General features: G+C 35.4%; 1 protein-coding gene across 1 annotated transcript; it reads right to left on the bottom strand.

Moving 5' to 3' along the window:
• Positions 1 to 50,715: 50,715 nt before the first annotated feature.
• LOC306857387 (transcription elongation regulator 1-like protein) lies at positions 50,716 to 139,018 on the bottom strand. The gene is made up of 14 exons (XM_079397310.1): positions 138,500 to 139,018; positions 137,302 to 137,634; positions 133,973 to 134,119; positions 132,087 to 132,267; positions 105,850 to 106,026; positions 65,969 to 66,094; positions 61,795 to 61,877; positions 60,718 to 60,806; positions 58,513 to 58,664; positions 56,950 to 57,025; positions 55,236 to 55,344; positions 54,933 to 55,022; positions 54,585 to 54,703; positions 50,716 to 52,223 (listed from the first exon to the last, which is right to left on the bottom strand). The coding sequence occupies exons 2-14, from the start codon at positions 137,563 to 137,565 to the stop codon at positions 52,067 to 52,069; spliced, it is 1,770 nt and encodes a 589-aa protein (XP_079253436.1). The 5' UTR covers positions 137,566 to 137,634; positions 138,500 to 139,018; the 3' UTR covers positions 50,716 to 52,066.
• Between the last annotated feature and the right edge of the window lie 5,161 nt (positions 139,019 to 144,179).

Raw genomic sequence — 144,179 nt, 5'->3', positions numbered from 1 at the left:
TTGTAGGTGGCGGAGTGAATAACCGACACTCTCTCCACCCTCAATACCACGACTGAGGTGAGACCCTTGAGCAAGGCACCGAACCCCCAACTGCTCCCCGGGCGCCGCAGCATTGCTCTGGGTGTATGTTCACTACTGTGTGTACACTTGGATGGGTTAAATGCAGAGCACAAATTCCGAGTATGGGTCACCATACTTGGACACCCACTACTTCCCTTCCATTCCCTAAACTATGCAATGTTAATTTTAAATTGCACATTTCAAACTGGATATGGATATTTATACTCTGAACTCTGAAAAAAAGTCAGAATTGTGAGATCTAAACATGCAATCTGACAGAAAGCCAGAATAGTGAGATAAAAAAAGTTATTTTTTATTTTGTGGCGGAGAGAAACAAACTAAGATGAAAACTCAGAATTTAGAGGGAATAATTATTTTTTTATTTTTAGATTTCTGCTTTCATTTGAATTTCAATGTTTTAGTAATTTATTTTTTTGTTGAAATTTTTATTTCAGTTTTAACTTTAAATTTTCATACATGTTAAACTAAATGAAACTGAGAAATAATGTTTCCTTCTGATTAACATTGTGATCAAAGCAGTTAAGATAGTATCGCTCAAAGTTCTAGCATGTCTTATGAATAATGCTGAGATTGTCTAAACGCACCATAAGTGCCAACCCAAATCACACAGAAACCGTGTCAAATTGACATTGTCCTCATTTACACGTCATCAGCTTGGGATAATTACTTTTAATGGCGGTTCCAATTGATGTTTGTCGTTTAAAGTCAGAGAAAACTTGTCAGAGGACAGTTTATCCGCTGGTGTATGAGCTGATGTTGACAACACAATGAGACTTCTTTCGACAGTCAGAATTTGTCATCCAGTTGGCACTGAGAGGTTGCAATAAAGCATGTGTCTCTATAAATATTTCATACTGAAAGGAAAAAAATGCCAAGTATATTGACATATGCATAATGTTCAGTGGTGGAGGTGTATGAGATTAAGAAAGATATAAGGCATGTATTCAATATAAATACAGAACATACTGTATACACTGTGTTCCAGTTGATGACCAATCATAAATTCATTATGCTGAATTACAGCAAATCATATTACATATTGGCTGAAACACATAAATAGATTGTGTATTATTTACACAGTAATTATGCAATATCACACACAATTATGCTGCTATACTGGACAGTAAAATGACTTTGATTTATACAAATTTTAATGTGATATTGCTTGTACAAGAGCTGAGAAAACTGAAGATAATAATATTAGGTCTTGGATTAAATGAAAATAGTAATATTTATATATATATATATATATATATATATATATATATATATATATATATATATATATTGTAACGGGGTGAGGAATCAAAAGGTCTTTTCTAGCATGTATCTAAAGTGCTAGAAAAGAGAGAGTCCATAGTTTCTGGTACATCATCAAGTTTTCTGCGCTGTTGGATATGCTGAGGAATTGAGATAAATCAGGAAGATTTCTTACAAAGCAGTCCTTTGTGGTAGGAGTGATGGTTCTACCATATTTGTAAGAAGGAGTTGGATTTACAGCTTTAGCTATATGGAGTTTACACAAGACTAGATTATCTTATAATTATATATAATATATCATCGCTTTGCTGCAAAATTTCAACTCCATTAACATCAATTCCATGTGACAGTATTAAATCTAGAGTATGATTTCGACAATGAGTAGGTCCTGACACGGGTTGTCTAACCCCGATAGTGTTCAGAATGTCTATGAATGCTGATCCTAATGCATCTTTTTTATTGTCAACGTGGATATTAAAATCACCCACAATTAAGACTTTATCTGCAGCCAGCACTAACTCTGATAGAAAATCACCAAATTCTTTAATAAAGTCTGTATGGTGCCCTGGTGTATACAGTAGCCAGTACAAACATCACGGGGGTTATCATTAATACTTTTTTCTCTAGATAATGTTATATGAAGTACCATTACTTCAAAGGAGTTATCCTTAAAGCCTGTCTTTTATGAAATACTGAAAATATTGCTATAAATTGTAGCAAGACCTCCCCCTTTGCCTTTTGGATGCGGCTCATTTTTAAAACAGTAATCTTGGGGGGTAGACTCCTTTAAAATAATGTATTCATCTGTTTTTTGTCAGGTTTTTGTCAAACAGAGCACATCTAGTTTATGATCAGTGATCATATCATTTACTAAAAGCGCTTTAGTAGAAAGGGACCTGATATTCAATAAGCCAAGCTTTATCATTTGTTTCTCTGTGTTATATACATTTTTCATTTGTTGAACATCAATTAAGTTGTTACTCAGAAATTGGTTTGGAATTTTTTTTGTATTTTCTAGTTCGGGGAAGAGCCAAAGCCTCTAAAGTGTGATATCTAGTTGAAAGAGTCTCTATGTGCCGAGAATTAACTGACTTCTGTGACGTGAGGCATCTAGCAGTCGGTTTAGCCAGTCTGTCTGTTTCCTGACCTGGGCCCCAGATAGTCAAGTACGTACTCTAAGACTATGTGCCATATTTCTAGAGAGAAGAGCGGCACCACCCCAGGAGGGATGAAGACCATATCTTTGCAACAGGTCATGTCTGCCCCAAAAACTCGTCCAATTGTCTATAAAACCTATTCTGCGGGCACCACTTAGATATCCAGCCATTGAGTGACGACAGTCTGCTATAAATCTCATCGCCACTGTAAGGAGGGAGTGGACCAGAGAATATTACAGTGTCTGACATCGTACTTGCAACTTCACACACCTCTTTAACATTATATTTAGTGATCTCCGACTGGCGAAGTCGAACATCATTAGTGGCGACGTGAATAACAATCTTACTGAATTTACGTTAGCCAGCACTTTTCAATTTGCCAAGATGTCAGGCACTATATATATATATATATATATATATATATATATATATATATATATATATATATAAGCTTTAAATATGATTTTTATCCCATATGTGATGGGGGGCCCTGCAGTAAGTCATAGCCCCGGGGCAAAGTGCAATCTTAATGCGGCCCTGGGGATGGGATGGTGGTTTTACAGAAGGGATGCTTTTTGTCACTTTTTTTTCACCAGGGGGATGCTATCCCCCCTCAATTCGAGCCCTGAATATACCTGTGCTACTTAAGACTGGTTTTGTGGTCCAGGGTCATATTGTCTACCTGGCCTCATGGCATTTACGTACCTGGGTGCACTTTTTAGCGAGACCCGAAATACATACCAATAACTACATATTACTGCAGTTTCCAAAAGAAACAAACACTAGAGGCAGTAAAACTCTGACACCTTTTACTCCTTTTCACACAAATTTACAGAGGTTTGATTAATAAAGCATAATTTTCGCACAATTACTTTAAGAATATCCTGTTACGGCTTCAAAACAATATTAATATGCTGGGACAGTTGAAAACTGATGCTTTTGAACGTTAGCATCCCACATATCAAGCCTCGTATCTATGGGTTTTCATAGATGGTAAGTTTGTTCGGTAGCTTACGGAGTACATAGACGTACGTGAGAGGCGAGGAGCGGTTCAACAAAGCAGTTCAAATCTGCATATAAGGAAGTTGAAATGGCACGGTTGCATCAACAAATACGTTGTTATATCAGTTTTGCATTTGTTAACACTCTCGGGTAGGTTTAGGGTTGGGTTGGGTTTGGTGTAGGACACCAACACGATAGAGCATTAACTTTTAGGGACAGACCCCGGATATTTGAATTCTGAACCACCACAATACGTACCTGTAATAAAAACACAGCAATATGTACCTATAGCTACGTAATAAAAACGTGCCTGGGTTCACATATTTAACCTGTTTTAGCACCACTCAGTGGACATTTCTCTTTGAAACTGCAGCGAAACGTGCAGTAAGGTACGTAAAATGGTGTCGCACAGAAAGTGCACAGAGGTACATATTTTTATGAGACCAGGTTGCATATTTTACAAAAGTTACTAGTTCTGAAATGGGCCATTTTAATCAGCCTTGATTGAATGGATTTATATATATTTTAAACAACCAAGCGAATTAGCTAGGTGCAAGTGTCAAAGCAGTTACATTTTTGGCTTTCATGCGAAGTTGCTGGAAATAATTGTAGGTTTTTCCATTTTAATTTTTTTCAAATCTGGTTGTAGTGCAGGGACTGTTATGCACTTGGTGTGTATGTGCAATAAGCGATTTACTAGATGAACATATCATTTTGGCACAGCGTGGAAAACAATACTAGTTTGCTCTGGATAAAGTTAGAAGCAGGTAAAATGTGAGCTTTTCTTGGAAAGATGACCATCTACAGCTTTCGACCTGTTGTTGTGCATATGTTTGTACACATGGGATATTTCCTCCTCGAATGAAATCCCCTCGAGCTTCTCTGGAGCGGCAGATGGAGACTGTAGGTATTCTGACATCTCAATGTGAAATGAGTCAATAGGAAGAGGAAGTCCCTGTACTGGCAGGAGAGCTTAATGCTGTGTGTGTGAGAGGTGTCGACATGCTTGATGATAATCACATGGTCATTGACTCGAGCTGGCTGTGGGATCAATAGAGCTGACACATGGCTGCCTCCAGGCCTGATCATAATCCTTCATGTGTCACTCACTTCTTCATACCTCGGCGTGGAAGTGGTGCAGAAAGAGCGGCCAGAATCGAGCTGCTCCATCCTCCTGCCGTGACGCACGTTCAGCCTCTGAATTCATCGCTGCTATATTGGCATCTAACGGAGGAGGATGAGGGATTAGATCAAATTTAATTACTTTCTCCCACAAAGCCCCATATGTTGATGCCTTTCAAAACACACCATCACACATGGGCACTACTCGGCAGTCATCACATTTACAATTTTAAATTTGAGTCTTTCAGAAATAACCAAAGTCTGTAATAATTAGTCGAATAGTATTGCTTGTGTTCAGGTAAGTGATGCTGGGATTTGTTTGTTCAGAGCTATTAACAAACACTTGCAATTCATACGAAAAATTACCTCTTTTTTGAACGTATTCAATTTCTATATTATTAAAAATTAATTATAAAGTGAGAAATGTATATGTGGACATTTCTCTCTCTTTCTATCTATCTAGCTGTGATCCTGGACCACGAAACCAGTCATAAGGGTCAGTTTTGTGAAATTGAGATGTATACATCATCTGAAAGCTGAATAAGCTTTCCATTGATGTATATAGTTTGTTAGGATAGGACAATATTTGTCCGAGATGCAACTATTTGAAAATCTGGAATCTGAGGGTGCAAAAAAAAATTAAAAATCTAAATACTGAGAAAATCACTTTTAAAGTTGTCCAAAAGAAGTCCTTAGCAATGCATATTACTAACCAAAAAATTAGGTTTTGATATATTTACGGTAATAAATTTACAAAATATCTTCCTGCAACATGGCTTTTACTTAAAATCCGAATGATTTTTGGCATAAAATCTGCAGTTGTGGAGCACAAAACTCTCTGTGGTTGAGAATGTCTTGAGGGTTTTTGAAACAGCACAGTCTTGAGCACAGAGAAAAACACTATTCACCTCTTAACGTTGAGCTATTGTCACATCAAAATCAAGAGCAAGCCATCATAAACCTGCATTAACCCACACATCTCACACCTCCACTCCCAAGAAGGCAGAAATGGAGAAATATGATGAGATGTGAGAGGAGAGAAAAGAAGAACAACAAAAAGCACAGCTACTGTGTGACTGATGCTCAAAACAACACATTTCATGCCGAAATCGAGCCTGTTCCTATGTTTGTCTTTTCCATCATTCAGCTCAGATAAAGCGCGGTGTGTCCTGCAGTGCTATAGACATAAGCAGTACGTGGGACATGACGACACATTTGCGGATTGCTTTTGATTAAACTAATCTCGCCTGAAGCTGTGTTTGTGTTCTCACTGTCAGGCAATGGAACATTTTGCTCAGTACACCAAAACACACTGAACACAAACACTTGTTGTCATTTTACAACTGATAAGCAAGCTTTCCAGAGATTGGCTTCCATATTTATGCAGGAGCTCAGAAGGGAACGTCAGTCAGGCAAGATTTATGTCCTCTATGTTGGGCCGAGATTGTCACACACTGATGTATGTGAGATTAAATGAGTGCATCCAGTTTTACATTACAGAACATGCTTGGTCCAGTGATTCTTACGCCGATGTTATACCAGATCATTGAGAAAAATTAATATGATTTTATAATATTTATGCAAATTATTATGCAAGCAATGTTTGCATCCATAAAAAGCCAGTAAATTAATAGTTATTGGCAATTAAAACGAGCAGTTGCTTTGACACGATGAGCAGTGACACCCGGGCAATTGAGTTTGAATCTGGCTTGCAACATTTTCTGATTATGATGATTGTATATTTGGGATTCCATGAATAATGGGATTCTCAGAATAAGCTGTAGTTTTCTCATGCTTTCCATGAGATTGGAGAGTAGGCTGGATGTTTATTTATTTATTGAGAAAGAAGAGAAAATTGATATTTTAAAGATATTTTAGTATTTGATATTGAATTTGGGGATTCAGAAGAGTTTTTTTTTTTTTTTTTTTTTTTTTTTTTTTTTACTGTATTCAGTTACTCAGTTCAGATTAGTCAATAGGATATTCAGAGTTTTAAAATGATTTTTAATAAGATTGATCAAATGTGACAGTAATAACTTTTACATTGTTGCAGCAAATATATATTTCAAACCAATGCTGTTCTTTTGCACTTTCTAGTCATCAAAGAATCCTGAAAACACGTTTTCCACAAAAATACCTTTTTTGTTTTGTTTAACTGTTTTCAACACTAGTAAGACATATTTCTTCCAAATCAGCATCTTAGAATGATTTCTGAAAGATCATGTGGCACTGAAGTAGTAATGATTAATGATGCCGAAAATTCAGCATTGTATCACATCATTTTTTTCTTATAGATAAATAGATATGCAGATTTGAAGATTACAGAGGACAGTTCGGTCTGCTGAAAGGATTTATTGGTGCTCCCCTGCCCACCCTCCAAGAACTTTATACATCCAGAGTGAGAAAAAGGGCTCAGAAAATTACTCTGGATCCCCCACTTCCATGCCATCTCCTTTTTGAAGTTTTGCCATCGGGTTGGCGCTACAGCACACCGAATACCAGGACAGTCAGGCAAAAGAACAGTTTCTTTCCCCAGGCAATCTATCTCATGAACAGTTAAATGTTGTTCCACTGTGCAATAAAAATGTGCATTATTCATCACCCTACATCCTAGTACATCCCTAAATCTTATTTGTTATTCTATTTCTATTCTATTTAGTCTATAGCACACCTGTACATGCAACTTATTATTATTATTACTTTATATTTTAATTGTATTGTGGTTTCCTTGTATGTGCAAACATACTTGGCAATGAAGCTCTTTCTGATTTTGATTTGAATGATTTAAAAAAAAAAATTCACTCCATAATCTCAATTAGGATTTACAGGCAGTAAAATACATAAACTCCGTGAGCCTGCCATCAACCAACAGTTTATGGCATGTGTCACCATTTGAGTGTCTGTAAATGTCTTTACAAGCATATTCACTCTTATTGGCCCCTAGAGCAGGGTCTGACATCTATAGCTATTCAGACGAGGGTCTGGATCAATGCAGGAACGCCATGTTCCGAGGGAAACAAAATCAGCTTCTGGAAAGAGGCTTTTAGAGAGCTGTGGAAGGGCAGCTGGGCTTCCTGCCAGTGCAGTCCGCCTTTGTGACCTCCATCTTAAACAGCCGTAGCTTGATGCTAATCCCGCGGGTGGCATGTGTTCTGACTGGAGGAAACCGACAGGTGGATGAGCTCTGGTCAGTGATGTGTGTAATATACAGCCTGTTAACCGAGCGCAGGTGGAGAGAGCGTGCGGTGAGGTGAGCACACACTCCAATGACTGGCACTGTTTGCTTCTTCCTTAAATTTAAGAAAAGCAAATATGAAAAAGTGGTTATTTTATGTAGAAAAATGGAAGGGTTGTCAATCAATTGAATTTTAAGCAGATGAATTACTTGATATAATAATAATTACTCAAATCAATCTCATATATGCATGCACTATATGTATGTATATATATATGAATGAATGAATGAATGAATGATGCATTTTATATAGCGCTTTTATTGTGTATTGCTGTACACCCAAAGCGCTTTACAATCATGTGGGGGGGTCTCTCCTCAACCACCACCAGTGTGCAGCATCCACTTGGATGATGCGACGGCAGCCACAGCACAACGGCACCAGTGCGCTCACCACACACCAGCTACAGGTGGAGAGGAGAGAGAGATAGAGCCAATCAGGTGTATAGGGATTATTAGGAGGCCATGATAGAGGCCAGTAGAGGGAATTTGGCCAGGACACCAATATATATATATATATATATATATATATATTGCACATATTTTTTTTAACACATTTAATAAATTTTTATTTTCTAAATACTTTTAATATTATAATGCTATAATATATATATATATATATATATATATATATATATATATTATTGAATAATATAATCATTTGAATAATAATAATATATTAGGTTTAATGAAAACTAAAACCACAACCATTTTTACTGAAATTAAATAAATTAATAATAATAATTTATTAAATTACTAAAACAAAAATGACTAAAAACTAAAACTGAAATATCACTGAATAATAACTATATATCTAAAATAGAAAAAAGAAGAAAAAAGACTAATACTTTAACTGAAATTTAAATGAAACAATATTAATATAATAATAAAAACTATAATATCTCAATAATTCTAAAAGACTGAGTAATATATACAAACACACACACACACACACACACACACACACACACACACACATATATATATATATATATATATATATATATATATATATATATATATATATATATATAAAATACACACACAGTTTGTTTGTTTTATTCTCCCAAGTGGATATAATTTATTATTGTTTATACAGAATTATCTTATGGGATGTTCTGTGAAACTTGTCAAGGCTCTAATACTCTACACGATGTAACAGCTGCTTGATGTGGAATTTTTTTTAATTAGAATCCAAATTTATAATGCATCCATCAGACGTGTACTATCCATTAGACATGACTCGAGTTTTACCCTACTCTCCATTTCTGTCCTACTTCAGGAGTACATTATGTCAATGCAGCCCTTCAGACAAATCACTAAATTTAATATTAATAGTTCAGACGTTAAAAAATTGAGCATAAGAAGACCTATAATCTGCCCCATATTTCATACGGCTGTCTACAGAACACCATTTCAGTCAAGGACATTGAGCCGCTGTGACCATGTGGCCGTGTTGTAAATGTAAACTTTGTAGAGTTTCTAATCTAAACCATCGGCCCCATTCACGGTCTGTAATGGCCAGTAATGAGGGTCCATCTGAACTCGTAATGAGGGAAGGGCTTGACAGTCTAATTAGCTAATCATCTTCACACACCAATGCACAAATAAGCCAGCACTGCCTTGCATTCGTTATTTACGGACCCAGACAGAAGCAGTGTAAGGCCAGATCAATCTCTCACCGAGGCCGCTGGGAATAAAACATGAGGTGGGAGCCAAACTGACCTGTTATTTCCTCAGCTGCTCATTTTGAGCAGGAATTAGCTGATGTTCAATCTACACCAGGGGCGCAAACGACTCTGCGACCCACATTATTAAAAAGACATGCATATGATTGGCTTAATTGCAGAAAAATTTGGTCTCGCGGGGTGAGCCTTAGCATGGTGTAACCTGTGGTGTCACATGGTTAATGGATGCAATAATTAAATGAATGTGATGGATGGAGAGAAACACCCCAGGAAGGGCTGCGGATATCCTGCTGAATGCAATCCGTCAGTCAAGGAGGCATGGGAGAATATAAAACGCTGTTTTTCTCGAGCGGATCTTCTTCCTGCTGACTGAATGCTTCTGTTTCAGTATGAGCCGTTTGCTTTGTTTTAAGACTCATTCAAGGTGCAACTCTTTGAGGAATGCAACACCGTATTATTAGCCATTTTAACTTCTAAATGGGAGTGCAATAGTCTTTTTGTTTAAAAGGGGCAAAGAAGAAATTGATTGTAAGTGTGGTGGATTGGAAAAAACTAAAATCGAACGGTTGTAACAATACCTCGTTTACCTTCTCAGTGCTACATAAATACAGTCCACAGTAGATTGGGGTTGCACAGACTAGTTGATTAGTCGAGGCATTGGGTCTGTATTGAATAGTCATAAATCATAATACTTGCATGCTATTTATACTCTTGATCAGTGTTACTGCATGAGGAAAGTGTTACTGTCCACAAACTGCATCTGCATTTAAAGTGTATATATTGAAATAAAATTTAAATATTTTGTAACATTGTAATATGTAATTTACATATTAACATAATATAAATAATTATATTTAAAACTGTATTTTTTCCCATTTAAATGTCACTTAAGTAAAGTGTTGTGAATGTATATCTAGGCCTACAATTGCTTTTTGAACAACAAGAGTCCATATCACAGCACCTTTATAATGTAGAGGAACAATATCGTTGGACTCACTTTCAAAACTTTTTTTTTTTCAGCCAATGAACGATAAAAATATTGACATCCAAACAGAAACCATCCTGCTTTAAAGAGCTCAAGTATTTGATGTGGCAGAGCACAAAACTGCAAGGTGTGTTTATAATAAACAGAACCTAATTTAGTTATCGTTATGTTAACATTTTGGTGTGAATGGGCCTTTAAACTGATAAAATGTCAGCCTAGAAGCCCATAATTAAGTAAGGGTTTCAAGATGCTAGTTTGTCTGCTTGTCTAAATATAATTACTCTTAAAGCTTCCTGCTAGTATGTCTGTGAGCCCTACCTGAGAGGATAAAGTTGCTCTAGAGATGTTTAAGTGATGTCTAGGTGACACAAACAGCATTTTCTCCATCCATCTTTTCATAATAAAAGTGCCGCAGTGCGTTAGTGTTGTCTTCTCGGGTTAGCGCTGCGGGAAACCCCTGAGGAGGCAGCCTGAGGGAGGCCTTGGCAGGACAACACGACTGGAAAAAGTCCATGGCAGAAGCGTTGGTAGGCTGCGCACACAACGCGGCCCTATTGAAACAACAATGACTGATGGGAGAGCCAATGGGATTGTTAATGTGGCATACGAGATTGCTAAGAGGAAGCCGTGGGGAGGTATTACGCAAATCCAACTGTTCTCCAGCCATCTTAGCAAGGCTTCTGAGAGCGCGGGGAGCAGGAGCTCACTTCAGCATGAATACAAATCATCTGCGCAAGGATAGTCAAATGAGCGGGAGATAAAGAGATAGAGGAGAAAAGACAAGAGAGGACATCTGTAAGGGGGTTGGGGACAGAAGAGGAAGGCAGGAATTAGGTGAGTGTTTGTTGAACAGTGTGTAGTTGGGAAGGAACATGTGCTACAGCCGGAGCTCAGCTCCCCTGAAGTGCCATTCAAAACCGGCACGCTGCCCGGAAAATATAGAGAACTGGAGGTTTAGAGACTGAGACACGGAGCACACTGAGTCCCTTTGGTTCGATTACTTTTATAAAACAGAAAGATCAGACTTTGCTGACTGGAGGAGCCACGTCTGCCCACCTGTGAACACACATTATATATTCTTTCTATGTCTCAAATGAATTATGTTACTTGGTGGAAGAATTTGTATTCATTTTTAATAGCTCTTAATATCTTTATGATACTTAATGATACATACACAGTTTTGTTGAAGTTCTAACTGAATCCGATGTCGTTTAAAATTAGTCAGTATGTAATATTATATCATATTCATTCAGTTTAGTCAATTTTACTCCAACTTAACATTTTAGTTGTTGTATTTGTACCAATTTTTATATTTTTATGTATATTTTTAGACAAAATTGTATCTATTCAGTATATATACAGTAGAGGACAAAAGTTTACATCCCCCTTTCAGAATCAGCAAAATGTTATTTTACCAAAATAAGAGGAATCATACAAAATGTATGCTATTGCTTATTTAATACTGACTTGAATAAGATATTTCACATAAAATATGTTTACATATAGTCTACAAGAGAAAATAATAGTTGAATTTATGAAAAAGACCCTGTTCAAAAGTTTACATACACTTGATTCTTAATACTGTGTTGTTACCTGAACGATCCACAGCTATTTTTTGTTTGTTTCTTTGTTTAGTGATAGTTGTTCATGAGTCCCTTGTTTGTCCTGAACAATTAAACTGTCTGCTGTTCTTCAGAAAAATCCTTCAGGTCCCACAAATTCTTTGGTTTTTCAGCATTTTGTGTATTTGAACCCTTTCCAACAATGACCGTATGATTTTGAGATCCATCTTTTCTCACTGAGGACAACTGAGGGACTCATATGCAAATATTATTTTCTCTTGTGGACTATATGTAAACATCTTTTATGTGAAATATCTTATTCAGGTCAGTACTAAATAAACAACAAGCCTTTTGTATGATCCCTCTTATTTTGGTAAAATAATTAACAACATTTGGCAGATCCTGAAGGGGGGATGTAAACCTTTGACCTCAACTCTCTCACTCTCTCTCTCTACTATATGTGTGTGTGTGTGTGTGTGTGTGTGTGTGTGTGTGTGTGCACCTGGTATTCATCACGTCCTGGGGACCAAATGTCCCCACAAGGATAGTAATACCAGTAAATCTTAATCTTGTGGGGACATTTTTTGGTCCCCATGAGGAAACAAGCTTATAAATCATACAGCATAAAGTTTTTTGAAAATCTAAAAATGCAGCATGTTTCCTGTGAGGGCTAAGTTTAGGTGTAGGGTTGGTGTAGGGCAATAGCACATACAGATTGTACAGTATAAAAACCATTACGCCTATGGGATGTCCCCATAAAACATGGAAACCCAACATGTGTGTGTGTGTGTGTGTGTGTGTGTGTGTTTAAACATATCAATCCATATTAATCCATATAATTAATCCATAATTTATCAATTTTCATTGGTATTGTATTGGAAATACTAGACTTGACCGTCTTTACATTTTTTTGTTTTTTTTTGTGTATGTTTAAATATTTATATCAAAGCCATGCAAATATATAAATAGTTACTGGTTTCATTTTTTGTTGCCATGCTGTCTGAAGCTGATTTTTTTTTTTTTTTTTTTGCAACCAGGATTTATTTTTTTGTGTAAGACGTTTTGCTGCTTATATGGACAAATTGCCTTGATGGTGGGTTTAGCTGGCATCTAAATCTTTTCACACGTCACTACACACAACCAAGATGAAACTGTCAGACGAAAGATGTTAGAACTGTGTTAAACGCTGCTGACAAAGTGTGTTGTCTGTGTCAGATGATGCGCATTGATCTGAAACTCTAATTTCATCTCAATGGCAAAGCAAGAGTTTTTTAAGCCATGTATAGCATCCATTCTACAGTTTAAACTGCTATAGGTTTTTATTGTAAAGAATAGTATGCAGTATATACTATGTAGATGCAGGATGAGATGCATTAAGAGTCACTATTTTTACATAGTTTCTCCCTATTTTGTTCAGTAATGGATCCCATAAATCATTGGATGTTTGATATGTGTTTTTCAGATCCACAATGGATTTAAAACTGAATAGAGTATTAATGCAGAGTCGGTGAATCTGCTTAAAACTGTTGCTAAAAGAACAGTTTTGCCAAAAATCTAAATTTACTCACCCTTTTGTTCCACTGACAAAAATAGCAGCATATAGGTTTTGAATGACTCAAAAGTGAGTAAATAATGTCAGTTTATTCATGTAATAGTTTTCAGGAGATTCTCTTAGCATGCATCTGTTGGGATTCAACCACTTAATATGCAAACTCACAAACATGCTCATAAACACACTCTAGAAAAGAACACTTCTGAAAACCAGTTTCCAATTAATTGGAAAGGCAAACACCTTCCCAAACTGTTGCATTATGGGAAGGGCATTAAGAGCTCCACAGAGGAAGCAGTGGCAGCAGTCCACCTGTTGTAATTGCCATGACATGTATCAACTATAATGATTTCAGCAGGATTTAATTTCCTTCTCCAAAGAATGTTACATTACATTCAATGAGCTAGATTATTGAGCCAGTTTAGTCGTTTTATTTTTGTTCTGTGAAAACGAATATGCTGCAAAACCTCAGCATGGGAGACATTACGTCTGGAAGCAATATTTGGCATGTTCTCTGATGATGTATGTGCATAATATAGGATAATACAAACCACAAATCTAAAATTATTTTTGTTAAATCCATAATGAAAGGACAAGAGATAATCCAATTTTTACAGGATTTTTAACGATTGGGTTTTTGGAAAACTTCCATTTAAGAACTTTAGAATGGAAATTACATTGACAGCACCATTGTCGACATTTGTTATGGGCAGCTTTGTGTTTTTGGGTCATTTTAAAATGACTTGTTTAAATGCTTGGTTACGTAGGAGTATACAAAAATACCCTGTAGAAAAAAAACAAAATAACTCCTGCTCAGGACCAACTAAGCACCAACTCAAACCAGCTACCATGCTTCAAAACATACCTAACCAGCATATGCAGTTTTTTTCAACAGTGTATAAACCAGCCAGATTAATATAGACAGCACGTAAGATTGTGTGCTTTTAAAAGTGTACTTATCGACTTCTATGCTGTGCAATATTCCCATGTGATGCTTTAATGGATAATGGTGTAAAATGTTTTTGAATCAAAGCATCTTGATGAGACCTCTATACCCCTCTGAGTTCATGAATAATTCAGTTTACAACCTTGAATGCAAATGAAGGTGAATGATACCAAGAGTTTCCATTTCATTTAATGTTCCATCTGGATGGGTTTTTGTTATATTGCAGCTTTTACATGTCATTACCAATAACCTTCTGTGCTGTTATTGAAAATGTAATATGCATGAATTCCCTGCAAAATATTTGTCTAATTTTATCTGTTGATATTGTGATTCTTTGAGAGCATGCAGACCATCAGACACAATTCTTGGTCTCCTATTGATCTAATGGTCAATTACTGAGTCAGAATCTCCTCTTGGACTGTTTAAACTCATCAAACTGAAGTCCAATTATTCTGTCCGTCAGAAAACCGCTGTGAGGGGGGCCTATATCATTTAGAGCAGCTTTGAAGATTATTTTGATTATCCCATCATATTTTGGCAGAGATTAAAATCATTCAGCCAGAATTCAGTTCCTCTTTCTTCTTTCTTCATGTGTCGACCAAAAAAAACTATTTTTTAGTCTTTTACTCAAAATTTAGACTCAAAGCCTAGTTCCTAAAAGCATCATGAACAACTTTTCCAGTTTCTGCCACAACTCTAACCTTAACTTCTATTGTGTGACACATTGTGAAACTCACTGCAAGTAAACATTACAATCTGTTCAAAATAAGAAATAAAACGGGACCTTGGGAAAACCTTTGTTGTATAACCGACTGCAAAAACATTCATTCATGTCATATCAGTGTTCTCATAAGTGACTTATACACGACGAGTATTGACAGAGAGGAAATATAATATTCACAATAAAGTGGAGTAGTAATGAAACAATATAACTCATAATTATACGACAACTTGGCATATTCAATGGGGAATCCATTAGGAGTACAGTTACATATGACTGGGTAATTATTTCTAGTTAAGCCAATATTCAGCTGTCTAAATCATTTGCCTTTTCATTGAGTTTTTATTGTCTTTAACAGAAAGCCATTTGTCAGTCTTGAGCTGGAATACTCTGATTTATTCAAATATTCTGACTTTTAATCAGCACAAAACGACTAATATGTATTGGACTTTTATATTTATATTTATTAAAGATATTGTTTATATATTTTACTTGATTTTTATCAATTTCCTCATTTTCGCTAATGGTCAGCATTTGTGATTTTTCTGTTGTGCCCTATTGTTTAGTTTCCTGAATAAATCATTTGAGTGAACGATTCAATAATGTTTGGACATATCATTTCAAATGCTTTGATTAAACACTTGTTCCAGTCTTTGGGTTTTGTTGGTGAACCAGATTAAAAATACATTATATTAGATGTCTATCTGGTATCTGCAGGGGCCTGACATACCCCCTGATCTTTTGTCCCTTACTGACCAAACTCCCAGTTTGTGACATAACACACTATAGCTGGAGAGTGTGCGCAGAATATTAATCAAAACACTCAAACTAGCAGCCCATCCATCACAGCATGACAAATAACAGAGGAGGGAGACCACACAGGATCACAGTGAGACATGATCAGATGTTCAGCGGTGCATTTCTCTATAGACAGATTTCCATTTTTCTTAAGAATTTTTTTACTAACAATAAGCTAAAATAAAATGGACATATTGCTTGGTGGTTGGCCCAATTCAAAATAATTATAGTATTTAATGACAGCTATTCATAAACAAATTATTACATTTTAAAATATACTTTTTAAGGACTTAAAGCTTATTAACACAGTTGGGATTTTAGAGACACATTCAAATCTACTTGTTTCTTCTAAATGGCCTGTAAATAATGTTTAATGTATTCCAAAATCACTTACATGCAGCAGGCATTTGTTTCATATTTGTAACAGAAAGACATAGTTATGGTCCAAAACAATGAATAATTTAAGTCAAGCGCAGCTGGTGAAGATAAAACCACCAACTAGCTGGATTTATGTCAGATTTACTGGAGAAAGCAGAAAGACATGTGACATGTTAATGCAGATGAAAGGTGCTGAAGAGATGAAAATAATTTCTAGAAGAAAGGATTAGTAATGTGGAAGTGATACCATGGTTTTAGAGAGCCAGTGTGATGGAACAAGGTCCAGCAAATTGTAATGCTGTTGATACCCAACAAACACAGCTGGGATGTGCAGTTAAAGCTTTGCAGGTGTGATATTTCTCCCAGACATAGACTTTTTAAAAGCAAGCAAATAAAGTTTGGTAACTATGAACGTTTGGTATCTCTGAAAAACTGCATATGTCCTCTATAAGATCCGGGACTGTGGCATATGGCAGAGAATCTCCTTAAAAATAAAGGTCCTCTACAGTAGACAAAAATGAATTGCTGTTCCCAAGAGAATCAACACTTTCAACACAAGTTGAGTCAAGATTGAATTTATATATATGTATTATATTAATATCAGGAGCTTCAGTGTAAATCAGGGGGTCAGACTGTTTACCAACAGCTCATAAACAGTCTATTTTTCTCCACCTCAGAGAGATCTGACTGAGGATGGTCGGAATAAACAGTACCAGGCACTGTTTTGGCTGCTTGTGCGGTATAAATTCATATGGATTGCTGCTGCTCTGTCAGATATATGAAGAAGCGTGAGACGGTTTTCGACTAACCAGTCCACTGGTATTATGAACCTCATTACACAATGCTGTTTAGGTCCCATTGAATAGAAATATCGTCAATGTGAAAACGAGCACATCTGTGCCAGTGTAAATGCTTTCAATGGGATTTTCTCCTGAGAGTGGCTGCTATCAGTTTTATCTTCTATAAGAATACACTCGGAGCTAATAATAGCGTCTTCACTCAAAGGTAATAATAGTGTTTTTCGAGGTGCTGCCCATGGATTTATTGACAAAGGGACACGAGCTGGTTCAATATGCTTGCTCTTGTGTGCTGAGCATCATGGGAAATAAACTGCACAAACAAATGACTTCAACACTGCAGATCTTCTTCTGTGGAGCGCATTTTGAGCATTAGCACTGCCCTTTATTTAGCACGTAAGATTATTTGTGAACAATAATGTGGGTTTATACAATAAATCATATAATCACCTTTATCATAAAACTCCTTATTAATCATTATCCACTATAACTGCTCAGGGATAGAGCTAAAAGTAATTAGTAATCTAAACCAGTTTGCTTCTAGTTTTTAAAAACCTGAAGTCCTCTTGTTAACCGCACGGGAAGAGAGCAACAGCTGGGCTGAGACGAGAGCTGAAAAAACCTTCAAGGCCAAACAGATTGCCCGCAGATCAATAATTACATCTTGTACAAACAATGAGCCTAGTAATCTGAGAAGCCGAGCCGCATCAATGACAAAAAGGAGAAATTGAATAGTGGAGAACTGTTGGGTCGCTGCCTCCCCGGTAGACACAGAACCTTCAGAAACAGTAAGCAAAACACACTATATTTCAGAAAATTGCATGTAAACAGTTTATAAAGTGCACCAACAAAGTGCTGCAAAATACCACTGAGTAAAAACGTGTAACAGTTGGATGACCATTCAACCCGTTGGATGTCGGTAGATCAAATACGAGTAATGTCCCTTTGCTTTGTGAAGATAGACATCATGTTGTAGCTCTAGAAGCAACCACAATAACAACATTCACATTAAAGTAAATACTTAATATTCTTTGAACTGAAAGAATCAATGTCAGTGTAGCTTTGCTGTTAGTGATATGTGTTATGAGTGAAAATAATTTTAACTCAAGCCATAGTTTATCAAATAAATAAATAAAATGCACACTTTTTTTAAATATAGCCAGACTCAGCAAAATAATGAATTGTTTGAACAAATGACTGAATGACTCAATACTTGTTTTGGTCCTGTATGAATCACTAAAAGAATCAGAAGAATAAATGATTCAGTGAGTCACTCATAAATCGCGTATCGACACCTACTGGTGTAACTATGTAACTTGCAGAAAGAGTCAGAAAAAAAGAAAGAAAATCTCATTCTCCACGTATCTGTAAGATAAAACGAGGAATGTGAGGCTTCCGGTGTCATTCGCTTAGTAATTTGTAGCTGTACAAAATGGCTTGTATGCTGGTTGATATCGAAACTAGATTTCCTATTATATTATTTTAATGTAGCCTATTGTCATTATTATTAACATAGGCCTACTGGTTTGTAGCGCATATAGTTAGTTAGTTTATAGCTTTTACAGTTTACTGCACATTGTTATTTTAGTCTCGCACATTCACAGAAAATTGCTTACTTCTGCATTAGGCATCAAAATGTTGCAGATGAATAAAAACGTAGATTGGTCTAATTTGATAATTAAAAGTAAGATGACTATCTTTTGGCTAACTGCTCTTTGGTCAGACAAGTTCTTAAGACACAGTCTTAACATAATGGCTATGTTTATGTAGCTGGCCCCAGGAACACTATTTTATGCAGTAATTCAAATGATATCAGTAGAGCTTAACTTCAACTGAATCTGGAACATTTCTATAAGATTATGTTTTTTAATTGAACTTTTAGTGGTACTTTAAATAAGCATGGTCAGCTGAAGAATTCCATTCTATAAATACTTATTCACTGTGTTGCAATAAACATTATCGTGTTTTTGCAGAGTAACAACTAGCCTACCTCGCCGCCTGATGTTCTCCGTATATTATGATCCCAGTTTGTCTTGTAGCCAATGTCACCACAACAACCTGAGCAACGGTAAGATCTATTACCGAGGTTTATTACAACCTGAATGGAGAAATTTAGCTGGAGGGTTTGTGTCTTTTGGCTTATTTATCTCGGTATCTGCATAAATCAGATTAGTTTAAATAACATTTGCCGCAGGCGGTGTGAGAGTGCAAATATGCTAATGCACTAGCATGAGCAAATTGTCCTTCTAAGGCAGAGATGGAATTACAATTCGAATTGACAGATTGGATTGGAGGACCATATCATGCGCTATGGTTTCATCGGTTATTCAACCTTTAGCGATGAGACGTAATCCAAACTGATATTTCAATTAAATATTTCATTCAGACCAATTGTCTATAGCATGACTGCCACACAGAAAACATAAACTGTTAATAACATTTTCAAAGACATGCAAGTAAACAGAGCATTTCCTAACAAGACGAAAATATACCATGTGGGCTTCATCGTCTCCTAAAGAGAATGGAATTTATATATAAATAAATGATTATATACCATGTGTTTTCTTGAGTCCTTGTCGGTCAAACAGCATGCATAAATATCTATATATTATATTATAGATACACTATATTGCCAAAAGTATTGGGTCACCTCCTTCAGGTTTGAACAGGTTTGACTACTTTGACAGCAAAGATGGAAGCATAATTCACGCATTTAAAAACTGTATTTCCATCTCTGTTGCAACAGTTTTGAAAGTGTCTAAAATGACTGTACCCATATACAAATCATTGGTGTTTGGTGATGAGTTTTTGGCTCAAGGTCTGCATTTAAAGTCACACCAGAGGCGTTCAGCTGAGATTAGGACTTTGCTTTCTGCAGACCAGTCAAGTTCTTCCACACTGACTGAATCAATCATTTATTTTTGAACCGTGTCTTATACACAGAGACACTGTCATGATAGAATAGAAAAGGGTCCTGTCCAAACTGTTGCTATAAAATTAGAAGCACACAATTCCCTATAATATAATTATATGCTTAAACATTAAGATTTGTACTCATGGAAATTACTAAAATAGTCAAACCTGTTCATTAGAAGGGGGTGACCCAATACTTCTGGCAATATAGTGTATATTATATATCTTTCTACATACATATATTTAATTTAATATTATGCATATTCTGGAGCATTCTTGTAGCCCAAACACAAGAACTTCTATAATGTCTGATTTATTTTATTTATAACGTTATTTTTATTTATTATTAAATTATATTTTCATTTCATTATTATGTATAGTGTATTATAAATAGTGTAGGAGTAATGCAATCTACAGTGACCAAAAACATCTGCCTTTGCTCAAGGACAATGAAAGACATTTCCATTATATTCGAGGAAAGGGTCAATACGCAGATGGCTAAGAGCTCTAATAGAGATTCCCAGCTGGATGCATGTTCAAATTTCCCTCTTATCTAGAAAAACAAAGCTAAAATACAATGTTTTGAAACCCTCAGTTCAGAGGTAATACATATATATCCATATTGCATAGATTGATATAACAAAGGTTATTGTTCTCATGTAATTTGACAATGACAAAATGAAAGTGAGGACATATAATTTCTGCCATGACACTAAACTCCGTGTTAGACACAAAGATGGATCGTACTGTTATCTTGCATGCTTTCTGAAATCCCCAGAAAGGTTACTGTAAGGTTGCTTTTATTAAAAACCTGCTTCTTTTATTAAATAGTGCTTTTATGGAACAAACAACTGCTGTGTACTGCACAGTTTAGCTGAGTTGACCTTTTAAAAAAAAGGTGTACCTGAGGCTGTTGGATGGTGTTTAGATGTAAGAGGTTTACATGCTCTTTTTTTTTTTTTTTGCTCCCTACCAGCATTTTTACCACACATTTCTACATGCAAACACTTCTAAACTGTGTGTGTGTGTTTGTGTGTGTGTGTGTGTGTGTGTGCGTGTGTGTGTTTTACACCAAGGACATAATGTATATGCATCCATATCTTTTCATCACACAAATCTTTTATGATTTGTGAAGAATATAGTGCACAAGTAGACTATGCTTTTGATATTTTTTGGAGCTTTTGGAGCTCGATGCCAAGGATCCCATTTCAGATTCATTATATTGACTTTCCTTTTATGTTCTGCAGAAGAAAGCATGTTGTGCACAAGTTTGGAACATCATGATAGTGAGTAAATGATGCCAATTTGTCTGTGAACTTTCTTTAAGAAGCAAAGATGGTATTTTAGAGCCCTTGGGACCTACTTGCCAAAGCAGTGCAAGCACACTGTGAGTGTTTATCCAAGACACCCATCCAACTGGGTTTATAGTAGTAAAGTAAACACCATGAAAACATACAATGTTTGTTCAAATGTAATGATGTGGCTGAGAAACGTATATTTTCTTTACTGTCCCCAAAGCAAGTCAGCATTCTTTCTCTCTATTCATCCCTCTTACTTTGGCTGAAGGTCATCTTGCAATGCACCTGGAAGACTGTGCTTGTTTAGTTTTTTACTGTGACAGGCAACATCTGTGAGGCTCAGACTATCCCTGCAGAGGCATGTGGGCTGTCTTAGCTAACTACATGCCTGTGGCAATCAAGTAGTAAATAGTTAATTTAGTTGGTAGTGAAGGTTTATGCTGCAGGCGATATGTAATTAAATTGAAGTGCTCAGAATGAATCATCCCGATCTGAAGCTGAGATTGATACCAAGCAGGAAAACATACCACGTCTTTGCCAAACATCTTATCGGCACACTCCGTCTCTCTGTTCACACACTGAAAGCATCAAAGAGAACGTTTGTATTATCATATTGGCTTGTGTGGGTGAGAGTAATTATGTTCTACTGGACAGAATGCGGCTTTGTACATGAGATCTGGCAGCTGTGGTCTTTCAAAACCTGATTTGAAAAATGCCCGTGTTATTTGTTCTCTGTATCTGGAGTCAGAAATGTTTGCATCCCAGAGTTGCTTAAAGCTGAAGTGTGTAATTTCTGCACCACTAGCAAGATAATTATGAGTGCTTTCACTCATAATGAAGTTTTCCCCAACTCTCTGCCTTTGTTTAGCCAAACACGATTGTCCCACCACAATGCCAGTGTTGTTGTGATGTTCTGGTTGTGATGCTCAACTAATAGCTTCTTTATAAGTTAATTTTGCTAGAATAAAAGAACATTTTAACATCCAAAAATCTGCTTTTAAAAATGCAGGACGAAACCACTTGAAGGTTCAAATATTAAAGTGCTAATGAACATGAGTATAAGGCTAACAGCTGGACAAATAAACTTCACAGAATATTGTGAGAAGGAAGCTAATTGCTTCATCTCTGATTAGATTTATTTCTAATTGTTCCGAATTGTATTATTAGATGGCAGTCTCCTCACAAACAAGCTGTCTGCACTACAAACGAACACACTTTACAAGTGTTCTTATTTTTGATCCTCTCAGTTTAAAAATGAGTGCCAAATTAAAGCTCCTTTGTCCCGAACACTACAGTAAACATCGCCACCCATGCAGGGAACTAAAGATAGTGTGGTGGGCAATTTTCACTTTAATTTTGATGTTAAGATGGAGAATAGCCCCTTAATTTACATAAATCCATTAGTGAATTGGGTGCGAAATAAAATGGGCACAATTCAATCAAACAGGATTTCAACATCAGTAACCCCAGGAAATATCATTCAGTGAGTCAAACCATTTCTGTTATCTGTCATGCCGTCCTGAAAAGAGCAATCTGGACATGCCAGTGTAACAGCGGTGCCAACAATCTGCCTTTTCTTGAGCAGGTAATTAGGAATTACTATTTAGTTATTTTCTCCTAGTGATAAGTCTGCCTGGGCTGACTGCCATTAGTCCAAACCTGGTCTTGCTTTAAAGTTAAAGATGGGAGAACAGCAACATTAATCATCTAGACTGAAGCATCATGCATCGTCCAGGGGACATCCCCACAGACTGAGGAGAAAAATGGTGCTTGTTTTGGAGTTTCACACTTAAGACTTTGCACTGTGAACTTCACAAAACAGCATTAATTTAGTGTTCGGGATTTTTCTGATTGTATATTTAATGTTGCTTTTCTAATGTAAACAACTCCAGATCAGGATTGTGCAAATTTGGAATTTAAGAATTGGGTTGATTTCAATGCATGAGTACGACTTTGAACTGAATTGGCCACACCTATATGATGTTAAAATGAATTGTGGGAACATAAATGTTCTGAGTTGCTAAGAAATTTATTGCAGTAATACAACAGGAACTTCTTTAGTTTGACACAAACTTGGCAACTAACCCCAAATAATTACATTCAATAATTCCATTAATTTCAATGCAGTATATATACATTATCATTTAAACATAAATTATGCTTTTATTCAGCTAGGCATGGATTAGAAATTTACATGTATAATGTTACAACAAGAAATAAATAGTTTCAGTTTTAATCATGGATAATAATAGGAAATGTTTCTTGAGCAGCAATCAGCATATTAGAATGATTTCTGAAGGATTATGTGACTCTGATGATGGAAAAACAATTAAAGTTTGCCATCACAGGATTAAATTAAATTAAATTTTATTTTTTAAATTTAGAAAACAATTATTTTAAAATATAATATTTCACATTATTATTCATATTATTGTATATTTTCTACTTTATTTTTATTTTCCCCCTTTTATTTTAGAAGCACACTTAAAAGTCCTTCAAACTTTACAGCCTTGTCATAATAACTTCCTGTCCCCAAAGTGCCAACTCTGTTCTTGCGAGTGACCTTTTGCTCTCAGACACAGAGCAAGTGATGGAACATTTCCCACAATGCCCCCACAGCTGCCGGACTAGACTTGGCAAGATCTGTTACAAATGAAAGTGGCCAGTGAACCCAAGAGCACAGAGCTGAGCAAGGTCATGACGCTGAGGAGACTGGGAGGACAAACAGAGTTTATTGTCTTTTCTCAACCTCAAAGGTGTTGTTTAAGCAATATCACAGGAGTTTGTTTACCGAATGTCACCAATGGCAGCAGTTCAGCCATTGGAACAAGGTCGCAGTTCAATAAAGAATCGACTAACTTACGTTTCAGACAAAATTTAAGGCTAGTTCGCATATTTTATTTCACTAAACTATATATTTCCAAAGAAGACAAAGCCCATCGCCTTGTGTGTCGATAAACAGCGCATCGCTGATGAAACAACACAAATTTCTCCTCCCTACTTAAAGTGCCCTCATTATGGGCAATGAAAGGTTCATATCTTGGTTTGGGAGTTCCACAACAGGTTGACATACATGCAAGGTAAAAAAAAATCACTTTCATTTTCTTATAATATGCATTTATGTTTACCTTATTTGCTTAACGAATCCCAAACAATTCGCTCAACGATTCATTTTTCCAAACCCCTCCTTTGCGTGACGCTAATCTGTGGTTGGTCGATTTCATTTTCATGAAAGCAGCGTTTTATAATGACTGGACACTCATCTATGACACTTTTATTCACCGGGAAGAACAGCTTGTTCCGTGCGTCATACGTCATTATGCTATTGCAAATGCGCAGTACTTTCCAGTTTCGGTTTTCAATACGATCAAGTGTTTACATGTCCTCTCGTTCAGATTACAAAAGGAATAAACCACTCCTTACAATCCGATCGAAATTTTAATCAGATCTGACCAATTCAATCCGACTGATGTGTTTACATGTGACTTTTTTATTCCGATTGTGCTTCTAGTCCTACGATCGGATTATTAGGGTCCATGTAAACGCAGCTACTGATTCAAAGTCGATTCTTTCTTTTGAGAGACAATAACGTTATACACGGTGCACTTTAAGATTTAAAACTTTGCAGGATATTTTCATTCACTTATAGCTGTGTTACACACTGCATGAAAGGTCATTTTCAAAACTACATATTAGGGGCACTTTAAAACGGTCCTGTATGAATCATTGTGTTTGAATGAATCGAATGGGTGACTGAATGATTCGATGACTCACTCACATAGACAGTCATTTGAATAATTCCTAAACGAATCAGAGTGTTTGAACGAATGGGTTGAATTCACTCATAAAGTGAGTCACTCATAAAAACAATAACGTTTCACCACCTACTGGTGTAAATATGTAATTTGCAGACAGAGTCGATGAAAAACAATCCTTTCTGCTAATGAAGAGGTGATGGTCTGTCTAAAAACATGCAGAAGGATTCATGTGCGGTTGAACTGTATTAAGACTCTTGAAAGTCAATCAAATTATAGGAGCATAACTAAATTGTTTTTGTCTGTAATACCGACCGAAACCTGACGAGCCATCCTAGCATAATCAAGACCTCAAAGGCATTACGTTAAAACGATTACATTAAAAGCATAGGCCTACTGTATAGTATTGTAAAGATCGATTGATTGACTTTTACATATATAGCCTAGTTATCCTTATGGGATCATTGTAATTGTAAATATCATTTTGCATGTAATAGTTTGACACTATTTTGAAGACTATGTCTCATGCTACTGTTGTGTTGATGAAAAATGAAGTGGCTAAAAACATGAGCTTAAAATGTTTCTCAGAATCCATGTGGACCACATTTTCAAGGAAGTCTGGAAAATAACCATGTTTTACTGCAAAAAAAAAAAAAATTAATAATAATAATAACCACGGTAACCACAAATTAACCATGGTTTTGCTTGACTAACCATAGTTTAACCATGGTATTTGCAGTAAAACTGTGGTTATACAAATGGTAATCAATACGCCAAAAAACATGGTTGCTACACTTTGACTACAATACAACCATAGTTTGTTTGTTTTTTTTGTAAGGGAATTGTGCATTGTATTCCAAGTCGTCTGATGTCATATGATATTTTTGTGTGAGGAACAGACCATTCCGTCTTTATTCACTGAAAACCATCCCCTCTGTTGGTGTTTTAGCAGTGCATGGGTTTGGACCATTATGAGGGTGAATTAATAATGACAGAATTTAAATTTCTAGTTAAAATATAAACACAGTCACACCGAGTTTCATGATCTAGTAGATAAGAATATAAGATATTTTTTTCCTGCCATTTTTGAAATAACACGAGATAAAGTGGAACGGATAGAAAGCCCTAGAGGCATCAGGTTGATATCTCAATCTACTCTGAATGTACTAAGTGTTTCTGTCGTAAATTCTGATTTAATGCTATGGCTACTTTAATGCTAGTAAAATACCACCACAGCACATTGTGTACTGAGGTATTTCTGACAAAATAATAGAAAAATAGTTCACTGTACAGGAATGTAATGCATTTCTAGTTACCATACACTACCCTGCAATCAACATCATATATTTAAAAATGAAGCTCTGATGAGGATTGTTTTCTAATTTTGCCCCTGAGCACATTCGTGCCTAATGGTTAGCGTGTCGGACTCGTAATCCAAAGGTTGCAGGTTCGAGTCTCGGGCCGGCAGGGATTGTAGGTGGGGGGAGTGAATGTCCAGCGCTCTCTCCACCCTCAATACCACGACTGAGGTGCCCTTGAGCAAGGCACCGAACCCCCAACTGCTCCCCGGGCGCTGCAGCATAAATGGCTGCACTGCTCCGGGTGTGTGTTCACGGTGTGTGTGTGTTCACTGCTGTGTGTGTGCACGTTGGATGGGTTAAATGCAGAGCACGAATTCCGAGTATGGGTCACCATACTTTGCAGTATGTCACTTCACTAAATTCAGCTATAGTTTTTCTATGAGTGCATGACCTTCTGTTGCCTTATATAGTTGAACAAATGAACATTTTATAGGCTGTCTAGATGTAGATTTGAATGAATCAATACTAATGGTGAAATCCCTTGGTGGTGCCAATATTTCTTCTGCAATTGTGAAAAATTATTTGTCATAGTAGGTGATTTGAAAGATATGTGAACATAATGACACAGGGCATAAGCGGTTATAAGGTTATTTTTCTTTCATGCATGTAAATCAAGTAGACCGCGCTGGATGTTAGACATTGATTCGGCCATTAGTAAATTCAAAACATCAATTTGCCCTGATAGAACATTCTGCAGTGCAAGAAAACAAGGTAAGAGAGCAATAAGGAGGCATTGCATATGCAGAATGTGGGGAAATTTTATTCACTTTGAACAGGGCTGGTCATAAATATGGGATTGAAGGACTGTTCTGTTACTGTGAATGTAAACATGCTCTCTTATATTATGGAAAACATATTTTTTCTTGCTATTTTAAAGGAGTAGTTCACCAAAAAATTTAAATATGCTGAACATTTTGTCACTCTCAAGCCATCCAAGATGTAGATGAGCTTGTTTTTCATAGGAACAGATTTGGAGAAACATAGCATGACATCACTTGCTCACTAATGGATCATCTGCAGTGAATGGGTGCCGTCACAATGAGAGTCCAAATAGCTGATAAAAACATCACAATAATTCACATGTAATCCACACGACTCCAGTCCATCAATTATCATCTTGTGAAGTGAAAAGCTGTGTGTTTATAAGAAACAAATTAAGTAGTTTTTAACTTTAAACAGTCACTTCTGGCCAAAGCACAAGTCTATTACACTTTTAAAAATAAAGGTGCTTAAAAGATTCTTCACAGCGATGCCATAGAAGAACCATTTTTGGTTCTACAATGAACCATTCAGTGAAAGGTTCTTTAAAGAACCATCTCTTTCTTACCTATTTATAATCTGAAGAACCTTTGTGAAGCAAAAAGGTTCTTCAGATGTTAAAGGTTCTTTATGGAACCATTTAGACAAAAAGGTTCTTCTATGACATCGTGAAGCACATTTATTTTTAAGAGTGTATTCATAATAACTCTTCCTCCAGTAAACAAACAAACTTGTCTACATCTTGGATGGCCTGAGGGTGAAAAAAAATCTTTAGCAAATGTTCATTTTTGGGTAAACTTTTCCTTTAAATGTGCTTTATAGACAAAAATGTTGGGCTGTCAGCTGAACAGATTTTTAATCAAATTTACTACATTAAATTGGCCCACCATGACATAGGTCATTTAAATATCTGTTTCCTACCTTGACTATTACTAAATGTGAACTTCAGGGAAGAAAATACAAAAATGCAGGAACTTTACAAAGTGATAATTGCATATGAAAGTGACTAAATTTATGGACTGCATCAATTGCACATCTTATTTAATATATATCCAGTGTTGTGTCTAAATATGTAACAATCCCAGGATTCTCTTCAGGGAATCATGATCAGCTAATTTATTTAGTGTGTATTTGTCACAGCCTTTTAGTAATTAGTAATGCCCCCTTATAGACGAATCCTCTCTGCTCGAGGCTGAGATGTTGGCGCTGTGAGTTTGATGCCAGAAGTCTGTCAGAAGTGCCTCAGCATGGAGAAATGACACAAACTTATTGAAGATTGAAATGAGGCGATCTGTCAAGTGTCAAACCTTTTTGATGTTGTACATTTCCCTTCCAGAGTTGGAGAATCACAACATGCGGTGCAAGAAACATCAAGGGCGAAAAAAGGAGAAACATGGAGAAGACGTGAGGACCATGGAGGTCAGATTTCATCAAAGCATTAAAGAAATATTTCAATCAAGAATGAACATTTCGACATCACCCTAATGTCAATCCAAACCTGCATGGCTTTCTTCTTTTTTTTCTCAGTTGAAAAACAAAAATTATTATTATTACTGTTATTATATGAATGTACTGTTGTTATTTTTTCACATGCAATTACAGTTAATGGTGACTAGGGCTTTTAAACTTCAAAAAGGTCACATAAGCATCATAAAACTATTGTGAAAGTGCTCTATACAAGTCATTTGATAGCTTTGTATGAGGAGAAAATCCATAATTGAATTCATTATTGACCAAAAATGTTGACATCCACAATAGCTTAATATCAGCCTTAGTTGAGTCGGTTCTTTTAAATTAACAAATTGATTCATTTCACAAAACGTATAAACGATTCATTCACAAAAATGGACAAAATATTTCACTGGAAGAGAAGACTTCGATTTCAGTTTGTTCTTCATATAAATCTATCGTATGGCTTGAGAAGAATTGAAATAGTGCACGTCTTGTGGATGACCTTTTTTTTAATGGTGCTTTTATATCCTTTCTGCAGCTTGAAAGCTTTATTCATTGTAATTGCATAGACAAAAAACCCTGTACATTTTTCAAATTCTGATTTTCTTTGTTCGGAATGACATGTAGGTGAGTGAACATGTGACAGTATTTGAGAGCTATTCCTTTAATGTTGTACATTGTCATCTAAAGAAAAAGTATAGATTTCACAAAAAGTGCTGTGAATAATTACCATCTTACTGAGGTTTGACAGTCTGGGTTACGTGACAAAAAAAGCTCTTGGCATGTATTGTGTGAGACATCATTTATTGGTCGTAGCGTGTTTTCTTCCCTCAATGATGTATGTATCCTAGATCATTGCAGGCTGATTTAAATTCCCAGCTTCCTCCAACACGGTTCCTCTTTGGATTCATTTCCATATTTCTCCTGCAGGGGCCCATATTGAAATCTGCCAAGCATTCTCTGAAGCAGTCTAGCTGAAAAAGGCTTAATTATTTTCTGCACCATTCTGTCCAGAACCTTGCAGCCTGCATCCAGCAGTCATATTTTCATCCATCTCCAAGCTTGTTCATCTGTGTTCAAAAACAGCCTCGTACAAATTTGTACCTGATTAGAAATGTATAAAGATCCTCAGATTCACGGTATGAAAACTCATTTTTAATAGCAGAATTTGCTTTAGAAGCTTGTGAAATCAAAGAGAGAACAGTAAATGGAAGTTGTTTTATGTTCTGCTACATTCACAGTTTTTGGTAAAAATCTTTCTTGTGTTGTTATCAGTCGTGAGTAATTTCTCACTTAGTTACTCATTTTGGCCTTAGTCAAGCTTTAGAAATTATTTAAAAAACACTTATAGATGTCTCAATCATTTCTAGCAGTATTGAATGGCTTTCATTCTTTACACTGCTTTTATGAAAAGCTGTTTATTATGTCCTTTGTGTGAATATATCTGTTGGCATTTGGCGGTGAGCTTCCAAAAGCTCTACAATAAATGTAACTGCATTGTTTCTCTTTTGACTGACCACGCTTTCCTTCATGTCAAACAATATGCAACGCATTTTTACCCCCTTGTTTTTGCACTGATAATTATTATTGAATCTCTCTGCCACAAAGGAAATGCATTTTGCTTTATGCCTCTGACATGAATTGCTACAACGTGGCAATTTTGCTGAGATGAAAAACATTGCATTATCAATCTTGGGATGTCAAATCTATAACCAAAACTAATGTAGCTCTGTTTAGTTGTAAAGTTTAGTCATCTAAAGTTTAGTCATCTAAAGTTGGTCAGTGAGGTGAATGAAGTCAGAATGATTACTTGCCGATGAGACGTGTGAACCACTTCACCCAAAAATACGATTTTTCTTTGTATGGAAAAGAGCTCCATTAAGATCCACAAAAACAATGATAGGAACTTTCGGATGAACGACTTTTTAAATGCTGAGTTAGTAAGTTCAGAAATATACAGTGTTAAACACTCTCTGCTGCAGTGTCAGTCATTTAGTCAGCAGCGGGCAAAATGTGCAGCATATACATGGCGTACTAGTGCTCATTATGCACTTAATTGACAATTTTTCTAATGCTTTTTCTCAGCAATAAATCTGACTCACTGCTTTTGTTAATGTGGAATTGAAAGGAAAGAGGTGCAGACACATGGCTAAAAATAAACTGAGTTATACAATGATAAAATAGTTGTTTTACATATTAAATGAGCAGTCAATAGTCTCATGGGACTGCATTATCTGTTTATTTTACTGATTGTTGTATTGTAGCCCATTTAAATTCCTACAGTTGTAAATAAACCTTGCATTTTAACATTCAAAAAATCTAATCTTTATCACATCTGCTTTTAAAGATGAAGGACTTCAGGTGTCATGTTGCTTTAGAAGAGCGATCGCTTACAAGTAGCTGTATATGTTCAAGGGCCTGAATTTAGATGCAATAATTATGTGATAGCTGATTGAGTCCCATGGTGCCTCATTCAATATTCACAATCCCAGCACCTTGCCATGATCAAAGAGCTCTAAATAAAACCTGTTGCAATCAGATATTTGCTTTTCCAATTTGCTCAGTTTATCTTCTAGGTGGAACTCACACAAGTCAATGTAGGACATGTCATGGTTGAAGTGAATATTTGATAGAGCTTCACAGAGCGAACTTCCATGCAAATCCATTATGTGTGTGAAGTCTGAACTGAACCTGTTTGCATAAGGAAATACGTCTGCAAGCGCTGTAAAAATTAGCTTGACTTACCAGTATTACAGTATAACTGTGTGTTTGGGGGTCAGAAAGTTTGGAGTTTTTAAATAAATTAGTACTTTTATTTGGCAAGTATGCATTCAATTTATCAAAAGTGTAGTAAAAACATTTATAATGCTGCAAAAGTACGGAAGTTCTAAGCGGCCATGCATTATTATAATTTTTCTGTCTTGTTTTCTCGTGATCACGACTTAATTTTCTCGTGATCTCGACATAACGAAAGTTGCTTTCTCATTATCACGACTTAATTTTCTCGTGATCTCGACATAACGAAAGTTGTTTTGTCGTTATCACGACTTAATTTTCTCGTGATCTCGACATAACGAAAGTTGTTTTGTCGTTATCACGACTTAATTTTCTCTGTGTATTCGGCATGAGAAAATGCTATAGAAGCAGCATCATCGCAGCATCATGGATGATCGTATTCGCTTTTACTTTGATCAGGGACTTACTCAAACTGAAATAATAAAAATATGTAACATCCCAAATATTGAAGGTGTTGTGTGTGTGACCGACTACATTGATCCATGATAGAATACTTTTCATGCATATTCATACTCGGCCATTTTAGCTCTGTGTCTGTCACTGATTGACGACTTACACATAAGTGTTCGACACTTGAGAAGGAGGCTGTCAGGTCTGCAACTTTATCGTCGAAGACAATATAGCGACCCTGATTTTCTCACGATAGCTACAATTACGTCGTGAGAAAACGGTTTTTAGGTTGAGATCAACAACTTTCGTTATGTCCAGATAACGACAAAACAAATTTCGTTATGTCGAGATCACGAGAAAATTAAGTCGTGATAACGACAAAACAACTTTCGTTATGTCGAGATCACAAGAAAATTAAGTCGTGATAACGACAAAACAACTTTCGTTATGTCGAGATCACAAGAAAATTAAGTCGTGATAACGACAAAACAACTCGTTATGTCGTGATCACGAGAAAACAAGACTTATAAAAATTATAATAATGCATGGCCGCTTAGAACTTCCGTACAAAAGAGTTATATTTCAAACAAAATGTTATTTTGAAATTACTACTAAACAAAAATCAACAAAAATGTATCACAGTTTCCAAAAATGTTGTTTTAAATTGGTACAACATTATACAATTTTACTATTTTTACTGTATTTTAAATAAAATAAATGCTAAGCATATGGTGAGCATTAGAAACTTCTTTCAAAAACATAAAAAGAATGTACAGAGCCAATACAGTATATTCTTTCTACTCATATTGTTAAGCTGACGATATAATTTGCAATGAAAATTTGTATTTAAAAATAAAGAATAATAAAAAAAGTATGTGTGCTAAAAAAAAAAAAGTTTGTTTTTTTAAACATATATACAGTATGTTGCATTTTCTAGTAAATATTGCTGATAAATATTTAAATAAATAAATGTATGAAGCAAGCTCTTTGTTTTAGATCTTAATGAGCCCCTTGAGAAAGCAGCGTATGGTCAGCCTCGTCCTTGTGCGAATCACCTGTAAATGATAGATTAAAGTAGCGTATGGAATAAACATTTCACACGCATTCCCTATAGAAAGAAGATTACTTTTCCTCTCCGCCTGAAAAAGTGCCAAGATTTTATTAATTAGTCATCGAAAGTGGCACATCTTCTGCTAGAGAGAGCAAAACCCCAGCCAAATGAGGCACTGACAAATGGGAGAGGTGACACGAAGCTCTAATTGGGGATTTGGTGAATATTTCAAGAGTCAGGGAGCCATTTGCCACCCTGCCAGATTAGCCATTACAGACCACAGCTAAGATATTCAGAGAAGCCAGAGACCTTTTTACCTCACACAGACATGCAGAAGGGAAGAGTGAAAGATTGCATGTTTAAAAGCAACAACGAGGTTTTGTTTCTAAATCAAAACTCTTGTTCTTCTCTTAGATTACCAGACAACATGCAATCGGGCGGCTTATGTGAGTGCAACCTTTGTTTAACCCCACTCATTTCTCAAAACTCAGTATGTGATTTGCTGATGTATCAACACAAATTGCTGCAGACAAATATTTTAGTGCTCGCGGGGAAATAACAGCACAATTTTCTCAACAGAAAGCACATGTGGAATTTCAGATGAGAAATGAGTTTAGTCATATGAATCATAAACCGCACACAAAACAATTTGTCAAAAGAGCTACTGTCTGATATAAGTGTAGGTCTGAAATGCTTAGAATTTCTCTAGTATTTCCTTGAGGCATTTAAAATGTGCATTAGATTAAGAAACGAACAGTTCTGGCATGGAATTCCTTCCACTCGAATCAGATTGATTTTACTTATGATAACTCATAGACTCAAGTGGCCTGTTGCTTTATTAATAGATGAGTATGTATAGTTCTGACTCTGAATTCTGAATGGTTGAGCCACATTTACAAGTTATTGTGAAATGCTGATTATGTGGCCCTGCATAATATTTGCTGAATGAAATCCAATACTTGCTTACTCATTTTGAATAGCATAAAGCCCAGATCGGTGGAGTGTTTCAGTGATGTTTGTCCTTCTGTAGATTTCTCCTATCGCCACATATGATCATGGAGATCAACTAGAGTGACCATCAGGTTCTTCGTCACCACTCTAACCAAAGCCCTTCTCCATCAGTTGCTCAGTTTGGCCGGGAGGCCAGCTCTAAGAAGAATCCTGGTTGTTTCAAACTTCTTCCATTAAGGGTAACAGAGACTACATGCTTCTGTGACCCTTCAAAGAAGCAGATTTTTTTTCTGAACTCTTCCCCAGATGTGTGGCTTGACACAAACCTGTTTCTGAGCTCTACAAACAGTTCTTTTGACCCCTGGGCTTGGTTTTTGCTCTGATATTCATTATCAGCTGTTGGACGTTTTATTAAGTGTGTGCCTTTCCAAATCATACCCATTAAATTGAATTTGCCACAGCTTACCTTCACTCAAAGTCTAGTAACACCTACAAGCAATATGAATGCTCCTGAGCTAAATTCAAACTGTCGCAGATAAGGGTATGAGTACTTATGCAATGGAATCATTTAAGTTTTTTATTTTTAATAAATTTGCAAAGATGTTAAAAACCTTTATTATTATTATTATTTTTTTAGCTTTACCATTATATTGTATGGAGTGTAGATTGCTGTGGAAAAAAGTAATGTAAAGCAGTTTAACATGAAGGGGCAGTCATGGCCTAATGGTTAGAGAGTCGGACTCGTAACACAAAGGTCGCGGGTTCGATTCTCAGGTCTGGCAGGAATTGTAGGTGGGGGGAGTCAATGTACAGCGCTCTCTTCCACCTTCAATACCACGACTGAGGTGCCCTTGAGCAAGGCACCGAACCCCCGACTGCTCCCCGGGCACCGCAGCATTGGCTGCCCACTACTCCGTGTGTGTGTTCACTGCTGTGTGTGTGCACTTTGGATGGGATAAATGCAGAGCACAAATTCTGAGGATGGGAATGCTTGCCCACATGTCATGTCACTATTAAAATGTGGAATACTTTCGCAAGGCACTGTACCGTACATTATTGTTGCTCCTTTCTGCCCCGCCTTTCTGAAAAGCATCGATTTTTACAAAGCTCATTGTTCTGAAAGGCGAGGTGTGCTCTGATTGGCCAGCTATCCAGTGCGTTGTGACCGAAATGTTATGCCTCTTACCATATAAGGAAACACACAGCACCTCCATGACATGGCAGCAGGGGCAACAATACTACAGAGAGAATAAAAGTTGCACCTTCTTTCTTTGCATAAACCTTTGTGCTGTGTTATGCAAATTACAACTTAATCAATAAAAACTTGCCATCAGTTAAGACTAACTTAAGTTTTATTTTTACTCAGCATCATCAAATTAAGTATTATTAGGCTTTTTTTTCAAGATGCAGGCTGTGTAATATTATATTAATGTGTAAAAAGCACACTGTGTTATTTTATATGAATGTGTATAATTATTGTAATACTAACATTTCACCCCATATTTTTGTTACCACAATTTTATTAAGGTAATAAGTAATAAGCCACTTGAAGAACAACACAGAACAATTATGCATGGTAAAACCACGGTGAAAGAAAAAAAAAAATATTTTTTTATATTTTAAAAGTTATATATTTGCAGCCTAAATTAATTTCAAATTCATGAAACTTTTTTTTTTTTTTTTCCAGAATGTGGTCTAAGATCTTTGGATCCCACTACATATAGGTATATATATATATATATATATATATATATATATATATGTATACACTCACTGACCACTTTATTAGGTACACCTGTTAATCCCGTGGCAGAAACAGAGAAACAAATAGAGACATAATTTGCGTAGCTGCTGTTCCATCTAAGCAAAAATTATTTGTTCAACCCAAGCTAAAGAATAATAATAATGTACATTTGATCAGATATAACTGCAGTACAAGATTATAATATGCATTATGTGAATGCTTGGCTAAAGAGATGTGTCTTTAATCTAGAGTTAAACAGAGAGAGTGTGTCTGAACCCCGAACGTTATCAGGAAGGCTATTCCAGAGTTTGGGAGCCAAATGTGAAAAAGCTCTACCTCCTTTAGTGGACTTTGTTATCCTAGGTACTACCAAAAGTCCAGAGTTTTGCGACCTTAGGGAGCGGGTTGGATTGTAGCGTGGTAGAAGACAAGTTAGGTACGCAGGAGCTAAACCATTTAGGGCCTTATAGGCAAGTAATAATATTTTGTAAATGATACGGAACTTAATAGGTAGCCAGTGCAGAGACTGTAAAATTGGGGTAATATGATCATATTTTCTTGACCTGGTAAGAACTCTAGCCGCTGCATTTTGGACTATCTGTAGCTTGTTTATTGAAGATGCAGGACAACCAGCTAGCAGGCATTACAATAGTCCAGTCTAGAGGTCATGAATGCATGAACTAGCTTTTCTGCATCAGAAACAGGTAGCATGTTTCGAAGCTTGGCAATGTTTCTAAGATGGAAGAATGCTGTTTTTGTAACATGGGAAATATGATTTTCAAAGGACAAGTTGCTGTCTAATATAACACCCAGATTTTTTACTTTAGAAGATGTAACAGTACATCCGTCTAGTTGTAAATTGTAATCCAAGAGATTCTGTGTACTGTTTTTGGTCCAATAAGTAATATCTCTGTCTTATCTGAATTTAATAGGAGGAAATCATTGGTCATCCAATCTTTTACATTTTTTACACAATCTATTAGCTTAGATAGTTTAGAAGTTTCATCTGGTCTTGTTGAGATATATAGTTGAGTATCATTAGCATAACAATGAAAACTAATCCCGTATTTTCTAATAATATTACCAAGAGGCAACATGTATATTGAAAATAGCAGAGGACCTAGGACAGATCCTTGTGGTACTCCATACTTTACTGGTGATAGTTGAGATGACTCCCCATTTAAATGAACAAAGTGGTAGCGATCGGACAGGTAGGATCTAAACCATCTTAAAGCCTGCCCTTAAATACCAGTATAGTTTTGTAATCGATCTATGAGTGTGTCATGGTCTATAGTGTCGAATGCAGCACTAAGATCAAGTAATACTAGCAATGAGATGCAGCCTTGGTCTGAAGCAAGAAGCAAGTCATTTGTAATTTTAACAAGTGCAGTTTCAGTACTATGGTGAGGCCTGAAACCTGACTGAAATTCTTCATAGAGATATTTTTTTGCAAGAAGGAGCACAATTGAGCAGACACAACATAAACGGAACATTTGAAATGGGTCTGTAATTTGCCAGTTCATTAGAATCTAGTTGTGGTTTCTTAATATGAGGCTTAATAACCGCCAGCTTGAATGGTTTTTGGACGTGACCTAAAGATAATGGCTAATAATATTGAGAAGCGGTTCTCCTGCTACAGGTAACAACTCTTTCAGTAGTTTAGTGGGTACAGGATCTAATAAACATGTTGTTGGTTTAGATGCACTGATACGTTTATTTAGCTCTTCCTGTCCTATAGTTGTAAAGCACTGCAGTTTTTCTTTGGGTGCAATGAATGAAGCTGAAATACTAGACGCAGTAGAATCTACATTTGATATTGTATTTGTGATGTTATCTATTTTATCAGTAAAGAAATTCATAAAGTCATTACTATTGTTACGTCCAAGGACATATTTTGTTTTGTTTTGTTTTGTTTTTGTTTTTGTTTTTCTTTCTCTCTCTCTCTCTCTCTCTCTCTCTCTCTCTCTCTCTCTCTCTCTCTCTCCCCCTCCCTTCCTATAAGCAGGAGGTAATGCCTGCCACCTGATTCCAATGATTGGTGATCTGATGTGATTGCAGGAGGGGGGGAAACTGTGAGGATTTAAGCTGCACCATTGCACTGCACAGGGTGTGTATGTGTGTGTGTGGAGGCTGCGTTGTGAGGCTTCTATTCTCAACCCAGCAAGCTTGATTAGTTGTTTTGTTTAATATTTTGTTGATTGATTTCTTTGTAGTATTATTTTGTTAACACTCTTGTGGTACCTGAGGCCTATGACAAGAAGTTTGATTTGGAAGTTATTATCTGTTCGTATTTTATTTTGTTATTGTTTGTTATTTATGAAGTTTGTTAATTTATGGGGAATATGTTAGTAGAGAGGAGGGTGCCATTTTCTTTGTATCTTGACTTTCTCCTGTTTATGCTAGTTAGGGAGTTAGTGTATTGTTATTGTATTTTTGTTTCCTTTTCTTTGTTAGTTTCTCCTTAATAGTTAGGTTTTATGTTTGTTATTTTGGCCTTGTCCCCTCTTGAAGCTTCAACATCCTCCCATAACTTTTAAAATAAAAACTTGTTTCTTGATATTGAGTTGATTGTTTGCACTTGTTAAAGCACTGGGGTTGGGAATTGAACCTTGCTGCCTCCACAAATCACCTTTTTATTCTGTTATTTATTCCCCTAATCCTAGACTACCTGGGAGCATAACACTATTAAACTGTGAGGGAATATTTAGATCGGGTGGTGTCTGTTTATTTGTTAGTCTAGCCACTGTGCCAAATAAGAACCTTGGATTGTTTTGGTTATTATCTATGATTTTGCGGATATGCTCTGTCTGGGCAACTTTTAGAGCCTGTCTATAGCTGGACATACTGTTTTTCCACGCTATTCTAAAAACTTCCAAGTTAGTTTTTCTCCATTTGCGCTCAAGATTAAGAGTTTCCTTCTTGAGAGAATGCGTATAACTGTTGTACCATGGCGCAGTACGTTTTTCTCTAACCTTTTTCAATTTGAGGGGGACAACAGCTTCTAGTGTATTAGAGAAGATAGTACCCATGTTGCTAGTCATTTCGTCTAGTTCATGTGTATTTATGCGTACACAGAACAGTTGAGATAAATCAGGCAGGTTATTTGTGAATCTGTCTTTGGTGGCTGGAACAATAGTTTTGCCCAGATGGTAACGCGGAGCCATATAATTAATATCAGTAATACGCAGCATGCACGATACAAGAAAATGATCAGTAACATCATCACTTTGAGGTAAGATATCTATATCGGTAAGATCAAGTCCATGCGATATAATTAAATCTAGCGTATGATTAAAACGATGAGTGGGCCCGGTGACGTTTTGCTTGATTCCAAAACAGTTTATTAGGTCAGTAAACGCAAGTCCTAATGCATCATTTGTATTATCAATGTGAATGTTAAAATCTCCGACAATGAGCACTTTATCAACATTAACTAATAGATCTGAGAGGAAATCTGCAAATTCTTTTAGGAAATCTGTATATGGCCCTGGCGGTCTATACACAGTAGCCAGAGCAAGAGATAGGAGAGATTTATTTTGCATATCTAACAGTGTGACATTAAGCAGAAGTATTTCGAATGAGTTAAACCTCCTGTATCCTGTTTTCTGAGTAACATTGAGAATATCACTATATATTGTTGCAACGCCGCCACTACGACCAGTCTGACGGGGCTCATGTTTATAACAGTAGCGCGGTGGAGTAGACTCATTTGGACCAAAATATTCATTTGGTTTAAGCCAGGTTTCAGTCAGGCAGAGTACATCAAAATTATTATCTGTGATAATTTCATTTACAATAACTGCTTTGGGTGCGAGTGATCTAATATTTGGTTTAATCACAATCAGATTTGTTCTAGATCCTGCATTAAATTTATATTTTGACCTCGCTATTCGGGGAACAGACACAGTCTGTATAGATTGGACAACGCAAGTACTTCTATCTTCTATCTAAGTGGGTAGAACAAAAGTCATCATAGCATATTTGAGAATTGGCTTACTCTCAGCATTATCCTGCTGGAAGTAGCCATCAGAAGTCATAAAGAGATGGACATGGTCAGCAACAATACTCAGGTAGGCTGTGGTACTGTGGTAGTGCTCAATTGGTACTAAGGTGCCCAAAGTGTGCCAATAAAATATCCCCCACGGCACCCGGTGTGGTCTTCTGCTGCTGTAGTCCATCTGCTTCAGGGTTCGACGTGTTGTGCGTTCAGAGATGGTTTTCTGCATACCTTGGTTGTAACGAGTGGTTAGTTGACTTACTGTTGCCTTTATATCATCTCTAACCAGTCTGCCCATTCTCTTCTGACCTCTGACATCAACAAGGCATTTTTGTCTACACAACTGCCGCTCACTGGATATTCTCTTTTTCTGAATATTGTTTCTAGCTGTCTAACAGCTTCCCGACTGTCCATTTTTCTGAAAAGAGGGGCTGCTGTCCATTGATCCATCGTGTATCTCTTTGTCCATGGTGTATCATTTATGTATCCTGGGCGATTGCTGCTTGGAAATGTTCTTTGGTGAATTAGGATGTTTCATGGACCATTACAGACTGTAGATAGACGTCACAGACAGTAGACAGCAAATATAGTGGTTGATTCGCCCATGGAATGCAGGTCCATTATGGTGAGCAGCAATAGAAAAGCAAATGGTTATATGAATGTATTTGTCAGCCTATATACAATGGGTGCTTTACTGAGAGAATGACACAGTGCATTCACTTGAGCATCAAACAGTAACACACACACTGGGCCAGTACATAAATGATTATATAAGTGCAGAACTCTGCATAAAGAACAATGCTTCTAGACTGAAGGGTTCAATCAATGTGCCAAACAAAATGGTCTACCATAGACTCCCACTGGGTCTCCAAGGCAGAAGAAAGTTATAAATCGTTCGGAACTGGGGGCGTGCAACTTCAGTGTTTAGCCTCAAATGACAGAAATGTATTAAACAGGAGAGGGTATTGTATCAGGAGCACATGTGCTGACTGCTGCCCCATGACTCTACAAAGTGCACTATTGTTTCATTTGGACTTCTTTCTTGAACTATTAAAATTAGATTGAACAGTGTTTCATTAGCTGCTGCGTTTCGCCATTAACGTTACAACTATAAAATGGTCTGGGACAGATTGTCTTGCTTGCTCTGCATATGCAAATAGTCGACTGATGAATTGGCAACTGGCAAGAGCTGCACACAGACGCGAAGCAGCAAAAGCGCAGTCTGCTAAATGACCAATGCACTGTCAGCTAGAATAATACCAGCAGTCAGCTCCACAAAGCGTCTTCATTTTAAGGGACATTAAGTTGCAGGTCTTTAATTTGTCACTGTATAACGAGACTCATGAAGGATATGGGGGTTTGGCTTATTTACAACAGTCTAAAGATTCAGATATGAATGCAACAAAATAATCATTGATGAAAATGATTCACATTCTAAATGGTCACTGAATTAGAAAGGTTAGATACTGTCTAGTTAAACCCGCCGGCTAAACTGAGTGAAATACATTTAGTAATGCACAGCATGAATGTATATGAACATCATTAATGAGTGCGGTATGAGCTGCTTCTTTCCATGCCAGTTATATATTTGTGGCATCCTAAAACCGCAGTAAAAACTGTTAGTTTCCTAAATGTTCTAGGGAGGTTGTTACGGGATTTAGTGGTTGCAGTAAAAAGAAACAAAGGATCACAAGAACGAAGTAGCATTAACACACTCTTTCCTTTAATGAACGTAAAATAACATTAAACTCAGGCCAAGACAAAGGGAGAACTGAGGACTTATAAAGGAACAAGAACAAGAGAGCAAACAAGATGATTAATACAAAACAGGTGAATGGAATAAACAATGATTAACTAAACTAGGACAGGAAAAAACAAATAAGGGCAAACAGGAACTAAACGGAAACCAACACATGACAGAGGTTAGTTTATGGTTATAAAAACAGAACCTAAATATAAACATTAGAGAAAATTCTGTATACAATATTTTTTGGTTATTACAAAAACCTCCATGCAACACTGCAGAAATGATATTGTATGGTCAAAATGCATAAATAAAATAAATAAATAAATGTATAATAATAATTGTACAATAATTGTAGGTTCTCTTTAGGTTATTACAAAAAAAGCTTTTGGCATTCAGGAACGTTTACCGTTTTTGGTTTAGTTGCAAAAAAAAGGGTTAAAATCATTAAAATAAAATGTTTTATATATATATATATATATACTGTATATATATATATATATATATATATATATTTATTTTTGTCTGTTTGGATCTTTGCAGTATGTATCACCATTCACTTACCCTGGATAACAGCATCTTTGACATTCTGCAGATAGCATTGGGTTTTGTGTTTCATGGAAGAGACAAAATTAGGGTTGGAAAGATTTGGGAGTAAATTATGACAAATTCCTTATACTGGTGATGTCAGCCACTGCAAAACCATGATTATCTGTTAAAACTGGGTCATTTTTTTCACTGTTATCATTAAATATAAGTCATGTATAGTGCATCATGCTGTGCACCCTGCCTATTTTTAAGATATGATTATAAGGCTATAATCAGAATTATTGCACAGGATGTGTCATCTTATCGCAGTGCTTGCTGTTCATTCAATACCATCTGTATTCTCTCTGATATTGATTAAAGTACTGAATGTCCACTAATTAGCATTGAGCAAACTGAAATTAGCCCTAACAGAGTCTGCTCTATCAAACAGCTGCTTGCTAAAGATTTATCAGAATTTGGAAACACAGAACAAGCAGTTTAGATTGTTTGATGCGATGCTGAAATATTTAGAGTGCATGATGAAGGAGCATAATAGACATCTTTAGTATCCAGTTTACACACAAATCTGATTTGATTTCAAGATCTGAGCTGTAAGACTGCCTGCATGATATATATATATACATACACAAAGCCTTTAGCATCAGGACAGAGCAGAGCTGTATTTGCACGTTATAATTCATGGATTCAAGGAGCTACAGGGCTAAACCGGAGCTTTTTGGGACAGGGATCGGTATAGATATATCAGACATCAGATGCTTCATAAAAAATGCCACAGGTGCAGATGCATTTGCTCACAATCAATCGGACATTTCTAGAAACAAATGTTCGACCTGGGAGGAATGAAACTAGGAATGAAACATTGAAATCCACAGTTTTTACCCAGCAGCTTTGCATATATCACTTCATGTAGTAGTTTTTATGTCTTTTTTCAATGTCTTTTACTTTATGTATAATGTATTTGTTACTTAGTTTATCTACAAGGTTTTTTGAGTACAATCTTGAGAATTTGTCAGTGTTAAGTACTGCATACATTTTGATAATATTATGTTAAACTGATAAAAGTATATCTCCCAAAATGCACTGCAGCTTGAATGGATAATTAGAAATTGTGCTTTATTTTTTATGGTTTTATTATTGTTTTATTATGGTTTTATTAAGTACACCAACACAGGACAGTATTATTTAGTGAACATATTTGAAAAGAGTTAAAATTTTGTTTGGCTAATTATAACTTACAGTCATGGACAGAAATATCGGCACCCTTGGTAAATATGATCAAAGAAGGCTGTGAAAATTAAACTGCATTGTTAATCCTTATTTTAAAAATTCACAAAAAGCTAACCTTTCATTGGATAATAAGAATTTAAAATGGGGGGAAATAGCATTTTGAAACCTCCATTTGCCAGTTTAACAGCTCTAAATTTTCTCCTATAATGCCTGATGAGGTTAGAGAACACCTGACAAGAGATCAGAGACCATTCCTTCATCCAGAATCACTCCAGACCCTTTAGATTCACAGCTCCATGTTGGTGCTTCTTCTCTTCAGTTCACCACACTCATTTTCTACAGGGTTCAGGTCAGAGGACTGGAATGGACATAGCAGAAGCTTGGTTTTGTTCTTTTTGTGTTGTTTTTGAGGTTTGTATTTGGATTATTGTATGATTGGAAGATCCAAACATGGCTCATTATAAGATTTCTAACAGAGTCAGTCACTGGTTAATTTTTTATCTGATAATATTTGATAGAATCAGTGAAGTCATGCGTCTAAACAAGATGTCCAGGACCGTCAGCAGAAATATAGGCCCACAACATCAAAAATACAGCAGTATATTTCATTGTACACATGGGGTACTTTTTATCCCTGTGTTCACCAAACCCATCTTGAGTGTTTGCTGCTAAAAAGCTATTTTTTTTAGTTTCATCTGACCATAGAAGCCAGTCCCATTTGAAGTTCCAGTCATGTCTAATAACTGGATGTGATAGGAAAATGTTTCTTGAAACCCTCCCAGACAACATGTGGTGATGTAGGTGTTGTTCTATTTTTTAAGGTTTTCTGACCCCGAGACTCAACTATTTTCTGCAATTCTCCAACTGTGGTCCTTGGAGAGTCTTTAGCCACTCAAACTCTCCTTCTCACTGTGCATTAGGACAATATAGACACACATCCTCTTCCAGGAAATTAATTATTGCCCTGATGGTGGAAATGGGAATTTTCACTGCTCTAGCTCTTTTCTTAAAGCCACTTCACTAATTTGTGAGGCTCAATTATCTTTTGCTGCACATCAGAAAATATATTCTCTGGTTTTTCTCATTAAGGGAATTTGGGCTTTGTTTTCCCACCTATATATATTTCTGTGAAACAGGAAGCCATAGCTGGATAATTCCATGTTCATAATCACCCTGGAGTGCTAAAAAAAAAATGTGAATATGAATGGGAATATATTTCAGAGATATTTTACTTATAAGAATTTCTAGGAGTGCCAATAATTGTGTCCAACGTGTATTTAAGAAAAAAAAAACATGTATTTCATAATTATGAAATTTTAAATTCTTATTATCCAATGAAAGGTTAGATTTTTGTGATTTAAAAAAATAAAAGATCAAAAGGATTAACAATGCAAATTAATTTTCACAGCCTTCTTTGTTCATATTTACCAAGGGTGCCGATATTTTTGGCCATGACTGTATACTATATACAGATAATGATGGCTGATGTGGTTCAGAGTTGAAAACCATGAATTATTAAACAAACAAAAAAATGCCAGAAATGCTATGCTGGTGCGGATGACTTCAGTTTTCCATATGAAATACAAGATGCATGAAAAAATGTTGGGTAATATAATGCAATAGCACACAATATGTTGAAATACAAACCCCCTTGGCAGAAAGAGCTCATCAGATAGCACTGAGGGACACATGTTGTCTTCATTCTCTTTAAGTTGTGTGGAGTTTTATAACAAACAAGAAATTGCACACCAAAACTGCTGGAACAAAATGTGCTGTCAGAAACCAGAGCAAAGAGTTTGTTTAGTGGATGGCGCGGCACCAGTGGTCCACAGTCTAAACACGCCTGCTGGCCAAAGCAGGATGATTCTCCCGCAGTCACTAACAAGCAAGTGATACTGCACTCTTATGAATATTACATGGGTCATAGTTTTGGGATCACCACATGTATACAGTACCAACTTGGTTACATTTTTCTGAAAGTGTGAATTTATCACTAATGAATGCATTCATATTCAAGTTAAAATTGTGGGTCTGAGTTTCAGACTTTTAGTTTAGTTGTTGTTCTTTTTTTTAAAATCTCATTATTTTATTCATAATTTCATAATCTTATGATTCAAAGATGTTTATTTTTAGTGGTCTTTGTAGAAAGCATCATTATTGCTCTAAAATATTGCATCCCCACTCTTTTCATTATTGCTAGTGCTTACTAATGAACAAAGGTGAATAATACATCACAGTATACAATGGACATTAAAGGAATAATTCACACAAAAATTTTAATTTGACTCACCCTCTGGCCTTCCAAGTTGTAGATGAGTTTGTTCAGCATGGGTGCTGTCAGAATGAAACAAAATCCATCGACATATTTGTTTAGAACTTTTTTGGACTGTTTTCACTTGTAAACTCGGATGATTCAGACGAGACAATATTTTGACTTGAGAATACAATATAATGGATAGAGGACTTGTTTGAAGTTAAAAATGTCCACATGATGGGTTTGTTTATTATAAACATGCAACTTTTCACTTCATAAGACGTTAATTGATGGACTGGAGTCATGTGGATTAGTTGTAGATTAATGTGATGTTTTTATCAGCTGTTTGGACTCTTATTCTGAGGGCACCCATTCACTGCAAAGCATCAAAAGGTGAGCAAGTGATAATGCTAAATTACTCAAAATCTGAGGGTGAATACAGTACATTATCAGTAAATTATCTTTTTGGTTGACCTATTCCTTCCATGATATCTCAAATCTGTTTGTTGAAGAGGTAGTGTGTTATTGTGTTTCTAAGCAGATGTTTCCATCAATGGCGTTTTAAATGCTAGCATCATCTATAGTAAATAAAACACTTTTAATTCAAGAGCAAGGGAAATTATGTTTTGCATGATGTCCTCATTAGAATTAGTTAATAAATTTGTTACTGGATATTAAGTCTAAATAAAATTGTATGCTAAATAAAGTGGCAGAATCAGTTTCCATTTATAAATTCTCTCTAGCAAAGACTTCCAAATTAATGGTAATTGTCATTTTTCTTCACACTCATATCATTTCTAAGGAAGCCTGTTTCTTTTGAATTGAACCATTTGTTACGGTTCTAAGGTTCTCAAATCACAGATACTTTAACGGCTCACTGAAAGTGAAGTGAAGTGACATACTGCCAGGTATGGTCACCCATACTCGGAATTCGTGCTCTGCACGTCCAACGTGCACACACACAGCAGTGAACACACACACACACCGTGAACACACACACGGAGCAGTGGGCAGCTATTTATGCTGCGGTGCCCAGGGTGCCGCAGCTTGCTCAAGGGCACCTCAGTCGTGGTATTGAGGGTGGAGAGAGCGCTGGACATTCACTCCCCCCACCTACAATCCCTGCCGGCCCGAGACCCGAACCCACAACCTTTGGATTATGAGTCCGACTCTTTAACCATTAGGCCACGACTTCCCACAACACGAGTGAACAATGATTTAAAGGAACACTCCACTTTTTTTTTTTGAAAATAGGCTCATTTTCCAACTCCCCAAGACTTACACATTTGAGTTTTACCGTTTTCGGATTTCAAAGCCAATCTCCGGGTCTGGCGGTAACACTTTTAGCATAGCTTAGCATAGATAATTGAATCTGATTAGACCGTTAGCATCTCGTTAGCTTTGCGCAGCAATGGTGCGGCAGCAAAGTTCCTTGATTATTACGCCGGAATGAGAGAACAGTTCCTAGCCATATCGATGTAGAAAATCGCAACTTTTCATTTTCTGTCAGTCTTAGTACACGATGTAACTACAGAAGGGTCACGTTTTAAATAGGAAAAATATCAAAACTCTTTGGTAATTTTTGAGCGAGATGCTAACTAAGTGTTCTTTTAAAATTCAGTCTTTTCTTGGGACACACGTTCATATGGTAAACTTCTACAGCAATGCCCTACCAGTCTTGTCGGGTACTGTATAGTGGTCTTTCACCCTAAGCTTTCCCTCCCTGATCCTGCACTCCAGTCATCTGCAGTTTCATTAATGGATAGGAGTAGATGCTTGCTTGGAATGAAGCCAGAGAGTATGGACGTCCCGTGAAGCCATAATGGAGTTTACTCCCCCATAAAACAGTTGGCCAGCACACTGTCTGCTGTCCCTGTGCTTATTTATAGCTGTGTTTCATTGAGGTGACACTGATGGAGAAGGGCTGTTGACTTTTCCTCACCAGTGAGTCGGTTCAATCAGCCTGTGTGAGGCGCAGAGGGAATGTGGCAGTACTGACGGCGTGAACACACTCCGGCTCCGTCACCCTGTAAACGAGCACTGGACCTCAATGCCAGTAGCCAAATTCTCCATCATTCCCCATGTCTGCAAGAGAGATAAGTCAGAGAGAAATACTTGGTGGAAGTTTATACAAGAGCGATTTTCTCATGAGGTCGACACTTTTTGATTTGGCACGATTTGCGAGGAAATCATTTTCTGATTCACTGTGAATGCGTATGGTTGATAATATTTTAATGGCAATAACAATTTCTTAGGGACATTTTTGACAGCCTGTGTAAGATTGACCCAATTGTACTTGTTGTATTTAAAAATATTTAGCATAAATAAAACAAAGCCTACATTAAAGGCCATTTTGGCCTTGTGACATTTTCAAGAAAAAAGAAAAAGAAAAGAAGCGAAGTATTCTCGTATGCTTACTTAGTTTGCATTTATTTTATCAAAATATAGTAAAAACAGTAATATTGTTAAATAATATAACAATGTAAAAAATGTCTATTTAAATATATTTTAAATTGTAATTTATTCCTGTGATGAAAAGCTGAATTTTCAGCATCATTACTCCAGTCTTCGTCACATGATTTTTCAGAAATCATTCTAGTATACTGATTTGCTGCTCAAGAAATATTTCTTCTTCATATTATTATTATTATTATTATTATTATTATTAAAACAGTTGTGCTTAATATTTTTGTGGAAACCCTGATACATTTTCGTCAGGATTCTTTTATGAAAAGAAATTTGATTTGAACTTTGTAACAATAAAAACAACAAAAATACTGTTGTGTTTGATCATTTTAATGCATCCTTGCTGAAAAGTATTAATTATATTTTATTGAACCCTGTAAATAATAAAAAAGTACTAAATTGAGTCTAATTAATAGAGACATTGGTAGTTGACTAACAATGTATTAATTTTTTTCTGCATAACATTTTTGTGGAAACTGATACATTTTCAGGAAAAAAAGTATAGATGCTTCATTCATCTGTGTGTGTGTTTTTGCGTATAAATATTCTTATGTGTGTGTGTGTGCTTACAGATGATATTAATAACTAGTGCTAATTAGACTAAAATAAGAGAGACTTTTAAGGGTTTAGAGGTGTTAAAATGCTGTAGTTGTATTGCTATTTCTACAGGAAGTAAAAAAAAAAAAAAAGTGTAATTCTCCTACTCCAGAAGTACTACTCTATATTAAGATGTGTTGTGTATCAGTAGTTGTTGTGGATTTTTTTTAACCACACAGGCTCTAAAAGATTACTAGACAAGATAATTTGATGTGTTTGGTTTATTCTTCACTGTCAGTGTCCTTGAAAATTGAGTTTTGCTTCTTCCTTTAAACTTTGATTAAAGCTGAAACAAAGTCATTGCGGTTTTCTTCCAGGTTATTAATGAGCCTATATTAACAGTTGACCCCAAAATTTAATTACCATCATTATTTACTCACCCTCATTTTGTAATATTGTTATTTACTCTGTGGAACACATAAGAAGTGGTTTCTTAAGAATCATCAAAAACTTTTCGTTTTTTTTTTTTTTTTACACTGCCCATGACTGTGACACTCACAAAGTGCACCATAAAAGTAGTCCATAAAAATACAAGTTCATTTAAGTCTTCTGAAGTCATACAGTTTTGAATGAATTTTCATTTCAGGGTAAATATCCCTATAACTGTTTTTCAACATGTACCCACTCTAATTCATTGTTAAATGTCATGACTGGTACCCTGCTGGCTGTTGGTTCCCATTTTTGTGGATCTGGACATCTGCAGACATCATTGGTCTCTTGAGTCCCTTGACCACATTTATCCAAGACAGGCTGAACAATGACTAAATATATGAAGATCTCTCTCTAGCAAATCTAGTGCATGACTGTGAAAAGTTTTTCACAAAATCTTTTGGCTATGGTTAAAAAATGCAAGTTTATTTTCAGTCTTAAGATCATGTTCATTAAATATTCAGCTTTTTTTGTGTTATTATCTCTGGTGTTAAAATAACGAGGGTGCTGCTGATGAAACACAGTCTTTGTTGTTGGTTATTTGAGCTTCGTGTTTGCAAGCAATACAGCTGAAAACAGGCCACAACATTAAACCAATTTAATTCACAGAAGATACCCAATGTCCTTTCCAAAAACAGTATGAAGATGGCAATCCAAACAAGAAATGTCACTCAAAGTGTGTATACAAAACAGTGATCATTTTTTTTAATTTTTTTATTTGATGCCTGAGAAATAGTTTGTTAATGTGACAAACGTGTGCACTGTAACAAATATTTATCATCAACATTTAATTAGTCACATCAAATTCTAATTGTGTCTGAAACATCTAGGAACACAAATGAAATTGAACATTAAGCCTGCATTTCTTCTGGCGTGTCAAAGTTAATGAAGGAACCGTTAATGTTTTCTGTGGCCTGGAAGATTGTGTGCTGGTTTGCTAAAGTCATGTTTATTACATGTATAATCAGAAATGTGTTTATTTGAAAATCACTTTTTATGTACTCTTCCACAATACGACTTTTATATGAATATCAATAAAAATAATTATAAATAAAATATTTGCAGATTGAAAGCTCTTAACTGAGGTATTACAGTAAAAATGACAAAATAATAAAAAAAATAAATAAAAAAATTATGTTACCATATAATACGTACTTATTATATGGTAACAAAAAACAAGGCTCAACAACAAGGATGATGGCCTGGGGTCAGAGTTAGAGAGTTTCATAAAGGTCGCTTTCCTTTTTGGGTCGATGCTCTTCTGTAACCACTTCACATCCAAAAATCATGCTTTCTTACATTTTAAATATCTTGGACGTTTTGAACATTATTGGTCATTCAGTATATCCAGTGCTATTTGCTGCTAAAATATGTGATTTGTTGAAATTGACTTTACTATGTTCTTCGATGCATCTTCTAAATATTGACACTTACGCCATTGTATGCAATGGAACCACATGTCCATCACTGAATAAAATACATACATTAAAAAAATTATAATAATTAATTCCAACTTTTTTATTTTAACTTTTTATCTCCCGATTTGGACTTTATTCAGATATGCAAGCTATAATCTAAGAATTGCGAGATGTAAACTGAGTTATCTGAGTTTACTTTTTTTCTCTTTTTTCTTGCTGGTCCAAGTTTGCATTTTGCAGTTTCTAAGTTTACATCAAATTCAGTTTTTTTTTTTTTTTTTTTTTTACCTCCCACGAAAAAAAATAAAAAATAAAAAATAAAAAAAAAATTCAGTTATGACCTCTTATCTCGCAATTCCTATTTCTTTCTTGCAATTGCAAACATCTTGCAATTCTGCCTTTTTTCTCAAAATTGATCTTGAATTTAGAATTCTGACTTGAATTTAGTATTTAGAAGATAAGACGTAATAGATAAAAAAGTCACATCTTATTTTGCAAGTAAAATAATTTTTAATGGTTTTATATTTAAGATCAATGCAGTGAAATAACTGAAACATTTTGGGGAAAACTCTGTATTGTTGAGCCCTGTATATAGTTTTTGGTGTGTATAAAAGCTGACAGAAAAATGTAAAACTGCATTTCAACCATAATAAATTAAATTAAATAATTTATTTATTCATACTTACAAATAGCGTCATGAATTGAATGCAGCCAAACACATCTATACAATCTTTGCAATTAAATTTCTCAGTTACTGTAAACAGAATCCACTTACTCTGATTTAAAGAAATAGTTCACCCCAAACAATTATTCACCCTCAGGCCATCCAACATGTAGATGAGTTTCATCAAAACAGATTTGGAGAAATTGAGCATTATTGGTGTATTATTGTAATGTTTTTTTATCAGCTGTTTGAACTCTCATTTTGACGGCACCCATTCACTACAGAGGACCCATAGTTTGGATGTTTGGATGAAGAAACTATACTACAGTACATGTAAGATGGCCTGAGGGTTGGTAAATTTTTTAGCAAATGTTCATTTTGGGTGAAGTATTACAACACCTCACAGAACTGTACATGAATTTTCAGTAGAAAGTATCACTTGAATTTTTACGATATAATGACAAATGTAATTACAATAAACCATTAGACAGCATTTGAAAAGATCTATCGATACACACCACCACTTATCGATTCTCACAGATGCTGTGGAGAATGTGTCACACCCTGACAATGGTTTCACTTCTACGGTCACTTTTAGCACAGCGCCAGGCAAGTAAACACTTATGTACAATAAATATAAAAATCATTTTCCGCCTGTGTGCACAGGTCAATGGCTTTAGATACTTCCAGATTACGTTGCGATTTAGGAGCCTCGTAATACTCAAACCAGAGTTTAAGAGCTTCAATATGAAACAGATTCAGATATGCAGAGTTAATTCCCAAACTGCTGCTTAGACTCTGCTGGTTCTGCCTTTGTTCGGTTTGTTTCTAAGTCAAGGCATTGAAAAGCAAACTGCCCTTGTGGTTTGGTCAGACATTTGGACAGTTGGTATCACGGTATACACTGTGATAAACAGTCACAGGAAATCAGTTCACAGTACTGTGAAGAGTTCGCAGCCCTGTCTGTAAACACTCATCTTATCTTCCTCAGACGAATTCTGTTCTCCTTGTCCCGCTTCTTTAACGCGCTGATGAACTGGGTGAAAAACAGCTCCTGGTCTTTCCTCTTCAGAACCTGTTTGAATCGCAGATCTTTTCCGTACTTTTCTGAAAATTCTTTGAATGTCGACCTATGAAAAAGAGAACATCAAAATGAGATCCTTGACAGTCATCAGTGTGATGGTCCACTATTGTTCAGCTGTAAGAGGTCTGATTGCGGTTGTTTTCATGGCTAGACTTTGAAAGCCTTCTCTATAGAGGAGATCCTGCAGGTCTTCAGTCTGAAGTACAGGTGAAAACATGTGAACCTGCCCAGAGCAATAAAGCAGCAAAGCACAATATCACAAAGAATCATCCCTCATTTTGATACATTTGTTATCTCCTGAAGTCTTAACTAACTGCAAACTGGCAGCTAGAATGTTGCTATGATTTTCTAGCGTGTTCTAAGCACATAGCTATAGTGTTCTGGCTGGTTGTCAGGGATTTGCAAGAGTGTTCTGAGAGGTTTTTACTGGGGCAAGTCGAGTTGCTAGCGTTAGGAGTTAAGGGTAATTCAAGTTTAATATTAGCGTTAGGGTGTTTTCAAAAACCTGACTAGAAAGATATCACTCAAGTTTTGTTTCCTTGTGAGAACTTGCAATAAGAGTGTGCTAATGCAATGGAAGCCAGTTAGTAAGAGCTATGCAGGTGAAACTTATTCCCCTGATCTCAAGGGGTACACAATTGACTGAGGTTAGAGGCTTTAGTGTTCTTGTAAGTGTTGCCGCCTCATATGCTGGAAACTCCAGTTCGAGTTCTGCTCAGGGGTGCGTTTCCCAAAAGCAACTATGGTCGCAAGTTCCATCGTTACCCATAGAGTTCAATGGACCTTGCAATCATAGTTTGGAAAACACACCCCAGAGCGAGCGGGTGGATTACATTGGTGCCGTGACCCGGGTATACAGGGGGGTAAGTATAACCTGTGCAGCTGTGCAGGTAAACCTCACTCCCCTGATCTCACAAGGTGCACTAGCAGCCCCTGTTCGCTAGAAGATTCAGTCGTTAGCATCCTTGTTAGCGTGCCCACCTCCATTGCCGGAATCCCACTCGGAGAGAGCAGGCGAGTTACATTGGTGCCGTGACCCAGATGGGAGTGAGCTTTAGGGGATTGTGGCAGAGATCAGCTACTAAGAGCTGTGAAGGAGAACCTCACACCCCTGATCTCAAGAGGCACACTAGCAACTGATGCTGGAGGATGCAGTCTTTAGTTTTTGTTAGTGTGCCCACCTCACATGCCGGAAACGCCAGTTCAAGTCCCACTCTGAGCTGAGCAAGCGGTTGAGTTACATTGGTGCTGTGATCCGATATAAGTGGGTGAGTATAACGAAGGCCAGCTAGTAAGAGCTGTGCAGTTAAACTTCACCTCCTGATCTCAAGAGGTGCACTAGCAACTGACACTATAGGCTGTGATCTTTAGCTTCCTTTGTTCTTCCCACCTCACATACCAAAAAAGCCAATTAATGTCCCGCTTGGAGTGAGCTTGGCAAGTAGAACTGGAGAAAAATAAACATTAAAAAAATTTAAATAAAATAATCATAATTTTGTGAAAGACTACATCCGGATCAGATTCAGAATAATGATCAAAACATAGATGGAGTAGATTGTTTCCAGGTTGCACAGTCCTAGACCACTTCCTGAGTCACCATTTTATTCTGTAATGTTAGGCATTTTTGATGCTGTTTAATGTTTGATGATCGCGTTATTTTACACATGTATCTGCTTACATACGCAATCGCTTGTTTCTGCTGCTTCTTCACTGTTTTGATCCAGATATTCAGTAGACCAGCTGGTCTTATTCTTAGTGTTTCATTGTATTTTGTAGTTTGCCTTGTTTGCTGTTGTTACATTGATGTTTTAGGGAGATTTGTAAGAAGACATTGAGTGTCATGAAAGACGCCTTTAAATAAAATTGAATAAAAAAAAAAAAAGATGTGTAATAGTGCCTCCTGCCGTATAAAAGTGAAAACATTGACAGACAGAAAATTCCATCAGTGGTGGGGAAAGAGTTAATGCAAACATATACATCTGTATCATATTTCCATCTACACAGTACTCAGTTATGATAATACCTTCTTAAAAATATGTTGTTTTGCTTCAAGGACAGGAGCTGTGAATGTATTAATAATAGTGCACCGATTCACGTCTCTTCAGCTCCTTTCACTATAAATGAATCAGGTAAAGAACAGAGTAAAAATGAAAGAAGTTCTCTGTTCAACCTGCAAAGAGGAAACTTCAAGCTGAGTATTAATCCCTGTGGTGTGTTTGAATTTACTTCTGTGTGAGACCTTTAACAAGAAACAAGGTTATCATCAAATACACAAACCCAAAGAAACGAGGACCCAAACTGCAAAGACCATCAGTTATTTACACCTTTGCTGAATAAATAATCCTCTCTATAGGCGGATTTTATTAATGCATCAGCAAAAGCAGTCACACTTATTTCATAAACTCACCTGGATGTGATTTTTGATTCATCTAGCAGTTTTCTGTACTCTTCTTTCGCTTGCTGGAGTTTGCACTTTTTCTCTTTGTGCTCCTCTTTCATTCTTGCTTTGACAAACTGATCATAAATCTGAGGGCAAATAAATAAATTAAAATACTATAAATGTAAATTATTCGATAACATATGTATGAATCCTCAATGATGTGATATACAGTATACGGTTACCATGATGAAAGACATTTGGTCTTACCAAATTTCAAAACCACAGTAGGTCTGTGGAAATGTAGAGTTTATGAAGTTTGAAGTTTTAGTAATATTTGAGGTTGATTGAGGCTGATGTGAAAGTTTTGTGTCGTACCTGCTTTCGTTCCTCTGGACTTAGAAGCAGGTACCGTGGATCAAATACAATTTTGTGCAGTTCTTTCTCCCAGGTGGAGAATGCGGACACCTGCTCAAAACACACAGGGTAAATGATGCTCATCCAGAATAAACGAATGTCATTTACACTACTTCATTTTTAAGATTCACAGTGTGTGCAAATATACAAAGTCTGTAGGATTTTTGGGGGTAAAATAATGGCAGAATTGGAACTTTTGGGTGAATAACTTCATTACCTTTTTATTTAAGGCCGAAGTTTCATTATGATCACTGGATTTCTTACCCCTCTTTCGAGAAGCATGTCTCTGAAGTGGCCGATCCGGAGCTCCAGCGGTAAAACCATCCGAAGAGATGATCCATTTTTTCCCTCACACTCAACAGGATGGTCCAGTCTTCAAAGGAATGGAAATACAACAGCTTTGACAGTGTACAGTGTAATTCTGTTAATATTTTCTCCAATACAATGTAAAAATTTGGTGTAGAAACAATTTTCACTCAGATAAAAACGACAGAGTTAAAGGTAGAGTTAAAGGCATGGTAAGTGATTTCTGAGACACTGTTGATATTTGAAATCACCAAAAAACAAATGCACCCCTACACAAAAGGATAGGATAGATAGCTCCGCCCCCAAACTCATGAGCATGGTATGCAACGCATGTAATTCCACCATTATAAGTGGACACGCCCCTTACAGCTGATTGGCTACAAGTGTGGTTTGGTGCTCGGTCCGATCCACTTTCAACAGCATTTCTCAGAAATTGCTTTTACTGCACCTTTAATTTCACAAACAAAAAAATGGCAAGTAGCAAGTATTTTCTTGTAAAACGTACTCCAATAATATTTGTTTCAACTTTAAAACATCATTTTTACAGTGCATGTATTCTGCCCAAACTATCACGATATGCACACTTATCCGATTAACAGCAGTGTTTACCAAAGTCTTGTAAATGGATAACTCACACAAATATCTTCAAATATTTTGTAGTAAATATTGTGTAAATTAACTATTCATGTTATTTCAGCAATTCTGACATTGCCTCTTTTGCTATCATTAATTTTTATCACACACTGCAAAGTTTGGACACACTTTGTTTCTCTTGATCTTCAAAACTTTTTGATCTAAAGGCTTATGATTAAATGCTTGAAGTTTTGAAGACAAACTGAAACCGTGACTATGTATGATTTTTTTCTTATTTTTAAAACTAAATTTTTAATTATGTTTTTCATTGAGTATTAAAAAAAAACATATCAGCCAATCAGTATTAGCTTCAAGGAAAAAAAGCCCAAAACAAATCCAAACTGTTGGACAAAAAAATTAAATAAAATATATATATATATATATATATATATATATATATATGTATGTATGTATGTATGTATGTATGTATGTATGTATGTATATATATATATATGTATGTATATATATATATATGTATATATATATATATATATATATATATGTATATATATATGTATATGTGTGTGTGTGTGTGTGTGTGTGTATAAATAATATACAAATATATTAAAAAAGAATTTTATAAGAATTAGTGAAAAAATATGTTATTTTTTTTTAAATGTATAAAAGCAGAAAATAAATTAAGGGGGAAAAAATTATTTTATTACAAATTAATCATTTATTTTATCAAGTCGTTTATTCATTTATTTATTTTCCTATTACCACATCTATTTATTCATTAATATATTTATTTATTTATTTATTTATTCATTCATTTATTCATATTTAATTTATGCAGGTTTGGTCCTCCATATACTTCAAACAACTGACTGTTCAATTTAAATCATCTTCAAGAGAGACAGATTGAGAAATTTACATCAAGCTGTGATTGCAGATGTTGCCCACCAAAAACCGGAGACTTCCTGTTGAGCTGCGATTATTAAGGTGAGTGACATACAACACATCTGATACAAGATCCTCCTCATCAATTAAAACAGACTCAGATCTGCTGTCATATTTTATATGGCTCGACCCTGCTTACTTGTAGCGTTTGATCTTTAAACTATGTTCCTCTTCATCGTCATCGTCATCATCAGCATCAGCATTTGAGCCATCGTCTGTTGATGGGAAAAAACATGCTGTAGATCAGTATATATCTTGGATTTAACATTGTAAACATTTTCAAAAGAAATGAGTGATAAATTTGTAAAAAATGTGTAAGAAGCTTGTAAAGTTTTATTTGCAGCACACAACTCTGATCTGTATTGATATACCTGGCTCATGCCAGGTTGTTAATCCGAAAAGTACAAGAAGAACAAATTTATTCGAAAGGACGTATTTAAATTATAGACATTGTATAGATTAAGATTATCTCCACGAAACGGCATTAAAACTAAATCAATAAAGATGAAAAGCCTTCTGGGAAATCAAGCCAACCGTATAATAACTTCCAGACAAGATCCAGACTAATTCAATATTTGCAGAGCCGCTTCATTGGATTACTGCTTTTAGTTAATCCACGAGAACACCAGTTCTGCAGTTGGTGGGTGTATTAAAACTTTAGCTTGAGCATCATTACCACACTGTGAGTCAACGTCATCCCTTTATACAGACTCTGCTCCTGTATTTCATATCATAAAGTTGTAAGTTACACTTCATTGATTCAGCAACTTAATCTGAACATAAATGAGTCTTACCTTGAGGCTACAGTATGGCTTGCCAACCTGATCTCATTAGTATTATGCTACTGTTCAAAAGTTTGGGGTCAGTACTTTTTTTCAGCAAGGATGCATAAAATTTATCAAAAGACATATATAATGTTACAAAAGATTTCTATTCACAAAAATGCTGTTCTCTATTCATCAAATAATCCTAAAAATAATTATTTCCACAAAATGTTAAGCAGCACAGCTGTTTTCAACATTACTAATAAATAATAAATGTTTCTTGAGCAGGAAAGCAGCATATTAGAATGATTTCTGAAAGATCAAGATCAAGACTGCTGAAAATTGAGCTTTGCCATCACAGTAATAAATTACACATGTATTCCTGTTTATATTTGCATATCAAATAGAAAGCAGTTATTTGAATTCACGTTATTACAGTTTTTACTCAATTTTCAATCAAACAAATACAGCCTTGGTGAGCATTAGAGACTTCTTTCAATGAATGAATGAATGAATGAACTCTTATCTTATAACAGGTTCATGGAATATGCGATTAAATCACAGTTTGATATGTTTAGATGAGACTGATTTAGAAATTATCTCAAATGTTTAACGGCATCACATTTATTTATTTTTTTTAACAGTTGACACATTTACTGAATCTTCCATAACAGTTTATGTCTGTGTGATTTCTAAGTACGATGATGTTTCAATTATAATTTGCTGAACTTTTGATGTTTTGATGTCACTTTGTGCCATCTGGATTTCATTTATAAATAAATGTGCCATTAAATGTGTCAGAAAACACATTGCCTGCATACCAATTTGTACAGTATTCATCTTAAATGGCATCAAAAATTCTCCCGAATCGTATGGTATGTTTAAAAGTGTGTGTTAAATATGCCCGAATGGTCTGTTTTTTCCAGCCAAAATCTTACCTAAAGAGTCTTTCTTGCGTTTATGTGGCGGGTCCTCGATTATTCGATTGAGGTCTCCACGGTCTTTCAGATCAACTGGTTTCTCCCATACTGACAAATGCATGGTGGGATTGAAGAAAAACACCCTGTCGTCACCTGTCCACACTACACACCTACAGAAGAGAAAGAGAGATGCATTTATACATTCGTATACACACAGAAACACAATCCAACAGGCTGTTTGTGGTATTCTCACTACGTGACTAAGATATTCCGATGACGAAAAACAGTTCCAGCAGCACCAAAGTGACCCAGAGAGAGGATTCTGAGTCACAAACGACAGCTGAGAACGACTAAGACCAGATGGGCTGAATTTGATAGTTTGATTCAGATTCTGATGTATTTTTGTTCAGTTTTTTTTTGTAATCATCCTTCAGGAGTTACACAAGATTTTCAAATGGATAAATCCACAATATGTCCTGCATCAAGTATCTACAAGCCTATTATACATTTAAGTCGTATGTCATAAATCCAATAGCGACCAATTTTTCTGATGTTCCGCACTAGATGTTCTTACCTTACAGTGATAATTCCAGGCTTCATTCAGGGCATGTCGGATAAAGTATTCATGGATTCTGCAGTAGTCTGTGAGGTAATTTGATACAACCTCATGCCAACCATGACAAACCAATCCTGACATTTCATTTTGCAACCCCATCGCATCAGGGAGATCAGCAGTGCCTTCCTGTACCATAAAACTGACCCAATGATATTAAAAAATCTTTGAAACGGAGCCTCCGCTCTGCTCATATGCAGTCATTCATAGTGCAAACATATGGTTAGCACTAGACACATGCTTCATTTGTCTTTCCATTAATTTTGCAGGGATTTAAATCATTTCTATGCAACCTCCATACAAAACAATAACTAAAAAATTTAGTTTTTGAAGCAAAAGCTCCACCCAAAGGACCATTTTATTGCTCAGAGGTTGTTCTTTTATGGCTTAGGAGACACAATTTTTTTAAGGCAAAACAAAACAAAAAAATATATAGTACAACCTGTGCAGAACAGAATAACTCACGATCAATACATGCAGCACCTCCAGTGTAATCCCATTCGTGAGCAAATGACTCTTATGAACCGGCTCCTTAAAGTGAATCAAAAACATACATCACCGCCAGTTTAATATTGTTCACAAACAAATGGCTCTTATTTTATTAGCCTCTTATATTATTGCAAAATAGCAGTTATTTTGTTTTTAAAATCAATATTTCTTGTTATATAGCGAGGTTCCTTGTGCAATTTGCATAATTAGCGAAGTAAAGAAAATGGACATTTATAAATGAACCATGCTCAAATTAATAAAATCAGAAAGTTTCAATCAAATGATCTGTCCTGATATAGTTTTAGACTTTACTGAGGTCTCTTCTTCAACTATAGATAAAATAAATATCTGACAAGTTGAAGATTTAAGCAATAATCTCAGTTTGTCCTCCATTCAATCTTATTTCTGACACAGTTGAGACGCTAAAGAGATCTCATATGAGCTTTCCTTTGGGTTACATTGTACAATGGGTTTTTAACACAGGAATCTAGCCAACATCCATATCTGGATAATCACACAACAGCTCCAGTTCTGGTGTCATCAACCACATGTTAAAAGCATTTAACAGTGAAGCCAGTTTGTGTGAGTCAACAAAAGAGGAACGCAATAAGCCATGACGCCTGCTGGGCTTCAAAAATGTGTGTGTGAGTGTTTGTTTGGAGTGAAGGAAAGCCCACACTGCTTTGGGAGAGAAAAATGGAAGTCTTGCATAACATGTCATCCTAACGCAGGTTTTAGATTGGGCGTCAGTGCATCTGTTTAGCGCTGGAGGTTTGCCATGTGCACTGCAGTATTTTATTCAAGCATGTATTACTGTCATCAAACTGTTATAAAGCGGCATGCATCATTTAAATGGTGCTAAAGCTGCTGACATTTATGACAGAATGATAGGAGATAAAACAAACATCTTTATGTCACTATAGAAGAACAAATTGACTATTAAAGCATCCCAAAACACAGGAGAAAAGAGTGCACTTACAACAGTGGCATTTGAGCAAGTGTAGGTTGACACAGGGAGACAACACGATCGATTGGTCATTATCTTGCATGCAGAGAGTCATTTATTAGCAATAAAGATGCAATCATACAATCATATTTGCGCAGACAAAACAGGTAGTTACCATGGTGATCCAGGTATAGGCGTAGATGCAACTGGCCGTTTGTCTTTGAACGAGCTGTCCTCATCCATATTGACTTTAAAAGGCCCATCCTGCACACAAATACACACACGTACACACACAAAAAAAGGACATATTTAAATATATATGTATATATGTATACACACACACACACACACACACACACATATATACATTTTTAAATTACTAAAACTGAAAAATCTAAAAACAAGCAAAAAAACAAACAAACATTATAAATAATACTGATAATACAACAATTTAATGAAAAAAAAAAAACAGTACATGGGCAATCCCAAAATTTAAGATTCAATAATGATTCAGTATTAATAATAGTACTAAACAGTATTTTAGTCAATAATTATATGATGTATTTTCATACTTATTTGAGAATCATATTTTTATCATAGAAATACTGCATATGCAGATCATTTCAAATCACATCTGAAATCGAATGACTCAGTTTGGTTTGGCAGCCAACAGCAAGGCTTTAAAACAGCGCATATGTTTTTTTTCTACTCTGTAATCATGCAGGCAAAGTGAACCTCAATTATCTCACCCCAAACACAGGTTACAAGGCTAATAATAAAATATAGTGTTGATTATCAACCTGATAAATGATGTAGATGTGTTCAGCCTTGAATACACACTCAGAAAACAACCAATTATCCAGTCCCTGCATGACCGAACGATGCAGATTACTGATTCTCTGCATAAGGTCGGGCAGCAGGCTTGCACACTCTTTACGGTCAAATGAATTACCGTTCTGGGGGAATTTCACTAATTAATCTAGCTGAGAAGATTTTAAAAGCCGTCACCTATGGGGACATTGTGGTGCAGTGCTCTTCAACAAAAGGGAAAAATCTTAATTGGACTCCAGATCTGATTGTGCCCACAGTCTGACCTTTTCCACAAATCAGTTTGATATTCTTTCTGCCTCTTAAGACAATCCAAAACAATTTTCATAAGGACCAAGGTCTGGCAACGAGTGAACAGTATGACAGTGGCAATTATGTCGATGTTGTCTATACAGCTAATGAGAGAATGATAAGGATTACAAACCTCAGCTTTAGCCTCTGGGTTTGGATCACGGCGGAGCACTAAGGCATCTGTGCAGGATGGATTCTTCAATTCTAAAATCTTATCTGAGGACAGAGATAAATGCTCAATACACCCCGATGCCAAAATCCACATTGTTTCTTCCAAAAAACCAACTAATCAAATGGTTGTGGCTTCAAATAAATCAATGAATTCCCATAATGAAAACACTGCAAATCAGTTTATACTGAGAGCTGCTTCATTTTGTCTTCTATTTTAAGCAGAGCAATCATAATGGAAAGAGGAGTGCCTTAATTTGCATAAATTAATATATGTTTTCAATTATAAGTATGCTGATATGTGTAAATGACAGTATTCTTCACTGCTTGACTACTATTTCTCAGCTTTCTGAGACCACAAGTGAAAATGCTTTTGTTTCTATTTTAACATGGTGTGTGTGTGTGTATACGATATATACGTATACATATGTATGTAACTGTGTGTGTGTGTGTGATCCTGAAAATTCCTGAAAAATAAATATAAATATAATGATGCATAAATAAAATTTAGCTTTGAAATCACATGAATAAATTGTATTTTAAAATATAAAGCAGTTATTTGACGTTTAAATAATATTTCAGATCAGACATACTGTAAAAACAGCTTGAATTTATAATTTAAAAATATCAGCATATATTAGAATGATTTCTCAAGACTGGAGTAATGAGGCTGAAAATTCATCTTTGCATCACAGAAATAAATTACTCTTTAAAATATATTAAAATAGAAAGCAGTTATTTTAACATGTAATAACACTTAACGATATTACTGATTTAACTGTATTTTTGAACAAATGAATGCAGCCTTGGTGAGCAGCAGACACTTCTTCCAAAACCCTGAACATCTTACTGACCCTGACTGCAGTTGGAAGTTGGAAACAAAATAGTACATTTTACAAAAAAAATACTATTTCGTTCTTTCTACTTCCAACAGTTTGTGTTTAATTCAGTGTGTTACTTGCCATTGTGATATTTACTAGCAATTTCTGAGTGAAAATAGTTTCTACATCATTTTTTCCCAGATACATAGCGTATTACATTGAGTACAAACAATCAAATGCTATTTGCTCTTTATGAATATTGACAGAACATTCAGAAGATCAATAATGTATTATAAAAAAAATCACATTACAAGCAACATCAAAAAGTTATCAAAAGACATTGCAACACATTCTGAACATGAATTGATAACATTAAAACCTTCTAATAACAACCAGCTAACAGCTGGCAGGCGAATCGATAAGAAAACAACACACTGAGACTGTCAGTATAGCAGAAGCCATTATGCACTACACAGTCAGTCACTTTAAATAGTTTGAACACATTCAAACTCAGTCTAGCCCAAAATAATTTTCACTTTATCTCCATGGAAAGGTATGAAATTAGATGTGGCAAGCATAAGGTGGAGTGGAAATCAAATGCGCTGCTTGATCTTTTGTCCTGCATGAAATTAAACTCAAACAGGCTGCATACTGAATTCAGCAGCTCTGGATAAAACAACAAAGAAACGTCAGGGAGAAAAGCTCTTGCTCAGAGGTGTGAATGAGGTTTGCTAAATCTTGCCTTGATTCTACATATACTGCAAAGTTAAACATAAGGCTTGCAAACAGTTCATTCTGACAGGAAATACGAGTGGTTAACTTCAGTCTTTTCCTCACACAAAATAGCCAAATGACTTCAGAGGACTTCAATATAGTGCACCAGTCATATAGGCTTGCTTCTTAGCACTGTAAACTACCATCTACATTCATTGTATGTTAAAACATGCTAGCAAGAACTAAAACCAACTTGTTAAAACGTGATAGCAGCTTGCTACAACAGGTTAAAGTGTTAGATCGTGCTGGAAACAAGCTAACAATTGTGTTAGAACATGTTCAAAAATGTGTACAATTTGCTAAAACATGCACACAATGTGTTACAAAATGCTAGTAACTTGTTAAAATATGCTACAATCATGCTAAAATATGCTAACAAGATTATAAAACGTGCTGTCAACTTGCTAAAACATGCTAGCAACATGTTAACTCATGCTGGAAACATGCTAGCAATGTGTTAGAACGTGTTAAAAACGTGAACAATTTGCTAAAACATGCTAACAACTTGATAAAATATGCTACAAACATGCTAAAATATGTTAAGAACATGACAAAACATGCTATGCTAGCAACTTTGCTAAAATATCAACCAACATGTTGAATCATGCTAAAACAAACTTAAGAAACTCCTAGCAGCTAGGTCTTTTAAAGGACTAGCGGTTTTGTTTTTGTGGTTTAGTGGTCTGGTGAGGTCTAATAGGGTCTGAAGTAAGGCAAGGCAAGGCAAGTTTATTTATATAGCACATTTCATACACAGTGGTAATTCAAAGTGCTTTACATAAAAGAAAGTGAAATAGACATTAAAATCAATAAAAACATGGAAATAAGAATAATAAAAACAAGGAATTTTAAAATGATATAGAAAATGATTTAAAATAAATTTAAAGAAAATGATTATACATAAAATGTATTGCAGTCAGTTCGGACATATAGCACAGTGCTCATTCAAATGCACAGTTAAACAGATGAGTTTTGAGTCTTGATTTAAATGTAGCTAATGTTTTAGCACATCTGATCTCTTCTGGAAGCTGGTTCCAGCTGCGGGCCGCATAATAGCTAAAAGCAGACTCCCCTTGTTTTGTGTGAACCCTTGGTATTTCTAACTGACTCGATCCTAATGATCTGAGTGGTCTGTTTAAGTAGTCTAATAAGATCTGAGTTTTTATTGGCCTGTCTGGCATTTTCAAACTAATATTTTCAAACTTGATCCAGGTTCTTCTTTTTCTTAATCTTCTTCAAAAAAGCTCCAACTTTTGAACGGGAAATTAAACTGTTCTAGCCCCGTAGCAACTCTTTGTATTACAACAAGCAACTGCTTTGCAATAAAGGCTGAATGAAGATTCTGTTTGATTTATATCAGTCATCATCACAGAGCTGGAAGCATTGATGGGAAACCTCTCATCCACGCCTACACAAAACATTCATCCGTTTCTGTCAGAGACACTTCCATGGCATGCTTCCACTCTGAGGTCTTACGTATATGGAAGACAATGGAGAAGAATATTTGTGTGGCCACTAGTTGAATCACAAGCTGTTTATGCTGTGATAAACACAAGGCTGCTGTCCAAAATATGTGTCACACAGGGAATGTAGAACTACAACATGATGTAGAAGGAAGGAATATGATGGTTGAACATTGCTGGATAAGTTAAATCTGTTTAGTGAGAGAATGCAGACTCAGATCTATCTTGTATGAAATGCAATGATTTTCACGATGACTGGAAAAGCAAGTGAAGAATATTTTTCATCCTTTTCCCTATGACCTCTTTCTGTCTTATCAGTAATAAATGTCAAAGGCTATATAGCAGATGTCCTTTAATTAAAGCCTCCTTTTGAAAGGGCGTGCAGGGTTGGTTTTTTGGCAATAAACTTGTCAAATAAATCACAAAAATGTATGCAATTTTGAAAACAATTCCTCACTTCAGAGATGGCACAATAATCTCTATCAAATAAAAATGGTCTGGGCTGGAATAAAATTATGCTTTCAAGAAAAAATAAATCAAAGAAGTTCATCTTTATTCTAAACAAAGATAACTTGATGATGGCTCTGTCCATTAATAATGAACAGGAAGAATAATGTTTAAAACTTGCTTCTCAACCAGATGATATAATTTCTTTGCATAGGTACTTCTAAATTAAATATACACATACACCAAGGCTGCATTTGTTTGATCAAAAATGCACTAAAAACAGTAATATGATGAAATATTATTACAGTATAATTTAAAATATTACATAAAGGAAATTTATTCCTGTGATGCTCCAGAAATTTACTCCAGTCTTCAGTGTCACATGATCCTTTGGAAATCATTCTGTGATCTGACAATTTTTTTTATATCATTAATGTTTAACATGGTTTTGTTGTTTAATATTTTTGTGGAAACCATGTTTTGTTTTGTTTTTTTTCCCCAGGATTCTTTGACCCTAAACCTTGAGCAGTAGTGTACAAATACCTATGAATGAAATAACACTGGCATACACTGCAAAAGCCAATTTTTTTGAGATTGGTACTTAAGATTGTATTTGTCATGTGTGTTATCTCACTTGTTGCTCTTTGCTTCTTCCAGTTTCCAGTAAGTAGGGTCACTCCAGGAGAAGTGAGTGATGTTACTGCAGTGATCTGAGAGGGCAGGACGGGTCCCAGCAAGCCTTCCCAGTTGCTCCGTGTTCCTGTATGCCACAAAGAGAACATGGAAGAACATTTTACTATGTGTGAAGCACTGAGACCTACTGAGAGAGAAAGATTAAACAGACTGGTAAGCCCTAACTCGTTTGCCTAGCCCTAAACATAAAAAAAATACATATATATATAAAATATATATAAAAAACATACAAAAACTGGTCCAGCTTATGCTCAAATAAGCTTTTTATTTATTTATTTTTTACACCAGGGATTGCATTAAACCATGTTCCTTCTTATTAACTGTGACAAACTGTGAAAAGTAATGCTATTAGAGATGATGCCTAGGACACACTGCAAAATACACAAACATTATGCATTACAAATCAGTCTGGCTATCCATTTTCCACAAGTCAATAAGGCTATGGATTAAATTCCCAAATCTCAAACCTGAATAAACAAACCTACAGGAGGACAATCAGCACAATAATTCCCTAGATCGACATAAATGTTACTTTCATCATTGGGAATCAAAAGAGCATTTCATTTTCTAAACTTATTAAACTGATCAAAGCTTCAATCATAAGTTCGTCTGAATGGTTAAACACTGAAAATGTTGGAAGAGGCTCAAGGCTTTTTCTCATCAACCGGGCCATATTTAACCTTTAATTTTCTAGCGTCTGTCCGAATTCTGCTCAACAGACTCTGCTTGTTCATAAAGGTTAATTACATTTGGCTTCAGCTCTGGGCTGGGCATTGCTGAAATCCAGAGGGGTTGACAGATTGTCAGGTTGAATATGTATGTGCCATTTCCAAGAGTGCAGAAAGCAGATGCATTTTTAAAGCATTTGTGATGTTCTGCTTCACAAAAACGGTTGAAGTTATCAAGCTTTCTGGAATATAAATGACATTGCCCTTTCTCTTTCTGATAAATCATTGCATTTGTTATTATTTCTGACTCTGGAACCTCAGTTCATTATGAAAGAATATCAGTCACTGTTGTGTCCTGTCAGTTACTTTTTTGAAAAGATGTATTGTGCATTATGGGAGTTTAATGAAGAGGGAGATGATGAGATCTTCTCATTAAAACATTTAATGATGCATGAACTCATGATTTGCATCTGTTCTCTGAAACAATACGGCTGTTCTTGCTATTACTTTCAAATCTGGGAGACACACTGACACACACACACACAGAGATGCTAGATTGATAACATTGGGAAGATATAGATCATTACTAAACCTCATGATATCTGGCTTGTCTCTAGGTTACTGGACATTAGTTTTCATTTATTTCACTCAAAGTTTCATATGTTGTGAGGCCTGCACTCTTTGAGGACGTGTCTCACTCATATCTCATCAATCTTGAATTAGCTGCCTATCTTAAGTATAAAAAGATGAGATCTTTTAATGAGAACAGCCACGCGAGCCTCAGTAAAAAGATGTCTTCCAGCTTAGTCATTAAATAATTAAAAGCACATGATCAAAAACCTGAAAACTGATTAAAGCTACCAAAATCAACAACGAGAGCTTTTCGCATGGCTAAATTACCACATGAGCTTGAGCAAACGATCTCAATTTTCATTTTTGGGTGAACCGTCCCTTTAAACATTTATTTTTTCTCGCTTTGAAGATAAAAAAGGATGAATTTGCTCATAAAGGTTTAGAGGTGTCCTGTATAAACCCGTCTTCACCCTGAACCGAGCGAATCAAAACAGGGTCGATCAGTTGATATTACCCCTGGGAAGGTTAAGAGACTTTGATGTGTTTTGATGTCAGGACTGATGGGATAGAGGGTGACGAGGACATTATCTGTAATCTGTTGTTATGAAGGCATCACACAGAGGCAGTGAAAGCTTTGTGGATGACCTGTATGAGACAAATGGTTGCTAGGGGTGAGAGACAGAGGAGACCTTTACAGTCGACATGATGTGTGGTGAATGTCTGAGGTTAAGACACAAGGTCTAAAACTGTGCATTCTGCTGTTCACTGTTCGTTATTTGGTTTGGGGTTTTAGTCTAATGTTTTTGGCTGATCTAAGACAGCCTGCATAGGCAGCATTCAAACAGAAATTAAACCTCATGAATGACCAATTTTGAGTGTTCTGCATAGGCAGCAATTCTGGGACACTCGACTCATAATTGATTCCAAATAGAGTTTGGCATTAGCATGTTGCTAAGCTAATGATGCATAAAAATACACAGCTCGCACAAATAGTGAGCAAAACTGTGTTGAATGACCTTAGATACATTTGTAGACTTGTAAAAAGATATATTTGTGCTGCCAGAATACATCCTGGAACCCGGAAACGAGTTACAGTGGCATTTTTACCATTCCAGTTACATTGTCCCAAAGTTAATGAGGGATTTGAATACGGATTTGGTTAAAAGGCTTGAAATAAGGTCTATGGTTCATGTTTTATTCCAAGATATAAAATGCACCAGTAATGCCTAACGTTTTTAATGTCTTTAAAACGGAATGTTAAGTGGCTGAATGGGACTACAGAGGTTGTCAGAGACATTAAACATCATCTCATTGAACAAGAAAACTCATCCGCTTTATACTTGCACTCTTGCAAACTTTTCTAACTGAAACTTTCCAGCTTGTACATTTTAAAAAGAGCTGAACAGTGGTGATGCTGAAGTCATGTGACCATGGAGGAGTTTGTTTATAGCCGATGTTTCATTTTTTACTTCTGGCGATTGATGTCTGGCTTCAAAATTCAAGTTTTTTGTGAACAAATGATGAACAAAATATACAAGAATCATAACGTTTATTGGACACAGAGCTTCTTTTCTGGAATAATCCGAAAGACAATGCGCAAATCCTGTTGGCTTTTTGTTGAACAAATCAGGGTGAAACTAACTTCTGAGTTTTCCTACAGAAAAAAAAACAAAACATAACCACTGCTTTGCATTATGGGAATGACCTCTCCTCAAAAATACGTACAATTCTATCTTAGTATGTGCTTAAAGAGACATTAAAGGGGTCATATGATGCTATTTTAAAGATCATTATTTTGTGTATTTGGTGTAACAGAATATGTTGACATGCTTTAATAATCTTTGAAATAGTGTACATTATTGTAGTTCCTCTATGTTTTCTACAAAGCCCCTCCTTCCAACAAGTGCAGTCTGCTCTGATTGGCCAACTGACGCAGTGCATTGTGATTGGCCGGACACCACAAGCACGCTTCGGAAATGTAACGTCCCTTACCAAATACTTGAACTAATAACAAAACATACTTACAGTTGCTGATTCAGAAGCGCCAGATTGTCATAGCAAAGTCGGAATTTACCCGTTTTTTTTTTTTTTTTTTTTTTTTAATAGCTTTCGTGCATAGCCAGCCTTGTACTCTCCTAGGTTCACAAAACGGTCGTCCATAAAATGCGCTGCACAAATTCAAACATTTGGGTTGTACTGTTGTGCTGTAAACAAATCTTAACCAATGATTCCTAGTTGCATCTACATTCGGAAGGCCAAATAAAGTGCTTTTGCTTTCGCATATAAACACAGAGTCTCCCTGTCATGGCTGCATCAACACTACTGTGGTTACTTAAACCACACCTTCTTTATTTGCGTGAACATTTGGGCGGCATTACGCTAATCTTTCCACATCGTGACGTAGACATGTGGAGGCGTGTTTGAATAAGCCGTTTTAGGTGTGCGTGGACGAGTCTTAACTTTTATAAAAGAATATCTCTTTGGGTTTTAGACTTTAGTCATTGCAACTTTAGGGATCTCATCTATGCACGAACAGCTTATAACACTCCAAAGAGAAAGGAAAACTTGAAATCGCATCATGTGACCCCTTTAACAATAAAATGCATATGTAGGCAGCTTACTAAGTTCTAAACATTCTAACGTCTAAACATTTCCTCCCTTCATAGATGTAGTGATTAGTCTTTTGTGTAACCACACACACAAAAAATAGCTGATTATTAGAAGTGAATAAATAAACTACCCATAAATTGCACATCTTATAAGAAGAGATCTTAATAATCCATCTTGTGGGATTCTGCGATTCTTTATGCAACTGTCTGAGGTGCTTTCAGAAAGAGGAAAAGTACAGGTAGTCTCATTCATGCTGTGAGTGACTGCCAAAATAACGTGTGAAAAGCATTCAGCATATTGCAGTGAAGATCTGTTACAATGCCGGCTTCCAGACATGCCAGCCTATGAGTTACACACAAGTTTGTGTATACATTTCAAAATATTACCATAGTCTATTTAGGAACTGACCACGTCTTTTATTAAATGCATTTGTCATAAAGAAAGAGGTTAACTGTAATGCACCCATTGTGTATCCCAGTAATTTGTATCAATTTACAATTCCTGTCATGCTCATGCGACCGAGAGAATAATAAATGTTTATTTATTTGGGAAGCAGAGCAGCCTCTTCATTATGAATGAGAATGTATTGCTGCTGCTGACACTGGACCTTGACTGAAGCCCCTTACCTGATCGTATCTGCTCACCGAGACGATTCCCTGGCCTTACCATCAGACACGCTTCTGTAACTTCTGATTATATTCATTCAGAACCGGGTAGCTGGTCAATTTTTATGGACCTTTTATCACATCACCAGCCCTTTTAAACAAGATCATCGCCATGAAGGAGCTAACTAATAATCCTGAAAGTGAATGAACAAATGTGACTCAGAAGTTATAAGGGAAAAACCATGCATTATATTATTACAAGTCAAGGTAAATAATCGTCATGTTATGAAATTTACCGAAAAACAACACATTTGTAGCATTAAATTAGCATTTTATTTACACATTAATCATAGCAATCACTTTCAGATTTCAGGCAGTAATTAAATTTTTTTAAGGCAATATCTGTCTATACTTGCCTACAGAAAAAAAAGTGTACAGACCTGACCTAAAACCACAAGCGTCTTCAAATCAGAGTAAAATCTCTAAAAGTAAAGTTTCATCATACAGGACCCAAAAATCTTGTGTAAACTGCAAAAATCTTGTGTAAACATTTTCTCCCATTCTTTCTTCAGTGTAGTGATAGTAAATGAGCGAACAAGTCAGCAACACATTGAAATATAATAATAAACATGAGCAGAGACAAAATTTCCTATAATGATCTCTCTCAGGAAGAAAAAAACCCCCCAAAAAACACTGAACAGAGCACACAATTTTCCCTATTTTTTACCCTATCCCTAACCCTATATATATTTACAAATAAAAAATAAGTTTATTTTGCTCACCATGGCTGCATTTAAAAATAGAGTATTGTGAAATATCATTTTAAATTTTTTAAAAGATTTTAAAGTTTTAAAGTTAGATATTAAAAGTCAAACAATAAGGAAACATACTGGATGAATCAATGAAAACTATTTTGCATAAACCAATCTCTCAATGGTCCAATTGTTTTACCCAACAGCACGTGAAAAGACATCTCAAGTTACTAGAGTTTAAAGTTTTCTGGACTCAAACCACCTTTTGGGTCATTTAAACTTCCAGCTCTGATATCAGTGGGATTTTAATAAGTATTGATATGCTACACAGCAATAAACCATATAAATCACCTTTCTGCCTCTCGCTTTCTCAAACTCTAGGGAACAATGATGCTGCTTTTATTTACGTATAATGTGTAATAATATTGTATGCTGTGAGACAATTAAACCTACGGCTTCAAAACTCTGTGCTTCATAATCCATTTTATGAGTCATATTATTTACGACAAACTCTGAGTCTCCGAGTGCTGGCTGCCTCTCCCTTCCATTTCAAACCTCGCCCTGCCAAAACATCTCGTATCAAAGAAACAAAGGAATAAAATGTGACCTAGTTGAGTCCCACGGCACATCAAACGCACATCAGAATCAATGAGCGAAGACGTGCGGCGCATCTGCCAAGAATCGCGAGCATTTCAACTCCGGAGACTACTGTTGGCCTTAAGATGCAACCGAACCGAAGGCTTCCTTTGTGGAGGCATCAAGAACTCCCTCTTGTGAGCTAAACGCAGTGGCCCAAGGGCGAGAGTGTTTTGGGAGAGATGAGTTGAATGTTAAAAGCTGTGCTTAAACTCTTCCTTTAATTAATTCTGGGAATAATTATGAAAAGCCCAGTGTGGGTTGGAGTTTAGTGCCTGAGAGATTTAGGTTATCTGGGTGTAAGCCCGCTAAAAACAACATTAACTTTATATTTTACACCATCAGCCTATGATCCTTTGATTGGATAATGGGTTTCACTCTGAAGTATTATTGCATTCATTATTGTTGCCAAAACTAATCCCAGTTATAATATCCATGAAATTGATATACGCTATCAGATACAGCTTCTGAAGGCTTCTAAGATGTGTGCTCTCTGAAGTTGTGGCGATGCAACCTATACTGTCAATCCTGGATCCAAATATCTAGTTTGTCATGGCGGCCAAAAGTGAGGCTCTTACCCCTTTTAGGCTGTCATGTCTCCAAAACTTTGAAGATGAGTTCCTGTTTGTAATATTGCCCTGTCATATAAAAATGACAACACAATTTCACAAGCTCTCGTCATCGCAGCACTCCGGCATGGCCTGTGCTCGATATCTCTCTGTGTAATTTTCCCATCGAGTGGCACTTTAATCAGTCTTATTTCTATATTTGGGAAAACCGATTGAAATACTGTTTTATATAATCAGAAAATTGCACATAATCTCATGGATGCACACGTACACAGACTTGTCGACCTATGCCTTCTGATACTGATCTACCATTCTCTGTTTTTGAAGGATGTCACGCCTCAGCAGTGCATTGTGGGAGGCCAATCAGACCTGTCGTGTCAAGGTTGCCACCCCTGGCCTTGCTAATCTCCCTGAACAGATCCGTCTAAAGATCGGGTAAACAAAAAGCCTCAGATGCGTGACATTTAATTTGGGAATTACACGGATCAGCAGGACTGCACAAACCCACAGAGACAGGAACAGTGCAGAATTAAATTCAGCCAGTATGAATATTGATGTTTGAATTCCACATCAATAAAAGCTCTAATTCAAAATTTCAAAATTCAAAATCAATTGTTCCATTGGCAGGGCCTCCTGCTTTTGGATCGTAAAGGGATAGTTCACCCAAAAATGAAAATTCTGTCACCATTTACTCACCCAAATGCCAATCCAAAACGATTTGACTTACATAATAGACATTAAAAAGGTAATAAAAGTCAGTGATGTCCAGTTGCTTTTTTAGGTGAGTAAATGATTACATAATTTTTATTTTTGGGTGAATTATCCCTTTGGTTATGGGGTCATAGATGTATTGGTTCACATAGATGAATGATACCTTGGTTGAGATCAAGGAGGTCAAAGGAGTACAAACCATCCCAGAACGAATCAACTAAGTGGACAGACACATTAAGTGCATATGGGAGGATGTGCAAGAGACAAATTGGCCATTTTGGACTCCATTTTGGATTTTAAATAAAAGAGGGCAGGATGCTGGACATCAAAGTCTGCAAGAAACACAAATCAATACCTACTGTTTGATTCTAGTAACCCACTAGAACAAAAGTTCAAGTGTCATTAGGACACTTCCCTTCTGGGGTAAACTAGCTCAGACTTTAGAAACAAGGAAGCTCAATTCTTCAAAAGACTATTTAAAAATCAAAACATTGGTTGAAAGAACCAATAGGTCTAGTAAGTGCATCAAAATAAACAGTTAGAGCAGGGGAACAATGCATCGTCTTCTCATTGTTGGTCAAGCACCAGATTTTCAAACTGACCAAATGCTATAATCATATATATGTACATCCACTGGCATATATTTTCAATTTTACTTGATTACTTGATTTATTAAAAAAGAAGAAAAAACATTTATACCAGCATGGGAATTGAACCCAGTCTGCTCTGCATAGAAAGTAGCACTTCCAGCTCTGGCCCAACTACACACTGCATCAATTAAATGGTGCATGATAACGTAAATATTTTTTGGGGGTTATTTTTTTTGCTTGATACACACTTAATGTATTGGATTTTACAGACGTGGACTGCCAATGGCATGAGGTTTTCAGAGAACAGCACTATGTGGTATAAATGAGCAAGAAATTGGCAAAGACTTTCATGTAAGGTCCTTTCTGTGATATGGCTGTTTGATTGCTCTTCGTTATGTGCCCTGTTCTGTTTATCTTACTAATGAATTTGGATTTAATTTGAGATCTAGATAAGAGGACATGGATGTACTCCTGTACCGTGGAAGCGCTGGGTCAATAGAGATTACAAGAGTGAAGTAAGTCAATTATACTAAATGCCAGCCATTTTCCATCCGTGAAGAACATCTCCTGCTTTAAAGGTCACTTAGGATCTTTAGACAGGTGTTCAATCTTGCTCCTAGACATCTACGTTCCTGCAACGTTTATTGGTAATAGAATAACAAGCACACCTAAATGACTGAACAAAAATGTACTTTGCTGTGTACGAAAAAAGTTGCAGTTTACAGAAGTAGGAAGGCGTCAACACTGCAACTTTATTTGTAGTTAACTGTGAAATTTACTAGCAATTTCTGAGTGAGAACTGTTTCTACACCATTTTTTCTTCAGTAAAGTCATGTTTGAATTCAATTTAATGTCTAAAGATCTAAATCAGTTGGTGAAGGAAAAAAAACATCAATCCTGAATACAAATAAATGCAATCAACCATATAATCATACATATAGAGGTTAGGTTTCAAACTTTTAAAAGGAATGAGAAAATGCGTTCCATGTCTTCTGTTCTTGAGTTTTTTAAGATTTGCATTTAACCAAACCAGTATTTCGGTACAAATGCACTTGTTTAAAACAAGACAGATGTCAGACATTAGGTCCACATGCAACAAAGGCAAGCAGATTTTTAGACATTGTTTTAAGGATAAACTCAATTGAGAAGGAATGCTTTCTGAAATCTTTGAAAGCCTGTTTCTGCCAATGAATGGATAAATAACTTTTTATCTCACAATTCTGAGTTTATATCTTTCAATTCTCCACAATAAGTCAATTGCAAAATATAAACTCGCAATTCTGAGAAAAGTCTTTCTTTGAGCTGGCTTTCCTGTAGCTCAAATAGTAGAGCATGGCGCTAGCAACGCCAAGGTTATGGGTTCGATTCCCAGGGAAAGCAAGAGCTGATTAACTGTAACTTGAATTCAATGTAAGTCGCTTTGGATAAAAGCGTCTGCTAAATGCATAAATGTAAATGTAAGTCAGAACTGAGATATTGAGAACAAAAATAGTTATGAGATTAAAATTCTCAATTACGTTTTTATTTTTATTCCGGGTTGGAAACAGAAAATGGAATTGCGAGACTCAGAATTGCAAGATAAACAGTCTGAATTGTGAGATAAATTGCAATTTCATTTTTATTCTGTGGTGAAAAGAGTCTTGCATAGAGATCAGCTTCTTAAAAGGTGTCCAAAAATGTTGCCTTTTAAGTCAGTGAGGCAGCAAAGTTTTTAAGGATCCATCAGCATGACCAACCTTGAACTGCATAGAAGTTTGTGTCGATCTAAACGGGTCTTTTAAGCATGAACTGACACTTGAAACACATTTTACTTTGTTGGGTTTCTAAGCACTCAACTGGATGCTCAAGAATTAACAAGTACTTTGCGGAAAATTTCATAAGTGTTAGTCATTTAGTGACAGACACAGAGGCTAAATTAACACACTACTGAGTTAGTACTGATATTGTTGCCTGCAACGCCAGCCTTGATTCTAAACACATATTCCACTTAAATTAAGTGGGAACAAAGACTGCGCGAGAGAGACATCACGAAGAGCGTCTGAAGTACCGTTCTCAGAGATGACTAGAAAATTAAATCAAAGAGACTGTGATCAGGACACTTTCATGATGTAATACTTTGTAAGGTCGACATGTTGAGAAAACAAACATCCTCCATTTATGTGTACAAGTGTTGTAGTGCCAGCGTGCAAGATACTGGCAATACTGACGTACTCTTTCAGATCATGACAAAGACATGCATACTTCTAACAGAGTGCCAGGTCAGCATCTCAAACTTAAAAACTCCTTGAAATGGTTTGATTGGAACAGTTTTCTTTTTAAAATAGCCAATAGATGTAAGTTTATGTCACAGCTGTGAACTATAATTTGTTACTTGCTCACCCGTGTTTCAATGTATTGGATATGCACTTTAAAAGTGCTTCTAATCTTCTGAAAAACTGTACTTGCAGATAATAAACTACATTCTAATATCAGGCCAATTAAGTATACTTAATCATGTTTCTGGAGTACACCTATAAAGTAATATTGTCAAATTAAAAGTTTTATTTTAAAGTATGTTTTAAATCATTACGTCTACACTATAAATATTATATTTAAATTTAATAAATTGCAAATTTCAATACTAAATACACGTAATTTCAAAAGACGACTATTATTATTATGACTAGTATATACAAAAAGCCATTTTTTACAGCGTTTAACAGTACACTAATGTAAAGACAACCTCAGAGCTAATACACATTGACAAAAATACACATTTTGAATTCATGGGGTCTTTAAGAAATGGTAAGTCTATTATACAAATCACAATATGCTCAAAGTGGCACAATATTCTCTCTGATAAAGCAATATCAATTCTCATTGCAATGCCTTGTCTATGGAGCATGACTTGCATTATTGGTAGGCAGATGCTGTACCTTCCTAATCAATAGTTCTCAGTATCTAGTCCTTGAACACCCTGCACAGCTGAAAGAAACTTTTCAAAAAAGGTTTCTTGAATAGCAACTTTTATTAAGCTCTAGGTGTTTGCTGTATTGAAAGATTCCCAGCGACACATCTTTTCCCAGAGCTCTTGGCTGGGTAATAATGCTCAGTATGTTAGATCTGTCATTTGTATGTGAGAAAGTCATTTGAAATGAAAACTAGAGTGAGAATTCAGAGTGTGAGGGCACCATGTTTCACAGATTTTTCTAATTTCTCCATCCTAAATATTTGCCCATTTCACACCAAACTCGCTGATCTATAATAACAGAACCAGTGCATTTGATCCATCCAGATCCTGTTGTCTTTCTCTGTTTGCATTCAGGATAAGCACAATCCACAGCGCGCTCTCCAGACATCTCCCTTCTCTCCATCTGTCAGGCCTATGAGATCCATAAATACGCCAAAGCTCATTCTGATATGCTCATTAACTTCCTCCTGTAGGCAGCCTGACGGAGGAATGCTGACACGGGTCCTAAAACTTTAAATTTGAAGAAAAACAATGATTTATTTGCTGAACTTTCTGAAATAGAACAGAATTTTAGCAATTAAAAAAAGAAATGAATGACCCCAAGAAATAAACAATAATTATTCAGTTAGGAAGACTGGTGTTGTAGGCTATAATTAAACAACAACAACAACTTATTTTTAAATGAGTCACTTTACATAATGCCACTAATACGTTAAAATATTATAATATTATACTACTTATATTTATGCATTAAGCAGACTGTTTAATCCAAAGCAGCTTACAAATAAGGAACAAAATAATAAATAAAATATTCTAATTGAATATTTCAACAAAACTTAAATAAATAATCATATTATTTCTACACTATTTACTACTACTATTTAATATGAAAGCTTGTTTAAAAAAATAATACTACTACTAATAAAGGTAACTGTGAGTTATCTCACTCAATTTTTATTTTTTTGTTGTTTTTTTGTTTCTGCCATGGAATAAAAAATAAAAAGGTACTTTTTTTTTTTCTTCTCAGAATTGTGTTTATATCACACAGTTGTGTATCTCTGTATATTTTCATCTCAAGATTATTTATAAAAAACTTTTTAACATTATCTTAATTTACACTGATTTTCTCACAATTCCAAATTTATATCCTGCCAATTTTCTTTGAATTGCAAGAAAAAATTGAATTGTGAGATAAAAAAGTCGTTAAAAATTAAGTAAAAAAAGTTTCTTTCTTTCTTTCTTTCTTTCTTTCTTTCTTTCTTTCTTTCTTTCTTGGTGAAAACAGGCTATCATATATATAACTCCAAAAATTCCAGGAGAAACTTCATAGAGCTTTATTCCACATGCCAGTTTGTAATGACCAAAAACAGCCAGAAGACACTATAAAAGCAGCATAAAAGCAGTTTATATGATGCATGCACTATAGTCCAAGACTTATGAAATCATATAATAGATTTGTGTGAGGAAAATGCTAAAATTATATGTGGGTTATTCACTGAAAATCTTCCCACTGCAGCTCTCAGTTCTCATTCCATACATGCATGTCACATTTGGTTATGAGGTAAAGCCTTTGTGATTTATACGACCATCCCAGTGACCATTAGCAAATATATTTATCTTGACACATTAATGCCTCTTTGAGTCTACCTGACACACATGCTGAAAAAGATTTCTTGAGCTTATTTACACCCAGCCTCTTTCAAACAGTGACCAGGTGAAGCCTCAGACTGAAGCCTTGATTTCTCTAAAGGCCTAATTGACATCTCTGAAGGCCTAATTACTTTGCATCAGCCTCACCGTTCAACCTGCCTTGAGCCTTACATTAACATGCTTGACACAAACTCATGAACTCACACAGACACATCAAGAAAGAACAGACAGAAAAACACTTTATCCGTATGCATATATTGTATCCACTTCCAGAACCATTTTTGGTCCCCTAAAGAAGCTTTCAGTGAACAGTTCTTAAAAATGACCATTTTTCTTAGTGTGAAATACATTTAAATAACCTTTTTCCACTATTAAGAACATCTGTGCAATGAAAAGGTTCTATGGATGTTAAAGGTTCTTCATTGAACTGTAGATGGCTAAAGAACCTTTATTTTTAAGTGTACAGCAACTACAACACAGAAAAAATAAGCCAGCCCTAAATAACACATCAGAATGAATAGTGCTTGCTTGGTCACTTTATGTGTCAACAGACGGCTTCTTCTTGTGGGCGTTTCTTGGCCGGAATAAGATGCGTTCGAGTCAGGATCTAGGAAGCAAAATAAATAAATACAGCCTCTAATGCACATAAAACAACTTTATGTGGGAGTGTGATGTTTGCGGTGACAGGTGCTATTTAGACACTGGCTGTGATTTAGAATCATTTACATAAATGTCAAGCACATTGTACACATAGTCATTTTCTCTCAAATAGTGTGGGTGTATTTTGACTTTCTGACTTTGAAACAATTATACACAACGCCTGTGAAAAAATGTGATTCCACCTCTTCTGTTTACTATATAAAGACTTTTCAATGTGGCAAAACTGACTGTTTCATAAGTCAATGTTTTGGGTTTGACTTGATTTAACCAGAAAGACAGAAAACTGTAATAAAATACACTCTAAATTCTTTACAGTACATTATATACAGAAGCCTCTTATGCTCCCCAAGGTTGCATTTATTTGATCAAAAATACAGTAGAAAGAGTAATACTGTGAAATATTATTACAATTTAAAATAAATGTTCTCTTTTTGAATCGATTCTTTTGATAATGAAACAAATGGTCTTATTTATGAGTGATTCACTGAATCATTTACTCAACTGACTCATTCAAAGCCACTGATTTATTTTTTCAAGAAAGTCACTACTCTGTGTTTTTCTGAGATCCACAGTGGTTCATTTCGCCTTTACCGAAATTGTTCTGTTGGCAGAGCGGACTAGACAAAGTAAATGGAAATAGAATGTAAGTTAGGCAATATTTACTTGTTGTTTATTGAATTGTTGTAGCGATATATTGTGTTGTTCGTCCAAATGCTTTACCTAGAAAGCTGGAATCCTAAGTACTGACTCTTTGCAACAGCAACATGATTAGACACCAAAAAACACACTGCTCAAACATTATCATCACTTTTCTTTTGGTAAAAATCGTAAAATTAACTGGAGAGAAAAGCAGTTTTGTTTTAGAAGCCCTCTGTGGGGAATAATCTTCACACATTTCAACCAGAGATGCTTCTGACATGAAGTACAGAAGAAGTAATGGAGTGAAGGAGAGCAGAGAGATGAGCTGCATGAGGAGAGAGTGTGATAATTTACAGTACAGTACAGAGAGAGAAAGAGACAGACTGTTGGAAAATGAGCTCTAATAATATGTATGAAGAGTCAGGATGGAGAGAGAGGTCAAGATACAGTGAGAGAGAGTTTGTGTAGCACTGAGGTAAATGTGGGAGTATTCAAGAGCTATGAGGGAAACAGACTTCATGGTGAGAGTACATGAGTGCAACTTTGAGCCAGGATTCATTAAAGATGAAGCAGGAACTTTCTGCTGCGGGTCTCTGTGGAATCTAAGAGAGGCAGCAGTAGAATCAAGGGATGAGAGAAGACAGACAACGGCTCTGTTCCAAAACCTAGTCAGCTGCTTACGTAGACAGTATTTTAAGGCATAATAAGCATGGCCATATTTTATATAAATGCACTACTGTTCAAAAGTTTATGGGGATGGTAAGATCTTTTTTCATGTAAAGGGCTGTATTTATTTGATCAAAAAAAAAAAAGTCAAATCAAAATATTTTGAAATATGATAACAATTTAAATTAACTGTTTTATATTTGAATATATTTATATATATATATAAAGCTGAATTTTCAGCATCATTACTTCATGCTGATCGGCTGCTCAACAAACATTTCTTATTATAATCAATGTTGAGAACAGTTCTGGTGCTTAATATTTTTGTGAAAACTGTTTTTATTTTCAGGATTTGTTTATTAAATTGGAAAGTTTAAAAGAACAGCATTTATTTGAAAAAATATGTTTGATGTTATAAATGTCTTCACTGACACTTCTGATTTATTTTATTCATCCTTGCTGAATAAAAGTATTACAAAAGTTGGGACCACAAACTTGTGAACAGTTCAATATTATATAAATTGCATCATGCATCACATGATTAAATAAACTATTCTAATATATTTTAAAATGTTATTTTACATCATACATTTCACTTTTTTGTAAACATAAGCGAGTTCTTCTTATTGTAAATATAACAAAGATTATTAGAGTACATTTCAAAAGAAAGATACTAGTCTTTTCCTATCAAAATCTAACATTTAATTTGATGTGTTACTTGCTGTTTCTTTGTATTTTATTGCTACTTCTACTAGCAATTTCTTGGGAATACCCTGACAACTAGCTCTTTAACTACTTTAAATTATGAAAGCTTGCAACCTGACAAAAAAACACTTTTAAAGCAGTCTTTGCTGCTCATGAGAAAAGTTGCAGTTTCCCAACCTGATTTCCAGAGCATCCCTTTGACTAAATGTTTTCATTTTGATCCTGGCCTTACAAACCATAGTCAGTCATTCTAGCTTCATCTAATTACTGAAGCAACTGCCTCAGGTGTGTTCATTTGGAGTCGAAACAAAAGCGTTTTGTCAGAGGCACTAGGCTAATAGGCGTTAGGGTTTCTCTGCTCATGTTTGCTAACGGCTGCCTTCTGGAGAGCACAATGGATGAGGTCTGGGGAATGTCTGTTTGTTTGAGTTAGTTAAAGTGTAATATTAATGCTTGAAATAGGAAGCTTTAGTTGCTATAATGCAGAGACGCAGCCATGGTTACAGATGATGGAGAAGAGGCAGAACAGATGCATATGCATTTCCATTTGAAAAGAGCCCGGAGAGGGTCTGAATAAAACCATGACACTAGTGTCAACTAGTTGCATCAATTCAGGACATTATGCAGCGACATTTCATTAATCTCCTCTCATTTGTTTTCTTAAGAGAGCTGCTGTATCATGGAGATTTTTAGCACATATCCATTTCTTATATCGGAAAGCTCAGCTGTGATACAGTCCTTTCTTTTGTCCCAGCTTGAAAAGCCTGTACCAGGTCAAGGCTCACTGAAATTTACCTCTAAAAACAAGGAAAAGGCTTTGGCAGGCTTTGCAATTCAATGTCACATTGCCTTCGCTTCAGAGCAAATTTTAGAATCTCTTTCACAATAACAAATTATTCAAATCTGTCCTCTTTCAACCTCCCGCTATCACCGTCTCTCGATTCCCCCCTCTCTCTCTCTCTCTCTCTCTCTCTCTCTTATAGGATTTCATCTGATGCTGGCAGCGGTCCTAAGCAGAAAACAGATCAACTTCACGCAAGTGTCAGCCTGTCGAATGTCTTTTCACTCAGAAAGGATCCTTATCCATTCCAGAAATGCAATATATCTCAAATCAGTGGAAAAAAACACACACCTGCGGTTCTCATCTAGACTTCTGAGTGTAGGAGTGTCCGTCAAACACAGTCACACCATAACCTAGATCTCAAGGAGAAGAGAAGGAACTGAGATAGATACGAATGACTTCCTTGGTCTTAATTACCTGTCATTTACAGGCAGGCTGACAGGTGGCCATATACTGTAGTTTCTCAGGGAATATTTTTAGTTATTTAGCAGTTAGTTGCAAATATAATGTACTGGGATTATTATGGTAAACATTAAATATATTCCCAATGCACCTTCCTTATTCTTAAATCACCTTTAAAAAGTTATCTACAGAAAACAGTGCAATTTATTTAGTAAATACTTATTTTATAAATAATTCTTCATAGCAATACATTTGAATAATTCTTGATAAATAATTATTTCAAAGCCTTATATACTAGTTCCATTCTAAAATTTAGGTGATGTTTTTTTTTTTTTTTTTTTCTTAAATCAATGAATGAATCAGTTAAGTGAATGATTCACTAAGTCACTCACTTAACTGAATGAATCATTATAAAAATAATATTTTTTTTCACTTCTTACTGTTCAAAGGTTTGGGGACAGGTAATTTTTATTTATTTTTTATTTTAGAAATTAATACTTTTATTAAGCAAGGATGCATTAAATTGATCAAAAGTGACAGTAAAGACTTTCATATTCATACAAAATATTTCTGAGTCAAATAAATGTTTATTAACCTCTCTCATCTTTTTTCCTATCAAAAATCAAAAATGGTTTCCACAAAAATATTAAGCAGCACAACTGTTTCCATCATTAATAATAATAATGTTTATTGTGCAGAAAATCAGCATAGTATGATTTCTGAATGATATCATGCGACACTGAAGACCACCGACTAATGATGCTGAAAATTCAGCTTTGCATATAGAATAAAATACATTTTGAAACATTAAAATACAAAAATGTCATTTTAAATTGTAATAATATTTTACAATATTTCTACTGTAATTTGACTAACTAAATGCAGCCTTGGTGAGTGTAAGAGACTCATTAAAACTATAGAAACAGTATTTATTTTTTATGTAAATATTTTCCTCATTGAATATGCTGTTTCACCACATCAGATAGAGAATTAAAGTGGGCTAAATCATTTCTTGTTGACTGTAATTACTGCATTCAAAAAAGAGAGATGGCGTAATTAAGCATGATAGTGCATCCCTTCTTTGATTCATTCACTCCAAAAAGCTCTGTTTACTAAAATATATCCAATCCACACTGTCCTTCAATGCCTCCTGCTTTTCTACCCCTAGTGATACTTTGGTGTTATTTACCCAGTGCTTTGTAGAGAGAATGCAATGACACAGAATAAGTTCTGTACTCTAGGAAGCGACACTCCATTGTATGAAAATAATGACATGAAAAATGAACCGGAGATGCCTGAACTCTCTGCAATGAAAGCTCACAGCACATCTTCAATATATGGAGTGCAATCTGTGCACGGAGCCCCTAGTGCCTGCTAATTTCCCCACACTCAGACCTCAGCTAGTAATCAGCTTCCCATCTAAACAAACAATGGCGTGATAAAGATTTTTGGTTCAGAGCAATTAAAATTTTATAACCAATCAGGTTTAAGAGCACAAGAGGCTTGTTCCCACATGTGGCGACAGATTTGCCATTAAAAGGCCTGAATTTCTGTTGACTGCATCAAAAAAAGCACATTTTACAATATGATTAATTATTTACCTGAGATCTACAGAAGAGTGCTATGTTGCAGGAACAAGGCCTTTTCAGTTAGAAATTACTTGACAGAAGACAAGTATCTATATTTCCTATATTACATTAACAGGACAAGATGTAGGAAAGAAGAATTGATTTTTTAAAATTCTGTTATCATTTAATCATTCACATGTGACATTCTTTGTATTGCATCAACTAAATGTTTTCTTTTACTGTAATGCCAAAAAAAGTGTTATTGTAATTGCACTTGTTTTTCACTGATTTAAACACATGCTTGCATCATAATAATCAGAATTTAGTTTGATAAAATATCATCACAATGCAAAAAGATCAATTATTTAGTTATTTGAGTAAAATATTACATAAAAAGTTTTTTTTTAAAGAATATTCTCCAAAATGTAATAAATACCAAGTCTTCCGAAGCCATATGATAGCTTTGTGTGAGGATCAGACCAAATGTTCCTTCTGTGTTCCACAGAAGAAATAAATATATAAATGGTTTGAGTAAATCGCATCAGAATTATCATTTTTAGGTGATCTATCCCTTTAAGCAGATCTTAATCACACTGTATCTGTCTCTGAGACTGTACTGTGTATTCTTACATGAGTTCTCACTCTTAAGCTTACAAAATGCAGCAACATTTAATAAAAAATATATTTTACTTGAGTTTACTTGAGGATTTTTTGGGGCATTAAATAATGGAGCAAATACCAGTAATTTGACGAGAGCAAACGTTAGTAAATCGCGTTGCGTGATTCATTTGATTAATCTCCTCCCATAAATTTTGTGTCTGAAAGGGAGACTCCTACAAATGCATATTCAATAAGGTCAGGCACAAAAATAACTGTCACTGGCCATCTTTAGTAGGATAAATGCTGACATTACTATCTTAATACCAAAAGACGGTTTAAGCTGTTAGCTGTCACGATGCACACAGCAGGGAGGAACGAGGAATACGGAGACGAGGAAACAACTGAAATAAATAGTCTTTAATCCATACCAACAGGAACAATACAAGGCAGGGCTGAGACACACAGGAACACAGGGAATGTAACGAGTAGGCCAGACGAAGGAGAACTGAACAGGCAGGAACTAATATACATGGGGATAATTACAAACACAGGTGCATGGAATAAAGAATTAACTAAAGCAACAATCAATTACATTAATAAGAAAAGGAGCATGATCAAATAAGGAAACAGAAACAAAACCAAAACACACCATAAATGTGACATTAGCAAAACTGGCCCTTAAATTGTTGTATTGTACATTGTAGACACATGACTTCACAGTTTTGCATATATTCCAATTTCGAGCCAAATTGATTAAATAATGACAAAAAAAAGTATTTGATCACCAAATGGAAGGTGAATTCAGGTACCTGGCATTATGGGATACAATATTTAATAAAGTGTACTCTGCATTGTATTGTGGTATGGCAGTGTACCATTCCAAACTTATCCCATGTCTTTATAGCATGAAACTAAAATTCACAGTAATATCATTCAACCTCCAAAAGTCTCATTCAGGAACTTTCGCTGGATTCTTCAACCGAGCGCATCTGCTGTGCCACATGAGCCCCCTAAGCTTTCGTTTCATGGCACAGTTCCACAGCCTAATGCTAACACTAACACGCTCTAAAATCCTAAGCGTTTTGTCTGAATTATAGCATCTATGCTAAATCAACCCAGCACTGGCACTGGTTCAAAAGGAAGATTCTGCAATATTCAACAATATAATGCAACAGTGGCCCTATTATATGCAACAGTAAGCCCTAAAGCCCAGTCCAGCCTGACCTTAAACCAACCATTAAATTATTCAAACTCCATCATGGACCGATGGCTGGCACTGTGGCTCTCTCATCCATCTGCGATCTGGCTAACGGAGGGACTATCAGACCCCGGGTTTGATTGAGAAATTCAGGAGCGTGCCCATGTGGCAGACGGAATGATCTCGGCCTAGAAAAATGGATGAAATGAGCCGGTGGGTTTGGCTGGAGGTTGTACTGAGGTTTGAGTCCACTGTGAGGCATGTTTTATGAAACAGGATTGGAAGTAGAGCACTGTAATCTAACTGCACATAATACAATTTAATATGTAATGACAGGATGTACATTTAAAAGCATGTCAGTCCGGTCATGATCATATGTTGTGGCTTGGTAGACATCAGGCTTCCTAAATAGCTTTACCAGCAGTAACCAGAATAAACCAGTTTGAACTAAAATAAAAGTTTATATACTTTGAGTTGTAATATTAAAGAAATAGTTCACTCAAAATACTACTCTGTTTGGAAAGATTTTCCAAAAATGACGACCTACATTTTGGCCTGTTCTTCACACAAAGCTATCGAATGACTTCTGAAGACTTGGAATATATACTTCTATGAAGATTTTATAGAGTTGGTCCTTTTTTAAACTTGACAGCTGTGGCCGCTGTCAAAAGAACTGTGTGGAGATTCTTCCACACACAAAAATATAACAGCATACGAAGTGAGAAATGACAGAATGTTTATTTTTGGCAATTTTAAAAAAGCACTGATCAGAGTTGTGATTTGTAAAAGATGAAAATTATATATTTTTTTATATATTATATGAAGCAGCAGTCAGTCACTGAAATCAAATGATTCATTCAAAAGCACTGATTCATTCAGGAATGGAACAATTAAGTGACTCTCTGTATGAGACAACAAATTATACACCGACTCAACTAATTAATTTGCAAGCACTGTAGGTTCATTCAGAAAATAGAAGATACTGTCTGTTGAATTCAAACGACTGAATATATAAAAATATAAGTGAACGTATACACATATATCCAGACATCAGCAAACAGTAAGATTATTATTATTTTTTTAATTAAGAAATTAATACTTATTCACTCATTATATCAAAAGTGACATTAAAGGCATTTAGAATGTTGGATAACACTTTAGAATAGGGAACACTTTTTAACTATTAACTATGACTTTTCCCTCAATAAATTGCTAATTTGCTGCTTATTAATGGTTGGTAAGTTTAGGTATTGGGTAGGATTAGGGATGTAGAATAAGGTCATGTAGAATAAGGCATTAATATGTGCTTAATTACTACTAATAAATGGCTAATATTCTAGTAATATGCATGCTAATAAGCAACTAGTTAAGAGACCCTAAAATAAAGTGTTACCGAATGTAGGTAACACTTTATTTTAAGGACAAATTCTCACTATTAACTAGTTGCTTATTATCATGCATATTACTAGCATACTGGCCATTAATTAGTGCTTATAAAGCACATATTAATGCCTTATTCTGCATTAGCGTATTTTAGATCCTGGAGTTATTATGCTGGAAATTCAGCTTTGCATCACAGTAACAAAGTGCAATAACATTTCACAATACTGTTTTTACTGTATTTTTGATAAAAAAATCTTACCTTACGGTAAGAGTACCCTGCGTATAACTAGCTAGTCTCAAAAAAGTGTCCTAACCAAACATGAATCAATGAATCATAAAATCCACAAGCTATTTAAGCCAGCACAGAAATATTGTAGCAATGAGACTGCATACTAACCTCAGCTCCTTTCAAAGCAAAAGGTCAGTTGAGGTTGTTTCCCATCACACGAACGCAGATTTGCAGATGACCTTTTCATAATGCACCTGGGATGGCGTTTCTGCACAGTGACCCAATGCGCTCTTTTCACGCACTCCAGCATGTGTCACGCATGACTTATCAGTGAAAAGCCTCTTTGTTTGGCTGTGATTCTCCTCGTGTCTCTCTATCGTTCTTCCATTCACACTTAACTGGAAAAAACGAACTCTTCCCAGCACAGGTCTAAAAACAGCTGTCGCTTCAGAGAATAGCAGAGCTGTCATTCACCTGGTCAACTAAAGAAGCACTCACAGTGAGCAGATACAAATCAGGACATCCTGTCTGATACGGAGCGCCAGGGTTGGCGTGGGTTCAGAAGCAGATATACATAGTGCTGTTTGTCAGAGCCCACAAAAGCCTTCAGAACAACACCAGACTGCTCTTGCTCTGCATATAGACCTTTGTAGAACAGATCAATCAGATGCATAACACACAAAGGCGTGTAATACAGCTGTTTCTGTGCATACCGCTGAATACTTACTTTACTTTTGTCATTTAGCAGACGCTTTTGTCCAAAGCGACTTACAAATATCCATTTATGAGGGTTGCAGGACCTCACCAGCATTTCAGAGACTTACAAAAGGCCTGCCAGACATGCTTTGATAAATTTGGTATCAAAACAGAATTCAGTCGGAGCACTATCTCAGCACTTTGTATCTGACTGCCCTGTGAATTAAACATCAGAGGGATATTGGCGCGTCACTGCTGGCTGCTCCATTCACAGGAGTAGAAATAACTTCTAAAAACAGACTATAACAAACGGCAAACTGACTCTTGGGACCAAACTACATATGAATGAGTGTTGCTATTCACGGAAAACTGCAGGGACCTAAAAAAGAAGAGCATAAAAAGGATTTGATGGACACTGCTTGCTTTCGACCTTGGTGGATAGAAACACAAAGCAGTTACATATTGCATAGAACAAAGTTGCGTTTAAAATTTGGCCTATAATACATGCATATTGTAACGTATTATGGTATTGATTTTAATACATTGTAATTTATACATTAAAAGCTTACTGTATTATATTTAAATTACATTAACATTTAGTCATTTAGCAGACACTTTTATCCAAGGCGACTTACAAATGAGGACAATGGAAGCAATCAAAATCAACAAAAGAGCAATGATATGCAAGTGCTATAACAAGTCTCAGTTAGCTTAATGCAGTACACGTAGCAACGTTTTTTCATTTTTTTTTTATTATATGATAAATAAAAAGAAAACAGACAGAATAGCAAAAGAATAGAGCAAGCTAGTGTTAGAGGCCTTTATTTGCTTTTTAAAATGAAAACAGATAGAATACAAAAATATTAGAAAATCTATAGTGTTTTTTTAAAGAAAACAAGCAGTAAATGAATAGAGTGCATGTCTAAAACGGGCATTTTTTTAAGAATAGAATTAGAATAGAGAGTGCTAGAGTAAGTGGGATACCATTTAAAACTTTAGTTTAAAAAAAAAATTATCAAAAGTAACAAATACATTTATGATGTTACATAATATTTCCATTTAAAATAAATATATATTTATATAAAATGTATTAGACAGCACAACTGTTTTCAACACTGATAATATTATTTAATTTATAATACTTATTTAATAATGCATTAAATTGTTATCCACCCTTGATATAGTTAATTGTATAATTTATTCATGCAACAATATTACTGTTTTTATTGATAAACATTGCTATCTATATAGCTTATAACTTTGTCTAGTGCTCTTTTGAATGTTTATGATTTATGAAAATTGAACTACTACAGGCCTACTGAATGACATAGAACAGACTTCTTCATGGCTAGTGTTTGTGTATTTCATTTCATTCTGTAACCTACTTGTTCTACAGATATATGTACTAATGTTAAATTATATATATTTTTATTTATTATTTTATTACTATTTTTTAAGTTTCCCTACCTGAATGTTGTATTCTGTCAGCTATAAACTGTCCGTGGGCTTTATTGTTACTGTCAGTTTAAGTGCTGGCGATGCAGTGTTGCCAGATATTGCCATAAAAACAAACAAAAACCGAAAAACAAATAAAATAAAAATAAACCGAAAATATATCAAATATCGCTGACCCTAAACAGCAACTTCCTACTTTATTACCTTTCTAAAGTGTTAAATTAAGTGGAAAAGACGCTTATAGTAGCTGGATAATGGCTTATAATAGCTGGATCTGGCAACACGGAGTGCACCCTCACCTACAACTCATTCGTACTGACAGTCTCTCACAGCGATCATTTTCATACCACGCACGATAAAAATTCTTGCAAACTGTCTAAACTGTATTATACATGTCATGCAGACATTCATATGAGGAGTTTAACAGCAAATTAGTCATTCAGAGAACAAATAAAAAATGTTAACATGAACAATTTACCGAGATCCGGACCTTGGTGACCTCATAGCTGGTTACGGGCCTGGTAAACACTTTTATCATGATGTTTATTTCAAACAAATGCTGATCTTTATACATTTCTATTCATCAAGGAATCCTAAAAAAAAAAATGGTTTCCACTAAAATATTAAGCAGCACATCTTTTTTCAGCATTGATAATAATAGTAATTGTTTCTTGAGCAGCAAATCAGCATATTAGAATGATTTCTGAAGGATAATGTGATACTAAAGACTGGAGTAAAGATGCTGAAAATTTACCTTTGATCGCAGAAATAAATTACATTTTAAAATATCTTCAAATAGAAAACAGTTATTTTAAATTGTAATATTATTTCACATTTTTACTATATTTTGTTTCTGTTTTTGATCAAACAAATGCAGCCTTGGTGATGATAAGTGACTTCTTTCAAAAACATAAAAATATCTTGAAGAACTTGCACTGATCACAATATGACTCCACATAATTAGTCTTATTCTCATTTGTTACATCATGCAATGCATCTGTGTTTCAGTATATAAAGAGACGAATAGTTGATAAGCACAATGAAAATCCCTAATCATTACATAAAGTGGTGAACAGCTGCCATTATGCTCATATTCAAAGACACAAACGTACTGTAGTTTGTTCCAAATAATACAAAATCAAAAGAAACCAGCGGGGCCAGGCTCCGATGCTGAAAGCAATTTGTGCCGCTTTACTAACTTCCACCAGTCTGATAACTGACATGTCAGATGTCAGAAGCTCCAATGCAGAAAATGATTCAACAGGCAGTAAGAGTTTCTGATTGGTTAAAAAGCGTGGGCTACTCCCCTGACTCTTCTTCTTGCTGAAAAAGAGAGTTTAACAGAGTCTGGTTCTGTCACAGAGACAGGTGTGATTTCTCAGGACACTTATTTCAGTGATATCTGTCAGCTGTAAGGGCATTTTATATGTAGTACTTCAAAAAAAGCCTCTTACAGACAGCGGTAAGAATGATCCAGAATGACACTCATAACTTGAATGCCGTTGAGTCGTTCAGCTGCCGTTTCTTGCCGAGGGCACCAGATACACCACCGGATTCCAAAAATCCTACTTTAACTATTCAAGTTTGGTTCTGGTTCAGCAAACCAGCACTAACCTGCATAAACCAGCATGGAAATTCAAGATGGCCTTTTCTGCAGAGAAAGCAGAGCCACACCAAATGTCCTGTCTGTCATAATCAGCTCATCCAATCTACTTATCAAGTGAAACAAATATTAAAATATAATAATGATGACATATTACATAATTCAAATTAATATAATTAGTCTGCATTCAGCTCCCCACTTAATTGCACAGAACTAGGGTGAGGGTTGAAGCTAATGATGTGAGGAAAAACCAGCTTGATTTAACTGACAATAATTTGATTACAGATTATTATTTTCTTTAACTATTCATATTCTGGTTGCATGCGATTTCATATTTACCATCAGCACAGACTCCTAGTGAGAACTCAAGCCTCCAATGCCATGCATGTCAGTTCGTTCTAGAGTATAGCAGTCATTTAATACATTATTCAACACTTCTACTTGATCACAGTAGTGTTTTATGGTGCTTTATTTTAATAAAATGATATACTGCTGCACAAACCTAGATTATGACATACACATTATGTAAAGATGAAGTTCCGTTCCTGAATATAACATATACTCTGCTAACTCCACCTCTTTCTGTGCCTGCTTGTTTTTATTCATGATTCTGCCTTTAGAATATGAGCACAGAATATAGCCTGGTATAAATGCATATACAGCGCATGGGATCCAAAAATGTGAGACCACAAATGAGAATGCTACTGTTTTGCTTTTGCTTTTTGCTTTTTTTCCCGTTTTTCAAATTATTGGCACCATAGTGAAATGTTGAATCAGAATTAACAATTGAAAATGCTTTAGTCAATGGTTTGGCAGCAAGTAAATCTGAAGGAGCTCGGTCACATGATTAGTGTCACAAATTTACTTACATTTGATCACTGACCTAAAAAAGGTCAATATAGGACAAATGTTTCTCATGAATATTGAACTTTATCTAATAACTTTCTTCTAATCCTAAAATGTTCTATTATTTACAGGCTTGAATAAAAAATTATAATAAATTAATAAATTAATTCAATCTCAAATCATCAATGTGGTCACAAATTGGAATTTATTGCAGTTCTGTTATCATTAATTAAAAATATTAAAACTCATTTATGTTAATGAATAAAGCTAAAATAAAATAAAATAAAATATAAGAATTTCACAGAAATTAGATATATTGCCTTAGCAACTATACCTGAAAAAAGGAAATGAATGAATAAATTAATTAATCTTATATTTTTATTTTAAAATAAGATCTACATAGAACAAAATAAAAAAATTTAAAAAAAATAATAATAAAATTACAAATACTATAACAGTACATAAATAATAAAAAGAAAACTTCTCACTGTATTTATGATATACACATCACAAAAATCCCTGCAGAAAAAAAGTGCTCTTTCATACCTCAGAGGACTTATAAATATTATTATATGAAAAACTGGAACTTAAATGAAAATTAGAAGTATTGCCTTGGCAACAAGCTGAAATAAAATTAGTTTAAATTAAAGTGCAAAAATGACTAAAACTAAAACTGAAATACAAATAAAAGCTAAATAGAAAGCCATTTTAATTAGAAAAAAAATAAGGGGACATAAAATTAAATTACTGAAACTTCAAATAAAATAAAAATGAAAATCGAAATTGAAAACAAAAATAAATGCATATTTATAACTAATATAATAGCATATAAATAATACTAAAAGAAAATCTGTTCTACAGTATTTATCATATAATTTACATTTTCAAATAATTTAGGCATTTTCAAATAATTTACATCACTGCAGAATTTTTTTTTTTTAATGAAGAAATCAGGAGACCTAATCAGGAAACCCACTACTGTCTAGGACTAACAATTGAGCTATTAAAGAAACATAATTATTTATTTCACTTTCCTATGGGCCACGATGCGGTGTGCTCAAGACACTCCTTGAAACGGACTTGAGTATACTCTGCCGAGGAACCCGAGTGAAAAGCTAAACAGAGGGCAGAGATTAGGACATCACCCACAGAGATTAGACCCTCATCTACTCTGACAACCAATCAGAAGCACAACTTGAAGACTTCAGTTTTTTCTCTACCTTTTGATGATAAAAATTTAAAAGGAAATTTTAATGTGGAGGCTTACAAAGGTACAGATACAGAGGAAAGGAGTGACCCTTTTCAGAAGTCTTGAAGAAGAGTTCAGAACTCTTTCAGCCATCCAGGAGCCACTGGTAATAGCTTTCTTTTCTCCATCCAAACGATAAGATACTGGTAGAGTTCACTAATTTTGGAAATTGTGGGGGCATCTACCCTGATAAGATATAACCCCACATTAAAACAGGGAGACAGTAGGAACGGAGAAACGATAAGAGTTTTATTCGGCGGCTCAGAGAAGCGGGGAACTTGACAGGCTAAATTGATTTCGGTCTTGGTGAGTAATTCTCGGTGCTATGGGAAACTGGTTTGCAGACAGTAAATCTGTAAAGTCTCCAACTGTTCAGCATAACAATGTGAGAATCAATGTCCCAGTGATCTACAGGAGGGCTTTCTCGAATTGTCAATTAAGCAATACAATTTTCCTACAGAGAAAACTGTAATTATTGACTCTGTTGGAAGACAATCTGGCGCTGTGTTTAGAAAATAACATATCATCCACCATGATGACCAGCCATTTAGAAGATCCAAACACCTAAAGGCCTAAATGACCAAAATCTGATACCATTGTAAGAGTAATTTTATGACAATATAATGGTTTTTGCTTGAAAATTAGCTGAAATAATGAAATGACTACAACTAAAACTGAATTAAAAAATAAAATACAAATAGAAAAGAAAAGAAAATAAATACAAAAGCACATGACAACGACTAAAAATAAAAATTAAAAATTAGTAATTTTAAAACAATATATTTATTTTTTGCCTAGATTTTCTTTAAAAATTAGATTTGTAAAAGGTTTAAATATTGAATAACCAAGTAAGAATGTCTAATTTTTGGATAATCCAGTGAATTAAAACTTCATTTCTCAATTGATTATTTTGGATGCAAAAATAAAACAGGCATTATCACAAAATAAACTATTGCACATTGTTTGGCCTTTCATACCTCATACCTCAGTGGACTTATTAATGAAACATTATGGGAAAAATGTAACCCATAAGAACCCGGACTGATTTCTCCTTATAGGAAAATTACGGGGCATATAAAACAGACTAAATGGACCACTTATAACATGTTTCTGCAGTTGTTTTTGAAATACAACCACTCCTTGTGAAATATATGTAATGTTACATATACAGTGGTGTGAAAAAGTGTTGGCCCCCTTCCTGATTTTTTTTTTTTTTTTTTTTTTTGCATGTTTGTCACACTTTAATGTTTCAGATCATCAAACAAATTTAAATATTAATCAAAGATAACACAAGTAAACACAACATGCAGTTTTTAAATGAAGTTTTTTTTATTATGAAGGGAAAACAAAATCCAAACCCACATGGCCCTGTGTGAAAAAGTGCTTGCCCCCTAAACCTAATAACTGGTTGGGCCAACCTTAGCAGCAACAACTGCAATCAAGCGTTTGCGATAACTGGAAATGAGTCTGTTACAGCGCTGTGGAGGAATTTTGGCCCACTCATCTTGGCAGAGTTGTTGTAACTCAGCCACATTGGAGGGTTTGAGCATGAACCGCCTTTTTAAGGTCATGCCACAGCATCTCAATAGGATTCAGGTCAGGACTTTGACTAGGCCACTCCAAAGTCTTCATTTTGTTTTTCTTCAGCCATTCAGAGGTGGATTTGCTGGTGTGTTTTGGCTCATTGTCCTGCTGCAGAGCCCAAGTTCACTTCAGCTTGAGGTCACGAACAGATGGCCGGACATTGTCCTTCAGGATTTTTTGGTAGACAGCTGAATTCATGGTTCCATTTATCACAGCAAGTCTTCTAGGTCCTGAAGCAGCAAAACAGCCCCAGACCATCACACTACCACCACCATATTTTACTGTTGGTATGATGTTCTTTTTCTGAAATGCTGTGTTACTTTTACGCCAGATGAAATGGGACACACACCTTCCAAAAAGTTCAACTTTTGTCTTGTCAGTCCACAGAGTATTTTCCCAAAAGTCTTGGGGATCATCAAGATGTTTTCTGGCAAAACTGAGACAAGCCTTTATGTTCTTTTTGCTCAGCAGCGGTTTTCGTCTTGGAACGCTGCCATGCAGGCCATTTTTGCCCAGTCTCTTTCTTATGGTGGTGTCATGAACACTGACCTTAACTGAGGCAAGTGAGGCCTGCAGTTCTTTAGATGTTGTTGTGGGGTCTTTTGTGACCTCTTGGATGAGTCGTCGCTGCGCTCTTGGGGTAATTTTGGTCGGCCGGCCACTCCTGGGAAGGTTCACCGCTGTTCCATGTTTTCGCCATTTGTAGAAATGTGTTTAGCAAACACTTTTTCACACAGGGCCATGTGGATTTGGATTTTGTTTTCCCTTCATAAAAAAAACCTTCATTTAAAAACTGCATGTTGTGTTTACTTGTTGTGTTATCTTTGATTAATATTTAAATTTGTTTGATGATCTGAAACATCAAAGTGTGACAAACATGCAAAAATATGAAAAAATCAGGAAGGGGGCCAACACTTTTTCACACCACTATATATGTTACATTGGGCGTTTATTTCTCAATTGAAAAAATATATATATTTAATTTTTTTTTTTTTGCTAAGTAACAGTTTTTATTTCAGTTTATTTGCTTTTCCACAACATATATCAAAATGATTACTTTTGTGGGAAGATAAAACAAAAAACCTTTTCAGAAGTAATACAGTTTTTGTATTTTATTTGCTTTGCCACAACATATTTCAAAACCACATAACTGTGACCATTAAATTTTACAACAACTCTTTTGTAACACATCAAAATTCAACCTTTTCATGTATATGGTTTAACCAGAAATAATTTTTTACTCGAAAATGTGCAAAATTACCTACATCTTGGATGCCCTTGGGGTAAGCAGATAAACATCAAATTTTCAGTTTTGGGTGAACTATCCCTTTAATGTGACAAATACGTCACATCAAAATTCCACCTACTTTTATAAGGTTAATAGCCCGATGTGACACATATGTCACCACAATATCTTTGTAACTTGTTTTATATCAATTTGTTCAAGAAATGTATTAAAATCAGGTTAAGAGATATTATATTGGAATTGTTGCATGGGTTGACACATACTGACACTGCAACATGTGCTAACCAGACAGGACACCATTTTGGAAATGTTGCCATGGCAACAAAAATTGTCACATTACTAAACTTGGGTGTTCATTATATGTCACTTAGGGACTTCCAGGGTTGAAAGTGAGGGATACTGCTTTAAAAAGACCTTTCCAGACTATCACCAGTGTTTGTGACACCCGCGTCACCGTGGGTTCTTATGGAAATTAGAAATATTGCCTTGGCAACCAACTGAAATAAAACAAGTTTAAGTAGTAGTAAAGGACTAAAACTAAAACTGAATTCAAAAAATAAATAAATAAAAGGCACAAAAATTACAAAAAAATAAATAAATACTTGTTCTACGACAATATAGTTATTATTGCTTGAAAATTAAATTAGATTTTTTTTACTATTGTGTAAATATTAACCATGCATTCTTTAGATAATGCAGTAAATTAAAACTTCATCTCATTTCATTATTTTGGATGAAACCAGAGGATAAGATGATTCATGAATCATAACATGACCATTTCAAAACTGCTAAACAGACTTTATATGAACAGAAGACTATCACATAATCACACTATCACAGTACTGATAGTTATGCTACTAACTAGTCTTTTTCGCAGTACAGGCACTGACCTGGAATAAGAATGGTTCCTGCTTGGCAAGCCGAATGAAGCTAATAATGAAGATTTCATATATCAAAGGCTCAGTGGCATAAATCTTGTGAAAAGAGTCTGAAAACACATCAGATACTGGCTTTTAATAGGATGGCAAACCAGGGCTTGGATAATCACTAGTCTACCATTTCTAGTCATGATTGTCAAAAAAAGAACATCTTGAATTTGTGTAAAAGATTCAATAGTAAATCTGTCCGTGTTCATTCTTTTCAAGTGAATCACATTACCAGTGAAATTAGCGATGCAATCCAGTCTTCAATTATTAATAAAACACAAAACGTGTTGAAGCCAGAGTGTCGCTGCGGTGAGTTCGGCCACCGCTGACACAAATGTGCAGTTGCTCAGAAATAAATTACAGGTAATGTAGCCGTGAGCGTGTGTGATGCCAAAATACCGAAATTACGACCGAGCGACACATCTGTTATTCACAGGGAAAAACTGACTGGCACACATTCAAATGTGCCATTTACACCTCATCTCAGTCTGGTGATGAGTAATGCTCACGCTGTCAATAATCTGGGAAAAAAATAAATTAAACTCCTTTGCACCCTTAGCATTCCTATTCAAAGATATCATAGGCAGACTGGGATAAAATATATCAGATATACTAACAATACATAATTTGATAGACAACAGTATACTGGAGCCTTGCAGTATACAAACATCAAAATCATGTCAATGCCACATTATTGTTCAATAAAAAATATTATAAAAAATATTAATTTAAAATAGTGCTTTAAGTCAAGATTAATCGCATCCAAAATAAAAGTTTTTGTTCACATAATATCTGTGTACTGTATATATTTATTAGGTATATATAAATACACACACTTACAGTATAGATTTTGAAAATATTTACATGTATATATTTATATTCATATAATTTATATTATATGTAAATATTTTTATTATATAAACATAACACTTTTTTCTTAAATATATATACATGCATGTGTGTGTATTTATATATACATGATAATTATAAACAGTACACTCATATATGTGACCCTGGACCACAAAACCAGTCATAAGGGTCAATTTTTCAAAATTGAGATTTGTTATGATCGGACAATACTTGGCTGAGATACAACTATTTGAAAATCTGGAATCTGGGGGTGCAAAAAAATCTAAATATTGATATAATCGACTTTAAAGCTGTCCAAATGAAGTTCTTAACAATGCATATTGCTAATCAAAAATTAAGTTTTGATATATTTACAGTGGGAAATTTACTAAATATCTTCATGGAACATGATCTTTACTTAATATCCTAATGATTTTTGGCATAAAAGAAAAATCTATAATTTTGACCCATACAATGTATTTTTGGCTATTGCTACAAATATACCCCAGTGACTTAAGACTGGTTTTGTGGTCCAGGGTCACATATGTAAGGTAAACAAAAACTTTAGGTAACAATTTAGAATAGATAACACTTATTAACTATTAACTAAGACTTTTCCCTCAATAAAGTCCTAATTTGCTGCTTATTAATAGTTGTTAAGGTAGTTGTTAAGTTTAGGTATTGGGTAGGATTAGGGATGTAGAATAAGTCATTAATATGTGCTTAATTACTACTAATAAATGGCTAATAATCTAGTAATATGCATGCTAATAAGCAACTTGTTAAGAGACCCTAAAATAAAGTGTTACCAAACTTTTATTTTGTATGTGATTAATTGCGATTAATCGTTTGACAGCACTAATTTAAAAATATGTAAATACACTTTTGTAAAATGATGTCTGTAATAGAAAAAAAATAATAAATAAATACACAGTTTTCCCTTGCTTCACTATCACTTCACTTGCTATCACTATAGCAATATATAATTGTACTACTACTACTGATAATTTCATTACAAATCAAGTAACTAGTAATAACAACATTTTGTTGTTCATCATTATCATCATCGGGCTATTTTTTTACTACTACTACTACTAATACTACTATACATTATTTTATTGAGAACAACTGCATTTTACTATATACTACTACTAGTAATAATAATAACAACAGCAATAATATTTATTTATCATCATCATCATCATCATCATTATTATTATTATTATTATTATTGGAATCAACCTATAATTGTCTTATTGTTGTCTATCTACATGTAACTGGAACAGCAGGATGTATTTAGCATTAAAGCAATTTTAAGGTGTCATGACAAGCCTGATAGATTTGCTAAATCAGGACTCCATGCAGGGAATTTCCAGGGGCCAAAGCACTCATCTAAATGTGGTACCAAATTCATAGTGAGCGTCCTCAGAGTCATTAGTGAATCTCTCTTAGTCCGGTCTGAGTGCATAATATTAATGAAAGCTCTGCTAGAGACCTCTCCACTTTAATCATCCCCATCTCTCTCACTCTTTATCACTCTCCTGTGACCTTTTCAATCAATTAAAGCTTTAAGGCTGACCTGATCAGTGTGAACAAGAGTAGTACACGCTGTCCTCGAGTCCATGAGCTGGGAGAGCTGAGAGCTCAGAGCTGCAGCTGAGCGGAAGCCTTTACCATATATATATATATATATATATATACAGTATATTACCATTCAAAAGTTTGGGGACACTGCATTTTCTGTAATGATTTTGAAAAAACAAATCTCAGTAATATTATATTATAATATAACTATTATAACAATTTAAACTGTTTTTTTATTTTAGTATATTTTTAAATGTCATTTAAATGTCATTACCATCATATTCCTGTGATGGTAAAGCTACATTTTCAGCCTCATTACTTCAGTCTTCAGTGTCACACGATCCTTCAGAAATCATTGTAATATTTTGATTGGCTGCTCAAGAAACAATTTTGATAACATTTGCATTGCTTAAAAATATGTGCATTTATTCATTTAGCATATGGTCTATGAAAGTCCATGTCACACTTTAAGTACTATACTATACTACACACACTTAAAAATATTGGCATTAATGGTTCCATGAATTCAGAGAACCTTTAACATCCATAGAATCTTTTTATTGCACAAAAGGTTCCTTATAATTAAAAGGGTTCTTTAGATTATTAAAATGTTCTTCACACTAAATCTTCACTTCACACCAAAAAAAAAAAAAAAGAAAAAAAAAGATTTGACTACGACCATGGGTTTTTATTGATTTTTATTTTTTTATTTTGGTTCTTTTGCTGTTGTAGGCTGTACGGACCTTTTAAATAACTGAAATCATTTAGCGAAGTGATACGGATATGTAATATCATCAAAACCTGCCTGGAACTACTTTAGCCGTGCATTTCCATGAAAATAATTGCATGCCTTAGAACGTTCGTCAACCAATCAGATTCAAGCATTCAACGCCCTCATATTAGAATAGAATAAAATATTTTTCTTTTAAAAATATACATATAAAGGTCCACATATTTTGTCTGCAGAATGCTGTAGTTATGGTCTTTAACCAGCTTGACCCTCTGGACTGATCCACTAATTTTCTGAGATAAGTTTGTAATTAGGAAATTAGCAGGATGTCTTAAAAGAGAGAGAGAGAGAGAGAGAGAGGGAGAGAGAGAATAGACACCTCCCCTCTATCTCTGTCGTTCACAGTAAAGATTTATCAGTGAAGGTGTTTATCAGAGCCCTCAGAAAACTCCAAATTAATCTCTATAGTGTTATCTCTTTGCCCAAGCAGTGAAGACACTTCTTATGTAAATCATGACCTACTAATGCTGCTGTTATCAGACATAATGTAATTTGCATAATTGTCCCCTCATTCAGCAGCCCAGCTTGTTTAAATTTTGACCTTTGGCTTTTGGTGGGTCACACCTTGTAAGTCATAAAAACTCCATGAGTGGCATTTGCATAACACAAACTCAAAACTCCATCCACGTTTCTAAGTCAGACACACAATTACATCAAGTCAGTAAGGGTCAGTACGATTTTTAAATGTTTTTAATTTTAATTTTCAATCAAAAATACAGTAAAATCAGTAATATTATGAATTTATTACAATTTCAAATAACTATTTTTTAATCACGATCCTTCAGAAATCTATGGAAGCCCGTTTCCGCCCCTGAACAAAAAATTAAAAAGGTAATTGCTTTTTATCTCACAATTCTGACTTTTTTTCTCATAATTGCGTGATACAAACTCGCAATTCTGAGAACATATCAGCCCCCCCCCCCCCCTTCCTGGACTTTAACTCGCAATTGCGAGTCTATATCTCATAGTTCTGAGAGACAAAAAAGTCTGAATTGCAAAACCTATTTTCTCGCAACTCTGACTTTATAACTCAGATAAAAAACTATAAAAAAATTAAAAAAGGTTATTGCGACTTTATCTCACAATTCTGTGAAAAATAATTCAGAATTGTGAGATAAAAAGTCCCAATAACTTTTTTTTTATTTTTTATTCAGTGGCGGAAACGGGCTTCCATAAAAATCATTCTAATATGCTGATTTGCTGCTCAAGAAATATTTCTGATTATAAACAATATTGAAAAACAGTTGTGCTGCTTCATATTTTTGTGGAAACCATCTTTTTCTGGATTCTTTAATGAATAGAAAGTTGAAAAACAGCATTTGTTTGAAACAGAAATCTTTTGTAACATTATAAATGTCTTGGTCTCTGATGGTCTCTGATCTCTTAGCTGCTCTCTTGGCAAAAGGAGGTTGCAACAAAGTATTGAATAAAAGGGTTTTGTGACCAATGTGTATTAGAAAAAAAAAAGAGATTTTCTTAAAATCTTAAAAATTCTTATTTTCCAATGAAAGGTTAGTTTTTGTTGTTGTTGTTGTTGTTTTTTTTTATCTTAGATTAAAGATAAAAAGGTTAAACGATGCAGATCTATTTTCACAGCCTATTTTGATCATATTTACCTAGGGTATGAATAATTTTGACAATAGCTGTATATGATATAATGTACTGTAAATATGTCTCAGATATTTGCAGTTTTTTTTTATTATTATTTATATCACTGCAGAAACACATCTTTATGTCTGATGCACTTCTCCCACATCAGTACAAAGCATCCAGACATCATGAGATTTGGGAATTTGGCAGACAACAAATTATTTCAACTTATTGTGCAACATCTCTGCATAAAAAGACAAAAAGCCTCTGACACAAAGACAGAAATAGTTCTATCTCCATTTACTCAACTTCATGCTGATCCATGATTCAATCCTGCTCGAAAACTTTTCACACTGTGATACAGGATTTTGGTCATACAATACTATTCTTCTAACATTTACTTGCAGGGAAAAAAATTTGTTTGGCAACAAGGCGTCACATCCAGGGCATCGGTTGAAAGCCTAATCTCTCAGCACAGATGTGTAGGACTCCTATAATTCAGGCATTTGAAGGGAGCTCAAATCCGCCTCCATTGGCACTAAAAGACTCCCCACAGCGTTGGCACTGACAGAGACCATGATAAACCCAAATAAGAGACCAAACGCATTGATATAATGTCATGCATCTATTACGACATAGTTCAGCATCCACAAAACTCCTTGTTGGCTCTATTTCAAAACCTAGTGAGCTGCATACATAGGCAACATCTTAAGGCATCATAAACATGCTCCTGTCGTGAAGGTTGTTCCAAAAGGTAGGCAGCATAATTATTCTAGAATACCTTCAATTTGGCTTTCAAAGGTAGCATTGCATGAAAAGCATGCACTGCGCTTGCCATCTAGGATGGAAATAAATGCATTTTAGTTGCCAGACAAAGTGAGAGAAATCGTTTGATATATATATATACTCATTTATTACTTTATATTTACTCATTTAAAAAAAAGTATTAATAAAATTCACCTCAATGTGATTAAAAATGGACTGTATGTGCTGTGTATTTTTATGCATCACCGTTAGTTTAGGAACATGTTTTGATTTTTTTCCATATTTATTGATATAGCAATACAGACGTTTCAGAGCAGCTTCACATTAATAAACAGGAATATAATGTGATAATAGTGCCATTATTGACCTCGAGTCAGTTCAAAGTTGTTTCAATTCAGTTTAATTACAGTGTCGATTTTGCAAGTTAGTGTCACTATCCAGCTCAATTCAGTTCAGATTTTGTTCTCATCCAATGCAGTGCAGTTTAATCAATAAAGCATGAGTATCGTTAATTGTATGACACACAAACTTGAGATTCCATTTCCATTAAGACGCTAACTTAAAAGTCAGCTGCCTATGTAGGCTGTAGACAGCAAGACATCTGCAATATGACTCAAGTATATGAATTTAAAATGTATGATAAGCTTAAAAATTCATTACAAATGTGTAACATAAAAAAATCAATTTTATATATATACTGTATGTTTATAAATATTTTATAGAGTATATACTTTTTTACATGTGCATACTACTGTATATAGCCAGTCATAGACATTGTAAAATAATAGTACATATTATTTTTATAACATTATATATATAATACATGATACATGAGATTTGATAATATAAAAATTATCACTGTGCAGAGGTATTTCAGCTGGATTGTAGGTTAGTGAATAAGACAACCTACTGAACTCGCTCCCTTCTGTGTCTTACATAAGTTAGCATCCTTAAACCCTGCATCCAGAGAGAGAAATACACCTCCATTATCTCCCCTCACACAAAGTGTACTACAATCATTCCTGCCTTAACTCCTAGATTGCAATAAGAATAAATTACAGCGTCATTACAGTTCAAATGCATTGGGCTGATGCTGGGTGGACCAGACATGAAGAGTGATCCAGTTACCACAGCATCAGACAAACATGCATATACATCGTTAGAGCTAAATTAAAAGCCCTTCGGGGTTTTCTGGCCTGTTTGCTTTAATGTTGCTTTTGAGGCCTTGCTAAAAGGAAGTAATTCCAGGGGTGGATTCCTGTGATCCATACAGGGCATGTTGACAACCACGGATGCATTTCCTATTGATTCACAGCAGAGAATTCATCCCTTACACCCACATACAGTACAAGACCGGAGCTGAAAAATACATACATTTGCTCATAAAATATATAGATCTGCACTCAGACTCATGTACACACTCTTATTGACACACACGCATGGTTTTTCACCTCAGGCAATCCACCCGCAAGAGGGACTGAACAAGTTCACTGAACAGCAAAGGAAGGAAACAGTTAATCAATATGCATGAAGGCAGAAAAAGTGAGAAAAAGAAAGACAGGAAATTAAAAAGTATACGCTCTAACTGTTTCACCAAACGAACGGCAGTACTTGCATTCAGCTCCGTCACTGACCCTTGATTTAAACCCGTCCACTTCAGCAAAGTGAAACTCTTACTTCTTTCAGAGAAATGGGAACGGTGTGGTAAGAACAACAACAAAACAAACTCAGCAAGAAGATGGGTGCTCAAGCAGCAACATGTCTTGTAATTGCTTGGGGAAGTTCAAACCGACAACCATAAGACCCTCAAATTTCCTCTACAACTCTGCATCAATGCATCGTACACATACACACTAACTCATTTTTAATGAATGCACTGTAAAACCTTTCTTTTCATGTGTGCTGAGTTTAAAGTGATGGAAAAAGACAATGTGTGTACTATTTCTGACAACCCCTGACTAAAAAACTGTGATATTTGCATAACGAAAGGCATTTGCAATTACAATTCACCAATTAGGACATCAGAAGCTCTGTGAGAAAGCAGGCCCTCATTATGAACCCAAGAATCTTACCAAGTGGGTCAGACAAAACAACACAAAGCAGGCTGGTTTAAACCTCAGCCAAAAGAAAAAAAAAAGATGAAGCAATGATGAGGAAATATATTTATGGTATAATTTAGTCAATAGTCTAGAGCGTGCTAAACCAAGTATATAATGTTTGGTTTACACAAAAACATGAGTACATTAATCAAAAACAAACTTCTACTCTATTTGTGATTCTTTCTGTTGGCTTTATCATTATGTCACACTAGGTTGCAAAACGTGACTGAATCCTTAACTTGTTCAAACACACTGATTCCATTCAGGTACAAAACACGTGTCCTTACAAGTAAGTCATTGAATTATTCACTCACCTGAGTGGGTCAACAACACTGAATGATGCTCAGGAATTAAATAACTGACTCAATCTTTAAGAATGAGTCACTGAATCATTAACTCAGTGATTCATACAGTAACAAAACAAGTGACAATTAGTGAGTCATTGAATTCATTCAGACAAACTCGTTAAATCAGGACCTAAACAAGCAACCTTATGAGTGAGTCATCAAATCATTGTATGATTCATTCATCATCACTGATTTGTTCACGTTGACTATTTACATACATATTCTCTTTCCTAAATGCATGAATGTATTCTTTTTGCAAAGAAAAATACATGCTTTTGAGTGTGTAGCAGAAGAGTTGGCATTTACTTAACAACACTACTTCGTTCAGTAACACCATTACTATGTGTTGTTAGATGCTTAATGGTTAGTTTGGAAATGTTTTCTATGGAGGAACAAAATTTATAAAGTAACTTGCAATGTAATTCACTCAATATTAAAGGGATGATCCATTAAAAAAAAATTGTTATTGCTTACTGTATTTCTTTTTTAAGAGACATTTTTAAGAATGCTGGTAACCGTTTTGATTTCGACTGACTTGCATTAAATACAATGGCAGTCAATGGGAACCAAAACTGTTTGATTATCAACATTCTTCAAAAATGGTCTTTTGTGTTTCACTGATCATCATAATTACACATATTTGGAACAACCTGGAGAGGAAATAATGACAGAGTTTAGATTTTTGGGTGAACTATCCCTTTAACATCTTGAGCTGTTGTATAAAACCAACATATTCCCAATCATACCATTGTGACAGTTTTATCACGCCACGCTACTGGAAAAACTTCACAGTTTTGAAAACAGCCGAGCTGCTGTCACTGCAAAACGTAATTATCTTAAAGGGTTGCTACTTTTAGTTAGCTACTCCCCAAAACCGCAGCTACGATAGAATCCTTTGGGACAGCAGCAGTGTTTGATAGGCGACCACTGGGGATTTTTTTCATGAGCACAAGGACACTAATGAAAGCATTTTCTTTTGTACTCCTACCTGCGTGAGGTACCACCAGAAAGGGAAGCTTGATGGGTGAGAGCGAGAGCAGGTGGAGAGGGTGAGCAGAAGAGACAGATGGTCCCTGTGTCACGTCAGAATCCATCGCCATCATGGCTGCTGCTGCCAAAGCGATCCGTTTAGAACTTCCTACTCGCTTAATGGCCACGGGACAACCTGAAAAGAGAAATAAAGATTGATAAAATAAGTGCATTGCTGTGCTTTGCTTAATTTTGCATTGTTTATGATTTATCTGTGCACATAACTATAATTTTTTATTTTTCATTCGTTTTTTTTTCTCATCCCGCATTCAAAAAGCAGCTTCACTTGGATACACATCATAATAGGGAAGAAAAAAATATCATTACTTCTGTTTAATGCTGACATTAAATGCATAATATTTTAGAGGTGTTAATGTTAGGTATACTAAAGTGACTTTAATCATTATGATCTATAATCTGCCTAAAAAAACATAACCTGTTACTATAAGAAATGAAATAGTAAAAATCCAACTCTACAGTGTTCCATATGTAGATAAATAAATGACAATAAAGAGTCCTATAAATAGTGATAATTCCATGATGTGCATCAGTGGAGATTTAAACATACAGTATGTGTATTCTTCACACTGGATGCTGTGTGCAGGCCTTTCTTTGTTCTAGGGTTTAATTGACTGCCAAACATTTTCACTGGCCTGTGTTTCATCGAAGTGTTAAAAGCCTTATCAAATCTGAGCATACAGTCCCTCATACACACTAATATCTACTATATGTGAGTGAATGAACACAACAAACTCTATAACTGCACATTGGAAAAAATGTGGTTTGTAATTGAGTAATGTTATGAACACCCTGCAAGCAAAAGTGCATTTATGTTTTTGACAGATGTTTTTTGCATTTATGTTTTGCTGCAAATGCATGAATGTAATGTGGATGAAGTTACTGTCAGCCGATAGACACAGGACACAGAGGTAAGTGCAATACAATCAACAGGTTTATTGAGTAGCAGCAGAGGGGAATGAGATGAGCAGAATGTCCAGGTAAGCAGGCGGGGAATGGGAATGTCTCTAGGGGCTTATCGGAGCGTGAACGTCCTTTTTCCTTTTCCAGGGGATCTGGAGGTAACGGCGTGAAGACGGTGGAGAACTGGAGCGGTGGAGAACAGGGATAGGAACACTGGAGCAACTGGTAAGTAGTCAAAAGGTAAGTGGGTCAGGTTAGTCAACATGGAAAGTTTGAGACCAGACAGCAGGGCTTGGGAGTTTAACCCTCTGGGGTCTGAGGTAATTTTGGCGCCCTTGAGATGTGTTGACATGCCCTGATATTTGTGCTTATTTCAGCTGCTTATAATATACTATTGACCCACATGTATTTTTTTTGTATTCAGCACAAACTATGCTACAATAATATGTGACCAAGGTGGATGTACATGTTTGCATTTGTTAGAAAAAAGTATTATGCGTGGTTAGTAAGTTTTGGGGGAAAAAATGTAGCTGAAATAAGGTCATAAAACCCACATTAATCGTCCTGAATAAGACTTTTGAGTAATCAGTCTTGTAGGCTAGAATATTTTTTACTTTCTGCCATCTCATTTTCCTTTCCGAGAACCAATGAACCGTAGGCCTAACTCAGCATTTTTTTTTTCTTTCGTTTTGTTAATGTGTCAATGATTTACGTGAAATATATTTAGTGTATAGGTATATAGATATATTCCTTTTTATGTTAGCCTATAGTTTTATTCTGTTTTCTCCGTTCACAGAAGCGCCGCAGGTGCGTAAGATCTGTTGAATCCATCTACACTGTCATCGGATAAACTCTAACGCCGGTGTTCTGACGATTTGTACTACCCTGTCAGATTGTGATACCTCCCATTAAAACAGATGGAAGCAGAATTCAATGCCATTGCGACTAGAGTTCACAACTGAGCGCAGGCGGGCATTTCACTCGCTGGATGCGTCAGCATCACATTTGCGTAGTCTGTACTACTTGAATTCCTGATTGGTTGACAGCAAATTTCAAATATTAAATGGAACGATAAAATAGCGTTACTAACCGGTTAATGGCCATTTCAAATTTTCGATTCTGTTCGGAACTATAAAATTTGATTTTGTTTCTGTTTCAGGTTCCGGTTCTGTTCCAGTCAAAATTTTGTTTGTTTCCCGTTTTCGTTCCTTGATCTGGTTCAGAGCCCTGCAAGACAGTGAGTGAACGGGAGGAGTGCAGGGATCAGAGTGGCGGTGATCAGAAATCAGGGGATTGGGATCTGGTGAGTGTAGTTGGTGGAGACTCCAGTGACTGTGGTGACTGGAGTCTCTGACAGTTACATGGGATTCCAGTTATGTGTTTTATCAGTATGTGCACTTGCTGGGAATCAAACCCATGACCTTGGTGTTGCTTACAGCAAGCTCTACCAGCTCCTTATATCCTAATTTCCATAACAGTTAATTCTAATTTTATTTTCCTCTATTTTAGTACATACTTCTGTACAGGGCAGAAGTAAAATTGTTTTTAATAACTACACTGTGTAAAAAAAAATATTTCAAGTTAAATCAATGTGTTACTTGCGGTTTCTAATCATATATGAAATTTTCTAGTAATTTTAGAGTGGAAATTGTTTTTACATTAATTTTGTTTTACAGCATATGGATTTTTAAAGATCTAAAAATCAAAACTACGCATAATCCTATAAAGAGATTTTGAATGGAAACAGAAACTATATTCAGTGATGACTGCTCACTTCCGTAAAGCTTTTTTGTGAAGAAAAAAAAGTGTTCTGACACACTGCAAACACTTGCTTATGAATTTGAGTATGTTTGAATATTTAGCAATAAAAAACACATATATTGTATTTTATATGGTAATGACTAATGGTCAATAATTTTGGATTGATGGTTATTTCCATTTGTAAAGCTTCATGGCATAAGTAGTACATTTACTCTTAAAATAATTTAAGCATACTTAAAGTATACTCAAAAGTTTGTATATTTAGATTATTTTTTTACATTGTACACAAGTTTTTTTTCATGGTTTTTCCTTTATTTATATTCTGTGTGATTCATCTGGTTGCTTTGGCTCATGCTTTAAAATTCATTATTGCACATCTTTTCAAAATGCCTAAGAAGGGGAAACATGGGTAAAAAAAGAACTTATAAAAGTGCTCTAAAAAAGAATTGGTGATGATTTACTTTGAAAAATTTTCACAATTTCACAAATACAATAATTACAAAGAAACAGCAAGTAGCACACTGATTCACCTGGTCTTGTTTGCACTATTTTCAAATATTTTGGTTCAAATTAAGTTTTTATTGTGATTTATCTGGCCGAACTGGTTCATAGCTTGTTATTGCAGATCTTTTTGAAAAGCCTTAGAAGGAGAAAAATGGGAAAAAAAATAAGGCAGCTCAAAGATGGAAATAGTAGTGGTCTAAATGCTCCAAACATCACTGTGTTGTCAAAACCATGATGATAATCCATTATTAGTCACCTGGGTGAGCTAACACACATGTGCTCGTCTCATCTCCACCGTTTTCAACTCCTGCTTCCCCTGAGCGAAGGAAATGCTATTTAACGAAACCTTGAAGAGATCTTTGGAGTGAGCAGGCGGGGTGTTTCATCCATGCTGAGCAGCTGAAACACTTTATCTAATGGTACTGAGTGGGTGGATCAGAGCCAACCAGAGCAGTTAGCATGCACATGTACCGCACTGGAAATCAGGCCACCGGGGAATATATAATATGGAACAGCTCCAGCACATCGACTCTCCCATACTGCGAGAATGCTTTAGAAGGTAGAAAAACAACAGAGGGTTGGAGGGAAGGAACACTCTGTCATCTGACAGCCCAAGCAAAGGGTATGGGGACTGCAGATTAAACTCTACTAACCTTTTAGCTTGATAGTAATGATAAATGTGGATCTAACCGCTTCACTTAAACACCTAGCCGCTGGAGATGAAGTGACAGGTGCACAGATCACATAAACAATGCATCGTTCATCAAGAGATGCTCTCCGTGGACATGACATGAAATAGAAACCTTGAATTATACATCCACTGGGAGCTTCTCTTGAAAGCCAGCCCAGCACGCCATGTGACTTCAACAGAGGTAAATCCTCAAAAGTAACACGGTAATCAGAAAAGCACTCATGATATATATATATATATATATATATATATAAAAAAGCCTCTTTCTTTATTTTAGTGCTGGGTTCCGCCTCTTGACAGGTTTAACAAAAAGGGAGATACACTATAAATACTGTGGTGGCCAAAGGCTGCAGGAATGAGGCCATTTTTTTTCCAGTCTCCAAGGGAGCTATTATTGCTGTGCTCCTTTAAGTGTCCTCAAACCTGCACAAAACAAGTCCTAGAAGCTTGCGTTCTTCAAGTGAACAACGCATTATTGTGCCATCCCAAAGACACACAAAAACACTTTCACAGACTTTTTCATTAACTGTTCCCATCTGGTGGAATGACCTGCCCAACTCAATCCGAGCAGCCGAATCCTTACCTATCTTCAAGAAACGGCTAAAACTCATCTGTTCCATCTTTACTTGACCCTCTAACTCTAGCACTCTCTATTCTAATTTTATTTTATCAATATATATTTTCATTTAAAAAAATTAATAAATAATAATAATAATAATTATTATTATTATTATCTGTACTGCGTTAGGCTAACCAAGACTTGTAATAGCACTTGCATGTTGTTGCTCTTTTGTTGGTTTTGATTGCTTCTTATGTCCTCATTTGTAAGTCGCTTTGGATAAAAGCGTCTGCTAAATGACTAAATAAATAATATACAGTATATATATATATATATATATATATATATATATATATATATATATATATATATATATATATATATATATATATATATATATATATATATATATATATATATATATATATATATATATATATATATATATAGCGGTCCTTCAAGCTACACTATGAGTTGTCCCAGAAATGTGAAAGTTTTTTTGTTTCATGAATGCCGCATCTGTTTTCATTTTTATTATATTTATTTATTATATATGAAATATGAGCCTTCAGATTTTATAGTTTAACCCTTGTCCCAGATACTTCAACATAGATAATATACTGTAATATTTAAATAGTAACATTTTATATCTGTCATCTAACATATTAATTAGTAGGCCTATATTTATGAAACATGATAATCTAAACAAAAGTCAAAAACAATAAAAAATAAAATAAAATATGAATTCCGGAAATGTTGGAACCTTTTTTTTTTTAAATTTGAATAAAATTAAAACTAAAAGACTTCAAAATCACATGAGCCAATATTTTATTCACAATAGAACATAAAGAACATAAAAATTGTGACCCTGGACCACAAAACCTTAAGAAGCTGGGGTATATTTGTAGCAATAGCCAAAACATACATTGTATGGGTCAAAATTAGGATATTAAGTAAAGATCATGTTCCATGCAGATATTTTGTAAATTTCCAACCATAAATATATTCAAACTTAATTTTTGATTAGTAACATGCATTGCTAAGAGCTTCAGTTGGACAGCTTTAAAGGCAGTTTAAAGTATTTAGATTTGTACCCTCAGATTCTAGATTTTGAAATAGTTGTATCTCGGCCATATATTGTCCTATCCTAACAACCACACATCAATGGAAAGCATATTTAATCAGCTTTCAGATTATGTATAAATCTCAATTTCGATAAATTGACACTTATGACTGGTTTTGTGGTCTAGGGTCACAAATGTTTAAATGGATAAATTTTATACTTTTATCCATTAAATGAGCTCATTTCAAATTTGATGCCTGCTACAGGTCTCCAAAAAAGTTGGCACGGGGGCAATAAAGGACTGAAAAAGCAAGAAATTTTGAAACGATTCAGCTGGGAGAACATCTAGAAACTAATTAAGTTCATTGACATCAGATCTGTAATATGATTAGGGATGTCTTAGAGAGGCAGAGTCTCTCAGAAGTAAAGATGGGCTAGGATTGTGGAATACTTTAAAAACAATGTTCCTCAATGTCAAATTGCAAAGGCTTTGCAAATCTCATCATCTACAGTGCATAAAATCATCAAAAGTTTCAGAGAAACTGGAGAAATCTCTGTGCGTAAGAGACAAGCCCGGAGACATTTGTTGGATGTCCGTGGTCTTCAGGCCCTCAGATGACACTGCATCACTCATCGGCATGATTCTGTCATTGACATTACTAAATGGGCCCAGGAATACTTCCAGAAACCCCTGTCGGCAAACACAATCCGCAGTGCCATCTGCAGAAGCTCTATCATGCAAAAAGGAAGCCATATGTGATGAGTGCATATGGTATGGACAGCTTGCATATTTTGGAAGGCACTATGAATGCTGAAAGGTATATAAAGGTTTTAGAGCAACATATACTCCCCTCCAGACGACGTGTATTTCAGCAGGACAATGCAAAACCACATACTGCAGCTATTACAACAGCATGACTTCGTAGTAGAAGAGTCCGGGTGCTGAATTGGCCTGCATGCAGTCCAGATCTTTCACTTATAGAGAACATTTGGCACATCATTAAACGAAAAATACGTCAAAGATGACCACGAACTCTTCAGCAGCTGGAAACCTATATCAGGTAAGAATGGGACCAAATTCCAACACTAAAACTCCAGAAACTCATAACTTTGATGCCCAGATGTCTTCAATCTGTTTTGAAAAGAAGAGGAGATGCTACACCATGGTAAACATGCCCCCGTCCCAATTATTTTGAGACCTGTAGCAGGTATCTGTAGCAGCAAATTTAAAATGAGCTCATTTTGTGCATAACAATTTCAAAATGTGTTATGTTATCTATGTTATATTGTGAATAAAACATTGGCTCATGTGATTTGAAATTATTTTAGTTTTCATTTTATTCAAATTTAAAAAGCATCCCAACATTTCCAGAATTCGGGTTGTATTTTAATATTTTTATGAATACATATTTATATACATTTTTACCCATATTACAACTTTCTACAAGTACAACAACTACAAGTAAGGAGCATGAAACAAGACAATAAGAAGATTAAAGATCAAATTATGCAAAAACGTGTGAAAATATTAATTAATAGGAGACATACTGAAATGAATAAAAATTAAATGAAAATTAAATGTTTAAAATTTAATTCCCACCATAGCATTATTTATACATAATTAGATTTGGTGGAAATGGTGGTGTTATATGAAATAAATCTAAATATATTGAATATTAAAAATTGTTTCTGTTCATAGAAATAAAGCTGAAATATAATTAAATATAAAAATTGGATTTAAAAATAACTTGTTGAAATGTTGCCTTGACAGAAGTTAGAGTACTAAAATCACTGAAACTTAAATAAGATAAATATAAATATATATATATATATATATATATATATATATATATATATAAACTTGTAAAAAATGTCGAAAACACAACAAAATTACTAAAACTTTGACTAAAATAAACTAGAAAAAAATACAAGCTAATTCTACATTTTCATAAGTACTATAATAGTATATGAGTTAAAAAACTCAGAGTTCTCCTTTTATATATGCATATATTGGACTTTGTTAGTAGACAAATTAAACTAGTGAGAGTGTAAAAAGTGTTTTAAGAAAAACCCCACAAACTTTTAAGAGGCCTTATTTTCCACAGGACTAAAATTGCCAATAGGTGCAGAAACACTCTTATATGTATAGTGTGTGTTCGTGTCTGAGTGTGAGATGTTTCTAGCAATCTCTCCTGTCTCTCTCAGGGGGTCTTGTTTCAGAGAAATTGAGCAGAAATATTCAGGCCAAGACAAGGGTAAATGTAGCGGGAGCCCTCAGCGCTCTAAAGCTGTCCGTCCAGCTGCGGAGCTGAAATGGCGAGTGATTGCACTTATGAAACTTTTGGCCACTTATGTGTGCTTCAGACTACACTGCCATCATCTTGATTCACAAAGAGGCTCAGTGTTGGAGTCTCTGTCTCTCTCACTGTGCTGTCCTCCCACTGTTCCCTCATTTACCTGGTTAACAAACCACCTACTTCATACCCTCTCCCTGAAAACATCTTATTTTGCTGAATTATGCCATCTGTCTCCCCAGACTCCTCCAGCAACACAAAGGCCAGATAATAACGCTGAGCACCTCTTTTAAGAGTAAAAGTGGATCGACGGTAACTGCCTGAAGAAGAGGCTTTCAACAGTCATTTATATAGTTAGTTGAATAAGAAGTTTGGTGGAAGCACAACAATTTTAGTAAACATGGTTTTGAAGTCAACATGAAATCAAGATGCACACCATTTACTTACTTAAAGTAGTTCTCCAAAACATGAAAATCTGTCATTTACTCACTCTTAATTCAAGTGTTTCTGAACCCGTATGGATGTAAAATCACTATATTTTTGCTCTGGCATCCTTTTAAAAGTAGCCTCAGTTCACTGTAATTCCAACCAAATCTTTTCAACTTTCACGAGTCTCTAGTCACTACGGAAAGTCTGAATTTAACAGACATTAGGGTAAGAAAATAAAGACTGAATGCTCATTTTTGGGTGAACTATTCTTGATCGTAATGTGCATAGTTAATCTGCCCATGTTAGAATAAAAAGAATGTTTGCCTTTCAAATCTAATAACTTTATCTGCATCTGAAATGACTTTAAATGTGCCAAATAAGCTTTAAAAATCCCTACATGTTAATTTCTCTGTCTTTTACCACTGACTACAGTTCTAATACTAGGAAATCTAATAACCATCATCTAACTCTGCTTAAACATTACTAAAGCTCCACTGTTTCTGTTTCATCAACTCTTTCTTTGTGTTTTAAGCTTTCCATCGACATAGAGGCTTAAAAATCCATCAGAGATGGCAAACCTGGTTTTCACGCTAACCCTTATGTTGTGTTCTGGTCATTTTGACCCAAAGAGGATTTTCTTTTTTCACAAAAATGCTACTTAATGTTATTCCATTGGACTAAAATCTACTGATTTCACTCGCTCAGGTAACAACTTCAACTTTAACTTCAGAAGAAAAAAAAAAGATATGAAAAAAAATTACTGGCCAAACATGACTGGCCTACAAAAAATTGCTTATACCAAATATTGTATTCAGTCTTTTTGTCAAATTTGTCAAAAAAAAATAAGTTCATATCAACAATATCTGCGATCAATTGATTCCAAAATGAAATCCAAAACCTGTGCTAACTGAAAAATAAATAAATAAATAATAATAATAATAATAATGAATAAGTCGACAAAAAGATCCAAGATTGAATCCAAGCCATTTTTAAAAGGCCAGTCATATTTGACCAGAAACACCAAATCAGGTATAGGATTTACAGACAGTAAAAGGGCTATTGTGAATCAGAAATAACACATGACAATCACATCAGCACAAATATTGGTTTATCAGTCCATGACAAAAGGCAGGAGAATATTTTGGATCTCAAGTCCTTGCTTTTCAGATTTTTCCAACCCAGTCGCTAGCTCCATCCATATCTAAAGAACAAATTCAGTGATTTTTGGCACTGCAGTTGCTTTTGGGATCTTTAAAAATTAAAACTCAGGTAGAGTTAGGGGTCTTGGCTGAGGTAAAATGCATTGCTTGTATATGAACAGGTGCCAATATGTATTGATTTGAAATTGTGTTGGTTGGCTGATTTGTCTTAATGGAGGGCAAAAGTATTGCTGCATGCTCTGCATATACATTTTCAATCAATGAAGGTTATTGCATGGAGTTTGTAAATAATATGCATGCAAATAGTAACTTATGGCATATAAATATCAGGCCAAATGAAACTGTTTTGATATGTAATGACCAGAAGCCAGGTTGGATTCTCAACCCAGGCTCATTGGAAATATGTGACAACGGAGAAAAAGTCATGTCATGTCACCTGAAATGTGCTGCAAAATTTACCCAGAGCAACACATTTCAGATTTTGCAAAAATGTACATAGGCAATCACGTATTATCCAATAAGCCTGGGTTGTGGATTCCTTTGAGAGAGAGAGACCCAAATAAACTCAAACGCGTCTCATATAAAAGCCATCTCAATTACATCTCTCACATTAGGGTCACAAGTGTGCAATTAAAAATCAAAATTCAACCATTTCTCATTAAATCATTTTGTATATATAAACAATTGTCCCATCTGTGTGTAATTATACTTCCGAGTAAGAGATACATGTGTTGATATACTTAAATTAAACATGAAAAGCTTCATTATGTCTCTTAAGCTATAAAAGAGCAAACTATCAATTCAATTCCTATGGGTTTTCTTCAGACACCACTCAACAGTCTGTGCCCTTGAAAATGACCCAAAAATCTCTTTTGTAGACATTTTTTCATTCACAGTCATTCTTTCATTCACATCCTGGAATATACAAATAAAGTTCCACAGTGTGTAATTAGTATTCACACATAGTCTGCAGTGAAAGTGTGTCAGACAAATCAATGTTTCTTATTTCAAATGGGAAGAATTCTGTTTGAACAACCTGGAGTCATATGTGAAGGAGCGTGTGACTGTTGCACTGCGCTGGATTCTTCTGGCACAACTAAAGTAAACAGAGTTTCTTTCTGTTTCGTTCATGTTTTGATGTGCTAGCATGGATGGCGTGTTATTGATTTCAACCTTTATCTGTAATGAGATCAAAGTATTTCTCAAATTTTAAGTCTTTGTTATGAATCTCGCTGTGGCACAAAATGAAAGCATGAAACGTTCCATGTGAAGGTGTTTAAAGCCTCATTATAGTTCCCACGAGAGCTTCGGCGTGATCCATTCAAGGTGGGCCAAAACGCTTCAGTGCGCACTTCTAAATCGCCTGCTCAACTTTTAAACTCTATTTTCCAGAAGCTGCGTATTTCTTGACAAGGCAACCAGAGTGACTTTTCACGTTCCATTAGGTCCTGTCAATAAGACTAGGCTAAAAATCATGAAGATGAAAAATGAGATTTCGGAGCAGGTCTGAGAAGCAGAGGAATGGTGGGTTAAAGTAAAAATGACTTTTTGGCCTAGAAACCACACTGTAGATCCTGAAAATGTGCACAACAGAACGAGTCCTTCTCAGAAAGCCCTAAGGAAGTATTTCAATGCTTCCAACCATTAGGTGATAAATGAATGACCGCGAGCAAGCTAAAATAAAGCTTGAACTAGTTTGGTTGCCTCAATCACCTTTATGTGGAGAAATGTTTTAAATTTCCAATTTTATATTCATGAATTGCTACAAAACATATCATGTTTGATGTTTGATTACCAAAAAATGTTCATGTAAATTTCAATGTTTCCTGCACCATTATTCAGCAGTGCTTGTGCACCTTTACTCAATCTCGACAGTGCTTCAGCAAAATAAATAAGAAAAGAATGACCTCTGCGAAACAATAAAGACATTAAACAGAAAGCACATCTTTCTCTTGCAACATCCCTCACTGGTTTCACCAAAAAACAAACAAACAAAAACAGTGTACTCAGATTCACTAACAACTTTTTTAGCCAGTTCATTTTTAAAGAATCAATCAAAAACAATCACAAATCAATTTGATATTAATTTAGAAAATTCTAAAAATTAATTTTATAATTTCATACATTTTTGATACATTTTCATATACATTTTGAATCCTTTTTTTTTTTTTTTTGGAATAGAATAAAATCCTTATAAACATGAAAATATATTTTCTCATATATTCAATTTCCATCTTCAAAATATAAGCTAAAATATCCTTTAGAGACAACACACAATTATTCACCCCAACCATATAACTGTACTTGATTTTCACGCTGATGTGAATCAAAAAGGACGAACATACGACAAATAAATCATCATAAAATATTGGTTTATCGGTACACGACATGCCAGCAGGAGTAGTATTATGGATCGATACGCAGCTTACCTGCAGAACAGGGATGTGAACCTTCAGAAGGTGGAGTTTAATGGCCCTGAGGGATAAAACTGCACTGAAGATGGAAATATACGTCTGAGCTATTACACCTTCTATTTTGTACTGAACATTTCTTATTTCCTTTGGATAGATGTAAACACTGTAGAGCACATATTATTAATGCTGGACCTGGAATGCATGGCTGGCGGCAGATTCTGTGTTGGGTGGATGAAGAATGCCCAAATCTCAGTAAATTATTTGCTTCAGATATTGATTTGCTCTGTTTTCATTATGCTACGATTACATGTTCGTGTTTTCAGGCTTGCAGCTTCACCAGGGAACATAATCTAATCCAAATACATTTTATATATTATAAAAACTTACAATTAATATGACATGCAAATCAAAAGCTACACCTGTAGAACAGCATATGGCAAATATCTGTTTCCCTCCATTAACATAGAGCCTGTAACATACTCTAAGCATGTGTACACGGATGTTTCAAGCTACGCAACCAGCATTTTGTGCGTCATTCCAAAATGTCAGAAACAAAACATAGGTAAACATGTCATTGTTGCCACAAGAGGTGTTAAAGAGTGAAGTGTTGTCTTCTACATTTGGCAGATGCTTTTACACAAATTGGACTTGCGTTGTTTTGATAGTTACATTTTTAACCAATCAGGTTAAAAATGTTCAATTAAGTTCATGGAACCCCTGGGAATCAAACTCAATATTTTGGAGTTGTTAGCACCATGCTGTACAGTTTGAGCTATAGGAAAGTATAGTGTGCCACAGCCAATGATCTCTTTAATCTGAATCTTCAGGTGAAAACATAAGCTAATTATATCTTTCAGGTGAATTTTCAGGTAAAAAAAATCTGCCAATTGTATCTTTCAGGTGAAAATGTGCTAACTGTCTCTTTCAGGTGGATTTTTTAAGGGTAAATTTGCTATTCGTCCCTTTTGTGTGAATTAGGGTGACCACCCGTCCTGCTTTGCGTTATACCGCACAGCATTTTTGCTCCTTGTCCAACACGTTGCATATTGAGAAAATGTCCCGCATTTTCATCGGTCTGTTTTTAATTGTCATATCAAGAAAACATGTATGCATTCTTTTTCCTTAAGAAATCTTTTTATTTATTCTTTTTGCGCCATAGTTTCACCTATATTTAACAGCATTCAGAAGTAGCAACCTGCCTCACACAAATACTAAATAATTAGTTTAAATCCTATCCAATGTTTGAAACGAAATAAGTAAACACGGTCACTAAAAGGCTGTGACGACTGTCAATCGAAATATGGAGTGGGTGATTTCCTGTGTTCCCTGTCAGAAAACAAACTTACCGGTGTTCTGGATAATTCGGTAAAGTAAAAGCTATTCATATTCACGTCATAATGGCAACAAAAAAGAGAAAATGTTCTTTTAGCAAAGACTGGGCTCAGCGCTATGAAAACATGTTGAAAATACAATCTTGTGGTGCTTTCCAGAGCGCAAACACAAATGCGCACTGGAGCGTTTACCAAATCTGTTTCACCAATATCCTATTATTACAGTTTTAACTGAGGGTGCTTTTCGTGCCTGGTCTCATGAAAATGCATATATATCGTACAGCAAATAAAAAAAACAATTCATGGTATTGATACGCAAAAATGGATTTTGGCGTTCGTATGATATGCACATGTTTGGCGTGCATATAATACGCAGTTTTCACGTGCATATGATACGAAATTTATTGGTGTGCATATGATATGCAGTTTTCACATACATATGATACCCCACAACCCTAATATACACGCCAAAGTCCATTTTTGCGTATCAATACCACAAGTTTTTGTTATTTGGCATACTATTTATATGCACTTTCATGAGATCGGGTTAGCTTTTCACTGCATGAGAAAATGGATGTGTGGCATGAGTGTGAGAGGGTGTGAAAAGTGTCAATTGGGTGATTTTCACGACGAATGCACGAGAGTTGGCAGCCCTGCACTGTAAATCAGTATTTACCAGTAGTAAATGTATCTGTCTTGCACATGTCCCACATTGTCCTGCAAAATCACATCTACTATCCCGCAACAGATCTATTGCCAGGTGGTCACCCTAGTGTGAAAGGTGAAAATTTTGCTAATTGTCTCTTTCAGGTGAAATTTGATTTGAATCATAATGAGCAAGTTCAGCATGATTATATCTGAATAGTAATACCATACTATATGGTTCTGCTTGTGGATATTTATTTAAAAGAATACCTTTGCCAAATGTGATGCATCTAACTATTAACTTTGGTAAATCCAGTGATTAGTTCTTCCCAGTACCAGACAGCAGATCGTAACTTCCGATTGAATTGTATTTGGCAGTTTTGTGTGCAACGTGCATCAGACGAACTGTGGGCGTGACGTGAGGCTAAGACTGTAGAAGCAGGCTTATTAAAATCGAGAAAGTTGAGGAAAACACCACAGTATGACAGACATCAGCACTACGACAGGAAAAACACAGTCCTTTTTTTAGACAGGCAAATGCTGTGAGTGCCGCATCAATTTATCTTGAGAATATCTAGCGCCCCTAATAAAGTAAGCTGTTACCTGAGGGAAAAAGCTCTTAAACTGCTGCTGACCTGTGTGGATGCGTTTGCAGACGTCGAGAACTTCCTTCTCCCTGCGGTAAGGAAGTGTGACTACGAGGACACAAATTGGACTTCCTCACACTGTTCGATTGTGAGAACGCCACACACCCTCTGGCACCAATTACTGTCTCGTCTAACGCTCATCAACGGCTCGAGCCCGTGAGGATGACTTTGTAAGAACAACTCTCAATACAACTCCACAGCTGATTCACGGAAATCTAACTTTTGAAGTTCAGATTTTCTCCAAAGATTTGCTGTGCTGAGGGTGAATAACTATCGCTTTGTAACTGACATAGAGGTGTGTTCAAAAAAATGGTTTGATCCATTCACCTTTATGTCGAGATAAGCTCATCAAAGGTGAAGACAAAGATCAAGTAGATTTTGTAATTCTCCAGATCAAAGATCAACTTTTAAAGTCTCAGGCAACTTGCCTGTGGCCTAAAGAAAAAGACGGGCAACAGACGGAGTGAATGCTTATTTTATGCCCCAAAAGAGTTATAAAAGGAAAGTTTTGCATATTTAAAAATAGTTTTGAGTGTCTAACGCAATTTTTAGCAGTTCTGTTTAGAGTTTAGATTGTTTCTGCTGTGGGATAAAAAAAATTAAATGGTAATAGTGACTTTTACTCACAATTCAGATTTGTTTTTCAGTCAAGTCATGATTCTGAGAAAAAAAAAGTAAGAGATGCAAGACGTAAACTCATAATTCTGAGAAAAATAAGAATTGCGATGTAAACTGAATTCTGAGTTTAAAAGTCAGAATTTGCAAAATGTAAACTTAGAATTCTGATTAAAATCAGTAATGCAAGATGTACAGTAAACCCAGAATTCTGAGGAAAAAGTCAGAATTAGGAGATGTAAACTGAATTCAGAGAAAAAAGGCAGAATTGTGAAATGTAAACTGAATTCAGAGAAAAAAGGCAGAATTGTGAAATGTAAAAATTTAGAGGAAAAAGTCAGAAATGCTAGATTTAACTCAAAAAAGTCAGAATTGTGGGACGTAAAATTCCCAATTATGTTTTTTATGTTTTGTTGTAGTGGAAACACACACACACAAACTCAGAAAAAACTCAGAATTGTGTAATTTCAATCAATGGAAATTAATGGAAAATTTAAGTTTCCATTCATTTCAATCACACACTGCCTGTTAAACTCCATGTAGATGTCCATAACCTATTCCTGAACATACACTCTAAAAATGCTGGGTTAAAACATAACCTAACCTTAACCCAGCTGCTGGGTAACTATGGGACAGAACACGCGCTGGGTTGTTTTGACCCAAGTGCTGGGTTTAACCATTTGACCCAGAATGCTGGGTTGTTTATTTAACCCAACCAGTAGGTCAGGTTAACTGTGTTGCTGGGTTAAACATTACCTACACATTGGGTTATTTGTTGTCTCGTTGCCTTGCTACCTTTATATTTACCAGTATTACCAATAACAATAAATAACAATCACAAAGGAATGTAAAATTATTATTTTTCTGTAATACAATTACACAACACACAAAAATGCAACTGTAAATATCAATTTAATGAGTGTTCACATTTCTTTTTAAAACAATTGGGGTGCTACTGTTACACATTACATCACAAATAAAACAATGTTTTTTGTAGATCAGTTTCTTTAAAACACAAAGCTGTGTAAACTAGGTACTGTAGATTCCTATTCTTTGTCAACATTACAGCATCATAACACTATAGAATCAGAATCAGTCCAAACATTGTGCCATTAAAACTAAGCCAAACAAAGAGACCTACAACAGACAATGCATGTGACAAAAAAGTTAAACGTTACATGTGGCCAGAAAAAACTGTTGCCCTCAAATAATTCACACAAGAAGACTCATGTCCATAAATATTATATACTGCATGCTGGAGAAATTCCCAGGAAGGAAGATGTTAGTGTAGCTAACATCAAACACAAAAAAGGACTTGAAAAAGATAAACGGCCTCAAGCAACAAGTCCATTTCAATGGCATTGCCTGAAACAATGGCGAAGGTGTGGGATGTCGTTGTCTCGTCACCATGGCACAAAATGTGCAGGAATGCATCACCATGTTGGTCCCCACCTGTTAATTACACGACACTTAGTCTTGCAACATAACTTACATCTTTACAAGTTGTAACATTTAAGTTTAACAAATAACGTTTAAGTGTATTTTATGGAAATCAGCCAAACCATCAGGGTTTTAAGTCAGTTATTTCGATCTTTTGCTGTAATATATCCGTTTACATTTCCAAACATTCATTTTGCCATTAATTGTAATAATCCAGTGAGATTTTTGTTTGCACAAAGAGTCTGAAAACAGCCAGTGCTCCACACAGAGATCTGATCTGATCATCCAGTCTGTCTGGAATGACATGAAGAAACAGAACAAACTGAGACAGACTAAATCCAGAAGAACTGGCAACGTCTCCAAAATGCTTCAAGAAACCTCCCTGCAAAGCTCCTGAGAAACTCTGCTCAAGTGCACCGAGGGCAAAAGCTGAGTTAAATGCAAAGGATGCTCACACCAAATGTTGATTTAATTTAGTTAATAGAACTTAATTGATAAGGGAAATCTATTTATGACATTATTTTTGACAGCATCCTCATTTTAAAGCATTTTTTCACAAATGACTAAAACTTTTAACAGTTCTGTAGCTTTGCAGGGAGGTTTCTTGAAGCATCTTGGAGATGTTGCCACAGTTCTTCTGGATTTAGGCTGTCTCAGTTTGATCTGTTTCTTCATGTCATTCCAGACAAACTTGATGATGATCAGATCAGGGGTCTCATTTTCATCCTAAAAGTGTACGTAGGCACAAAAGCTCGTACGCCGGAACCTGCGCAAAAATCTCTTTATAAATCTCAGTTAGGAGAAGATTGTGTGTACGTGCATCTCCACCCCGACTCCTCCCCGAAATCACCATATATGGAGCTTACAACGCCTAGTTTTACTATGCATAACCTCATCTGCATATCATTTCCATGCATATTCCCATTCACGTGACACCATGTTTAACACTGTCAAAGGTCCAAGACATTAAGGAAATATGAGATACAGACTATAAATGCCATTTGTGCCAAACACTATTATTTTTTTTATTTTTTTTGCTAAAAGTCATCCACTATCCTTGTCATGTTTTAGAATAAATATATCTAAATATTCTTTAAAAACAAAACTGTTTAAAATAGTTATCAAATAAACATTTTAGAATAAAGTTTTGAAGTTATTAAGAATAAAGTTCTCATTATATTAGAATATAAATCTCATTCTTTTACACTGGCTATTTTTAGTGGAAACAGATAGGCCTATATTTATTGCAGTGTAAATAGGCTACAGTTGTTTGACTCGGCGCGTCACTTACTCATTTTAAAAATGAAACGTGCAAATCTTACCATTTGCTTCCAGTTGTCTCCTTCAAATACAGTGGTATTTTTCATAATGTTGTGAAGATGCCTTCACATGACAATAACACCTCCGTGCAGCTGCGGTTTTAAAGTATGTTATTATCATTGGACCTATTCAAACTGGACAATGGACCGTTCGACCACCGAGTAGTGTCCACCATAATATCGAAGTAAGTGCGCATCATTGATCATTCTTCTCGCTAAAAATATTTTCTCATAACATGAAATCTGCAGTTTAAAGATTAATTATTGTGCACCTATAGCACACCTCGCTGTCATTAAAACATAGCATGCCACAGGAAAAGTGATGAAGTACATCCACTACAAATATGTCTAAATTCATCCTAATTTTTGTTTAAAAATCTGCATTATGACTTTATGTAATTTCAGTGCTTATTTACATTATGAGAGTGGAATACTTAATGTAAATGTGTATATCAACATGAAAACTGAGTTTAAAATCATTGTTTACTTCATTAATTTTCTCACTCCTGGAAAAAGAGTTTGTACGCATGGGTCAGAGTTTGCATGCAGGTGCGCAAATTTTCCCGTCAAGTTTGTTTTTAGAAATCCCACCTTTTGCGTAGGAAGTGGCGTACGCCTCTTTCAGAGCAGGTTTTGTGCGTACGCAACGGTTATAAATGAGGCCCCAGATATCTCTGTGGAGCGCTGGCTGTTGTCAGACATTCACTGGATTGTTGCAATTAATGGCAAAATGATGTTTGGAAATGTAAATTGATATTTCCTACTGACACACTACAGCAAAAGATAGAAATTACTGACTTAAAACCATTTTTTAACTGGTGAAAATACTAGTGGCCTAAAACTTTTGCACAGAACTGTGTATAGAGTAGAAAAAGAAAAAAAAACGTACAGGTTCTACGTCAAATTAATGACTTCCAGGATTCTGGGGTTGTGGGTCTGAAGGCCTTTCCTCCGTTCTTGAATATTGATTGGGGAAGCAGAGTGGACAGGACTTTGAAAGCACTCTCACTTTTAGCATCTAAACCATAAGAATAATACAGTGTAAACTGTGAAACTAATCTCACAATCAAAACGACACATTGAAACACTTTTCCTGTGAAAATGTCTTCATTCCTTTAAATAGCTTTGCTCAGATTGGGTTGGCTTTAAATAGATTGGATCAGAAACAAATGACACAGGTAGATCATGTGACAAAGGCATGGCTGAAGTGTGACTTAGTCAGCCTACATTAATGACTTCCTGAGACAAACATAATGTAATTTATTAGGAATATGTAGATGTTAGTGGAGTTCTGGCAGAGGTGCTGCTGCTGTGTACACTCACAGAAAACAATGTTCTCAAATTTTAAAGATGTGGGGCAGCTTCTGTAATATCACCTTTATTAACGACAAAGACATCAGTCCTCAGCGATATCCCTGACTATCGTCAATACACTATATCATCTATCTGCACAACTCCTCTAACAATTTAACCATTTAAAATTTCTGTAAACGAAACCATAAAATCAAAATTATTTCTTAGCATGCCAAGTTTTTCTAGAAGCCTAGGGAACTCCTTAAAGATTTCTGGGATCCTTGTAGACCCATTGCTGCGAATCCACCATTTCTCGATTTTTTTTGGGAAGGCAAAACAGATTCTGTAAAATAAGGATGAAAAACTGGGTTAAAAGCTAGCAAAACCATACATTATGCCAGCCTGGAAATCCAGTGATCTGCCTATTATTCATCAATCTCAAATACAAATTATTATTTCTAACAGTAACATATAAAGAACACTTCACATGGCCTCTCTAACTTACGGTTAACCTGGATAAACCTCTTGTGTTCTGATTAAAGCAACACAAGCATTCACTAAAACAGAGGAAGAGCAAAAGGACCTCAAACACCATGAGAGATTAAGTCTAACTTTACATACTGTAGCTAAGACAATATTACATTTAAGTTTACATACCATTAAAGAATCATATTACATAGGCCTACCAGTAATATCGTGGTTTAACGTTAAGGGTAGCTAATGCAGCTAATGTTACCGGAGGAAAAAAGAGCGCGAAAATGGAAGTTATTGTTGGATCGGCACGTTGCAGACATTTACTTGAAAAAACAAAAAATGACCTTAAAAGATCTATTTTAGTCGAAATGATGTAATTCTGACATAACATTACAAAGTCAAACAGAAACGATACACAGATAATAAGTTATCTGAACGTACCCCTGTATTTCTGACCTAACGATAGTTCATACCTTTTCCATGAGGCGTTAAAATAAGTAAAAAACTTTGCACGCGCAGACACACACACACATAACTTTTATTTAATGATAAAGCGATTGTTGAGGCCTTTTTTGTCAACAAAATATGTAGGCGGCTACTTCATTCACAAGTAACGAGTAACGCTAACGTTTACCCGCATAGCGACAGATCAAATATCATATTAACCGTGAAATCAGTGTGCTCTTATCACAGCTTATTAAAAACAGAGGTAAATAATATCACCATATTAATTTACCTTATAATCCTGCTTACTGCGAGTTGCTTGACCGTCCGACGACGAGACGAGTGAAGAATCCAGAAAATTCGATGAAGAGGAAAAATAAACAAAACCGGTTGGGTCAAAATAACCCAACCCAGGTGTTCAGTGGTGAAAGAACCCCTTGCAGTCCATTTGACCCAACTGTGTGTTTACAGTACCTCGAACAACCCAGAATTATGGCCCAGCACAATTAACCCAACAATGTGTTTACAGAAATAATCCAGCAATTTTTAGAGTGTACAATAATAATTTATGGGCTTCCAAATTCCATTCAATTAAATAGAAGTATAAAATGTAAGTTGTTTCCTCATTTGTGACCTTCATAGCATGCAAGAACGTAACATTAATCATAAATCCCACTTTAAATATATAGGCCTACCTCAATTTTTAACCCAGTAGCACGGCTCTAAATAAGATGTTCCAGATACATCACAAAAACATCAGTCACAACAAACTTATTTGCATCGATATATGCAAGAGAAACAAGTGATTTTCTCTCATCTCAACATTTTTCAGCCACAGAAACAGGCTCCTGGTGCTTTTTGGGTTATGGGGCGAGATATGATTTTTGGGTTATGAAGCGTACAGATGCAACCACAAACCGTAGAAGTGTTTGACAGATGGCAGCAGACTTTACTTCCACACCCACATCTGTTATTTCCATCATAATATTTTCTTTGTTACCTCAAAACCTCAGTGGTTTAGTTTAAGCACACACACTGAAGCTCCAATACCTGCTGACATGTAGAGATTTATGATTTCTTGTCTGGCGTGTCAAACTTAAAGCAACCAGACAAAATTTCAAAATCTATCATGAATTGATCAAAAGCTGCAGTGTAGACATTTATAATGTTACGAAGAAAATATATGTTTCAAATAAATGCTGTTCTTTTGAACTTTTTATTCATCAAATAATCCTGAATAACAATTTATTAATGTTTCCACAAAAATATAAAGAATCACAACTGCTAAAAAAAAGGGTTCTTGAGCAGTAAATCAGCATATTAGAATGATTTCAGAAGGATCATTTGACACTGAAGACTGGAGCAATGATGCTGAAAATTCAGCTTTGATCACAGCAATAAATTATATTAAAAAATATATATTCAGATAGAAAACTGTTATTTTGAATTATAATAATATGTAAAAAAAATATTGCTATTTTTAATCAAATAAATGCAATCTTGGTGAGCATAAGTAACTTTTAAAAATATTTCAAAAATCTCACCAATCCCAAATTTTTGAATGGTAGTGCAAGATAATGATTTTATGATATCTGATAATCTTGATATGAATCTGATAATCGTTCGCTCTATGGAAGCTCTGAAATCACATTTGTGTCCCTATTCAAATTCAAAATCGTTGAAGATTGACACCAATTGCTGAATGACTTAACCCAATATGATTCTAAACAGACAAAATAAAGAATGAGATTTGTGACATCTTCAGTGAATAACGACTTATTTTTGGCATGTTCCTCACAAAAATGGACAGAATTTTTTAATTGGTACGTTGCTCCTTTAAAACATGCAATGACAACACATATAGATGGACATATATTATAGTATAGTAAAGTAGGTTTCAAATTAATTTTGATTAATTTTGAGGATATTGAAGTTTGATAATTGAATTTGAAGACAGTTCTAATGCTGAGTTGGAGTCTGGATCTGATTCCAGTCAAAAGTATGATTCGTCTGTCTGACCAGAAGGAAACCTTTAAATCAGCGTTTTCTATGGCTTTACATCTTTCTACAGTTACTGTAGGGTACAGATATACGCTCCAGGTTGGAGATACTCAAACTTGGTTACTGCTTCGCCTGTGGAAAGAGTCTGAACTTGAGCGAGAGATTATTCAGGGTGGTATATGTCTAACAACTGTCAGCTATAGAAAGAGACCATTTTTCAAAGCTCAGTTGCTAGCCGAGACGCAGCAGTGTGTTTCAGTCTTAAAAAAGTATATCGACCATGACTCACCTCCCTCTACAAACACACACACACACTCGTATGCTGTATAATCTCCCTCTTACTATCAGGATAAAATCTCTCATAGCCTCTGTTTTACATTTTAACTTTTTTTTTTTTTTGGTTTTTTTTAATAGAACTCTCTCAATAGAACTTTAAAAAATAGGATCTATAATGTTTATTGGACATAGCAGAGTGGACTAAAGATACACATACTACTCAATAGTTCTGCTCCCTAAATGAGCTTCCTATCTAAACTGCAAGTTAAGGCATCAAAGGCACATTTACAGAACAAAGGTAACATTGATGTACAATTTCTTAACTTTAATTACGGTCCAAATGGCAAGACAGACCTGAGCTGCTCGGAGACAGAGAAAATGAGACAGCCTTTCGAGAGAAAGCTCTTTTCAGTTTAACTTTAACCCTGACACAACTGCTGGAGAACATCATGACAACCTTGAGCGAATGACATTCCTACAAGAAGACAAAACAGAATATGACATCTTTAGGATCTTAGACTCTAAAGAGATATAACTGCAGTCTTATAAGCTAAATTAAAATACATTCAATTGAAATATGTCTGATAAATAATGTTAACCTTTCAAAATAGAATGAATAATCATCGCATGTTCACTCGAAATGTTTGTTTTTTAAAAATGTTTATAATATTTATACAAAAAAAAAATGTAATACCTGAATTAAAAAAAATATATATATATATATGTATATTTATAAAATTTTTGTAATAATTATATATGTATTTATTATCATCATTATCGTTGTTGTTTTTATTTATTTTTATATAAGTCTTACATAACGCTCTTTTTAAATATAATATGCAACCTCAAAATCAACATCTTAATTTTAAAAATATGTATAAATAATAATAATAATAATATAATATTTAATTATATTAATTACGTAATAATATTTTATTTAATTATTATCATTATTATTTGCACCATCTGCATAATAAAGCATGTCTATACAGACAACTAAACATTTATAAATGCATTATAAAATATGTAATAAAAAATATAAACAGTCATCTTTCATCTCATTTGTATCTGCATTCATATATTCTTCATAAGACAGTCACATTCATTTGCTAAATAATTGTATGGGCATTAAGTTGTGAAAATTGTTTACAGCAAGTAGTATTAATGTGTTTTCCTGCTTACTAGTACAAGAAGTCGAGCTTTTCAAATGATATTGATTATATTTCGGAAGTCAAGACGAACTGAATAGAGCGAAGGTTTGAAAAGTATTAATAAAGCCAATACATATTCTGAAAATTTACATTGTTCAGAATATGTATTGGCTTTATTAATACTTTTCAAACCTTCGCTCTATTCTAAAGCACACTTGAAGTGTTAAACATGTAAAAGCGTAGTAGCAAAGGTCAAATCTTTATCATCAGTTCAGCCTCAGTCTCACAGAGCTTGTGCAGGATCTTTGCTGCTAAGATATTCCATTCACTTCCTCTCATTATAGACTTTGCCTTCTGAAAGACAGAAAACCCTCTACAGGAGTGAACTTTTCATCTCTCAAGGACTAATCTTTGAACGGCACATGAGTGCATCTGCAATCTAATTCATCACTGCCTACCTGAAGGTGTCTGCAGCTAAAGACGTATGATCAGGGAAGAGCACAGGTGTAACACACTGGTGCTCTGCTGGAGGGAAAGAGCATTTGGAATTACATGCAGCGCTACATGATACACCGCTCAGCTGCATCTGGATCCCTAGTCTGTTTTCAATCTAACTTGTTTACTGTGGGTAAATTTAATATTTTAAGGGGTCACTTCATGCGCTTTCATCGATTGGATTGCTGGGTGTGTACATCTCACACTTTGCCACATACAGTAAATGCATCTCCACAAAATGTATCTAATCTAGTATTCCCATGCTACTGCTCGCTCATTTTTGGATGCCCAAACTTTTGCGTGATGATGTTTTTTTTTTTGCAAAGAGCAAAGTTTATGTGGTGTAAATCTAATCTTGCAACATTGTTTTAAACCACTTCGGATTCTGCTCATCTGTCTTGATTGCATCTTGAAAGGTATGGACTTTTCGAGACTGGATAACTATCCAATCAGTAAAGTAAGCTACATGGAAAAAAGCTAGAATGTGTTATTTATTTATTTATTTTTATTTATTTTAAACTTCAGATTTAATTTTTCAAAGAATGGTTTGTTAAAACTTTGTGAAATAAAATAAAATAATTATTAAATTAAATTGAATATTTTAAAAACTAATGGCAAAACAGTCAACAGTCATTACATTTACATTTATGCATTTAGCAGACGCTTTTATCCAAAGCGACTTACATTGCATTCAAGTTACAGTTTTTACATTTTATCAGCTCTTGCTTTCCCTGAGAATCGAACCCATGACCTTGGCATTGCTAGTGCCATGCTCTGCTATTTGAGCTACAGGAAAGCTATGTCATGAACACAAAATGCATTTGCATTAAAAATAGTTTGTTATAGCATCTTTATATAATATATTATAAACTTAATGTCACACTATACTCGTCATTCACCATCATCTTTGCGAATTACATAAATGCTGATTCTTTATGAGGTTGGGGTTTATCAGTCTGCTAACCGGTTTAAGCAATTACTTAAAAAATAGATTAATTTCCCAATCATGCATCTCTATTTTTTATTATAAACAGCCAAGGGTTGGTGGCGCGAATCCCAGAGATGAAATTTCCCACTTCCGAACTCAATGCATTCCAGTAAATCACATGTTATAAATGTACACCAAAAAGTGATTGAACAAGAACACCTTGTGTTTTTATGCCAATTATGGCCAAAATATCATTCATAAACACAAAATGCTCACATTTGCATTAAAAATGGTTTTAATGCAAATCCAAGCATCTTCATTTATGACATTATAAACTTTTTGTCGCGCTATACTCGTCAGTCGCCACCATCTTTGTGAATTATATAAATGTTTCTTCTCACTTAGTTCAAGGTTTGTCAATCTAAGCATGAAGGTCCACCCCTAAACGAAACATCACTAGGGTGTAAAACGAATGATGAATGAAATCGTACAAATTTATAAGAATTCTCCAAGACACCAAAATGTAAAATAGTTACAATTGGATTGTGTTGGTCAATCACTGAGCAGTGAATTTTAGTTCTATATTTTCCATTCTCTTGTCATTGTGTAAATAAATTTATGAAATCATATGTAAGTGCATTTTTTGCAAAGTCTGGACTCTGGAAATGTCTTAAAAACGTATGTATAATGCATAATAATAGCCACAGAGGGATAAAAGGGTCAGCCATACTCATTTATAGAAACTTTTCAGTTTAAACACATGCATTATTAAATATTAAAAAGGTTCAGAGTTTAAAAGATTCTGCAGAACAGGAATGACCCTAAGATGCATGCTATATAAAGTGTGTAGTATACATTTGTCAGATTACCAGAATCAAATAGCATAATTCGTTTTTACTGCATACTCATTATGGGTCTTCATTACACCCTCTTAAGCAGTCTTCAGTGAACGCTCTAGTTGATTAAACCACACTATGATTGAAAAAGAGCTGAAATTTGAACTAATTTTGGTTTCATTTCATAAGCACAAATCAAACCCCCTCTCTTCCCACACACAAACACACAGACGAAGGGAGTGACAGCCTCGCTTCGGTTATTCGCTCCATAAAATCTCAGCTGACAAGCCTCTGATATTGTTACATCAAGTTAAATAAGAAGATTAAAGTTACAAAGGAAAAGCTGTTTAAAAAGAAACTAGAAGCAGAACCTGAAAGAGTCTAGGGAGTAAACCGAAAACAGAAAGCGTTTTTATAAAGCCCTCTGATGAATGCTAGCCAAACAGCGAGCCAGAATCTCAAAGGTAGGAAAATGGGTGCTGGGATCATAAATTCTCCCTCCTACCTGAAACGCGCCTGGGTGTCAAGAGTAGAGTGTGGATATTCCTGGAGACTGCAGCTGGCCTACATGTGCTCAACGCCGTTTGATTTGTCCGCAGCAGTGGCTTTTCCTGACGCTGGAAAATTCCCATTTCCTCTGGACTGATCCAGGTGGTCTCAAGAGCTAAAGTGTTGTTTAGATAAAACTGCAAATGAGAAAAGAGAAATCAGTTACAGAATGGTGAAATAAATGGTGTTTTCCCAGAACAGTTGTTCTTACATGCCCACGAGCAGATATGAGGTTTACATTAAAGGTCCCCTATTATGCAAAAATCACTTTTATAAGGTGTTTGAACACAGTTGTGTGGCTGCAGTGTGTGAAAACAACCAGCCTATAATGTTAAAAATCCACCAACTAATTTTTTTATATATAAAACCAATAAATCATGAACAGTCTCTCCAAAAGAGCTGTTTCAGATTCTCCCTCTGGTCACGTCACCGAGGGGAAAAAGTCCCACCCATTTGTGATGCTCTCTGCCCTATTAGCATAAACGCAGCCCTGAGTGAGAAGCTGCTGTCTGCCATTACTGGAGATATATACAATGTCAGCGCCAAAGAGGCATTACAAACATTGTGTTTTGGGATACACTAATGAACATACGAGTCGCCATAATCTCCCCTCATCTGAGCCGAGGACACTATGGTTAAATTAAATTTTCGAAGAAAATAACCCGGAAAAAATCAGTAATGTCCCGTAAATATTTAGGAATAAATACCAACGCTTCATACGCAAACGTCAGCTCCAGACAAAGTAAGTATCACACGTTAGTTTTCCAAATTGCCTTTCTGAAAGAGCTTCTCGGCACTCTGTAAGGCTAATTGCTAAAGCTATCATTGTCTCTGCCTGTTTTCACTGATGCTGCCTTCAAGTGCTATCAGAATGATCGTGAATAGGAATGTTGGAGTTAAAAGTTGCATATCAAAGCAATGTGAGTCGATCGCTTGAAGTTGTCAAGCTCATAATCACAAGTGGGACTTATAAAGTTTGTGATGGCATGAGACCAGCTATGTTGTTATTGTTATCCTGCAGTAATTCATAAGCGTAAATTTATTATGCACAGTATAATCAGATGACTGACTTTGAAACAGAGTAGTTTTCTGTAAAGATAACAGGCTTGTATTAATAGTGGAATGTTTATTTGCACAGGCTAGCACTGCTAATACTAGAGCTGGAGCTCTTGAAGCTCTGCCCTCTTTTCAGGGAGCACCAGCACCATTTAAAGCTACTTACTCAAAATCAGTGCCTTTGGGCTCATAACCTAAAAGTGGAAATTTTAACAAGCTATAAAAAATTATCTGTGAGGTATTCTGAGCTAAAACTTCACATATATGCTCTGGGGACATCGGAGACTTATTTTACATCTTATAAAAAGGGGCATAATAGGTCCCCTTTTAATATGAACTAGAACTGCATTTATAGTGTATGGGAAGTTATTAAGTAATAATGAAGCTTTTGCAAACATTTGTTCTTTGGCTAAAAGTATATCAAGACAAAAATCACACAAAAATAAGAAAGTTGCCTTTTCGGGTGCCTCTTCGGTTTCATTGCATTTTATTTTTAATTTTTTTGCCAAGTATAATATAATATACAAAACTATGCATTTAATAAAGACTTTATATATAAATACTTTACAATTTAAATATATAACTTTTTGCATTAAATAGAATGAGACTCTTTGCATCAGTAATGAGAGAAAATTAGGAGAAAACATTCTGAATTATCATAAAAATAACATCACTTCATGTTCCAACAATAAGGCTAATTACTTTTTTCTTTTGATTTTGAGGTGAAATATGGCATTCTTGACAGGTTTTGTGAGATTCACCAAATATTATGAATGCCTCTTTTACCTTGTAGTCAGGCACACGTTTTTCCACCCAGCCCTTGCCATAGTGTGGAGGCAGGACCCTCCGGTATACATGAGGAAACATTGGAAGTAGATCCACACTTGAAGAAGGTTGGAAACCCAACACATGAGGCCTGGATGGGATCTCCCACTGGGACAGCCAAGCAGAAGAGAAGAACAAATTACCACTGTGATCTATTCAGATCCATCTCATTAAGAAGAAGTAAAGAACTGAATCAGGCCTGGCTGGAATGAAAGCTGTTAAGAAATTATTTTGGTCATATATGGGAATGTTTTGGGAGTATTTTTGGAATAACACTTTTATCATTTATTCTTCACCAAATGCAACAGAATAAATGATAAATTCCAAAGTATCAGCACAAAACATGAAATGTTTTTCCTAATAACATTTATGGCAGCAGACATTTCTGGATCACAGGAACCACTTAACCTCTACTAAAAGGTTCTCTACTGTGGGATGATTGGGAAATTGACTTATTTTGTTGGCATCAGTGGTTCCATGAAGAACCTTTAACATCCATGGAACCTTTCAAACCCAAAAAAGTTTTTTTGTTTTGGGAACTTTATTCTTATGAGTGCAAGACTATAGATGTTTTTCTAAAGAACTGAAAGTCCTTTGTTGAACATTTTTGTGGAAAACAAGACACTTTGACGGCAACGGCCAGTTTGTATTTTTCAAGAATGCGAAATGTGATGACCTGAAGGCCATTTATTCAAGATTATCTTCATTGTTGGATAATGTTGTTTTGGCTGCCCTTCAAACTCAGCTGCCCTTCAAACACACAACAATCCTTTCAATATGAAATCAAAACTGGATTTTAATAACCATTCCTGATCCAAACCACCTTTCATACAGTACTTTTATACAATATTAAGTATCGCTTAAAAACATGGAAAAATGGGTTGTGGACATCATTCCATGTTGACTTTGAAGCTAGGAAAGTTCTCTGCAGACTACGCTGTATTCTTCTGCGTTCGGGAAAACATCTTGTTCTATCACGCTCGGCTCTGCGTCACTGCCTCTCTGCAGTAGCAGTCAATCAAAGGCTTCTGAAGGCTGTCTGCAACTCAAAGTCTCTGTTTAAATAATATACTCTTTCCTCCCACTGCCTCTGTCTCTCTCTCTCTCTCTCTCTCTCTCTCTCTCTCTGGTTCCAGTACAGTGCGACTGAGTTCATGCTTGCTGCCTCTTCTGAACGGCACTTTAATGATGTGAAATCACAAAGTTCTCAATGCCAGGGCTGTGGAGCAGTGGTGATCATGCCTCTGCCCTGCACACAGATTAAATGTCACGCTGAGTTTGAGTCGTGAGGGGGAAGCAACTGCGGATGTGAGGGTCATCTTGAGCGCAGCGCCTCTAGTGGTGAAGCAGTGGAGATGAAGGGAAGTAATGCACAGAATTTAGATTTTCGGCTTTATCAGTGGTTTCAGTTCACCAAAAGTGATCAAATGTTATCAAAATTAAATATTGTCATGCATATTTCAGTCATTCCTGGCCATATTTCTAGGCATATTCTAGCAGCTGTCAGTCCTTCAAATAAAACTGTTTCAAGACTGAATCAAGACCTTGAATCATTGTATTGTATTAAAAAGGCACCTTGACTTGACTAATTCATTACCACAGCAAGTCAAAATGCTCAGATGAAGCATTTTACACTTATACACTTTCATAATTTGTCATGCACATCATATACATATACATTCTGATTTTGATTAATAATAGAAGGCATAGGTCTTGCTCAGATGAAGATTTTTCTTCTTGTGTCAGTGATTGGATAATTAAACTTAGTGTAGTGTTTTACAGTATATTTATATTTACTGCACAAATGGTAGCTTCACATACTTTTGATACACAAATTACTATGGGATCACTGTACCACATATAACACAGAAAAGCATTGTTTTGACCAAAAAGAAAAAAAAAGTGCAAAAAGGAAAAGAGAATTGGTTAAGAAAATTGATTAAATTGATTAAGATTAAAATTGATAAGAATATTACTCACCACATGCACACTCTAATTTGTGGGGTATGACCTCTGACCTTTGGCCAAAAAGAGAGCAATTTATGCTGCCTGTACTTATCATAAATACCAGTTTAATTTAGGCTTTAATTAGATTTCCACATGAAATTGGCAAAAATGAACATAGTGTCCTCCACTTTTCATATTTTTTTCCAACCAGAAAGCACTTGAGCAAGATAAACTCATAATTATGACTTCAGAAGTGGGAAATAAGCAATGTCAGACAGCATGTGAAAACAGCAGTAAGTTTTGTGAATTTCAGTCAATGTTTGTTTCCTCTGAGATCTTCTAAATGCCCTCCTACAAGTTTACAAAGTATACACATGTAAAATGTATAGTTCCTTCTTTGACAATTGACAACAAATATGTATGACTCATCTTTTTCCACAGGGCTATATACACCCAAATAGCAAGTCATTACTCACAGGTGTGAAGCAAACTAAAGGCTTCTGGCTATTTAAAAAAAAAGAAAAAAAGCATGAGCCCTTCAGTTTTTACCAAAGATTCCTGTTTCAATACGAAACCACACGTCATCACATCAACACTGGAAAGAAAATGGTACTTGGGGGTTTTAATGCATCAAGATGGTATCTTAATGCCTTTAATGAGAGAGCATCATGCAATATTTGTTCTTTAGCAATTTCAGTACTGACATTCACTTATACAAATAATCATCAGGGTATTGCGTAATAAGTTGTATAGTACTGTATCTAAACATTACGTTCAGGTAAAATCTCAAGTGATAATTCATTTATTTTCAGGACTTTTGCAGTCAGAGCTTAAATTAAAGGAATAAAGTACAGTTTATTATGGATGCAATCTTGTCCTTAAGGACCATTTTTAAAGCATTTTATTGGCATTATGTAACTCCATAGAGATCTGTCCTAAAGCCTAACCCTGCAGCAACAGAGTAAAAGTCAAAAACTTTTAAGACCAAACTTTTCAACCAATCATAGTTGTTGTTTATTTTTATTTTTATTTATTTACTTATTTATTTTCATTTGATTTGATAGAAGCAAATGTTTCTGATGCATGTGATTTGTTATAGGCCTATATACACTTTCATAATTTGTCATTGGCACCATATAAATCAATTCTGATTTAGATTAATAATAGAAGGCATAGGTCTTTGAAAAGTAATGATAGTCTCCCAAAACATGGGGGACTGAACATCTAGTTTATATTCTATATATTTCTATCTGTATTATTCATTATTGTTGTTATTATATATTTATCAACTCAGTATAAATGTTCAGAAGAGAAAGCGGGGCTTTTATTTCAAGCCCTGTTACCTGAACACTGGGCAGATTGAACTGACTGATGGTCGCGGGTTCCGCGGCGGCAGCGCGCATCACTGGCACAAACGGATCGCAGGACATCTGCCATCCCGAGACCGTCTGAATCACCGGAGGAGGGCGAGAGGAGATGAGCACGGGAGGAGCAGAACCCACCCTACACAGTCCGGAGGTGTTCGGGACCATCCAGAGCCACGGAGGAGCTTCGGCGCTCACGTGCCACAGCTGAGGCTGAGCTTTAACGCGCTGGACCGGGATCATTCCTGCTGCATCCTATATAGCTCAAAAGAAGGATGGATGGATACCGAGAAATCTGTCCGTGCAGTGACGCTGAAATAAAAAAAAAAAAAAACAGATAGATAGATAGACATTTATCCGCACCCCAGCGACAAAAATAGACGGTTTTATCATACTGAACCACTGTCCAGAAGTCAGTTGTGTACATATTTTAGCACATATTCCGCATGCATGAATGAATGATTTAAATGCATGGCAAAAACTCAAAGAACCCCGTCAGAGTCTGTATAAGCGAATGTGTGCATTGGGTACAGACAATCTTGCTGTAAACATACAAAAGTCATTATGTTAGGGTACTTTGAGAATCAGAATATGAATAAAACATAAGCCCACTGAAACATAATAAGCAGGCTCCCCTCCCAAATTCTGCAGCACGTGTATGCGCATGGACTAAAACAGGTGGATGCAACGCATTATCAAAAAAAAAAAAAAACATTTCTGTGTAACTTAAATGGAAAAGTTATTCTGGCTCGTGCTCTAAAATAACCCACCATATGACTGTGCCTAGATAAAATTGCCAAAAATAATGAGTTTTTTTATACTGCACTGTCCAAAAGTCGCTGAAAGTTTATGCATATTTTAGCACATCACAAAAGCGCAAAAACGCATATGCATAAATTATATTAACCACATAAGCAGAACTCAAATATCACCACGTGACTTGCCTGTTTTCTCCACAGATAAACGCCAGAACGTAAATCAGAATCTGATTTTTTTTAAAAGCCCATTGAAATAATAAACAGAGTCCCCTCCTAAAATTCTGCAGCACATGCATGGACCTAAACGGGTGCAAGACACCTCTTATCAAGAGCTTTTTTGTAACTTAAACAGGAAAAAAAAGTTATTCTGGCGTTTATTTTTATTTTTAAGATGCACCAAACATAAGATGCAAACTCACCTAGTATGAGGGGTTTGAAAAATCCCTTTAGTTCAACATAATTTGTCTGTTAGTGTTTCTCTGGAAATAAATTAATAACGCAAAATACAAACAGATAAGTTAAATATGAAAACGTATCTGCAGACGAAGATTTCTAAGAATATCCGGTAAGAAAGGTGTCCAAAGTGTCCAAAGCGCAAATAATACACGGATCTCCGTGCGTGCGTTCACTGGCCGTGGATCGCGCTTCCCATGTGCACGATCACACCGGCGGGTTGTTCATCTCGCTCACAAGAGCTCCGTGGAAATCTGTTCACTGTCAAGCCGATGATTCTCCAGCCTCCCGCAGTGGTGCCTCGTAAAGAATCGCAAAATCACCCCTCATTACATAATCCTCCGTTTCTCATTCATGCTTGTAGAACTTGTGTATGTTATGTAGACAATCCTCGATGATGAACAGATTCGACTGTGAAAGTCCTTCTGGCAGTCCAGACCGGGTGCATTTGCCTTCTGAGCGGATCTGATGGCGCCGTGCGCAGCACAACAAAGTGCGTCAGGACGCGCAAAGACGCACAACTCGCACTCTGATGATCTGGGATGATTAGAATATTGTGACAACTGTTTTAATCCTTTAACAGGGACACGATTTACCTTGTTTAAAACCTAGATGGAAGTTTTTTTTTTTTTTTTTTTAACCCTCTTGTTATGTTTGGGGACCCTAGGGATTTTTATAAACTTATTTAAAATGGGCAACAGTCAAATATATGAAAAGTTCATGACATATTGAAGCTGTAACATTAAAATAAATTATAAAATTTAAATAATCTGCCAGATTGTGATTAGAATAATTAATATAGGCTATTATATTCGAAATGTATTAATAATTAATCTTAATTATTTAACTTGAATAGTGTAAAAAAAAAAAACTTGATCAAATCTAGCTGTAAACTTTTTAAATCATGGTTATTTATTTTAGTCTATTTTCACTGCTTTTGCTCATAAAATTCAACACAAGCAGCTTTGTCATCATTACAGCTGTTGCATCAGAGGAAATATCTTAGTCTTCATGGGGAACCTTCGAATATTGCCTTGGTCAATGGGGGGCCTCAGAGTCAAAGAGTTTTTCTTTTCTTTTTTTCCTTATCAATCAATCCTCTATGGCGACTTTGAAGCACAAGTCATCATACTTTTCTTATACCACCAGGGGGGATATTTGAACAGCCATCTGGAGGGAAATTGAGGTTATCCAAAGTTTTTCTCTCTCTTTTGCCCACAACTGGGCGTCTCCTGGTGAGTGGATCAACCCTGACTCCCGTGAATGTCACAAAACGCTGTGTGCAAACAAAAATGGTAATATAAGTGGATTTGACATCCCAGTTTTAATTTGGAGTCTAGTGTGAAATGGTGTAGTGGCGCAGGGATGTGGACTGGTTCCCACAATGAATAATCCATGAACCAAACCACTGTGTCCCTGAAGTATGCAGATAGCCCTGGGTTTTTCTAGGTGGATTACATTTAAACCATTTTGAATATTTATTTATTTATTTATTTTATAAAATGAAAACTTGTCAATTGTTCCATCAATTTGGGATCGGTGAGCATTAATTGTCTTATCGGTGATTAATTAGTTTGGCACAAGGTTTGCGATCGATTAATTGTGTCTTGTTGAACACTAGGGGAGATTTGCGGGGTTTGTTCAAGTTTGCGGTGGGGAACCTCATGCAGTTTGGTGTGTTTCAGGTAAAGGTTAATAATATGTTAATAGTGTGTGAAATAATGTTCTATGATGTATAAAAGCGCAATTATTTCAAAGATTATTGAGCTCAGAACTCCATTTTTGAGCATTAAAACTGATATCTCTACCGTATGGTTGAGCTTACTTTGATAGGGAATAAATCTAAAAGGAAGAGATGTGAGAGCAATCTTTCCACAGCTATACTGCCCCATCCCTGTGTCTGCTGTTGCCACGGGGGGTTTGGGTATTACCAGTTTTCAAATGACAGCAGTTTTGAGTTTTAAGCATCTGTACTCCAGTCTCCAGTGTCACACGATCCTTCAGAAAGCATTCTAATATGTTGATTTGCTGCTCAAGAAACATTTCTAATGATTATTATCTATGCTGAAAACAGTTGCACTGTTTAATATCCTTGTGGAAACAATTACATAATTTTGAGATGGCCAACTTTTGATAGTTTCATAAACATTTCAAACACAACACAACCGTGTGCTCTGCCTAAAGTCCAGTTCTTCACGGTGCTTTTGTGAATTATTTTTCATTTATCATCAATTTCTAACTAGGGTAGGTTCTCGAGTTCTTGGAGTGAGTGAGAACTCAACAATTTGAGGGAACCCTTAGGCCAAGACTTCTTAATTTTCTCCAACAAAAATCTTGATTTTCATAGCTGTGTGGTCTCACACCTCAGGCTCTCCAGCAGTTCTGTTTCATGTTCTTGTAAAAATGGATCTGCGCTCATAATTAGGGACTGTTGCCCCTTTCATTCGTCCTCCTAGATTGGTTAGAGAGAGAGGCTGGATACAGAATAGAGGCACAGAATATGGCCCTGCCAGTGCTGTGGCGATAAATATTATTTGACTGGGGCTGCTCTGTTGTGATATTCCAGTTTTGGGGTCTGCCGTAGGAGTTTTTTTGGATCATCCACCGCTATTTCTCTGAAGGGGAAATCTGGATGCAGAAATGAAATTTTCCAACCATTTCTGATTGGTTAAAACCTTACCCTCAATCACACAGTGTGTCTAATGCCTAAGGCCGGTCTTACTTTAGATTCTGTGAGCATGAGGAAAGCATGTCAGAATAATTTGAGCATTACAATAATATTCAGAAAACAGGTGCCACAATCACCGCCTTGGTTACCTGAGCAACAGCAGAGGCTGATAACAAAATTATAAACGCATGGACATTCATTTATATTTTAATAGTATTAAAAAGAGACACTTCTGACCCAGACGTCTGACGTCTTACCCAGAAGAACTGGCTTGGTAAGGGCCTGCAAGACTATTGAAACATATTGCCTTGACATTGAAAGGCTTTGGGCTATTTGTTTCAGAGAAAACATGAATGTTAATGCCCTCCCAGCTGGACGAATGATTATGCAGACAGAACACATGGCGAGGTTAATTATAGGGTCAATCTGGTGTATTTATGGCCTGGCCTGGACACAATTACATACTCTTGTATAATTTAAGATTCTTTAATGCACAGCGGAACTTACTCATGAGAATGCTTATGTGTTTAGTGCACATATTAACAAAATGACAAACCATTCTTGGTAAAAATAAAATAGACAAAAAAAGAAAAAAGTCTAGCCTGCACTTTTTTTTGGTTGCGGTAATCAGGATGTTCAATGAGGACAAATGTAGGATGGGACTTGAAGTGGATGTTAGCAATATGAGTGGAAGAGAAGGGGTTAAATGTAAGCAAGATTCATGGCATCATCTGAAAGGAAAATCTTTATATTAGTTATTACATTTAATTGTTCACAATAAGACCAATAAAGTGCATTATGGGTCAGCTTTTGAGGTTTTCTGTCAGGCATTCGAGTCATATTGGAAAAAAATACATGTCTGCTAGAATATAACAGAGGAAGGAAGGAAGAAAGAATTGATGGATAGATGGATGGATGGATGTTTTGAAAATATAGCACTGAGGTCTCTATGACTCCAAACATAAAAACACAAATAGAATAGGTAACACTTTATTTTAGGGTCTCTTAATTAGTTGCTTATTAGCATGCATTTTTACTAATATTAGCCATTTATTAGTAGTAATTAAGCATATAATAATACCTTATTCTACATGACCTTATTCTACATCCCTAATCTTACCCAATACCTAAACTTAACAACTTCCTTACTAACTATTAAAATTAGGAATGTATTGAGGGAAAAGTCATAGTTAATAGGGAATAAGTGTTCCCTATTCTAATTCTATGGTAACACTTCATAATAACTGCACGCTATGAATCATCATGTAAGCATTAGTAAATAGTCAGTTCATCCTTTATAAAGCATTGTCCCATCGTTAATAGTCATTAGTAAGCAGTTTATAAATACAGCTATAAATGCCTTGTTCTTGATCTATAAGCATACCTATTACAAAGGAGATTTAAAGGCTCAGTTATCTTCCTAACAGAAAAAATAAACAAACACAGAGGGATACAGAACTCGGAAATATTTATTTCAAGATGCAAAAAAAAAAAAATGAAACTGTACACTTGAATTTTTATTTTTATTTTCTATGAAATTGCAGGGGTTTTATTTTTAAAATTTGTATCAGGTGTACAGTTGTACAGTTTCATTTTTTGCATCTTGAAAAAATATTTACAGTTGAAGTCAAAACTTTACATACACCTTTCAGAATCTGCAAAATGTTAATTATTTTACCAAAATAAGAGGGATCATACAAAATGCATGTTATTGCTTATTTAGTACTGACCTGAATAAGATATTTCACATAAAAGATGTTTACATATAGTCCACAAGATAAAATAATAGTTGAATTTATAAAAATGACCCCGTTCAAAAGTTTACATACACTTGATTCTTAATACTGTGTTGTTGCCTGGACGATCAAAAGCTGTGTTTTTTGTTTAGTGATAGTTGTTCATGAGTCCCTTGTTTGTCCTGAACAGTTAAACTGTCTGCTGTTCTTCAGAAAAACCTTCAGGTCCCACAAATTCTTTGGTTTTCCAGCATTTTTGTGTATTTGAACCCTTTCCAACAATGACCGTATGATTTTGAGATCCATCTTTCAACTGAGGGACTCATATGCAACTATTACTGAAAGTTCAAACGCTCACCGATGCTCCAGAAGGAAAAACCATGCATTAAGAGCCGGGGCGTGAAAACTTTTTGAATTTGAAAATCAAGGTAAATTTAACTTAATTTGTCTTCTGGAAAACATGTAAGTATCTTCTGTAGCTTCTGAAGGGCAGTACTAAATGAAAAAAGAAATATGATATTTAGGCAAAAAAAGACAAATGTACTCATCTTCATTCTGTTCAAAAGTTTTCATGTGTGTTTATAAAGCATTTATTAACACACTGATCAACTATTATCATGTGTCTAAATAATAAGATTTATAAATATACATTTAAATAGTTTATTAATAATTTACTTACACTTTCTAAATGATTTTATGAACCACTGACAGCTCCTAAATAACTGGTTTGTTAATGTAATAATTTAGAAATTATAAATTAATCATTAATAAAGTATGAAAATACAATTATTATACATTATAGATATGCTCAAGAACAAAACATTTATAGTTGTATTTATAAACTGCTTACTAATGCCTATTAATGTTGGAACAATGCTTTATAAATGATGAATTGACTATTTACTAATGCTTATGAGTCATAGTGTGCAGTTATTATTAAGTGGAATGTGTATAATGGGTATAATGTTGAGTTTTTGTCAGTCATTTGCTGTTCATAGCCTGAGGATACCACTCTTCCCGAACCTGGTCATTTACATGTGCACTCTGATTATCCACAAACCTCCGTTAGACATCACTTGGGAACCAGTTAGAGGTTTTCCCTCTGCTCTGCTTGTTTGTTGTCATGCCAGATTCCGGAACGGGAATATTCCTCATCACTGGTGCTGTATTACAAAAGTGTTTGTTCAAACCACAGCTGCCGCAGGCACTGGAAAATTGATGTAGCGCTTCTCCTCTTCCGGA

The sequence above is a fragment of the Barbus barbus genome (genome assembly GCF_936440315.1).
Source record: "Barbus barbus genome assembly, chromosome: 38".
Classification (NCBI taxonomy): Eukaryota; Metazoa; Chordata; class Actinopteri; order Cypriniformes; family Cyprinidae; genus Barbus; species Barbus barbus.
The sequence above is the reverse complement of the archived record's forward strand: the minus strand, read 5'-3'. Positions and strand labels throughout refer to the sequence as shown.

Bases quoted from the DNA above. Each gene is read 5' to 3' on its own strand.
- LOC306857387 (XM_079397310.1), bottom strand. From the start codon at position 137,565: ATGATCCCGGTCCAGCGCGTTAAAGCTCAGCCTCAGCTGTGGCACGTG. The intron at 58,665-60,717 runs GTAACTACCTGT...TCTCTTCTGTAG, and splicing joins CCTATACCTGGATCACCATG to GTGTGTAGTGTGGACAGGTG. The intron at 55,345-56,949 runs GTAAGCAGGGTC...ATTCCTTTGAAG, and splicing joins TTAAAGATCAAACGCTACAA to ACTGGACCATCCTGTTGAGT.